Source organism: Suncus etruscus, chromosome 3 (genome assembly GCF_024139225.1).
Source record: "Suncus etruscus isolate mSunEtr1 chromosome 3, mSunEtr1.pri.cur, whole genome shotgun sequence".
NCBI lineage: Eukaryota > Metazoa > Chordata > Mammalia > Eulipotyphla > Soricidae > Suncus > Suncus etruscus.
In genome coordinates this window covers 59,296,400-59,440,578 of record NC_064850.1, presented here as the reverse complement: position 1 = coordinate 59,440,578, position 144,179 = coordinate 59,296,400, and the positions used below count along the sequence as shown (strand labels likewise).

At 32.7% G+C, this 144,179-nt stretch overlaps 1 non-coding gene across 1 annotated transcript; it reads left to right on the top strand.

The window, feature by feature from the left end:
* Positions 1-20,799: 20,799 nt before the first annotated feature.
* Positions 20,800-20,904, top strand: LOC126004778 (U6 spliceosomal RNA). Its single transcript, XR_007494033.1, has one exon. It is a non-coding gene; the product is annotated as a U6 spliceosomal RNA (small nuclear RNA).
* The last annotated feature ends 123,275 nt before the right edge of the window (positions 20,905-144,179 follow it).

Genomic DNA, 144,179 nt, shown 5'->3' with positions numbered 1-144,179 from the left:
TTTTGGTCTGCATTTCCCTAATGATAATTTAGAAAAATTTATTTTTGTATATCTATGTTTTTATGTTTATTCATATTTTTTATGAAGAGTTTTCTGTGTATCTCCATTTTGACGGGGTTGATTGTTTTTCTTAAGTATTACTGTTTTTTTATTTATTAATATTTTTATTTAAGCACCATGGTTAGACACATTTGTAATTGGGTTTCAGTCATAAAGTGCACAAGCCCCTTCATCAGTGTAATTTTCCTACCACCATTGTTCCCCCATTTCTACCCCCACACACACACCCTACCTGTCTTTGAGTTAGGCATTGTTTAGATATTTTGTTAGATAAGTGGTAGAAAAAACTTTTCTCCAAGTATGCTAGTGACATTTTATTTGTTTTGGGACCACACTTGGAAGTGTTTAGGGGTTACCTCTGGCTCTGCATTCAGGAATGCTCCATATGAGCTGAGGTACCATGTGGTATTCTGGAATTGAACCAGGGTGCAAGGCAAAAAGTCCTCACTACTGTACTGATTCTTCAGCACTTGCTGCTGTCTATTTATTAGAAACATTTTTATTTCCAAGTACAGGAGATTTTTGCCTTTTATATTCCTTTGTTTGGGCCCATTCCATGGGACTCTAGGCTTTCTTACACCTGCCTCTGGTCTCAAGAATGAATAATGATGTGGCTCAAGGAAACAACAGGATTCGAGGAAGCAAACCTGATCAGCTGTATTCAAGGGAAGCTCTGTACCCACTGTATTATCTCTTGACTATTAATTTGGTTTAGACCCATTTGCCACCTTGTCATATTGTAATGAATCATTCAAGTTGTCTTTAGATTCTATGGCATACATGTGTGTGCATATTGCATATGTATACATATATAGAAAGAGATAAAGATTTTCTCTGGCTGCTCTTAAATGTCACTTTCTTGAAAGTCAAATAACTCAGATGTCTGTAGAAGGAGCATTCTGTTGGCATTTCTTTTTCACAATTATGAAAATTTTCAGTATAGAATATATTTTTATATATTTGTAAGCTAATTTAAATTAAATAGCAAGTGAAGTTGACATAAACTTCAAATTATTTTTTCTGAAAAGAAACTATGCTATTTAAATTTTGGAAATTTGAACAGCACCATTCGTGAAAGGTTGCTTTAGAATAGTGCCACAATTTAGAATACTTAGAATATTCTATTCTATTCTATTCTAAATAATAAAATAGATTATTTAGAATAGAGCCAGGAGCTATTTCTGAGTTCAGAGCCATGAGTAACCCCTGAGCACCACTGGGCGTGGCAAAAAATAAGGGATGAACTTGAGTGTGTTATTCAAAATATTCAAAATATTGAGTGTGCTATTCAAAAATAAAGCCATAAATTTTACTTTCTCATAATTACATGTTACTATTCTTAGTTTTATCAAAGTTGTTCTGTTGGACAGTTTATTTTGTATTAACTTTTGAATTTAAGATTTTTCTTATTATAAAAATAATAATAGAGGGCTGTATATGTTTTAATGCCACACCATATTCACCACCAATATCCTTTTATTTCAGCCCAGTGAATTCTCTCCTTTCATTTCCCCTCTGTCCATCCTACTGAAGACATCAGGTTCATGATCTAAATTCCTATGTTCACTTGCATTTATTTTCTTTTCTGTAGACCATGGTGAATGGAGTCATCTTATATTTGACTTACTTCTAATTTATTACTTGAATGGAGTCATCTTATATTTAACTTACTTCTAGTTTATTTTACTTGACCTTTTTCAGACTATTGCAAAAAAAAGTCAATATTTAATTTTCTCTATGGTGGAATAATAGTCTATTTTGTATAGATCCTAACTTTTATAAATCCAGTTATCTGTCATTGGATACTTGGGTTGTTATTTTAACAATATGTTGTCCTTTTTTGTTTTCTTTTGTTTTGTTCCACACCCAGCAGAGCTCAGTGGTTACTCCTGGATCTGCACCCAGAAATTGCTTTTGCCTCAGGGAACCATATAGGATGCCAGGGATTGAACCTGCATCTTTCCTGGGCCAGCCATGTACAAAGAAAATGCCCTACTCCTGTGCTACCACTATCACCTACTGTTGTGCATTTTTTGTTAAAGTTATTCTCTTAATTAGATGCTAGCCTTCCTATGATGTTGATGTGAAGGTTAAGCTATATGTTCTGTGTTTTAAATACAATCATATACTATTCAGGAGCATTGCTTATGTATAATATGATATACATTTATAAACAGCTTGGAATTCTAGCATGCTTAACTACAACTAGGAATTTCCCATACAATTGTAAATACAAGAAAGTATCAGTTATGACATAGCTATTTTTTATAAAATCATATTCAAACCATCAAAAAAGGTAAGAAAAGGGAGAGGTATAAAATAATTATAGCACTTGATCATGTCTTTTCTACAATAAGACTGAAAATTATCCTTCAAAGTTATTATAATCTATTTCTAGTAAAGAAATGGAACACATTTTAAAATTTTTACTCTTTTATTGTTTACTCATAATACATACTTGGGTAAGATGCACTTTAAAACACAATTTACTGGAATAAATTTTTATGGAGAAAAGACACAAAAGGTGGTGCTTCTGTTCATTTCCAATATTTTTGCAATCAGTTGTTAATCACCATAATGGAATATGAGTGCTTTTTTTTTTGAAGAGAGTAGAAATAATGTGTCCAGTAAGGCATAGTCTGTACTTCCAGTATATACAGAAAACTTTAGCAACTACTTGAACTTCAAAGTATATTTTAGACTTTTTAGTTCTTGTAAGTGCCTAGTAATTGGTTGGTTTAGGTGGTATTTGATGTCCATTTATTCATGGTAAATTATTAATCTCTTTGCATGAGATTTAACCATTATTTTTATATTATAAAATTATATATTATATATTATTTTAATATAATAGTATTTATTACTTTCCTACTTAGTAATAATTCTCTGTTTACTTTAAAAATTAAAAGTTTAACAGTATTTCCAATTTGACTTCAATATTAATATATATACTATTATAATATTTATTATATTCATAATATTTATTACATGCATTCTTGTGGTTTTATTTTTATTCCAAATGTCCTTTTCACTTTTGAAATGCTTATAAAAAGTCAGAGAGTTAAGTGATCAACACACTTGTCTTGTATACACAGGTTTGATTCATGACACAACGTACGAGTAAACTGTGATCTTAAAATGAAAATCAAGAACACCACAAAAATAAATATCTCAGTGAGCTGAGTATATGTTTTGTCTACACAGGGCCATGATAGGCCCCTGACAAAATACTATCATGTTATCTCCTCTTTGAGTGACTCCCTAGTGGGTCAAAAGCAGCCCCTTATCAAACCCGGATCTAGTCCTCAACCTCAAGACTTTTAGTATATATGTTCTGCTACAAAGTTAACTCATATGTTTACGTATTTTTTAGGTTTTTTTTAAGTGATATTTTACTGTAAATCCAGTTTTCTTGGTGTGTTCTTAGTGTATTTTTCTAAAACCCTTATCCATGTGTGTGGGGGTATATTTCTAAATTTTGCTTTGTTTTATTGATATATAATAGAATTTGTCAACCATTTTCTCACCTGTTCCTTGTCTGACTTTATTTTCTGTCCTTGCAGTTGTTCTCTTAGTCTCAAGACAAGGATCCACATTTATGTGATTTTTCATATGACAATATACCCTAGTCCAGAATACTGTGATATACCTCTTTAACTTATGTATTTTATATTGTTACTGGCTGCTCTGTTGTGATATAATTTTAAAGAGGTAATTATATCCCTATAGATTTCATCTTTTTATTTTTTTATTCCTTTGACTACTTACTGACATTTTTATTACTAAATAAATTTAGGAGTGTTTTACCATTTTGTTGAAAAAATTTCAATGTTATGGGGATAGAAATGGTACCACTTCTGCCAATAGCTGTGAGCTGTATGAATATCTAAGCAATATTATCTTTTGATCCATAAAGACAGAGTGGTTTTAAATTTGCATATTGTTAATTTTTCATCAGTGATATGTAGCTGTTAGCGTACAAAACTATTAATAAAAGCTGTTAGCTTTTATTTCTTTGAGTGATTTATTTCTCATTAGTTTTTTGGTTGCTTTATCATAAGGGGAATTGTTCCTCAATGACCCATTTGAATAGATTGTTGTTATTGTATAGAAATACAATAAATTATGCTATATTAAAAGTAGGAATAAAATTATTAGCTCAAGATAGCATTATCTTTGTCAAAATTTTAAAAGTTTGCAGACAGAAATAGGTATAACTAATAAATTAATAAATTTAGTCAATTATCACGATACAGAAACGATAAGAACTAAAGGGGAAAATGTGGCCAGAGCAATAGCACAGCAGTAGGGCTTTGTCTTGCATGCATTGGATCCAGGACGGACCTTGGTTCGATCCCTGGCGACTCAGATGGACCCCAAGCCAGGAGTGATTTCTTTCTTTCATTTTCCTTTTTTTTAACACCCCACCCCCACCCTAAGGAGTGATCTCTGAGAGCATAGCGAGGAGTAACCCCTGAACGTCACCGGGTGTGCCCCCCCCAAAAAAAAACTAAAAAAAAAAGAACTAAAGGAAAAAATAAGAGCCTTGATACTCTAAAAATCAGAAAGAAATACATAGTGTTCTGTTTGTACCTGTATACATTAGAGAAATTTATCTTGTCTAAACTGCTTTTATATATTTGTTTAATTCCAACACAGTTAAAAAATTAAAAATACCAGTTATTTAACATGATTTAAATGAAGAAGAAAAATATTTTATAAGACTAATTATTAGAGAATTTAAAAAAATTAAAATACCAAAATAAGCAATAATGGACTTTAAGAAAAGGCTATTGTTTAGACAAATTTGATATACAATTAATATAGAAAATTATATAATTATGGGACCTGAGACAGAGATGGTACAAAGGTATGTTGGTTTTTCCTTAAATTCAATTCTGTTTAATTCTTGTAACCACATGCTATGATGAGAAAAAAAAAAAGCACTAACTACAATTGGGTGTAATTACAAGACAAAACAAATCACAAAAATGTATGAAATTATGAAAAAAATGTGTAACATTAGTTATTTTTTAATTACCTGAATTGGAGGAAATTATTAATTTTCTATTTTCTTGTCATTTTCTGTATTTTCTTGTCATACTATCAATGAAGGCTTTTCTCGTGTTTTATTAAGAAGGTAAATAATTTAATTTTAGCTACTATAAGACTCACTTAATTTCATTTATTGAGAAAGTTTAATTTTTAAATAAAAATAATTTGATAGATTTAAAATTATTCTCTGAGTAAGCAAATTACAATATGTTAAAATATGCTAATTTTATGAGCAAGCTAAAATGCATAATGCGATTTTAATGGTCTTTAAGAAACCACAGCTGACCACGTTATGAATAATTAAAATTTATACTTCTAAATAATTTGGATATCTATAATGGCAATAAAAAACATCCTGAAGTATATTTAAGCTAACCTGACATTTAATGTCTTCAAATGCCCATATTATTTCTTAACTTTTTAAATTTACTATTTTGAGAAGTCTTGACTTTTTTAAATTTTGGCATAATTTACTATGGGGCACTATGTGAAACTACTTTGTATAGGTTCCTTTTCTTTTACATTTTTTGAAGTACTTGACTCTTCTTGGGCAAACATATAATTATATTAATTTTAAAATCATTTTCTTAAATAATATAAATATTAATTTTACTAATATGGGGAAAACTTTAACCTCTAAAATAATATTTGATCATTCTGGAAACATTTACCTAACAACTCAAAATCTTGAGAGGACAGGTAGTTTATGAGTCATTTAAATATAAATCATTATCTTCATATTTTTTTTTTTTGGTTTTTGGGCCACACCTGTTTGACGCTCAGGGGTTACTCCTGGCTATGTGCTCAGAAATCGCCCCTGGCTTGGGGGGACTATATGGAACGCCGGGGGATCGAACCGCGGTCCTTCCTTGGCTAGCGCTTGCAAGGCAGACACCTTACCTCCAGCGCCACCTACCCGGCCCTATCTTCATATTTTTATGCAAGAGTTTGTATATAGAAAGGGCTTCTGAACTTTATTGAGAGAAAAGCTGGAGCATACAGAACTCATAATTCTTGTTTAAATTAAAAAATTAAGCACTCTAAGCACTAGTATATATTTTGCAAATATAATATTACACATTTATATTATATTCCAGAACAAACTTCTAATGAGGGATGAGTTAAGAGTGAGTGTATTTAATTTAAATCTTACTAAAATAAAATTTGGTATGCCTCCAAGACTGTAATTCATCCTAAGAATTCAAGGTAAAAATATAATGACTATGATCTTTCACATTTGGGTTAATCATGGCAATTATTGTGTAGCTAATATAGTGGATACTAGCTTTATATCTATGACTTACTAGATATCAAGAGTCATAGCATTTCATTTTATAATGGATCGAGAGGCAGGAGATAACACAGAGGAAAAGTACAGATCTGAACGATAGCACCCATACAATTCTCTTGAGCTGTAGCCATGGGTGAAGTGAAGCCAGCACCCAAGTTTAATTGTCACGGCATATTCACATCACATTCTCTAACGCCCTCTGGATAAAGCCTCCCAAAGTAAAACTAAAGAATGAAATAACTCACCCCTTGCATATTTTAAGTTTTATAGATCTAGTCCATGTGTGTATGTATGACTGTGTGTGCATGAGAGAAAGAGAGAGAGAGAAAAAAATGAGTGAGTCAGGAAGAAAGTAGTACAGTATTGCCTCAAAAACATAAGTCGATAGTTAAGTAGGGGAATTCTGATTACAAATTTTTATCAAAATTGATAGGAATAGTTTAGAACCAGTATGTTAAAAATGTGTCTAAACAATAAATATATGTGTACTCTTACTCTACTACTTAATAGAAATCTAGTCAAGAATAACTTGTTTCAGAAAAAGCCTCTCTTGGATTCCCAACTTGAGAGCAGTTATTAGGGTTAACTATTTAAAACTGCTGAACTTGCACTTAATGAAGAGTCCTGATGAACTACAGAATAATAAGACTGAAAAATAAATAGCACTAGAAATTTAAGAAACATAAAATACTATCTTTATTTTCGGCCTATGACAATTATATTTTGAGATTATAATTAAACAATTTAAATTAAAATCTTGCTCTTCCTTTAGTCAAAATTTTATCTTGATCTAAGTCCTTTCACTAAATAACATAGAAGGCATATGCTTAATTCCATATTAATATAACTTAAATTACAATATTATTTGCTCCATATGGATGACTTTTTATAAAGAAAATGGATACTGTGTTAAAAATATATAGCATAAAATAAAATATTCTAGTATAAACTTTTTTGCATTCAATATTTATTTTAGAGTGTATAGAATTAAGTATATGTTCACTGTTTCAAATTATATACATATAGAACATTGTTTTTCTAACTTGAATATTATTTTTCTGTATGCTTCTAAATTTTCATTCATTTATATTGAAATTGAGATACTATTGTTACAATTATATTAAAATTTATACTTTTGGTACTACTGATTACTGCATCTCCACCATACCAGTGCCCAGAACCATCATTTTCCTAACATCATTTCTAATCATCTATCCCTTTCTTTCCCCAATCTCCTCTCTTCTGTTTTGTAATCTCAGTTCTACATTCTGTCATTGATTGCTTTTTTGTGATTAGATACTGTTTATTCCCTCATCTTCTGTGCATATCATATTTAAGATTATTACATTCTGGCTTATTTTTTAAATCATTTTCCATATTCAAAAGATAATATTGGATATTGACTTACAGATTTGTAGTATTTTATTATGAATATGTATACCACAATTTACCTACATGAAACTCTACACCATCGAGGGAGGCTCCGTTTCCTTACCACTAGTTTCTTTTTATTATATATAGATATTATTCCATATATGAGGTGATATATATGTGAGGTGATATTTTAGTTATTATCCAAACATAGTCCTCACAATCTATTTATCTCCTCTTTCTTTTTTTTTTTTTTTGGGCCACACCCGTTTGACGCTCAAGGGTTACTCCTGGCTATGTGCTCAGAAATCGCCCCTGGCTTGGGGGGACCATATGGGACGCCGGGGGATCGAACCACGGTCCGTTCCTTGGCTAGCGCTTGCAAGGCAGACACCTTACCTCTAGCGCCACCTTCCCGGCCCCTATTTATCTCCTCTTTCATTTTTAAAAGGCTTATTTGGATATATAGTTTTGTGTAAAAATTTTTGACATAAATTTGAGGAAAATTACTAATAAAATATAATTCTTTTTTCAAGAAATGTATAAATATTATTTGTTTATGTCATACAAAAATCACTAATGAAATAGAAAATGTAATTAAAATATTTTTTAGATTTATGAAAATAAATATTAAAGATAAGTTGTAAAAAGGCTCATAAAATTGCAAGTATAGGTAATTTCAATCAATTTTATGTAATCAACATATATTATACCTATTTATAGTTAAAATAAAATTTGATGTCATGAACATAAACCATAATACTTCAACTTAGAGGTTACAATTCTATATTCATAAAATAATAAACAAGTTTTTGTTGCAGAGTTTTATGTCATCCGATGAAATATGCACTTGAATTAATATAAGCATTAAGAATATGGTGATTTTCTTAGAAGTTATCAGAGAAATGTCCAATGTCAGTATCATTCTTTTTACACATTTGAAAAGCTATTTTCAAAACTCTACAGATAAATTATTTTTAACATTTTACACTCTTTTTTCAAGGTCATTTTTTGATAAAAATAGGTTATAAGTAATAAATAAAAGTAAAAATGTTTGTTTAGAATGAAAATGTTTTAACTTTAAGATATTCAATTTTCAAAGGCAAAGACTAGTACAGCAAATAAGGCATTTATCTTGCATGCTACCAGCCTGGGTTTGAACCCGAACTTGGATATTGTTCTTTGAGTTCTACCAGGAGTATTTTATAAACACAAAAACTAAAAATAATTGCTGAATACTGCTGTGTTTCTCCCAATGTAAAAATAATAATATAGGCAACTATAAAATATATAATAATAAAATAATTGTGATTGGGCCAGAGCAGTGGAGCAAAACGGTAAGACATCTGTCTTGCCTGCACTAACCCAGGACAGACCGCGGTTTGATCACCCAGAGTCCCATATGGTCCCCCAAGCCAGGAGCAATTTCTGAGCGCATAACCAGGAGTGGCCCCTGAGTGTCACCGGGTATGGCCCCCCAAAATAATAATTGTGATATAGTTTTATTAATGCTTCTTGTAATAGTGAAGTGAAGGCAGATATTTATGACAAAATATATATTACAATTAGAGTCAGAAATTTTTGAAAGTATCAAATTTAACTTTTCTCAAAATGTTATCATTAACAACTTATTAAATGTACCCAATTTCAAAGCATTGTGTTAATTTATCCTACTCTATTTTATACAAAATATATCAAATATAAGAGGTATCATTATTATTGTATATTTTATACATTTCTTTCTCTTATAAATGAACTTGCTTCATTAATAGCAGTCTAGGTAGCCATTTAAGGCAGTAAAATAGCTATGTTAATAATATCACAGAATAAATTCATCTATTGCTTAATAAACAAATCATTAGTATCTTTCTTAGTATAGTAAAAGTTAGAAAATTTCTGTGACCAACCAGATCCTCCACAAACTCTAGTTCTATCTCAAGTTTAATGTAATGTCAGGGATTTTCCATACAGGCTCTAAAACTACAGACCTGCAATTGTGATGGAAATAAAAAAGAAGAGTAATTATTGGTACCAATATGTAAAAGTAGACAATGAAATAATTTACCTCAAATTTTAAAAATGGTCAAAGATGAGTATAATATCGAAGCCAGTTTATAAATTACTGTAAATGTTTAAATACATTTATAACTCACCAACTGAACTTAGTGTCTGAACATTTTTCCATTCATAAGAGACAATAATATACATATTGGTATTTTCAAAGCAAGTCAAAAGTTTCTGAATAAGTTTCCATGCTTTTCATTTTATAGAGTTCTCATTTTATACCACTTAGTATACATTTGAGACATATGCCACTCTAATTTGAAAGTCAAATGGAATGAGTAGAATTAAAGTCAAGATTTTTACATTTATAATATAATTTAAATATGACTTAATGTGTTTTTTATTCTTTTATGAAGCAAAAAAATAGAGGATATCACCAACAAGTCCATGTCAATTTTGGAGAGTGGATACACTATTAGTGACTATTAAATTCACACTTGAATACAATCATGACAATAGTTTTCAGATATGTTTGTGCAAATCATGAAAATAGTTTAAATTTTCATATCAAAGAACAAATAAGGAACTCAGAAAAATCTCTTGATACATTTGAAGCTTTGTTTTACATTGAATCTATTAAAATTACTTCATGATAAGCATATTTCTCTTTTTTCACACCCTGAAACATATTTCAAATAGATTAATTTCCCAAGATATAACTTTAATTTAAGGTAAAGTTCACCATCTTTTCACGGTATAAGATTAAATTTGTCTATTTAATGAATAACAGTGTCATCTCAAAGGTCTAGTTCCACTACAACTTGTGGAGGTGGTAATCATTAGCGACAAGCTGTGATGATTAGAGAAAAAGTCTTTTTAGAAGCAAAGTAGCAGATTATACATAACAAAGCCAGGTTCTAGAGAACTATCTTGCCCATTCCATTATGAAAAATTACATTTCATTCCATTATATAAGAAAATAACCAGATAGTCTACCTTTATTAAGGATACTTTAGAGACTGATAGGCCCCAGTGGAATCCATAAACTTTCTGTGGGCTGGTTCTCTAAAATTTACCTCCACAAATTTGTAAATCTAAAGGAAACGTGTCTGATTAAGGATTCAATCTATGTGTTATATTTCTTATTTAATCTTTTATGAAAAGGATGGTAGATGAAGAATATATTATATACATTTTCATTAGCTTGAGCCTAGATGGTCTTGCTAATTAATCGAGTTCAATTTTTCTCTATGGACCAGTTTCAACACTTTTATCTTCAAGACTATACTTGTTGTTTTTAGTTTACCTTAGTGTTCTTTATTACTCAGTACACAGAGACTCTATTTGATATGTAACTTATAGGCAATAAATTATATTATAATTAGACAAAATAACTTTAATTCATAGTATAAAACAAAGATTTTATGACTACATGTGATCCAAAATAATCAGAAAATACCAATGTTCTAATACCAAATTTATGCTTCAAAATCTGTTATTGACAAATTTGAAGTATGTTCTACCATATTATTGGGTATACTCACCATATCATTCATTACAGCCTTGTACAACTTACATTATTTGTAGTTTTTATTTTTAAAATTACATAGGATTTTTTCTATTGGATATATTTTACTTAGCATAGTTTCTTTGATTCAACCATATTAATATCATGTTTTGAAATATTTGTAACTGCATTTAATGATACCTACCTCAAAACTATTTAATTTGTCAGACTAAAAGTATTATCAATAGTTCCCTTTATTCTTTCTACTTATCACTATTATTAAAATAACTGTAAGACTACTATATAAAAATTTACTGAAGTTAAATAAATGACATTCTCACAAAATATTGCTGATTCTTCTAATGTTTAAAAGTGAGAATGTTGAAATTATAAATATTATTTATTGTAATCATGTGATTTCAAAAATAACATTTTTATCATTGCTATAATTACATTTTATTTTGGTTTTGGGGAAAAACATAGTTATGTTTAGGGCTTAATTCCTGAATTTGTGTTCAGGTATCCTCCAGGAAGGCTCAATGCACCTTAAGTTAAGGGTCACACCTTAACTTACGTATTAACTTACTATGTATCTCTTGTCCTAGAATCACATTTTAAAACCATATCAGCATGGGTCAATATATTTTTTTCTTTCAAATTCATGACATGTACCACTTGTCAAAACTCTTGCAGAGATCCTTATTTTTTCTGGACAAGTAAATAGATTGCAAGTACTTAATTTTATCAAAATTTTGCTGTTTCTAATATTTGTTGTTTATTGTATATCATTCTATATAATTCAGATGACTGTTACAACTTTTGTTTTGTTATTGAAAAATTAGCTGCTTATATCTAATGCTCAAACTACTGTTCTCTATTTCTGATCCTAATGTATTTTGATTGCTAATGTTCTTATTCAATAAGAGGTTGCATTTTATTATTGTTATTGCTGCTATTCTTGGGGGATCAAGTCAGCAGTGCCTGTGCACAAGGATCACATCTACCAGTATGAAGGAGTTAATTACTGCTGCCATAGCTCTAACCTGGGTCAATCACATTCAAGAAAAACACCTTAACCCTTATACTCTTTATCCCTTATATTTCTGGATATAATATCCTGGATATTTCAAATAGTAGCTTTGTTGTATGGAATTACTTATTTTTCACACTTTAATATTTTATAATTACTTATTTAATCTATATAGATATATTTTATTAATGCATATTAAAATGAATTTATTTTCTTGATTTTATTTTCATATATTCAAGCATTATATTAGAATGTACTTTGTAAAGTAGTTTCCATTTACAAATACAATTCAATATTCATCTAAATTACATATTCCTATGTAATAGGAATAAGGATACAGTTCAGCAAGGAAGATGCTTTTTTCCTCATAGCAGACCTGAGTTCAATCCCCAGAGTCCCAATATGGTGGTCCCCTAAACCATACAGGAGTGATTCTTGAGAGCAATGCCAGGTGTAACCCTTTACACAGCCTACTGTGGTCCCAAACCAAAAAAAAACAAAAACAAACGAACAATAAAACCATCAACATCAAGATCTTAACAGCTGATTTATTTTAACTCAGTTACTTCTTAAGATCTGTCTCATGCAGTTTATAAATCAAAGATTAATCAGGCATTTCATCTTCATTCACTTTAAAACTCTGAGTAGTATTTAAAACTTATTAACATATATATACCATCTGTTCTCTAAATGTCATACATTGAAATTTCTAAGTTTGAGTATCTTAAAATATTCTTTTAATTTTTCTAGGATATTCTTTTGGCTTCTACAAATGTAAATCAATACTATCATTTATTCATGTGTACTAAATCTAAGTGAATGTAGATTACTAATATTGGTAAATATAAGTCAATATTACAGTTAATAGAGAAAATATTAAATTAGGTGGAGTTTTCAGTGAATCTAGAAATGTCAATTACAATTATGTAAATATTCAGATTATAGTATTTAAATTATTTGAATATCAAATATTATTATATTTTATTTTATTGTATTATCAAATATTAAAATATAAAATATTTGAATATTTGAATATCAAATATACAAAGAAACATATTCTTTTTTCTATACAATAGAAAAGGATTAAACCAATAAATATATTTTCATTGAAAGAAATATAAACTATTGGTTTTTTCAACTCTTTCCTCTTAAAGCAGCTTTAATATATATAATGGTTATTTCATGTTATGATAATAAGATGGAAGTGAAGAAAGAAATAGCATTACATTACAATATGAGTAAAAAGGATTCCAAATGTTCTGGATGCAGTATCCAGATTATCTATTGTCTCTCTGGTAGAATAAAGCAGCATATGCCACTATATGACTAATCTTTACTCATTTCTTAGCTGCAACTAGTTGTATTATTTTGTGTGAAAGAAAATATCTTTAAAATAACACTATGTAAAGTAGATATGATATAGAAATGAGAAGATATATGAAGGAAAGAAACGAGGGAAGGTTAGAAGAAATAAGAGGAAGATACAGAGACTTGGACACAGGTACAGAATTCTTATGTATATGCATATGTATTTATCTGTATATATTACATAATTAGGTATACAAAGATATATAAAGCTAAAAGCTAATAATCTGTAAGCAAAAGTTCAATATTTTTTAAATGTGCCTATTTACTTAGCAGCAATCTAGGGACATTGGGTAAGGGAAGATTACTGTTGGTAGAATTGGTGCTGGAACATTGTATGCAAAAATTTGACTATGAATAACTGAAAATCATGTGACTTAATAAGAAATATAAAATTAAATACCGCATGTTATTACAATTTTAGATAATATTAATTTCCTACCTAAAAATATCTTGCAAAAATTAATCTATGACAAGTTTGTGTAATAGCCATTAAACCATGCTTTTAAAATAAATACATGTATTTTCTTTTTTTTTTGTTTTTGTTTGTTTCTTTGTTTGTTTTGGGCCACACTCGATAACGCTCAGGGGTTACCCCTGGTTATGCACTCAGAAGTCCCTTCTGGCTTGGGGGACCATATGGGACACCGGGGGATAGAACCACAGTTTGTCCTAGGCACCACCGTGCCGGTCCCAAATACATATATTTTCAATAAGAATTTTGCTTTTAAAAAGTGACTGTACATATTTATCAATTTGGGTTATCTTTTCTAATATTGTACCATTCTTAGTAATTTATGGCAATGACAAAATTATATTTTGCATTAAGATTTCATTATTACACTTAAGTTTTATAAAAGTAATTGTTTAAAAATGAGAAAAAATTAGCAAGTATAAAACTAAGTGTCATTTTTTATTTTTGAGTTCATATTCTCTGACATAACTCTTCAGGGGCCTTATTTAGCATTATACTAAACAGTTATTTGGCAACTAACTTTCTAAAGAAATGAGGATAGGGCCCAGAGAGATAGCACAGCGGCATTTGCCTTGCAAGCAGCCAATTCAGCACCAAAGGTGGTTGGTTCGAACCAGGAGCTATTTCTGAGCAGACAGCCAGGAGTAACCCTGAGCAATGCCGGGTGTGGCCCAAAAAAAAAAAAAAAGAAATGAGGATAAAAAATGTTAACTATTTGGTAAAAATAACAAATAAATTTTTAGTTATTTATTAAGTATATGTATCTACATGTTTATTACTAAAATAGATTTGTAAAATCATACCTATTTCTTTTTTATGTGGATTAATTAAAATTATTTCAGCTGTTATAGAAGTGTTTACCTATGAATCATACACATTGAGATAAAATTTATTCACTACCAGAAAATTATCTATGTATGGTATTAATAATACCACTCATCCTTAGCATAATTATCTATCAACTATTTATATTAAATTCAGTAGTGGAACATTTTACAGTCTAGATATTAAAGATGTTTCTATAATCTTAGATTCTTCCAAAATATAATTTGATGAGTCTACCAATATTTGAAATTCTCATCTATTTTACAATTCTCAGCATATTGTTTAGTACATTTTTTACCTGCTCTCAAATTACCATATCTCTTAGCAAAGTTCCATATATGATATGATATATGATTGTGTATTGGTACAATTGTATTGTGCATATTATTATTCAATTCTAGTATCTCTTCAGTCAGACAGTATCAATGCACTTAATAAAAACACTCTCATCAAAAATAACAATATATTGGTGCCTAAAGTTTATTCATTAAATTATAGTTAAATGATTTTCTTCATCTCTGCTCTGAATCCTTTCTTACTAATTTATTCTATTTCCCATGGTCCTGACCTATTTTTCCTATTTACAGTTAAATATTTTCTTATTGTTTTAACTATTGTATTTTTTTCTGTGGATATTTTACCTTAAGGTAAATCTTCTCCTTTAAGGATACCAAAATAGTCTAATTACAGAATTCCTCTAGTCATATTATTAAATATAATGATCAGTACTCATAGGGCTTATTAAAGAATCTGTACAGCTGTTGTATCCTTGCTTTTGAAGCTATTATTCTCTTTCTGTTTTTATTTTATTTTCATCCTTTATGGTAAGTGTTATTTATCTTGATTTTTTTACTTATGCAAGTTTAGCTTTCAGTTCTAATTCTATTCTCTTATTTCGTTTATGTCAGCCTTTCCCAACTGGGGGCCAAGTGAATTTCACCCGTGTCAGAAGCTGACAACTGGTTGAAAAGGGGTCATAATACAGGCATAAGAAAACACCAGTAAAACATAAGGCTCATATAAAGGAATCTACGTGCAAGTGGATGATAGCCAGAAAAAGACACAGATGGGCCTGGAGAGATAGCACAGAGGAGTTTGCCTTGCAAGCAGCTGATCCAGGACCAAAGGTGATTGGTTCGATTTCCGGTGTCCCATTTGGTCCCCCATGCCTGCCAGGAGCTATTTCTGAGCAGACAGCCAGGAGTAACCCCTGAGCATCGCCAGGTGTGGCCCAAAAACCAAAAAAAAAAAAAAAAAAAGAAAGAAAAAGAAAAGAAAAAAAGAAAAAGAAAAGAAACAGATATATCATTCCTATGAATTTCATGATCATAATAAACAAAATATTCTGAGAATTCTCCAGTGACATTGAAATATTTTATCAGAAAAATACTCCTAATTTTACTGAGAACATGCTCCTCTAGTTATAACCAACTTAGAATAAAATTATTTGTTTAAGTTACTAAGGTTAACATTTAGCCTCCTTTAACAATTACTGTAGTTGATAAAACACAATGACTCTCCTTTTTGAAACATAGGAATGTGTGTTGATCACTGTTCACCGCTTTTACATTAACATGTTAGGTAACTAAGCTATGAACTATCACTTAAAAAGACTTAAAAGACATCACTTGAACTAATTATTTATTATTTTAATTATCACTGAGATATATATATATGTATATATAATATGATAAAGCTAATCATATTACCTCTCTGTTATCAACACTTAGTGGTTACTGAAGTGGTCAAGTTTCAATAATCACTTCAAGTTTCTAAAGTGTTCAACTTACATGCCTGGCTTGGCTCAGACCCTGTGCAATTTCCCCAATTTATAATAAAATAAAACTTCTATAATTTTATATCCCATTTATCTTAACTCTTACTACTGATTACTATATATTAACTTGCAAAAATTCTCTGTTCAGTTAAATATCAGTGAAAACATCCCAATCCTTAAAACCCATATACTCATTTCCCATTTTGATGCAGAATTTATTTTTCCATGAGATTATTTATTGGTTCCCAAACATAGTTTTTCCCATTAATTATTAAGACGTGTAACTGGAAACTCTGAAGAGGTCTGATTATTATTATTATTATTATTATTATTCATAAAGAAAGATAATAAAGAAGCTCAAAAACTCTATTGGACTAGTACTCCCTTGGCTTCTCTCTCTAACCAGTATTTCCAATATCCTGGTCTTCTTTGTTCTTGCTGAATCATCTTGTTAAAAAGTAAATTCTGTAATCAATCTTTCACTTGGTGTTTTGTGCATTTGGTCTAGTCCCTCAGAGCTACATCTGAGAAACACCAACAATGACTTTAATTACTGCTCTTCGAAATGTTTCCTGATAATTAAGGTGAATTTATACACATCTGGAGGGAGTTAAACAGAGAAAGGGCTTGTCATGTAGACTAGTGACATGGTTAGATTCATGGTATCTAGTGATCCCTGCACAGAACCAGGATTAAACACTGAGCACTACAAAATGGTGGCCCCAAATCAAATATAATTAAATAAATAAAACATTTGTCATAGAAAGGTGACCCTTTTTATGATTTACATTAGGTTTTCTATCACATAATTATGTAAAAGAAAACACATGAAACAGTTGAATACAAATTACAGTATTCTACATATACAAATATATTTAAAGTAACTGAAATAATTTAAAATAACCTTTGTATTATTTTAATACCATAACTTTTAATGTTACATGCCTTTTTTAGCTGTTATTTTATTTGTAGAGTCAAAGTCACCAAGTTTCAGATCTCTAGATTATTAAAAAGTTTCAAAGTCTTTTATTTTCTGTTTGGCTCACATAGAAACAAATTGAGAAGTCAGTTAGTTTTGAAGGTTTATTGTACATGTTTATGCACAGCATTGATGAGCTGAATCATCTCCCAAGAATACATAAATTTGTATTTATTTCTGACACTTCTGGCTGATGGAGTTTAAATCTGAAGTTTAAAAACAAATTAACTTTCAAAGCGTCAAAGGCAGAATGACATTCATTCTCACTCTACTGAAGCTACATAAGTAGTAATTGAAGAAGAAAATGGTAATGCAGATGTCAAGGGCCCCTGAGCAATACGAATTCAGCAGGTTACTTCGTGGAAGAAGACCACTGGGTCATAACTTTAATAACATGCACATATCTAGTTTTAATTAGTCCTCAGCAGATTGGATGACCTCTATGAAGCAGTTTCAAATATTTCCATGCTGTCAGGCTATTTACCATTGCCCATGAGTGATATATCAATGTCTCTTTTCCGGGAAAAAAGAACTTATTCCAGGATACCCCAGAAAATGTTTAATTAATCTCTGATCTTTAGTATTTACCAGCATTAACCAGTTGCCTTACGCATATTATAGAGAAAATGATTTGCATGTTCATTTCCTCAGTGAGTGTTTCAATATTTAGGTTGCTCTTTAAATCTAACGTTTCAATTTGGTCAGCATTTTATTTAGATTATCTTCAAGTTCATAATTAAAACTAAAAGATAGACCTTATTTAAATAATTTATCATATCATAATATATAACAAGTTATACTAAATTTGGAAGTTATCAGTATTGAGTTTACATAATAGCACTGCTTTTACTAACATAAAATTTATTTTCTACTAGTTGGTTATAACTTTGCAATGGCAATGTCCTTTTTAAAAACTAGTATTTATAGTCTTTGCCTTTTTCCATCACATACAATTAAGACATTATCTGATTATCGTTGCATTGGTTATCATTACATTGATTATCGTACATTACAAAATTTACTGTATAATGAAAGTGAACAAAATAAATGAACAAAAGCCGGAAGAAATGTAGCAAATATTAGCTGCAAATTTTGCTATGACTAATATTTACATGGATATGCTTTTCAATACATCTTAGCCACTATATGATAAGGGGCATTTCTAATGTAACTGTAAATTACATAGAAACATGTTCATCTTAAAAGTTTTTTTAATTAGTATGTGCTTTAGAAATGCTCTATCAATTCTGAATAGACAATTTAATTTGAAGCCTGTAAGTCTCTTTGCCGTAACTCTTCATGCAATTTTGTCTGCTTTTTCCTTAAATTATATTCTTCTCACTTTGCTTCCAGAGGCAAACAGTGCAATAAAGGAGAATGTTTAGTAAGGAAGTATATATTTCCATGAAAATTGGAGAAAGAGGAAAATAAAAAAAAGGAATAAAAGTGTTTTGGTCAAACGTTAAGGTCAAATACTCGATTGCCAATATTGAATGTTCACATAGATCATCTCATTTCTGGTGTTTCTTCCGCTGGTTGTTTTGTAATTATATTAACATTATACAGCTCCGCCTGTCTCTTATAATACTTCCTTTGTCTTTGAAATGAAATATTAACACTGTCACTTTAATACAGAAAACTCTTCACATCAAATTTCATTAACATGCATGCCTGCATGTTGTCACACACTGGAGATGACAATATATCCAAAATAACCACTGGGTAAAATATAAGCATGTCTATTTTAACTTTCAATATAAAGTTATCTAACAAAATGCATTTGAGATTAATTTTGCTCCATTTTTAGTTTTTATATTATAGAGATAAATCTAAAAAAAATAAGTGAATGGATCCACAGAATAATTATAAATTACACCTACAAGAACAATAGAAAACTTCCAAGCTTTATAGATGACATTAAAAATGTCTATAATTTTCTGTAGGATACCAAAATAGATTTATTTAGAAATCACTATATACTACAAGTAATTTTGACAACAATACTTTATATGCATATATTATTTTATGTGCTTAAAAAAGTGCATTGAATTGCATAGTATATACTAATTAATTATTAATTATAAAGCACAAAATATTTGGAAAACACATTATCATGATTTTCCACATCCATTTAGACATATTCTCTGAAGCTTTATAGTGTTATAGAGCAAATCATTAGAAGAGGAACATAATTTATATAAAAATGACAGTTTCATGTGAATTTTGATTAAAGAAATATATGACAGGTAAAGTGATCATCTGGAAGAAATTTATCCATGTGGTCAGAATTAATTTATCAGATAAACAAGATAGGAGTATAATTAAAAACAAAAACAGAAACAGAAGGCATCCTCTGAGAATCAAACAAGAATGTAGGCTTTCTTTCTTCATGATTCAGGGAGAGATATGCATCTTAAAAGTCAACATATCTACTCATAAAAGAATTTCTGCTCCTACCAGTGGACTACATTTTCTTTTAGGTCAACCAGGTTTGATCCTAGGTACTGTATATGATTTCATGAACACTGCCAGGAGTTATCCTTGAGTGTAGTGCCCAGGAAAAAAGGGTCAGAGTACCATTGAGAATGGCCCAAAACAAAACTAAAAAGCCACTTTTTCTTGGTTCATTAAGTAAATTTTTACATAAGAAAATTACCATTTGTTTGAGAATAAGAGTTGTGTCTATGTCTCTAAATATGCAAGTAAGAAATAATTACATTTTTTGTGTGTTTGAACATATTTTTTCTGACCTCCTCATCCATCTTCAAATATCCATCCTACATTGTGACATATGTCATTGTCAATAACTAGTGTGAAAATGATGATTATTATATAGTAAACATAGAAAGTGGGAGAAGATATGATAAAAGAGAATGAAGAAAATTAGAACCCAAATTATATACGTATAACAAAATTTCTATGATGCTAATTAAGTGGCCATTTGATTCTGCTGAAATCCTATGAAGAAAGTGTTACAATTATCCTCATTTGGCAAAGGAGTAAATAAATTAAGTGAGTATTTTTAAGTTATTTGGGAAAATTGAGAATACTAAACAGTGTGCTCTGTTTGGCAAGGCATACATTAAAATTTGTTTGATACAGAGAAGATTAGCATGGACCCTGCACGAGGATGACACGCAAATTCGTGAAGCCTTCCATATTTAAAAAAAAAATACTAAACAAGCCTGCCTTCAAGAAGTTATAAACCATGGCTTTCCAGGAGTAATGCACAAGTATAAATCCAGAAGTAATCCCATGAATTGTTCTTTGATTGAGACTGAAAAAACAAAGACAATGTGTGACATATATACAAGGAGTACCAAAGAAGTGTCATTCTCTTATAGTAAAAGCAAACAAAACTGAGGGTTAAGTTTAAAAATCTATGATTTAACCTCTGGTGTTCAAGCAAATTGTCACTAACACTCAAAAGCAGAAAATTCTTAAAGAACATTATGCTCTAACATGAAAACCACATTTCACTAGACAGGAAAACTAGTAAGGTAATTTGTTTGAAATTTGATGAAAAAAGCTGATTCCAGTATATATTAATTTTCTTATCAATTAAAGTATAGAAAAATTACAGCATTTATTTGTGATGAAATATTAAAATAGTATGTACAGAAATACAACTTTACATTAAAATAGAAACAAGAGCAATTAAGAAGTATAAGGGGTCTTTAAAATTGTCATTAAAAATAAGCGTTATGATGCTTCTATAAAGAGACTTCCAAATTCATTCTTGGCAAAGAGGAAAAGGGAATTTTATTTTCTTTAAGCAATGTTAAAGATTTTATATGTGAAATTCTATAAATTATTTCAATCTATAAATTTCAATCTATAAATTAATTCAATATTTTTTCTTATGGTCCACAATGTATTTTTATAAAATCAACTATCAAACCTGAAAATCAGAGGTTGGAAACAGGAAAATAATCAAGTGAGAAGCAAGTATAATGGGAAGAATTTTAGAAAAAAATATTAAGTAGTTCTCTAGGTTCTTAGACAACTTCTAAACTTAGTATGCATGTATAACCTTTGTTATACTTATTTGTCTGACTGCTGAATTTGAACTCTTATGTCTAGCCATTTCATCCAAATCTAAATCATGACTGTTAAGTAAACATACACACACATACACATACAAACAAACACACATTTAGCACCAGTAGCACACACACAAACACACACAACTGAAAAGATACTTATCTAGGAAAAACTCCCTCAGCTGTTTCTCTAGAGTAAGGCAAAAAACACCTGTTTCTTTTTTTCTTTTTCTTTTTGTTTGTTTGTTTGTTTGTTTGTTTGGTCACACCCAGCAGCACTCAGGGGTTACTCCTGACTGCACTCAGAAGTTGCCCCGGGAAGGGTTGGGGGACCTCATGAGATGCCGGGATTTTAACCGGGGTCCATCCTTTGTTGACTGCGTGCAAGGCAAACACCTTACCACTGTTCTATTTCTCTGGACCCTGGCAACCAACACCTTACACTCAAAGTATATATGTAATTTTCTGGGCATGTGAACAATAATAGACTTATATTAGTATATTTATCCTTATCAACATGTGTGTTTTTAAGTATCCATATTTTGAAAAACTTAATATATCTTAGATGCAATAAAATTATAATTGCCTATTTATTATTGTATAAATATACCATTGCATCACTTTAAATATTTTGAATCACTTTTATAAGTCCTGTTAACATTTCAAGTGCATAATTTCATTGTGTAATTATTTGATTAATTCTTAATATGAAGAATTTCTGTAGATTACATAAATAGTATTATGACTCTCATACATTCTCAGAGCATTCTCTGGCAAGGACACATTTTCCCTTCTTCTGACATAAGTATTCTCAATAATCTAAAATTGTAGTTTATTTTCATAAATTCACTCAGCAGAGATCTGATGAATATATAAAGCACAGCCACCACAATATCACTTCCTTAACATAGTTTTTATCAGAACACTCTATTTATGATACAATTGACCTAATATCCTGAGCTCTACATTACTTAAAGATTGCGACTCTCCAAGTATAACCTTGGTTGAAATATTCTTGACACTAACAGATAAGTACTGCATAATGTTTGAGTACTGTGGACTACTTGTTAACTGGAATATAAACAATGCATTTCAAGTTTAAGTTATGTAATGAAGAGCTTTGTAGTTCAAAGATAACTGGAGCCTTTTTATATTTTATAAGTTGATTATCAATTATACTAACAAAAAAGGAACCTGAGTGATACATAGTGGTAGAGTGTTTGCCTTGCAAGCAACTGACCCAGGATGGACTGGACCGGACCCGGGTGTTATCCCCGGCATCTCATATCTCACATGGCTCCCTGAGCCAGGAGCAATTTCTGAGCACAGAGCCAGAAAGACCTTTCCTACACTTATTCTGAGCGCCATCATCAGGTGTGATTCCCCCAAGATATATATCACAAAATGTTATATATATATATATATATATATATATATATATATATATATATATAACAAAATGACAAGGTGTAGAAAAGTTATTATATGGCCCCCATCTTCACATTCTTTTGTGTGTGTGCATGCACCGCGCACATGTGCTTCATATTGATTAGTTGCTTTTTGTAACCTTTATTTATTTTTTAGCTAAAACCAAACTAAATCATGTTTATAATCACAGTGCTTCAACAGACACTATTGTAAGAAAAAATTAAAAATAAATTTTCAGTCCATTTTCTCTTCTCTTTTTTCCTTTCTCCTTTCTTTTTCTTGTTCTTTCTCCACTTCTTCCTCTCCTCTTCTACTTTTCCTCTTCTTTTTCTTTCTCCTCTTCTACATTTTCTTCCTCTTCCTCCTTTTTTCTTATCTTCCTTTTGTTCCTCTTTTTTACATCTTCCTCTCTCTTCTTCCTCTTCTTTTTCTTCTTCCACCTCTTTCTCTTCTTTCTCCTGTTTTCTTCCTCCTCCTTTTTCTTCTTCCTCTTCCTTTTTTCTTTTTATTCTTCTTCCCCTTCTTTTTCCTCTTCTTCCTCTTCTTCTTACTCAACTTCAATTTTCATCTGTTCACATTTTGTATTCATTGTTTGATCATTTGCTTGAAGGTTCTTTTCCAAACTCCTCTGCTATATGGAGTTGTTGTGCATTTCATCCTCTGGCTCACTGACACCATTCTCAGCTGCTGTTACGCCATTGGAGAGTCTTTTTATTGAGCTTTCCGTTTCATCTACCGAGTTTTTCAGACCTATTATTTCAGTTTGGAGTTTTGTGAGTTCTATCATTGTGGTATGTTCAGTTCGATCTATGCTTGCTTTGAATTCTTTGAGCATCCTCCATATTAATACTCTAAACTCATTATCTGAGAGGCTAACTAGATGGTTGGTACTTTTCAGGACACCTTTATTCTCTAAATGTGGTGTTGTCCTGTATTGTTTCCCCACTGCAACACTAGTATAGTGGTTTTTACTATGTGCTCTGCTGTGCTGGGTTTTGTGGGTTACAAGATCCTCTGGCTCCAGGAGCAACTTCTGAGCGCATAGCCAGGAGTAACCCCTGAGCGTCACAGGGTGTGGCCCAAAAACAAAAGCAAAAAAAAAGATCCTCTGGCTCCACTTTATTGGATGCTTACCGGGTTTGGGGCCTGGAGATTATGTTCGATGGCGTCTTCTTGGCTATCTTGAGCAGAAAAGCAGACAGGAAGCAAGGCAGCAGTCCTTTCTAATGGCTCTCTTGTGAATGCCCTAAAAATTTGTAAAGTGACTCACATCCAAGTGACAAGTATATAAAAATATCTTACATTGGTCCAGAGTAATAGCTAAGTGGACTAACAACATGCTTTGCACACACATGGCCATGTTCAATATGGTATATACAGTTCCTTAAGCACTGCCAGGAACATTTTCTAAGCTCAAATGAGCCTCTGAAAACTGAAGGAAGTAGACCTCAAATAAATATAAATAAAATTTTATATAAGACTTATACAACATAGTAGATTATCTAATTTTATAATCAAAATTAATATGCATAATGAAAGGCAATGAAATGCTTTTATTTGTAGAAATACTGAAAAATACTTAGAATTTACCAAACAAGTACAATCCTGTTGCAACTTATATATTGTTAATATTTCATATATGTGCCATTTAATTGTCAAAATAAAAATAATATATGTATACAGTAAGTTAAGGTAATATTTGCTTTACATAATTTTATCACTCTATTTTAAATACTTTTATAAAAATGAAAACATTTAGCATTGCGATAACAAACTAAAATTATGTATAGCCAGAATTTCAATTTTCTCACATATTCTTTTTCTTAAGTTGAAGCACTTTCCAGGAATTCTCCTTGAGGATATAAGAGAGTGGCACTGAGAATTCTTATTTTCACTTTAGTTATGCTTAGTAAAGAATGCTTATATATGACCAAAAGTATGCTTTAGAACTTTTCCTTTTATATCATCATCATCATCTTATTTGTTTGTTTGTTGTGGGTCACACCAGGCTGCACTCAGGGGTTACTCTTGGCTCAAGGCTCAGAAATCACTCCTGGCAGGTTCAGGGGACTCTATGGCATGCAGGGATTCAAACCACTATCCTTTTGCATGCAAGGCAAACGCCCTACCTCCAGGCCATCTCTCTGGCCCTTCATCATCTTATTTTCTAAAAATAAAAAATGTTAGGGTGCTGAAGTGATAATACAGTGGGGAGGGTGTTTGCTTTACACAAGATCAGCCAGGGATCAATACCCAATTTCCCCTATAATCCCAGAGACTATCCTAGGAGTGATCCCTGAGCATAGAGCACCCCTGAAAGCCTGTCTCCCAAACCAAATATAAATTCATTAAATTAAAAGGTTAGAATCAGGCAAAAATAAAACTTTTGACATTTTTATAAAATTATGTAGCTATCAAAGTAGAGATTTTGGTCTTTTACACAAATCAGGAAATTCACTATAGATTAGACACAAATACACTTATATAAGTATTTATTATAATGAGGGTATATATGTGTCTATATGTAATTCCTAGATCGATGTTTTTTATTCTTTAGTCTTCAAAACTATTCTGAATAAATTATTCTGTATGTACTTTTTGCTTTCCAGTACAAGATAATATCTGATTTATAAACTAACATGTTATCATACAGCAATGAAATGATTTTCTGATGAAAATCAAGTCTCCATATTTAAACTCAGTTATTATTGTTCTTGGAGTCTTAAATTTCAGTGTGAAAATTCACATTAAAGTTGATAAGGTAATAGTCTTTATTAAAAACATTATTTTATGTAAACTAAATATTCTAATTGTAATATAGACAAAATACAATCAAAAGATATTTTAGGGCCACACCCGGTGACATTCTGGGGTTACTCCTGGCTATGCACTCAGAAATTGCTCCTGGTTTGGGGGACCATATGGGATGCCTGGGGATCAAACCTTGGGTCAGCCGTGTGCAAAGCAAATACCTTAGAGCTGCGCCATCACTCCGGCCCCCAAAAAGATTTTTAATGTAAACAAAACCCAAAACATCAAAGACTTTGGGATGCTGCAAATAATTACTTTGAGAAATTCAATTAAATATATAACCACAATACATACAGAGATGGTATTTTCATAGTAATGACCTCAATTCCAAATCAAGAAGTTGGAAAAATTAAATAGATTAACTCAAAGTAGCTGAAATAATAATCAAATAATCAAAATTAGAGAGGAAAACAATAAAGTACAAAACACAATGATCTAAAGTAATAAAATCAAGAGCATTTTTTGTTGAAATCAATACTAAATGATTACCTATAAACATATATTCACATATTAAACTGAAAGAGGCAACAAACTACCTATATTTGTGATGTATTTAAATGAGGCCGATCCCAAGGCTGCCAAGAGTTATTAAAGAGATAAAAATGTAAAATAAATAAATGGTTAGAATAATTATATACACACAAATTTAATAATGTAGCAACATGGAAAAATAACAGAATAATGCATCTTCTATTTCCCAATTAAAGACATATAATTTTAATATTTTTATAGCTTTCATAAAATCAAATTCACAGTATTCAAAAGTTTCCTATAAAGGAATCTATATTCCTGGATATATTTGTTAATGAAATCAAATAATTAAATAAATATATACTCAGGAAATATAGTTATGCATATAAACAGTTATATTAATTTTAAATTAAAAAAATTACAGTATTTTCTTCTTTTTTCCCCCATTGCTCCTTCCCTTCTCTCTTACACACAAAACAACACATAGACATATACGTAATATTGTAATGTATACACATAAAGAATAAAATATAAATAAAATCCAAGCCAATTGGATTTAAATTATAATAATTAATGATTTAATTTGAAGGAAAATTAATTAAGTATATATGATATTTAGAGACTTATGAAACATCTGTAAATTATGTTTTTGCAAATATGCTATGAATGATGTTTAAAGCATATTTACTAAGTTTTTCATATGAAGATACTGCAAATTAGTTATGTTATTATATAACCATTAAACAGTGTGGGGGAGGCTGGTTTTCTAGGAGCTGCTGGCTACAGCCTGCTGTTATCAGTATTTGCTATGTTTCTGGTTTGGGCTGACCATGTAATGAATGGGTCATACAGTAAACACAAGATACAGAGTTACTGGAGAAGGTGTGTAAGGCAAGAGGGGTTGAGCAGCCTCTTGAACCTTACTGAGGCAGCTTCTCGATAAGGTGAGATGAGATACTTTCCCTGTGATTTTTATTAGCCAGAGTTAACAGAACAAAGGTATTTCACCTGAGGGACAGGTTAAAATAGTTTGAAAGTACTTATGTTAATTGAACATAGGTGAGTCCCTAAAAGCCTGAGTGTGTTTTTACAACTCAAAAAGGTGTAAGGAGGAAAAAAAATCAGGAGTGATCTAAGAATTAAATACACGTGACTACAAGTCAGTATATCAAACAATAAACTAATCCATCTAAATAAAATTTTCTTCCAGGCCCTTTGAAATCTAGCATCTTTTTTTTTAATCTCTACCTAATCTTAGGCAACAGTTTGGTATCACTTTGCATAAATTTATATTTTTGTATGTGTAATATCATAACATATATATGTATTAACATATACACACATATATAAATTTTGCTTGGTTTTCTACTATTGTCATATTTACTTTGATATTTATCCATATTGTAATAATTATTTTATTTTTCTATTACAGTCTATACTCAGTACAATTTACTTATGCCTTTGTTTAATGAGAAAGAATAACTTTTTTATTGATGGACACCTTTTTCTTATTTCAGGATAGTAAAAATAAATATAAGTTACATATTGATTGGTATCATGGTCACAGTAAATACTCAGCAGAAATAAAATGATAGTAGTGATATGTTACATGTCAACTGCATGCTTATGATTTTAACTTACAAGAAAATTCCATGAAGGCCAAATGATGGTCACACATTTGACTTCCATTATATTAAGATAAAATGGAAAAAAAAATTATTGAAGTATTTAGCCAATACAGCGCTATTTTATGAAGGTTTTGTTTTCTGATGTTCCCCACATATCCATTCAATTTGACATTCTTATATGCTATGGTCTCTTCATATTCCAGCCTGCAGACATTCGCCACGATTTGTAAAGTAATAATAATTAAAAACTACCTTCAAGTTACAATAAAATAGAAGCTACAATACTCTTTGTCCTTGATCTTTAGAAAAAGTTAAAAACTTCCAAGAATAAATCTGAATGCCAGTTTCAAAGTAGTGCTATTTTGATTTTTTTAATTACATCAATGTGCTTAATCTAGTATTAAGGTAGTTCTGATTTCCTCTTTAAATATAATGCTTCTAATTATCCCTAATTGACACTAATTTTGGTGTACAGCTCTTATTAAACAAGACAAATGCTTCATGAAAAATGGTATGACCTTTACTTTATTGCTTTGTCAGGGTATTTCTCTAGAGAAATTTATTCATTTTGAAAGCATTTATATCTTCAAAGAACTCAGAAAGGTACAGCTTGTTCTTGGTGTGATTCCAACTTGTACATTCAAAGGAAAGATTTATAATTTACTATGGACAGCAAGATATTGTATTATTAATTAAAGAACAAAACCAAATAATTTACTATAGAAAGATAAATTGTATACATTTGAGAAGAATATTACTAAGGACATGAATAATTTTATGTGCTGTGATAGTTTGGGATCTTATTATAGTCTCAAAATGCCTCTTCCAGCACTTATTTAATATGAAATATCTCTAGCAGAATATTCACAGTGAATAAGTATTAGATAATATCCTATAAATAATGGGAAAAGATGTTGGAAATTTATTATTGCCTTCTTAGGAATAATTGTATAATTGTTGCCTTCATGGTTAGACTTAGGATATGAAGAGGTTTCTCATGTCTACTACAGTATTTTTAGGCCTTTTCATTTTCATGATTTTCATGAAGATTCAATAAAGATAAAAGGTATATGTAATAGTAGGTTAATGTAATTAAAAATATTTCCAAATATTCTGTGTGTTGAATACTTATATTATTGCCCAGGATTATCTTTTAAGTCAAGTGAATTTTAACTTTAAATAATTATGAATTGATTTTATCACATGTCAGTAAACAGGACTGGAAATAAAGAATAAACATGATCATCTTCTGTTTGTTTTCAGAAGCTTGTCACTTGACGATTTTTTTGTATAACAGAAAAGTAAAATTATCAGTAATAAAAATAAAAAGCAATGCCACTATGATATAATTGTTTTATAAAAACAATGTCTCAAATTTAATGACAGAATTCATTGTACAAATTTGAGAAAAATGCACAGGGTTCATATTACCTTGATGAATAAAAACTGCTTTTTTAAAAAAAAAAACCTGCTTTTTATTTCAGAATCATTTATATTAGTTCTTTTTTGATTGTTTTTACTTTTGGTCCAGATGCTCAGGTTCTACGCCTAAGTTTTATTTGGGAGATTATATGGTTCACCAGTAATAAAAGTAGAGTTGGCATGTGCAAGGCAAAAGTATTAGTCTGGTCTCCTTGTCTCAGTTCTTACTGATGCAGTTTTCTTTATGTCAACACAGCTTTCAGCAGAGACCCTCATCATCCTCTCCCATATGGCATTGCCTATCGGATTTTTATATAACTCTATGCACCAAAATTAGCCTAATGCAATTTAAAAACTTTAATATAAAATAAAAAACAAATTATATAATTGACATCATGTCATTTCAAAAAGAGGTGTGGAAAAAAGTAGTATGTACATCTTAATGATATTTAAAAATTATGAATAGTTTCAAATTTAGCCACACATAGGAAGAGGTATAAAAGAGCACATTCTACTCTGGATATATTTCTAAAGCAGAGATAAAATTCAATTGGGTACGATAAGAATCTTAATAGAATCTTAATCTTTTTCACTTAAAAAAGTTTATTGCAGTAATTTTGTTTTCACATGACAGCAGGTATTTTAGGGGTACATTTTTACAGCAATACAAAATGTTTACCCAGTGCAAATACCACCAAATTGTCAATAACCCTTTACCACAGTTCATTGGAATGCCCAGTCTTTTTTATATTTCATTACAAATTAAGCAATTTTATGTGTTTTAATTAAAATTATATATTTAGTATTATGTACAAAGTTAAATACCCTAATTATAAGGTCAATAACAATATTGAATAAAAACCAGAAACACTGACTGTACAGCATATTTGTACATGCTTTGTTATGAATTATCTAAATTAAAAATTATCAGATGTTAATGCTAGATAAGTGCTAAATAAGTTAATGCTAAATAAGAGTCATTTAGTTATAATTATAGGCAATATTTCTAAACAAATGATACTCAAATTTTTTTGTTTTGTTTTTTGGGCCACACCCGTTTGATGCTCAGGGGTTACACCTGGCAAAGCGTTCCAAAATTACCCCTGGCTTGGGGGGACCATATGGGATGCCGGGAGATCGAAACGTGGTTCTTCCTTGGCTAGCCCTTGCAAGGCAGACACCTTACCTCTAGCGCCACCTCGCTGGCCCCAGCAAATGATACTCAATTTTAATGAACAATATTTTCTCTTAAACTCAACAGATTTTTCATCTTCAAAAGCAAAATGAACTGGAGAGACAGTGAGAACACAGGTAATTGACATACATGTATCCAACATGGGTTTCATTATTTAGCATGGCATATTGTCCCTTAAGTAGCACCAGTGTTCCCTCTAGTACAGAATTAGGAGTAATTCCTGATCACCATTCAAATTGGACCCCAAAACAAAAACAAAGCAAAAAACCCACAATAAATATGAAAGAATCTTTCAAGTTTCTTTAAAGTCAACAAAAAACATTTTAATAAATATTTTACTGTTGTATTAATTATTAATTAAAAAGTCCTAGTAGTGAATGATGGATGGATGGATGGATGGATGGATGGATGGATGGATGGATGGATGGATGGAAGGAAGGATGGAGGGGCCTTTCTTGGTCCTGCCAGGTGCCTGCAGCCCCTATGGCCTGGTGGGTCTGTAGGTATCAGGGTGATGGTGAAGAAATGATCCACAGGCAGTCAGATGAAGTTTCAGGAGACATAAAGTTTTAATATTTTCTACATTACAAGTCCCTAACCACCATGTGTATATTTTTCACACAATCTCTAAACTAAGCAGCCTCTCTGCATCCGTTCTGTCTCCATCCTGTCTCCTGTCTACCTGCTGAGTCTTCTTTACCAAGTCTCTTTCTCACCACTCTCCTAAAGTCACTCTAAATTACCAACCACAAACCCCTCCCAGCTGTGGAAGGGTCTGACCATCCAGGTAAGATTAGCATTTGGCCGTGGGGAGGGGTACCATTGTACAAATTTAAAAAATTAAAATAATCTGCCCTAGTTTTTATTTTTTGAGATAATATCTTTAAAAAAAAGTCTAGGCAAAATAGAATATATTTCCAAAAAATTTGATACCAGTGTTTGAGAAAATGCAGTGAAAGTATTTAATTTTTGTCAGTTTTGTTTTTCTTTAGAAGAGACAAATATTCTGTCATTGTTGGCCACAGTTGAAAAAATATTATCTGAAGTATATAGTTTTGTTTGAATATTTGAATATTCTTTATTGTAAAATAATAATGATTTTGTTATTGAGTATTATTTGTGTCACTAATCTTTCAGAGAAACAAAAAACAATAATTTTACCCTACTAAGAAATCACTACTGATTATAAAATTAATTATAATTCACAATAAAATATAAACTCACAAATTACTTTTAAGTAGTGGTCCTCAAACTTTGTAAACAGTTCACTGTCCCTCAGACCACTGGAGGGCTGTACTATAGTAAAAACAAAAACCATGAACAAATTCCTATGTACACTGCATATATCTTATTTTGAAATGAAAAACATATGGAACAAATACAATATGTGGCCCATGGGCCATAGTTAAGGGCCACCGAGAAGTTACCTATACAATTTTATTGTAACCATTTGCATTTGATATATACAATACATAGAGATCAAATTAAATAATTTAATGTAGTAATAAAAGTGCCTAACTCACCACTAAATATGTGAATTTACAAGATCTGAAAAAATGGCATTAAATAAAGACATTACAATTAGTAGTAGGGGCTGGAGAGATAGCACAGCGGTAAGGTGTTTGCCTTGCATGCAGAAGGACAGTGGTTCAAATCCTGGCATCCCATATGGTCCCCCGAGTCTGCCAGGGGTGATTTCTGAGCATAGAGGCAGGAATAACCCATGAGTGCTGCCGGGTGTGACCCCCCCAAAAAAAAAAACAAAGCAAAACAAAACAAAAAACAAAAATAAATAAATAAATAAATAAATACAATTAGTACTAAAATTATATTGATAAAAAGTAAATAAAAACCATAGATATTTTGCATATATACATTATATACTAGATTTTTTCACTTTATTTTACATCTATTTAATAAAGCATTCATAAAGTATTTAGATCACTTTACCAAATACTCATTATTGTAAATGGTTTTAAATCTTTTCTCAAAGGTTAAAACTGAACTTATTGTCATAATAAAAGTGGAAATATAGAACAAAGACAATATTGTAATCCAAAAGTGGAGTTTGACATGGATTTAAATTTAGTTTTATGGAGACGGAGTGGTAGCACAGCAGTAGGGCATTTGCTTTGCATGCGGCTGACCCATTATAAATGTGGATTCCATCCTGCCATCCCATATGGTCTCCTGAGCCAAGAGCAATTTTGATTGCAAAGCCAGCAGTAACTCTGAGCGCTGCCATGTGTGGCCTAAAGAAATAAATTAATTAATTAGTTAATCAATTAAAAATAAACTTTAGTATTACTTAAAACTAAATAATTAAATTATAAACATTTCCTTGTTCAAGGTGCTAAAATTTTGCAGTTATTGCACTGATACTGTCATACTTTGATTTTCCAAAATATTTACAAGTTTTTTGCATCAGAATCATTTATATCTTAGTAAAAGATATAAAATAAAGAAGGTGTTAGAATAAAAAAATAGAATGGTAAATAAGTGTGATGTTCTGCAAGTGATCCTCCAAAAACAAGTCAACAAAATAATTATTTATCCAACAATGTTTAAATGTTGTATATTTCTAAATTATTGTTTTCTAATTAAAACATGAATAATGCAAACATTTTCTGGTTTTACAAAATTCTATTTAGCTAATTTGGGCTGTGTTTTCTTTTATGCTTTTGTTTTTGTGCCACATCCAGCTATGCTGAGGGCATATTACTAGCTCTATACTCAGGGATACTCCTAACAGTGATTGAACAATCATTAGAATGTAGGGGATCGAATCCATGTTGGTCACTAGAAGAAAACCCCTTTAATATTGTTCCTGCCTGGGATTTTTTTTTAAACTAGTGGAGCCTCATTTAAGATATCTCTGAAAGTTATATCCTGGTAAGGTCTTCAATACTTTTCTCAATTTATTTCATGGATTCTGCTTAATCTCCAGGTATTTAAACAATACTGATTTTTTTTTGTACAGTATGATTTAGGAATCTAATTTCATTTTATTTTTTGCAGTTTTCCTAACACCAAGTATTCTCTTGCTCCACTATGAACGTGCCTCCTTCCAACAGAAAATTCCTCAAGATAGTAGAGAATTTTCATGGGATATCTATACTTATGGTTTTGAGACTATAACTTTATTCCAATATCATTATTTTTTTTGCTATAGAAGTATAGCCTAATTTACATCAGGGAGTACGATACTTCCTGTCTTCTTTTTCTTCCATCAACATTAGCTTATTTAAGGGAGTTTATCATTCTATACATATTTTAGTAATATTTGTTTAATGTTTTATAGAATGTTGCTGGAATTTCAATAGAGATTTATTTGGATCTCTAGTCTAATTTTTCTCAAATTAAAGTATAAATACAACACTGCTGATATGTAGAAGAAAATCGCTTTTTAAATTCTTTATTCCTAGACTTTAAAAGAAAGCATGGTATCATCTTAATAGTGCTATAAAATAACAATCTCTAAGGCAGATCTATGGCTTGTTTTAGACAAAAAAATAGCATTCTACAATAATTAAATGCATTTATACCAAATACATTTTAATTCTATTCCTACCTTTTTTAATGATGCAATTTTTCTCATATTTTACAAATACATTATGACATAAATCAGTTCTCTCAATTCTCCTGGTTTATTTTTACTAAAAGTCCTCACTTCTCCCATAGATTTTCTGACCTTTATTATACTTGTTTCTCAGAGCAAATCTTTATCTATTTTATATGATTTAATTTTCTACATAAATTATATATAGGGTTATCTCCAGTCTTCATTTCATTTTGAGTAACACTGATCGAATTCTAATTCTAGTTTTCTTTTAATTTAACCTCCCTTTTTTATCTAGTAAACACTTTTCTGCTATCTAAAATACTGATTGCGTATTGTCATTTCATATAGTCTCAATTTTCACCCTTAGGATATGCTACTGCCCTTAGTCTAAACATGAACATTTTTTGTAGCAAACTACATTTTGTAAGGATTGCATTTGTGTGAATTGTTTCTCACCTAGAGTTAAAGGTTCTTATTTACCATTCACATAGTGTGTAATTGAAATAATTTTTTACTTAAAATTCGGAAATTATAGTGGGAAGACTGGCTGTGACAGTTACTAGCTATTTGTAATACACTCAAACTCTTTATGTTTCAGTTTATTTATCAATAGAAAGAGTGTACCAAATCTTTAGAGTCAAGAGAAAGATCAACCAACATACTTAAGTTTAGTAAGGATAAAATTTTAATTTTGTGACCAGAACAACAACTAACATATATTGCTGGCTGAAAATTAGGTAGTCAACATTATTTACTGTGTCATGAGCAGAGCATTGAGAAGATTAATTAGTTCTGATGACAAACCAGGAAGGATATGTAATCATTAAATCAGTAATCTTTGGGTAGACAATAGTTTCAGAGTGAAGAGGATAATACAATTGCTCGTTTAGTATGACTCTGAGGGATGACATGCTAGATGATCATTAGTTGTGCTGCTCTGATATTTTCTCTTGAGCTCATTTATGATTCTGCAGATGGTTGCTGGTCAGTATATCTATTTTTCTGTATCAGTACCATGTAGAAGTGGAATGAATGAAAGGAGCAGATTGATTATTCTCCAGAATGTTTTTCTAAATTGTTGATGTACTAGTTGAGGGAGTGAACAATTGCTCCAAAAGAAGGGGATTTACTCCAAACTTTGTCCTTTTCTTGCCTTATCATAGAACACACAAGTAAACTCCTTCAGAGAACAAAGCTAGTCATAATTAAGCTAAGATATTAGAGGAGGGCCCGGAGAGATAGCACAGCGGCGTTTGCCTTGCAAGCAGCCGATTCAAGACCAAAGGTGGTTGGTTTGAATCCCGGTGTCCCATATGGTTCCCCCGTGCCTGCCAGGAGCTATTTCTGAGCAGACAGCCAGGAGTAACCCCTGAGCAAATGGGTGTGCCCCCCCAAAAAAAAAGATATTAGAGGAAAATTACTTCAAACAGCTGAAATTTTATTATATCAGTTTTAAGCCAGTACATTTCTTCATTGCTGCTTTGTTAGGATAGCTCTTCAGGCTGCTAGGGGAAATTTCTTCAACTCAATATCCAGATAATCTTTCTAAGGATATTTAGGGTACTATAAGGATTGAGTAAATTACTTTGAACCTCTGCATACACAACATGCACTCCAGTCTTTTGAACTATATGCTCTGCCCTTATTGTAAATAAACCCATACTTATTGATAAAATTTGAAATTTAAATAATGTACTAATAATGTCTACAAGTTGACAGGGTCAGAATAATAAGTTATACTGTATTTTTCTAATTATATGTATTACCATTACAAAATTAATTGTTTTAATAATCATTAAAATTTTAATATCATTAAATAATTATTAAATTTATTACTATGCATAATATGACAAGAATATGTCACCCAGTCTCCCTTATCTGTTAGAAAAAAACTGTTGAATGTGTCAGATTCCCAGTTATATAATTAATGTATATTTTCAACAGTGAGCCTCTTTTTTCAAGAAAAAAACAAGACTTCAATTGACTTCCCCATTAGGTACTTTTCCTTCACTGAAACCAAAATTAGTTAGAGAGCATGATTTCAGGTAAAAGTAGTTTTCAGGATCGAACAAAAAAAAATATTGTATAGAACATTATTTAGAGAACTAAATAAATAAGTTGTTACTTGGTTTATTTTCAATACAGATCAATATTGCAGAAAACTTGCTTTTTAGCTTCACTATTTTTGATGCAACATGGTTTACAATAGTTTCATATTCGTGCTGTGTGTGCGAGTTACTCTTTATGTACTAATAAGGTACTGTGATCACTATATAGTCATAGAATCACTATAGATAGAAAGAATATTTATACATACATTTAAAATAATCAAACATTCGAGAAGGATACATATTAATTAATATAATATTGTCAATATTTTAAACTAAATATCCCACCTCCTCAACCCATCACATCTTTGGATGGTTACTTCCTATCATTGTCAATAATGAGTTCAAAAAGGCAGTGTCTATAATAGAATCCATGGTTATTTGTGGTATTTGCTCATGCAACTTTTCATCAGTTTTCATAAATCCTCAATTATGCATAGCATTTCAGGTTGATAACATAGCATATATAGTATATAGATAGCACCTACAGACATATAATTTCAAATATATAGCACATTCAAATATATAGCACTCCCAATCTGAAGCACATTCATACAAAGCACTTCAAAGTTAGATTTGTCTGAAGTGTATTCTAAAATTTTTAGGACAAATCATTCTCCTCCATGATTTACAGTTCAGGTTTTATAAAAAACTTAGTTTCCATTAAGATATGTAACAAAACAGAGGCTGTTTTTCATATGGCTCCTAGTTATTATCCACATATGGTGTCTGGACTTACCTTTGAAAGTGTAAGGATTTGAGATGTAATCCACCTAGAGTACCCTGCTAGCAACTCCACATATTCTCTCTCTTTGTCAGTGATACTTCTATTAGATTTGCTGGCTCATGTGGATTAAATAACAGTTTCATCTTATACCAGTGGGGTTCCTCTCTGCTGTGGTCTTCTCATTTTGATTGCCTGCTTGTAACAAAAACTTCCATCCTGATGATAAAGGCTACTTTGATGTTCACAAATAAGAAGTATCAACAAGATATTTAAAAGTTCCTCCATTTTATTATTGTTACTACCTATGATTTAATAACTAGACTACTAAAGTTCAAAGTATGTTTCCATTTTACACATTGTTTACCTAGCATTACCTAGCATGATTTCATTTTACACATTGTTTACTTAGCATTGTTACCTAGCATTACTGCTAGGTTTGACATATATAGTCAGATATATTTATTGGAATCATCTGACTACACATATATTTGCCAGTAATTATAGACATATATACATAGTTTCTAGATGCATGCTTGCTTGGACAATTGCTTATGTGCAGACTCCTAAAGAAGGAAATCAGCTAGAAATTATCAACTCTCTCTAATCGAATCATCTGCAAACTTTCTCTAAAACAACTCCCTTATAATTAGTGTCTAAATTGGTAATCTCATGCATTTCACAACTACCTTTCTATAAATTAATTTTTTAAAATTCTAATTTTCTACTAAATCATAATCTGTATTTAATAAATAATGCATGTTTACCATATCTGACTGAACTACGGTCATTGAAGTTTTGCAAGGTCATGCAATAGCAGGTTCAGATGAACGTATTTTAATCATTTAATATAATTAGTCTGACTAATTATGGGATTGATACATTCACAGATCGGTCTAATTACCCTTTGAGCATACTGATGGCTCAATTGAAGAGCTAATAAATTAGCTGGCTGTTCTCTACATACCTTTTGTACCTAGTTTGATTAATATCTGAGCTTTTGACTAGGCATCTGGGCAAAAGTTTAAAACATAGTTTATCCATTACAATAATCAACTGGATTACTGCTTATTCATTGCTCCTGAATACATGATCCTTTTGGATTTATCATATATTAGTATGGCGCTTATAATAATAATGACAAATTCTCCTTAATCAGTTTAAGTGATTACATAGTAGGTTGGGCATTTATCTTGCAAGAGGTAGACCAGGTTTGATTTCTGGTATCCTATTTGGGCCCTGAACATAGCTAGGAGTGTTCTCTGATTGCAAAGCCAGGAGTTAAGTCTTGAACATCGCCAACCCCCCTATAAAAATATTAACAAACAAACTGTAACGACAGCAAAACAGTTAATAAAAGGCTACAATGAGACTCTTTCTACATTATAACTCTGTAGTTATAATAAATTTTAAAATATGGCATTATATGATAAAATTAAAATATATAGTTTGAAATTTTTTCATTCCAAAGAACTTTCGTAGACTTTACTAACTTACTTTGGTAAGTTTATTTGGAAAATTTATTTGGTTTTGATAAATTACATTGAAATTTTCAATGTCCTCATTTAAATTTAGTTGAATTAGTTTTAGTTATGCATACATAATAAAGTTTTTTAGTTATATACATGTATTTATAAAGTGTAAATTATATGAATGCTAGTTACATGTGTACAATTTCTAGAGCTATTTATTTTACACAGAGTACATTCACCTATGCTGTGCATAATATTTTTCAATCAAATTTATAAATTTTAACTATGATATATGACCAAGTCTTGTAAATAAGTAAGTCATTTATTGTGATAAATATAAAAATGCAAAGCATTCAACTCATGACATAAAGAGGAATCATGAAGTGTAAACTTCAAACTGTAATTTATAAGTTGGTGTGTCAATGCTATCCATTCACTATATTGTGAGTAGTACAGAATTTAACTCATTCCTGTTTTACTTTAAATTCATACTTGTACTTAAGAAATTCATTATAACTTATGTAAACTCTATTCATTATTTCTAAACTTCATTTAATTTAAAAAACTATTCATCAATTAAAAATGGTATGTTTTATTTGAAGATAATGATGATAATAACAAATTATCAAATTTAAAAACAAATGTTAATAATTCTATAGATTATTAATAGAATTTATACTAGTAATATCATAATTTATATACTAAGTTTTGTCACTCAAATATTTAATTTTGCTTGTTACACATGATTTATTTATCATTATGAAAAATGCATATAGATTATACTATTTAATGTTTGTACATTTTTATATCCTAGATATCAAACCCTTTTTTGATATGTTGAGTGAAAAATATTTTCCTATTTATTAGCTGTCTTCTAGTTTTTGTTCCTGTTTATTTTTCTGTACAGAAACTTTTTAATTTGATGGAGTCTTATTTATTCAGATTTGATGCTAAAGCCCTTGCCAATGACATGCTATTATCAGATACTTCTGTCAGGTCTAAGTCTTGGAGTGCTCTGCCAATATTTTCCTCAAAGAACTGTATGTATTAAGGTATAATCTCAAGGTCTTTAATAATCCATTTTCAATTGACTTTTTGTGAGGTGTGAAATATAGATTGATCTTTACTTTATTACAAGGGGTTATCCAATTGTTCCAAAACCATCTATTGAAGATACTGTTAAGGATGTGTGCACACTGCTAATCATTGCAGCATTCAGTACAATAGCCAAGGTTGGAATCAACCTAGATGCTCAACATCAGGCAAGTGTATATAGAAGATGTGAAACATATTTACAATGGAATACTGCACAGCTGTAAAAATAATGCAGTGATGTAATTTGCAACAACATGAATGGAACTGGATTATATTATGTTAATGAAGTAAGCCAGGAAAGAATAAATGCAGAATGATCATTTATATATGATATTTAGAATAACTGCATAAAAAAGATGCAATAGTCTAAATGGGAGTTGTCTCTAATATCTATGGCACCAGAGTATGTTGAGGAGATGGAAAGAAAGGAAGTGGAAGGGGAGAAATACAAATATGAAAGGTTCCAAGCAGTTTCAGATGCATTGGTTGGTTAAAAAAAAAATGCACCAATGGAATCGAGAGACCCAGACTTAAGAATGAAAACTTAAATTGGGCCTCTTATACTGGCATGTTGGGGGGGCAAAGGGGATGACATGGTATGCACTTGGGGAACATTGATGGGGGCAGGTGGACACTGGTGTTGGTGTTGGCCCTGATTCATTGTATTTCTGAAACCCAACTGTGATAGACTTTATAAATCACAATGGTTTCAATAAAATAAAATTTAAAAAACAATGCCAAGATTGTAGTAACACCTCTCTGCTAATAGTAGTTGGAGCAAATAACAGACATATCAAAGTCTTTGAATGGGATGCCAAAATCGATCTGAGGAAGATTAGACCCAATAAATACACCTCAGGATTTAAGAACCAAATCTGCAAGCTTGAACAAAACCAGATTGCTTATTATTGTCCCCTGTCCTGCATTCTATCAGTGATTATTTCTGTTAATGTTGCTTTTGTTGTTGTTTAGTCCTATCATGAGTTTTCTTCTTAAATTTAAAAATGATTTCATTACATTATGGTGAGGGGTTATAAGGCAGTAAATGATTGTATTTAATTCAGCACCTTTATGGCTTCTGAAATTTGCCATATTTTCTGACTGAACTTGAATTGAGAACATATTATCATGCAGTAAATAACCACGTTACTGGAATGCTTCTAAATGGTTTATGAATTTTCCTTTTTTAGGTCTCATTTATAAACTTTTAGAAATCATATAACTAATAACCAAAAGCATTTACCCTAAGTGACTAACATTAATATTCTACCTAATTTTTTGAAAAATTAAAGTTGTTATTAAGAAAACTTTGTGATTGATAATTAGTTCATAATTTTAATGAAACTAAATATTTCTGTTTGCAGAGACTAAATGTTTTATAAGTAATGAATAATTATGTTAACTGCAAAGTTAGCATAATTGACATTGAAGCCAAAGAATAAAGGGATTTAAACACTCCACCTATCACTTCAGTGAAGTATATTTTTATCCCATAGATATTTAAGTGCCTTAGCAAAATAATACATAGAAGGAAGAATTGTGTGTTATTCTTATTGAATAATTAAGTATTTGTGGAGAGAGTAGTATCAGTTCAATTATGGGATATAATACTATCTAAAAGACATGATTAAAATTTATAATAATGTTAATTAAATTTAAATAGGTTTTAACAGACAACAGACATGTTACTACTTATTTTCATATTTTTTAAAGTAAAAAATGCTTAGTGTATAAAAATTACATAGTTTGACTATCTAAATAATAAATTCTTGTATTTTGTAAGTTATTGTCAACAAATGTCACCAGTTATTATTTGTTTTTATAATTATAATTGATTAGACTACATACTATGCAATTAGCATTAAACAAATTAATGAGGATCATGAATAGTTAAATATAATTATCCAATATATACTAATAATAGTAAAACTTGAAAGTCTTTGCCAAGATATAATATTTTATACTATTTGAAACTCCAGCTAGTCTTTTTAGGACAAAGAGTTAACATTTATGTGACTTCTTTGAGGCAATATAAGAAACAACATTTTATGTGTATGCTCCAACTTTAACCAAATTTAAAATACATTTAAAATGTGGAAAAGTATTTCCCAATAAAAATTAATAAGAAAATGTGGGGGCCAGAGCGGTGGCACAAGTAGTAAGGCATCTGCCTTGCCTACACTATCCTAGTATGGACCCCGGTTTGATCCCCCAGCGTTCCATATGGTCCCCCAAGCCAGGAGCGATTTCTGAGTACATAGCCAAGAATAACCCCTGAGCATCACCTGGTGTAGCCCCAAAACAAACAAACAAAAATTAATAAAAAATAATTTTGAAAAATTTGAATATTTTCAAAAATAAAGAAAAAGTAAAGGTTTGTTATTTATTAGGTAAGATTAATAACGAAAACTTAGTAGACAAGCTTATAGAAAAGTTATTACTGCAGAAATTTCCCTTAGACAATATAAAATCATTCTAAAATAAATGTTCAAGCTACCATGTCAAGGTTTTTTTTTCTTTTTTCTGCTTTTTTGGGCCACACCCTGTGATACATAGGTGTTACTCCTGACCTTGGAAATCGCTTAGAAATCACTCCTGACTCTAGCTCTGGGGACCATATGGAAGGCGGAAGATTGAACCAAAGTCCTTCCTGGATCAGCGGCTTGCAAGGCAAATGTCCTACCGCTGTGCTATTACTCTGACCACTACCATGTCAAATCTTAATAGTTTAACATAAAAACTCTAAGTGGCTCCTCAAAATCATAAAGATAAAGCTGAGATATATGAGGAACTGTGATATCGACCATGGGACAGTATTACACTGAGTTTAATGATGAGTACATCCTGTTTTGCTACAAACTAGTCAAGAACTTTCCAAAGCCTGTTCTTACACAGAACATCTTAGAAACTTCTACTAAGACTGTGCTTGATTATGCTGTCTACTTCTACCCTACCCTAGGGTCTGAACACAGGTCAGAAAACCACTATCTACAGGGAAGAAGTTGTACATGAAAGACAACCCAAGTTACCCATGAATGAAAAACTCCCTACATCAGGGACTTAGACTGTTCGTACATTCCTTCTTAATACTCCTAGGTATTAATCATTCCACCTCCCCGAATTGTTCTTTGGAAAGTCAGTAAGGTGCAACTATATCTTCACATTGCCTACTTAGTGCTCTAAAATACCTGTTTTCCTCGAGCCCAATAAAGCCTTTTCTTGGGAAATTGATGGCCTCTTAGAAATTCTTATTTCTCAAGAACCAAAGAAACCGTGGCTCTTAAAAAAAAAAAAAAAAAAAAAGTCTGTAACTAGGAGGCCTGTGCTTGCCTATTGCTTTGCTATATTTTTCAGAACACCAGTTCTTGCTGCATTCTCAAGTTATTTTAAATTGCTTTCTAATAATTGAACAGTTCATGCTCTTTCGTGGCCTAAAGCTATGCTGAAACTCAGCTCAAACATCTGAAGCCATATGGCACAGTTATTTCAAGCTTTTTTGTTGCCCTTTACTTTAAACCCAGAGAACTACATATGAGGGGGAAAACGTTGCATTAACTCTGAGTTAAATCTCTGAGAAGAGAATATTAGTTTATATAAGTTGCTTGACAAATACACTATTTTATTCTTTACAATTTTGGGGGAGCCCTTGTTCCTCCAGATTTGAAGCTATTATTTATACATCTATCAGTGAATGAAAGACACAATACCTTAAAATGTTATTCTTTAATATAAACATAATTTTAAAATGCAAAGAAAAACTAAGAGAAATAAAACCTCTTTCATCATTGATTTCTCAATAATTTTAAATATAAGAAATGAAGTGTCAAAAGTGATAATAAAATTATAGCCAAAATTATCTCGGGTAAAATTAATATTTCAAGATAATTTAAAATGCTCATAAAATGTACAAAGTTATGTTCAAAACTATAATTGAAAGCAGGTTACACTAATAAAACAACAAATATAAAACAAAAAATAAAATTGATAAATATAATTCAAATTTTAGAGCTTAGAGAACCACTGATGAAAATAGAAACAAATATGTATTAAAAACATGTTTTATAAGTGTTTTGATAAGAAATAATTTTTAACATTTAAAAATCATTACTTAAAATACATTATTGGCAAGAGTGAACCTCTTTGGAAGATAGCATGGTTCTGATCTGTCTTGAATTTATGGAACGAGGGGTGGCTCATATCTCTGGAATGGAACAGAATTTTTGGTTCTATAAAATCTCTATTTTTTGTTCCGTGAGCATTTTCAGAAACTATTTTAGCATCTTTGACATAAAGAAAACTATACTATTTATTGTATTGAAAGTTTTTGAAAAATTAGGGGAATTCTGTGATAATATTGCACTACTACACCAAAAAAGAAAAGCATATATATCTACATATTATCAGGATTGAAACACAAAATATCTACAGTTCTATCTAAACTCACACAATTTGTTTTGATTAGCAAATGAAGAAGAGGGTTGCTGTATTCTGTATTATCATACATGTTTGTTTCAAAGTTTAACATTACTATTTGTTCCAGATATTTTTCTTATTGCTCTAGAATAAGCATTTTTATTTTGGTGTCAATAACACTTAAGCATTCATATTTTCACTAAAGTTTGACCAATTCCCACCATTTTTTCTGCTCAGGTCCCTCATAAATATTCAATTCTTGTGTGGGTTAAAGAATGGTTCTATGGAAACCTTTAGAGTCTAATTCAAGTGACATCTATTATATTCACTAAATGTTTCACAATTTGTAGTTGATTTATAAATATATAAGTTGAAAGTAGGATTAACATAATGAATAAATATTATAAATACATTTTACATTGAACATACATTAAATAAAAGGCTGTAACTTGTTTAATATTTTATATTTCTAAAAATCATTTTTCTAATTTTAAAATAATTTTCAATTATGTTACAATTTATGGCATGTCCCCACAAAATAAAACTTCTAAACCTCCATATTAAACAATTCTAAATTGATTTCATTTGGTGATTGCTTTCATGTGGAAAACACATTCATTTACCACTAGAAAGATATAGTGACATAAGTAGCATCTAATAGAAATATTTTACACTTAACTATGCTGTCGCCAGAGATTTTTGTGGCTACTTTGGTTACTTTGCCGTGTGTGTGTGTGTGTGTGTGTGTGTGTGTGTGTGTGTGTGTGTGTGTGTGTCTTGGATCACACCTATTGGTGCTCAGGAATGACGCTAGCTAGCTGATCTCAGGTGAACACAATTTGATATGAATTTAATCCAAGATGGCAACATACAAAGCAAATGTTCTATCTGCTATAATCCAAACTGATTTTAAAGTATTTATAAAATTCTAAAGAGTTGAGTTAGTAATGAAACATATAGAATATGTATTGAAGTCATTTTTAACATTTTATAAATTATAATTTCCTTTAATGCTGCAGTATATTTTATGGTTATTAGAAAATGCAGTTTTAGAGATGAAAATAGATATAAATCACATTAAAGGGTATTTTTTAATTAAAAGAAAAAGAAAAAATGCACATCTGTTAGGTATAGTAGCCAAAGGTAAGAAACCAGAGAAAAATACAGTAAACAATAAGAATAGCACCTGTTTATGACTTCATCTCTTTTTTTAGCAGTATTTCCATAGTGCATTTATGAATATGGCATAAACAAATCTATTTTATGTATGTTAGGGTGCTGTGCTACTCTGGAAGCTTTAAATGTGTTATTCAAATACAGAAATTAAATCTGTTATTTATATAAATTTTTTGTTACATTAAGGTCTGGTTATATAATGGTGCATAATGATAATATGTAAAAGCCTTAAATTTTTTTAAATGTTTTTGTACATATTATAATGATACCTCATGAGATCTGTGGCTTTAATAATTATCAATATTTATAGCAATTTACTATGGTATTTTAAAAATGTTTTTCTTATAATATCACAGGTGATTGCAGACATTTGTAAGACTAGAGTTCAGATATTTTTAAAATTGTAAAAATTGAACACAAGCCATTACCATTTTTCTCACTGAGAGTAAATAATTTGTCTAGTTTCATATGGAGTTTCTTTCTGTTACTGCTATCTCTGGACTCATAAATAATGAAATATAAAAACAAGAGAACATATGGTGACTTTTGTATAGATTCTTCTGTGAGTTCATTTTAAAGGTTTTTAGAATTTTTCATTAAACTTGAAAGAATTACTCATCCAGTGTTCATAAAGAAGAAAAAAGTCATGGTGGATATTAGAAAAAAAATTTAGAGGCAACTTTGTGCCATATTCATTTAACTGTATTAGCTCAGACTTTGTATAGCATTGTATTTTGCAAAGAAATTAATGTATATTATCTCTCATCAACTATGATTTTATTTTAGTGATTATAATATTTAACACCACATTTTACTTAGTTTAGATAAAATGCAAACAGAGAAGTATGGGAATAATGCATTTAAAATTTAATGATTTAATATGTTGGTATAAATAAATTCTATTTAAAAGAATTTACAAAATATGATTGTGGACCATAGAACATAAATGGATGAATGGATGTCAAACAATGTGTACTTAGTTGTAAGTTGGAAGCTTGATGATTGCACTGAGAAAGTGAATTATCTATACATTATCACTGTTCTTTAATTATCTGTATTCATCTAATTTAAAAAATGAAATAACATGTTTTGCCGTTTGTTCATTATATGTTTTCTTTATTCAGAATAATGCTGACATTTTAAAATGCAAGGGATTAACTTATTTTTACCAATTAAAATGTACACCCATACAAACTTGTATGGGCCAAAAGAGATTGTATAAGGATAAGGACTTTGCCTTAAATGAGGCCAACCCAGTTGGATACCCAGCATTGTCTATGGTTTCCGAAACACTGTCAGGTGTTATCTCTAAGCACAGAGAAGGAAGTTAGCCCTGAACATCACAGGAGGTGTACCTCAGGGCTCTGTACCCCGAAAAGAGATCAGAATAATAGATTTTCTAAGTCCTTTAAAATGGTAATTATAGTTAAGGTAAATGGTAGATTAAAAATAGAAATAAATTCTTCTCATTCAGATCTTAATGAAAGAATTTCTTCCATTTTCTTTTCTTTTTATTTATTTTTTTTGCTTTTTAGGCCACACCTGGTGACGCTCAGGGGTTTCTCCTGGCTACCTGGCTTGGGGGACCATATGGGATGCCAGGGGATCGAACTGTGGTCAGTCAGAGGTTAGCGCATGCACGGCAAACACCCTTCCACTTGCACCATTGTTTTGGACCCTTTCCATTTTCTTTTAGAGTTAATATCAAAATTGTTAATAATTATTTTGGATTTTGGGGCCACACTCCGCGGCGCTCAGGGATTACTACTGGTTTTACACTCAGAAATCGCTCCTGGGATGCCGGGATTCAAACAACCGCTGGTCCTGGGTTGGCTGCTTGCAAGGCAAACGCCCTACCGCTGTACTATCTCTCCGCCCCCCGCCCCCCAAATGTCACTTTTAAGTGAACAGAGCTGATATACCAATCAACATTTTTCAGGTTTTCTGTGGTAACGTATTATGGCACTGTTCTCTTCCTACGGAACTGTATTAATAAAGTATTTCTACTCGTATGTCCCCCTAGAGTTGATTTCTTGGTATTAAGTTGGGAAATAGAATCATCATATAAAATTAAGTAGAAAAGTCTCTCTTTTCTCTCTCTCTCTCTCTCTCTCTCTCTCTCTCTCTCTCTCTCTCTCTCTCTCTCTCTCTCTCTAAGTAGAAAAGTCTGTCTCTCTCTTTCTCTCTAAGTAGAAAAGTCTGTCTGTCTGTCTGGATTTTCATAACATTATTACCTACTACCAGGTATCAAAGGGCAGAAATCTTGAAATGAGTTGCTACACGGACAGATGTGCAGAGTTTCTTGCTTAGTGGTGTAAATCAAAAGGAGAGGACAGATACAGAATGACCTTTCTTATGTGTGAGATGCAGAGTAACAGAGTAAAAATAAATAAAAGAGCAAGGCAAACGTGATTGAGAACTGTGCCTACCATTGCTGGAGAGGTAAGGTTGAGGGAGAGTCCTATGGTCATTTTAATAGGACTGGAATATTGTGTGCCTAAAATAATTTCATTAATGGTATCGTAAATACATTTAGCTAAAATAAATTAAAATTTATATACACTTCATTTATCTGTAAGTAAAATTAAAAACAAAAGTCCATATAGGAATTGTTAAAATATAGTGAGTCAGGGCAGGGAGAGATAGCACAGCGGTGTTTGCCTTGCAAGCAGCCAATCCAGGACCAAAGGTGGTTGGTTCGAATCCTGGTGTCCCATATGGTCCCCTGTGCCTGCCAGGAGCTATTTCTGAGCAGACAGCCAGGAGTAACCCCTGAGCATCGCCGGGTGTGGCCCAAAAAACAAATATATATATAGTGAGTCAGCAATAGATCAACAGACAATAACTTTTGTATTACTTAAATTATAATATCCTAGGTGGTTGTGGATGGATGATGAGGCCTTTCTCACCCATACGGATGCCTACAGCTTCTTTAGCCTGGCAGGTCTGTAGGTATCAGGGTAATGGAGAGGAAATTACCCACAGCAGTCAGATGAAGTTCAAAAGCTTTATTAAGGCCCTAACCACCATATGTATCTCACATGGTTTCTAAACTAACCAGCCTCTCTGCACCCAACCTGTCTCTCTTCTCTACCATGCAGCATCTCTCCTGCATCTTCTTTGATGAGTATCTGTCTCACCCTGCCCTTAGGCAATCTCTTAAATTACCAACCAGACCCCTCCCAATTATGGGAGGGTCTCCCTCTCCAGGTGAGATAGGCTGGAAATTGGGGGAAGGGTAACATCTGCCGGTGCTTTGTTTGAAAAAAATAAAAGGCAAACAAAAGAGGCAAGGTTACAAAACTGTTTTCCTGCCCTTGGCCAGCCAAAGGCAAGAAAGCTAAAATTGCTCATAGCAACAAAGTTTAAAATGTATGATTAAAAGATCAGCCTTTTCCATAAACAGAACTTTTCTGCAAAACACACTTGTAGTTTAGAATTCTTAATGCTATTTAGCCAAGCACTTTTAACATCCTTAGTTCCTTACATTAAACTTCCCCAAACAAAAAAATCACAAGAAAATTTATGCAGAAAATACAGCTTGAAAACAGGCTACTACATTAAGATACACAATATGCATTATACAATAGGAAATATTAATTAGGAAAAACTATAAAAAAATTTAAACCAGAAAGAAAATGATGCAACTAGAATTAAGAGATTTAACCCCAAACAGTTCAAATGCAGGAGATTTTAAAAATCAGCTTTTCAGTTGGGCTATGCTGGCTTCTGTTTTCTCTTTTGTTTCCATCACCATCACCAAGTTGTCCAGACACTGATAAGCTGTGGGCTTCCCCAGGGTGCACGGGTTGGACAGGTGGCTTTAGCTACGCAAAACCATGGGCTCTGCAGATGTCCCAGGCTGGAACCTTGCTCACCAAGTCTTGCCTGCTCAGTAGCCCCACACCTCGGGCAACTCATATTGGAGCGCAGTGCTTGTCCGCAGGGTGGCAGCTCTGCATCTAGGACTTTAAAGCAAGGTGGTCTTAACCTGAAAGTCTGTTAGTTCCAAAGCCGGAATCCATGTAGGGGGCTGTAGGTCTCTTCCAGATACCGGTCCACCATCAATGAAGCCTTTTCTTTCTGGTCTTTTTCCAATCAGTGGCCTCTATAAGTTTCTGCAAATTGGGAGACTGAGATTCTTGGAAATAGGACTTTTTTGCAAAATAAAAGTTGCAGTCCTAGGCCACTGGTGGGGGTGCTCCAAGCTTTCAGCTCCCCCACTTCACTGCCCGCTCTGCCGCCAGAAGGGCTCCAGCCATGTTTAGATTAGGCACCATGTGGTCCAATCTTTTGGACCCACTCCAGCTGAATAGAGCCAAAATTCACCATCATCGAGGTATTCTAGGGAGGGTCCAGAGTTCAAGTCCCTGTGCAAGAGCCAATATATTGTATTAATTAAATTATAAAGACCTAGATGGTTGTGGATGGATGGTGAGGCATTTCTCAGTCCAACCCTGGGCCTGCATCTTCTTTGGGCTGATGGGTCTGTAGGGATCAGGGTAACGGCGAGGAAATGACCCACAGCAGTCAGATGAAGTTCAGGAGCCCACGAGATGAAGCTTATCTCAAAGTGCATTTAGAGAAATAACTACACTAACAATGACCATGACAATGGTAGTGAGTGAGAGAAACAGAATGCCTGTCTTGAATACAGGCAGAGGGTGTGGCAGGACAGAGATGGGTGGCTTTGGTACAGGGAATGTTGCACTGGTAAAGGGGGGGTCCCCGGTCCTTTTCTATAACTGCAATCCAACTACAAACATCTTTGTAATCATGATGCTTAAATAAATATTAATTTATATTTAAAAATGAAAAAAGGCAAAAGGTATTGCATAAAAATAAACAGAATGGAAATAAAAATAAAAAGCAATACTAATTTCTAAAAAAGAATTTTATAGAAAGTTATTTGCACTATTAAAAGTCCAACTTTTAAATTCTGCATTTGTTCCACAAAAACAGCTACAGATGTAACTTGTTATACAAAGTAAATCGATCTAATTTGTAAAGTACTATTATAGTATAACTGTATTTAGTAAAACAGGGGAAAGCTACATTTGATTTACCAGTCACAGTTTTTAAAGTACAGAAGAGTATTATGAGATTTTAAAATTTTATGGCATTGATGTTAAAATTGTTTTATTGAAAATTTTATCCCATATTAATCTATGAACCTATTCATATTTAGCAAGCATTTTTACTCAGTAAGAATTTCCTTATCTAGTAATATGCTTTTCTTCCATATATTAAAGTGATATATCAAGATTCTTTGTCCCACTTAATGTCTCTAGAAATCTCTCTCCAAGATAGTCAGAAAATTAAAGGAAAATTAGATGTTTATACTCCATTAATAATTATCAGATGAATAATAAATAATAATTTTAATGTTAAAGGCTAAAATATTAAATGTTCTTTTTTTTTCTTTTTAGTATTTTTTTATTCACACCAGGCTTCACTCCTGGCTCTGTGCTGAGAAATCACTTCTGGCAGGCTCGGGGGACCTACATTTTCTTTTGAGAGTAAATGTCAGATGAATTTGAAAATGAAAACTTATATATTTTACAATCCATAAAGCTTGCTTTGAAATAATTTTAGAAACTTTTGAAAGCAGAAGAGGATATTTTATAAGAATTTATCTCAGGTAAAAGCACTTCTATAAACCAAGCAGTTGATTTTCTTTATACACTTCTAATTAGCCTTTCAGTGATATTTTATAACCATATTTAAAACATCTTCCTTAATAGATATAGGTATAAATTATTTATATATTTATATATGAACATGTTTGGAATAGAACAGTAGTAAGACACTTGCCTTTAAGGTGGCGAACATCCACCAAGTTCCAGTAGTGGTGATTGATAAACTCAAGTGTCAAAGTTGGCCCTGAAATGCAAAAATAAAATTTAAAATAATAAATGAACGTATTACCAAGTAAAGAAAATGTTTTCAATCTTCTGAAAATCAAATACCAAATAATCAATTTTCTTTTTATAAAATTAATTCTATATTTTATGTTAATGATGCTCTGCAATAATGATACGTGCATATATTTATTTGGTAAACAAACCTTTGAAAAAACTACAAGATTAATTTTTAAGCCAATAAAATTAAATTGCACTTGACTGATTTGTAAAGCAAATTCTCCTAAGCATCAATAAAAATCATATAAATTATATTGAGGAACACTACACTTGTGAAAATGTTAACATTTATTATAAATTTTATTCATACATATATTATAATGGAATTTCATAAATAATCACTAACTTGACCTTCATGTAAATGTAAATTATGAAAAATGTTAAACTATGATAAATATTACTGACAAATTATATTTACTTAAACATTTGGCTTGCATGTGACGCTCCCAGATATCTCATATGTTACCCTGGGCTTCTAGGAGTGACTCCTGAGCTCATCAGAACCAAGAGTAAGAATTGACTTTTGCCAGTGATGGACTCAATATAAACAACAAAAATAACAACAAAACTATCCTGAGCACAGGCTATCCATGGTAAAGTTTAGGATTATGGGAATCACAAGAAAGGGCAGTTTTTAACACAGCAGGGACATGAATACGAAGGCTATTTTTTTTTTTAAGTAGACAAGAGCAAGTACCAGGAAAAGGGTTATTCAAAGCCTAAAGGCTGAGAAGAGAACTTCTCTAACCAGATCCAAATAAAATGACAAAGCTACTGAGACAGATATGAGTCTTTTAAGTTTTTCAAAGTATAGCTCTAGCAAAAAGGAATTAAATCACAGAACAAGAAAAAAATCTTCAAAGAATGTTTCAACAATAAATATAATTCAATCCCAGGTATCACTTCTTTATAGTCGTGCACACAGAATGTGTCCAGAACACTTTGTTGACAATTTCTATTAAGGAACTGATCATTCAGTTAGTATGGAACTCAGCAGACATTCAAATTAAATTATAGGTTTTTAAAATAACTGAGAAAGTAATTTTAAATTTGCTAAAAATAATCCTGAACTTTCTATTATTTAAAACAACAAAATAATTTTATTTTATGTTTCCTGCTTGAAAATATGTTGGTAAGTTGCCCATGGGTAATAAAGTGTCACGTGGCTACTTGCAAAGACATTTGCAAATTACGTTTCTATAACTTAGTGAGTGAAAATTTGACATGAGCCGTGGAATTTAAATATTAATAAATACTTAGGAAAGTAGAAGGTAATAAGTAATTGGGTACAAATTTAGAGGCACAATATATTTGAGATTAACTATTAGAATTAGTAATAAAAATAAATTTCCTCTAAGATTTTATCGAGCAAAAAAAAGATATTTTAATGCTTATAGAGAACTGACTTTTTCTGCACCCCACAACTTCTCACTCTTTTTTCACCATAAGACTGTATTTCAACCTCTTTTATTACAATTATTAATGTTTATTGCTGTGACATTTTATATGTTGACTATTCAATATTACTTCAAATAATTGACAGGCATCAGAATTAGAATCATGAAATGAAAATAAGGACTTTTATAAAATACATTTGAGTTACTGATAATTATATAAGAAAAACATTGAATGTATTTTCTTTTAAAGCGTGAGTTATCTTTTATCTCGGGGCCAGAGTTGAGTAGGGACACAGCTACCAGGGCCTTGCACATGGCTGACTGAAGTTCAATCCCCAGCATACCATATGGTCCCCTAGGCCTCCCATGAGTTATTTCTGAACATAAAACATGAAGTGACCCCTGAGCACTACTGGGTAAGGCCAAAAACCAAAAGTAATTAATTAATTATAAGAAATACATTTTAAAGAATGAGTTATCTAATGTATGAAAGATGTGTAATCTCTGATATATATAGTATGTGGTGAGTGTAAATATAAGAATAACTTTTATAATACTGTTTTATGATGCACAAATAAAATGAAAATATTATTTCATGTCTAAATAAAATAATTTTTAATATTTTTGTCCAAATAACATGGAGAGAAATGCTGCATGAGTAGTCTTCGAATAACGATACAATTTTTCCCAGACCTAGTATATGAATTAAAACAATTATTGCAGATTAGTGAAATGAACTGTTTTCAAAAGAAGATTTAATTTATATCTCAAACAAAAATTCAAAGCATTTTATAATTGCTTATGATGGTGTACCAGAGATTCATTCATTTGTAAAGATTAAATTTGTGATGTGCCTATTCATCTGATAATGAACTTCATGTTTACTGAGGAAAGAATATACTCTATCCAGAATATGAGAAACATGTAGAATGATATGCACACAAAAGCATGGTTAAGAGAATAAATAAAACATGAATAGAAGAAATATAACTTATGAATGCTCCATGGCACAGAGCTCACCATGGTAGAGAGACTTGAGGCCAGAAATTAGAGTGGTTGTATAGAAGAGATGACTGAGAGAAGATCCAGAGATAATGGCAGAGGAAGCAGATACACTTGCAAGAGGTTGTTGTTGAAATAATATTTGTATAAAACTCCAATGTTGGGGCAGGAGAGGTGGTGCAGTGGTAGGGTGTTTGCCTTGCACATGGATGAATAGGACTGAAAGCTGTTCAATCCCCCAGCTTCCCAGATGGTCTCCAAGCCAGGAGTGATTTCTGAGCGCATAGCCTGAATTAATACCTGAGCATCACCAGGTGTGACCCCAAAACCAAAACCAAAACCAAAATCAAAACCAAAAAAAAAAAAACCCAAAAACAAAAACAAAAGAACTCCAAAGTTAATTGTTGTAAAGTAAAATAATTTACAAATAAATAAAATATTTTAAGGGCCATTCAAGATGATTGCTCCGCAAATGTTTAAGATATTGAACATTTTAACTAAAGGGCTAACTTTAAAGAAATAGAGGTTACAGTGAACACTCACTTTTGAGAGTGTCAAATGAAGAATGCTAGATCTGCATCCATATATCTAAGTATCTATGTACCAACCTATGTGATTTTTTCTTATTTTTTAAATTGTTCTATTCCTTTACATACCATTTTTCTGTGTATGACTTAATGTTACACATTTATTAAGTTAGCTAAATGTATATACATAGCTATTTGATTTCCTATTTTTCTTTTTAAACTATTAAGATAAGTAAGAGCCATCAAACATATTCTAAGTGTAGAGTTTAAGATTAAGTCTCACCAAAAAAAAGGTGTTCTGAATTTCTGGCTCACACAAATGAATCAGACTTTGACTATTACAATTTCCCCAGTGATGTTTTTCAAAAACTATTTTGTTTGTCTGATGCAAATTACACAGAGATTCACCAACTGAAAAGCCCAACTTTCCAGATGCATAGTTAAGTATTCCACTGAGATCAATGCTTACACGAAGATGGTAAGTTACAGAAATAAATCATCAGTTAACATTTAAGGAGTATTAAGGAGTTTGCTTCTGTATATGTACAAAATCTAATTTTTCCACAGGGAATAAAATACAGTTGATGACACAACACTATTTAAATAGATTAAACTGAATTTTCACATGCGTTTTAGCAATATGTTCTTGAAACTATATAAACTTTAGAAATATTACTATAACATATTTATAAATTTAAAAATAACCTTGATCAAGAGATTTTGGTTATGTCACTTGTAAGCTGGCTCTCTGAATTAAACAGAATTTATCACTTGTGGTAATTACTTTTCCTCATTAGTGTATACTATTTCATGATAATCTGAAATAAAATTACAAGGTAAATAAGAACCAACTTTCTTACACATATTATATTCCCGGTGTTCTATATTCCAGATATAAACTACTTTTCAACCAGGTTCAATTATTCCAAACAGGAATAATACTCATTTTCTGACTTATTGTTCTCAGAGTCATGCTTTTTTTTACTTGTTTTTTTTTTTTTTTTTTTTTTTTACAAATATCCTGCAGGCAGGCAATCTCAGTACTCTAATAAAAACTTGCTGTCCATAGATTCAGTTAAAATTTCATTGTAACACTTACTACTTTTTTTGGAGGTGGGATCACACCCAGTGACTCTCTCTAGCTATGTGCTCAGAAATTGCTACTGGCTTGTGGAACCATATGGGATGCCAGGGGATGGAACCGCTTTCTGTTCTATACCAGCCACATGCAAATGCCCTACCACTGTGCCACCACTTGGGCCCCTGACACTCCTAATTCTACATTTTTTGCAAAAGACTTAGTTATGATAAGAATTTGCTTAATTTTTAATTCTTGAAAGTACATGACTAAAATGTCCTCTTTTAGTTAGATTCTGTCATTACAAAGGCCATATTAAATTAGGTATGTAAACTGTTTTACAATTAAAGTTTCAAAATGGAATTACATATCTTTAAGTAGTTTCATATTGATTCATGCAACAAAGGTGTATAATAACAAATACTTTCATACTATTTATTAGTATGTGTTTCCTTGTAATGAAAAGTTTGCCAATCTAAGACCCGACTTTATTCTAAAATAATATAAGGTTGTTTTCAAATTAAGCTAAGAAACAGGTTGTTTTGGTAGGTTAATAATACATGTGATCATGCAATGGGAAATTTTGGTTTCCAAACCTGGGATAACCTCCCACTGAATATACATTTTCATTTTATTTATTTTTCAATGAGAACTTTTCAAAGAAATGGATATATTTCTCTCTGGCCATAATTATGGCCTCTTTCTTAGAAAGATTTCAATTCTCTTACCTTTTACTCATTGTATATAGAAATTAAAGCCACTTTGCATTGGTGGTGGGAATGTTGCACTGGTGAAGGGGGTGTTCTTTTTTTATGACTGAAACCCAACTAAAAACATATTTGTAATCATGGTGCTTAAATAAAAATTATTAAAAATACATAAATTAACAGACACTTTGCATATTTCAAAAATTGCTTTTAAGATAGGAAATTGTCATTTAATAAAATGAAAGCTTTGGAAGAACAAGATCCTAGACTATGCTGTATATTTAATAATTAGTATTTATTTGGGATTGGTTTACCCAAGTTGTGTTCATGAAGCTGAAAATATACAGTGGAAATAGAATGTACCACACAGTGTTAGGATTCAAGCGTATGATATTGGTCAGTCTCAATGGCCCAGAACACAGATGGTGTTCCAGGGCCTCCAGAGGCATAGCCATCAATGTTCTGTGTAAGTCAATTGGTAATGGGAGTCAAATCAGGTCACATGCATGCCTCATACAATATCATTCTATTCCTGCATTAGCACTCTATGTCCTGTTTTTTATAGTGAAAATAATATGAAATTTATCCTTGTCAAACATGTCACAAAATAATTGGAATCTCTCTCTGGCAATTGATACTTCCCTGCAACAATGGTAAATGCTTTTTTCCTCTGTAATATGAGATTATACATACTAAATTTCATTTTAAAAATAAGAAAAACTCCCACATACCCACAGCTCTTTCAGTTCCAATGTCTTTATATTAAGTGACATGAAAAATATACACACATATTGTATTTTGAAGCATAGCGTTCATACTTTTGAAATAACAAAATATGAGGATATATTTATTAACCCCAAGAATGTTATTGTAGAGTATGAAACATGATTTCTGTATATATCTCTCCTTTAGCCTACAATCTACCAGGAAACATGGATAAGTGATCAGAGTCACATAAAGTCTTAGTAGATAGTTTATTGAAAAACACAAACGCAATATTAGTAAAGGCGTTTAATTTCAAATTCAACTTTAAATTTTCCTAAATTCCTTTTAAAATGTATATAGAAGGTCTGAGTGATTGCACAGCCATAGGGCATTTGCCTTGCACGCTGCCAACCTGGAAAGGGCCCGGGTTCAATCTTTGCCTTCCCATATGGTACCAGAGCCTGCTGGGAGCACAAAGCCAGAAGTAACCCCTGAGTGCAGAGCCAGGAATGATCCCTGAACACTGCTGGGTGTGGCCCCAAACCAACAACTAAAACAAAAAAATAAAAAAAGAATAATTAAAATGTATATAGGTTTATTTTTTGTATAACTTTGTATTTGGACTTGATATTATATTACCAGTGCTGAGATATTATATGCCTTGCTTATTCTTCTTTGTATTGTTTCTGCTACTGGCATTTTTCTTATTATTTTCCATTATTATTATTATTTCAGTTTTAAACATAGCACTAAAGGTTTTTAATTGTCTATCCATGAACTGGGACCATTTACTATACTGACTTCAGAAAGAAATGTGTATTTTTCAAGATAGTCTGGAAACTATGCTTACTCACAGATGCACTGGAATTATGATGAGTAAGGAGAGTTTCTTGGTCAATGTAAAATAAATCTTGTCTTGTAAGAGGAGGATAGGCAGATATTATCTAGGAAGCCAGTTGAAATTATATCACTATTAAGAATCTTCCATTTAAGTCTTCATTGTTATGAGTGTGTTTGTGTTACCCTCCTTTATTTTCATATGCTTACATTGGAAAATTCATAGAAATAATATAAATAACACTGCATATATATATATATATATTGCTTGCAGGTATTTTGTAAAAAAAAGTTATTTTATTCTAAAATGTGTAATTAGATGCAGTTATTTTGAAGAAAAATTAATAAAGGATTCATAATGTTAACGTAAGATAAAGTGTATTTATTATTAAAAAAGGGATCTCTAAGTAGATAACAGTACAACAATAGTAGAAATTGACCAGCAATTTTTTTGTTCCTACTAAGTAAAATCATACTATAGGTTGTGTATATGATATAAAATAGTGTTCTCTGTTCAGATATTCTGCTCCTAGTAAGCTTGATACTACAAAGTGCAGCCCAAAAAACTATTCATTGAAAGAAAAGTCAAGGAAGGACCAAAAGCAGTGTGTATATACCTATATATATTCCATAAAGTAGTGTGTATATACCTATATACACGAGCCAGTAGTTTATTTTATGCTTAAATTAACACTAATTTTCTAGCTTGACAAGGGAGGAAAATAGTACCAACTTGTGCTTATTAAGAATTGCACAGAACAAAGATAGTACAGTATTTAAGATCTAAATAATTGGTTCCAGGCATGGCATATGGTCTCCAAGCATCTTCAGGAGTGATCCATGGTCTTAGATTCAGGACTGTCCTGAGCATACCCTTGTGTGGACACACAAAAACTTCAAGATATGACTAACTAATATGTGGTTGTGTATAAATGTGTATTCAATATAAGTGATTTAATAAACTCAAGACAATATTTGGCAAATATGATCATTGTTTTTGTAAACTGATTTTATAATTTATAACTTGATTAAATCCTAATTAAATGTATTTACATTTTTTACTGTTACTATTTGATTAAAGATGGCCAATTACAACTACAACAGAAACAATTTCCAGTTTACAACAGGCTAGACACAGAAGGGATCACTTTACTATCAGCCCGGGAGGCATTGGAGGGGAGGTGATATGGAATGCAGGCTAGGAACAGGGGTGGAGGGAGGACAACATTCGTGTGGGAATGCCCCTAATTCAATGTCACTATGTGCCTGAAATACTATTGTGAATGATTTTTAATCCACTTTGGTCAAAATTAAAAAGAAAATGAGAGATGGCCAATTATATTAAAATAATTTATTACCATTGTAATTCTTTGTGTACAGACATGCAAATAAGTTTCTAGAAAGAAATTTATTTGCAAAATAATTTATTAACTGGCCTAACAAAATTGTGATGTTCAGATTGTTTTTTTTTTTTTTTTGAACAATCACTATTTAAAATAAATGGACCACGGGTGTCTCTGTGCTGGCTGCTATCGGATTTGGTAGAGACTCAGGTGGAGTCAGTGTCTTTTGAAAGATGTAGAGTCTCAGGTGGAGTCAGTCTCTTTTGAAAGATGTAGACACTCAGGTGGAGTCAGTCTCTTTTGAAAGATGTAGAGTCTCAGGTGGAGTCAGTCTCTTTTGAAAGATGTAGAGACTCAGGTGGAGTCAGTCTCTTTTGAAAGATGTGGGGCAGATATAGGCCAGGACTTAAGCAAGTCTTGGCGCTGGTAGGGCCTGTCTCTTCTCTGTCGAAGCTAAGAGCGCGCTTCCTTTTGCCCAGTACTGAGTGGGCCGGGGCTGGGGCCAGGGCGATGCAGGGACCATGACCAGGCCGATGCAGGGGCCGATGCCGGGGCCGGGGTAGATGCTGGGGCTGAGGCAGATGCCGGGGCCGAGCTGCCCCCGGGCCCGGGCCCGCTGCAGGCTGCCCAGTGGCACCAGTGTGACCGCGGCAGTCCTCTCCACCATGGATGACCTCGAGTCTGTACTCCACTACGCCTCCCTGGACGAGCACCCAAGCAGTCGGGGGCGGCAGGAACCAGGTCCACCTGCGCAGAGGACGACTGCAAGGGCGATGGCTGCGAGTGCCAGAGCCACCTGAGCCCCCTCGGAGAGCGACTGTGTCCGGGGGGTGGAATCCGGGGCCGGAGGGTGGGCGGGCGCCGTGGCCGTTGGTCCGTTGGTCCGTGTCCGTTGGTCCGTTGGTCCTGGCAGCGGCTGCTCGGGCCCTCTGCGCGCCTCCTGACGGCCGGCGATGGTGCGGAGGCGGCGGCGACCAGCAGAGGAGGGGCACCACGTAGACGCCCTGGGCCCGCTGTTCGCCCGGAGGAGCGATCCGCACACCGGCATCCAGACCAACAATCGCTGCGGCTGGACGGTGGAGGACGAGGCCTCAGCGTGGCCCTGCGAAGGGGCCGACGCCGCCACAGCCAACTGAAGGACCTGAAGAGGTCCAGGGAGCCGTTCTAGGAAGGGCACCGCCGTCGTGGCCGGACACTCTTGTCCCACCGACGGCACACAGTAAGAAACCTATAACTTGCGAGAATAAATTCCCCATTATGCAAGCTAATAAGCTTCAGGACCCAGCTCCACTCGGCCTATATAAGCGGACAGTGATTGCGACATCCCTGAGCATGTGGCCATGCATTTTGAACAATCACAATTGATTTCAAAAAAATGGACTTGTGTCTCTGCGCTGGCTGCTATTGGATTGGATAGTGAGTGATGCAGTCAGTCTCTTTGGAAAGATGGAATGTGGGGCAGATCTAGGCCAGGACTTAGCCAAGTCTTGGCTTCTTGCCGCTGGGAGGGCCCGTCTCCTCTCCCTCGAAGCTCCGAGTGCGCTTCCTTTTCCCCAGTAGTGACTGGGCCGGGCTGGAGCAGGGGCCTCCAGAGGCTCAGCCGGGCGTTCGACGAGCGAGGACGTGGCCTCAGCCTGGCCCTGTGAAGGGGCCGACCGCCATAGCCACCTGAAGGGCCCGAAGAGGTCCAGGGAGCGCCTCTCGGTATCCCCGGAGCCGTCCCAGGAAGAGCATCCTGGACTTGGATTGTCCCAAATGCCATCCCCTCTGTCCCAGTGGAAGCTGAGAGTGCTTCCTTTGGCCTAGCAGTGACTTATCCGGGGCTGGGCCCGGGGCAGATGACAGGGCCGATGCAGGGGCCGAGCTGCCCCCGGGGCCCACTGCAGGCTGCCCAGTGGCACCGGTGTGGCTGCTGCAGTCCTCTCCGTCTCGGACCACCTCCCGTCGGTACTCCTCTATGCCTCCCTGCATGAGCACCCGAGCGGATGGGGGCGGCAGGAACCAGGTCCACCTGCGCTGCGTCGGTATCCCCGGAGCCGTTCAAGGAAGGGCGCTGCCGTCCTGGCTGGACACTATTGTCTGACGACAGCGGCACAGCAAGAAATCCTTCACGTGGGTGAATAATTTCCCATTTAGTCAAGCTAAAGAGCTTCAGGACCCCAGCTCCACTCGGCCTATATCAGCGGACAGTGATTGGGACATCGGCTGCATGGGCCCCCAAAGCTGTCACAGGGGCCCAGAGACCACGTACAGGGATAAGGTCAGCAGCCTGGACTTGGGTTGTCCCAAATGTCATCCCCTCCGTCCCAGTGGAAGCTAAGATGAGACTGCTGCTTTTGCCCAGCAGTGACTGGGCCGGGCCAATGTTGGGGCCGGGCCAGAGCAGGGGCTGATGTTGGGGCCGGGGCAGGGGCCGGGCCGGGCTGCCCTCAGGGCCCACTGCAGGCTGCTCACTGAGAAGGGTGACTGTGGAGGGGGTGGGAGTCAGACAACAACAGGCAGGAATCCAGAGGGTCAGAGCACCACTGAGGAAGAGGGGGAATCTTGGGTGGCATCATCTCACCTTAACTCTCCTGGGCTGGGAAGGACCAGCTGCTCTGCTTTCCTTTTTGGTCTTCGAAGTTGTTGCTCCATGACTTTGGGCCTTGAGTTTCTTCTGGTACCTTTATTTTCTGGTGGTCCAGGGGCCTCATGAGAAGGGTGGTGACTTAACCCTCCTGGGCTGGGAAGGACCAGCTGCTCTTCTTTCCTTTTTGGTCTTCGAAGTTGTTGGCTCCATGACTGTGAGCCTTGAGTTTCTTCTGATACCTTTATTTTCTGGTGGTCTGCCCAGGCCTCTGTACCTGCCTATATATACCATCCCAGAACAATGAGGGTGGGGATATCACAATGCTGTGTGGTCAGTGCCCTCAGCCAAAGGGAGGGGCTCTGAGGACACAATGAACCATTCTGACATGTCCTGTAGGAGTAAGCAGAGCAATCAGGATATTCTGGTTAGATAGGGGCTATGGTGTATTTCTTGACTACCCCTAAAAAGTATTTTTTGCTATCTGAGCTTTCATTCTGCTTATTGCTTTATGTCAATTCTGCAATTATGGGTCATATGCCTGGGTAGAGGATGTTTCCTTTAAGTCATTTGTCCTAGTAGGTTGAATATCACTCCAATTGTTGTCAGGCCTCTTGAACACTGCTTAGGGGGCATTGTTCTCCCCCCAAAATATAAAAGTGCTAAAATTGTTTATTCATTTTTATTAAAATACTTTATTATAAAATGATTATAATCTGAATAGCTGGTATTGTCATTGTTGCAAGTCAGCCCCTGAAGAGGTTGACTGATGGAGGGATGGAGGATGAGGCCTTTCTCTTCCAGCTCGGAGCACGCGTCTGCCACCCTGTCTAGCCGATGGTTCTGAGGTGAAACGGCCGGTAAACAGCTCGCAGACAGTTCAGGCTTGTGGAAATATTAGCTTTATTCGGTGGACAAGACTGAAGTCCAAAGACTCAGCCTCAGTTCCAGCAGAAAAGCTCCCAGATTGTTATTTTTATTGATTGATCACACAAAATGCATTTAGAATGCTTTTCTATATCCCAATTATTGACATAGTTGTATTTTATATGTGTATATAGTAAGTGAACTGATCATAATCTAGGATCTTTTAAGACTAACTGAAATTTCATATTCTCTTGAATTCCTTACAAAAATATAAAGTTTGTGAGAGAAGGCACACCTAAATATTTTACAAAAATTAAACAGTTACTTAAAATATGTAACTTAAATTTTATATTTAATATATATTTCTAAATTAAATAAACATAATATATAATTGAAAAAAATTAATATCATGAATTAATTCAGACACTTATGCTCAGCAATCATGTTAGGCAATTAGGATGCAAAATATTACATTTGTTCCATGTTAACTCACCTTAGTGTCACTGAATTGAAATAAAACTTAGAACACAATAGTAATAACACTCTCAGCATAGGTCATGTTTAATATCCACAACAATATATTAACTTTAAATTTTATTTCATGGATTCCCAAGTCCTGATATATAAAAATCAGTAAATTATTTTATATATATATTAGATGATGAACCCTAAGAAGCAGATTAAGTAAAATATAAAATGTTAGGAAAATGTAATATAAACCTTTGATTTCTATACAAAAAATCTAGTATTAATATTTTATATCATTTAATTTTCACTTATATTCCAAATATAAGTTTACTTGTGATAGTTTTATTTTTCCATCTATGTTTTAATCTTCTGTGATGTTACTACCATTCTATTTCCTAAGAGAACTAGCTTAACTTCAAATTTTCCTCATAATTCATGTCTTTAAGAGCAGGAGCATATTGGTTGGGATAATTTTGTATGCCAGTAGAAGCAGCTATATATTTTTATGTGATTGATGCTGAATGCAAGTGTTTTGGCAAGCAGTAAACTGTGCCTTGTAATTCTTTTAATTTCATTTATAGTCATCTGGGATAGGAGCCAGATTTCCCTTGGCATCAGCACATGGTAATGGTTCACAAGTGGAGAAGACCATTTTTTAACCCATATGTGGATACATATTTGGAAGTTTAAATACTTTGTCTTTTTCTTTAATTTTTTTGCATTTTTCTTGGTTTAGGAATTTAGTTTTATTTGGGGGTCACTATAATATTTACTAAAGAAATTTTCTGCTTTTATCTGTTTACATTACTCTTTCAGGTAAGCTCAGATAAATCCTTATTTAAAAAGCAATATTTAGAACTACAAATTAAATGTCTTAAGATAAAATGTTGCTGATAGGCCATAATTTGAAAACACAGATTTTACTATGTCAATTTACATACTATCACTACATACAATATATCTTGGCATTTTTCCCATTCTTTAACTATAAATGAGCATTATAACTTACACTGGTTGTTGTTCTTAGCAATTGAAAGCAAGAGCTAGCATTGCAATCTCTGCTTCAGTTTGGCAATGCTAAAGCTATAACTTTATATGTACATATTCTCAATGTGACTTCTATAAGAAATTAATAAATGTATAGATTATCATACTCTAAAAAGCAAAATTATTAGAAATCAAGATCAGAGAGTGTGGAATTTAGAAACTAAAATCATTCCTATTTTTAATTTCCAGCTCATAATACTCTACCCAGGCAAAATGTGAAAGGAAAAGTGCAGTGTGTTTTTGTTTTTCTTCCCTTAAAAATGACTTTCTACTCCATGTTCATTTTTTCAGGTACTTTTTTTTGTGAGATAAATAATTTGTCAGCAGCTCATTCTATATATTTATTCCAGCTTTTATGTTCTGTTTTGTTTTTAGTGAAGCAAAATAGGTTTACTTAGATAATTTTAAGAGAGTGTGAGAAAGAAAGCAAGAGAGAGCAAGAAAAAAACACATCTCAAATTGATACGGGTAAATCTCTAAGATACAAAATGACCAACATGTGTCCTTACAAAGATGGCTTTATAATAGGTTTTGCCCAAACTCTTACCTGTGATTCTTTGCCAATGTGAGGCAAAGAAGAAAAGATCCGGACACTTGATGGTCTTAACTTACTGCTTTTTCATATCAAATGGTTACCTAACATTTATTACTTCATAAACTATCTTAGCATTCTTACACTGAGCACACGATTCTATATTTTTAGCACTTGAGTTAGATTACCATTTCTTATTTTAAAACAGAAAACATTTGTCAGTGTGTTGTAGGACAGTTTCATTATATGATAAAGCCTTTGGGTAACAAAGACTCTGTGGAACAAATCATTGGCTAAAAATTGCTCTGTGCCCACACAAACTCAGCAGTATTGTTCAGAAAATATCTGCATGCAGTTAAGCTCAAGATCCATGAAATCATATTTTCTCAGTATATAATAAGCAAAAGGTCAACAACTGGTTGGAATTCATTATATTGATATATGTATCAATTATATAGTTGAGCATATAAACATGTAACTACATACTATATGCAATATAGATATTTTAAAGAAAAATATGTAATGCAAAAAATCTTTCATGTACCTATAATCTCCATTTAATTTGTGGAGAGATATAAGCATCTTCTAATTTATTTCAATGTTTAAAATACTATTTCAGGAAAAATAAAACATCAACTTCCTGAATATTATTTTGATTGAATATTTTTGACATATAACATTGTGCCAAATACATTTATTTTGGGTTTTGGGTCACACCTGGCAGCGCTCAGAGATTACTCCTGGCTCTATGCTCAGAAATCACTCCTGGCAGGCTCGGTGGACAATATGGGCTGCCGGAATTCAAACCACGTCCTTCTGCATGCAAGGCAAATGCCCTACCTCCATGCTATCTCTCTGGCCCCTGTCCCAAATACATTTTTACTGCACAGTGTATTTTATATTTTTAATTTATAATTTTATCATATTTAAATATTCCCCTAAATATTTTAAATATGTTGTGCATGTACATTTCTGAATTTCATTTTTATCAAATATTTGGGAGAAAGGCTATTTGCATTGTATCACCATAATTCATTTAGGTTTGTTACAACAAAGTATTTCAAATTTTATACATTTGTAATTATTGTTCTATATTAAGTACTTTTTAAACTACAAACATCACTGTCACATGTGTGTGCATCCCTGGAAAACAGATGCTTGGTCATACAAAATGTTCATACTTCTGTTCTCTACAACATGAAACATTTTTGAAAGTTTTTTCCACTTTATATTCACTTTATATTCATTTTCACAATTATTAACATTCTAATGTTATGTTGCTTTAATAGGATAAATGTACAATCCCCAATTAAAATACATATGTGGTAGAACGATATTTAAAATACAAAGATGCTATCCTGATAAACCAGTTTCTAACAATCACAAGTCACAACTAGGCTTCTACAGACTTATGCCGATCCTTTAATTAAATAATGTTCTTTGTGTTCAGATGTACTTATAAAAAAGAAGAAACAAGTATATTATAATCATTGCTTTCATACCATGTGTTAACACTTTCAAGATGGCCCCCATGAGTCAATTTCTTATATATGCATTAGATGTAAGTGGAATCCGTTACTTGCTTTAAAATGTACTAGGATATAATTTTCTTGACTAAACAGTCAAGAACTAACCAGTACTATACAGAAAGTTTTCAGGATATCAGTCCTGTAAATATGTTTTAATATACAATTATTGTAATAGATTGTAAAACTGTTTTTATGACATGCAAAGATTGAGATAGCTCAAGCTATGGGATCAATGTTTTACATGTACCAGGTCCTGGGTAATATATGCAGGATCTTCTTTACTATGGATTATTAATACCCTGAGCAGTATCTGCAGTGGCCTTAGTCTTTGAACACCATTGTATATGATATATGGAAAGGAAAAAGGAAAAGCAAAGAGGAAGAAGAGGAGGTAGACAACAACCTAATACTGTATCCATCTGTTTGATGATACCAGTAAAAGTGTCTTAGAAAATAATAGACTTGAAAATTGAAGAGAAGTTGCCAAGTAAATAAATATTTGCTTTCTATCTATTTTTTTTCTTTTGGTTTTTGATTTTTGGGTCACACCCAGCAGTGCTCAGGAGTTATTCCTGGCTCTACGCTCAGAAATCGCTCCTGGCAGGGTCGGGGAACCATATGGGACGCTGGGATTTGAACCACCGACCTTTGTGTGCAAGGCAAATGCCTTACCTCCATGCTATCTCTCAGGCCCATGCTTTCTGTCTTTTAATATAAATGAAAGTATTTAGGCAATATATAATTTATTTCAGATAGCACAAAATTATCTTAAAATACTATAAGATGGAAGATAAAGTAATTTAGAAGAAAATAAAGAACATCCAGTTTTCAATAGAGTATGATGAAAGATTAACATAGAGAATCTAAAAGCCCCATTTGTGGATTTTGAATAATGCAAGATCCTTAAAAGCCTGCACTTCTGGGCTCTCCCTTCAATCATAGGTTTATTGTTGTCTGCTTATATTTTTCTTTCAGTCACAGCCACCCAGGAATTGTATAATTAATTTCCCCCAAAAAATCAGGTACCATTTTCCCCTAATGTCTAAATATTTTTATGACTGTCAATATGGTGTGTGGAATAAGTCAACTGAAACAGCAGGGCCTCTTTAGAAACCATTATTTTAAAAAAGAGATTTGGAGTACAGATAAAGTTGCAGTTTTGTAGTAGAGCAAGTATTTAGCATGTATGAAGATCTAGATTCTATGTCATCACACACAAACACATCCACAAAAGTAAAATGATTTGGGGATATCTACCTGGAAAATAATTTAAATCACAGAAATGTATTTTTGGTTTCATTTTGGGCCATACATAGAACTGAAGACATTCTTGGCTTATTGTTGAAAGGTCATTCCTAATGATACTCAGTGGAACTTGCAGCTCCAGAAGTTAAACCCAGATCTTGACACAGCAAGATATGGGTTGCAACTTTAGCAACATTCTTGTCCTGAGGGAGCAACAATCTACATTGCCATGTCTTACCACTAAATAATTCAACAGTCTCCATATGAAATGACCTCTTTTCTCTTTAATCTGAACATTTAATTTCCTCATGGCTAATAGGAAGATATTGCAAAACAAAATTATTTACATTCATTCTTCCATAATAAAATAATTAAAACAATCATGTTTATATTCTTGAAACAAGATTTATCACATGTTTAATCAAACATAAACTAAAAATAAAATAAGCTGAAAATCTTATTTATCTTACCAACTATCTCACCGATTGAGTGCTAGTCACAATGCCCATACTGTTTTCTGTTATTTAAAAGATCCATTTTTCATCTCTGGTTATTTATATGTAGTATTCAAAACTGTTCCAAATAAATTATTTTCAGTTTAAACTCTTGATTCCTATTTATCAAGTGAAGTCTCAGTTCAACTCAGTTAATTCTTTCTACACATCCAAGTACCTGGAGAAAAACAAACATATGTTTTTCCCTGTTTTCCTTTCAATTGCATGGATATAATGTCAACTATTTTTAATCGTTCAATTATTATTAAATATTTAGTATCTCTCAGGATAATAATTATAATATTCTAAACCTCTGTGAGATGTAGCAGAAGTACTAACATTAGAATTTATGTTTTCCTTCTTGGGTTTTGAGCCATCTTTGTTGGTGCTCAGTGTTTAATCCTGGCACTGCATGTAGGAATCATTTCTGGTGGGGACCATATAAGATACTGTGGAAAGAACAAGTATGAGCTATGAACAAGGCAAGAACCTTATCCACCATACTATTCTTTTTTCTCAGCAGCATTAGCAATTTTCAGTTGGCATTATTCATTCAATCTATGAAAAATGTCTACCATATTTCTCAGCATCCCTGTACTCAGGAAACCAGTCAAGTATTTTTGCTCTGGTTGAATAGAAAGTGTCCCTTTTTCTGATCCCATCAGTGTACCCAATTCTCACTTCTTGAAATACACAGCTCACAAAATTTTCAATTTTATGACCTTAATAAATTGAAATCCTATGAGATTTTTCAGGAGAGACATTGAAAGACTGAGGACAATGAACATCTTTAAATATTCTAAAATATCTCTTTAAAGTAAATTTCTTTTTTATGTAAAAATATTTTTAAATTATTTTATTCAAATTTTAAAAGTTAATATAACATGAATATATTCTTTATTTTTCAGAAGAGATCTAGTCACCCAAATTATTTCATTTTCCTCAAGTACCGAAAACTAGAGTAATAGTGTTATTTCTGTAATAAATTCTTTAAATATTGCAACAAATCCTCACAGTATTTCAGTTTCTTTGCTATCATGCTTTCATCTAATATTATTTCTTTTAATTACTGGAATTCCTAAGTATTCTTGCCAAATCATTTCTGCTGTTATGCAAGATAGGTAATTCTGTTTATAATAAAACTATGCTGAAAATAAATTTCTAGCCAAATGATTTCTGCTGTTATACAAGATAGGCAATTTTGTTTATAATAAAACATTGCTGAAAATAAATTTCTCATTTTTATGTTTAATTGTCATATTTGTTGAAATGAATGCTCTCAATATGCAAATTATGTACACATAAAATTCACATGTAACAGGGAAAAGAGGGTTAAAATAGATGAAATGTGAGTACTTGTTCTGCATGTTGGAGTTCTGGTTCATTCCCTGACACTACATTCCCCAGAGTATCACTAGAACAGATTCTGTGCACACAGCCAGAGGTGGCCCATGAGCACTATTAAAGGGTTACAAAGTTGAATGGGGTATCATGTTGACCCCCAAAAGTTTTAAAAATCTACATTTTGCTCAGTTAGAATCTGTCTCTTTGAACATGTTGAAATAGCTATAACTTGGGGTTTACAATTAATTATAGAATATAAGGGAACATTTTGGAGATCACACTATGAGACCACCCCTGCTAAGTTTAAGAACTGCTTAAAGAAGTAGCTTAGAGATAACTGCCTAATTGCATCATGATCACACAAATGCATATTAGAATGAAGTAACAACCCCTGGTCCTTAAATTTCCCCAAAAGCAGATAGTTCTGACTGTTAAATCTGCAAGATCAATGCATTGTTTTGAAGTCATGGGAAATGTTTCTCCTTGACAGAAGTATGTTAAAAATCAACCTGTTTGGGCAAACTAAAATAGTTAATAACTAATGTCATCTTTTCTAAACAATAGTTATGTATATAATTTGTGCTCAGTGAAATAAATCTATGTTGGTTTTCTACATCTAGGTATATTGATGTCACTAAATAATTCATTTAATTTATCTTTCACAAAACTTGGAATCTTCCCTTATCAATGATTATTTTAGTTAACATAGAAACCTTTTATTAAGGAAAAAGGTTCAAACTCAAAAATTGAAGTTAATATACACTAAAAGGATGAACAAGAACAAATGTCAATGTCAAATGTCAAAGCAGCATTACAGAGTACCATACCACACCACTATAAAATAGCATACCATGCCAATTAAATTTCCAATGAATATTGTACTTTGTAAATAAAAGAAAATCAGAAGCCTAACTTTAATTATTTTTATCTCATTTATCAGAAATGCCAAGGTTCTTTCAACAGAAATATCTTAGTGATTAAAATAATTATTTAGAAATGAATCTATTCCAGCAGGCCATTTACTGCATGAGCCTCATAAAATGGGCTATGCTAGACTGTATTTTTAATAGCTGTAGAAGAAAACTAGTACATTTATCTCTTTAAGATGATTTTAATAATGAATTGTTATATATCCACAGATATTCTATCTCTAGATGCAGTACATGAAAGCTATAATAGAGGTAAAAACTATTGAACATACTTTTTATTCCTTATAGAGAGTTTAAACATCATCTCAAAAGCTTGTCTAAAGTAAAATAAAGTTCTAGAGTAGAGAATTATTACAGTCATGATGTTTCAAAAGGAATTGTTGAATAAATCATGTGTCAGAGTACAATGCATTTGATTATATTGTTCTTTCAGAAACTTAGAATTTCATTATAGTGTTTAGAATGGCACATTCAACTTAATGCAACAAACATGTTATGTATATCATGAATATTTATCTATGCAATCTCATCTGTTAAGGGCCTGAGTGAGTTTTTGATTGTCTCTGTACACTAAAGCTGCAACACATAGAGGAATTATTAAAATGTAGCAGGAAAACGATACGTCTCTGAGAAGAAAAACCAATAAAATTTGATCTACACAATAAATTGGTGTATATTACTTTCAGTTGATAAGCTGACATGTGTTAAGTACGAGCAAGAATAAATAATAGTAAATTAAAAATTGATAAGCATCCTGAAGCTCACTCAAGGAATGTCAAGAAGTTAAATCAAACACAGAAAATTTAGTACATTTTTGCTGAAAGATCAGATATACAGATAAATATAAAGCATTTTTGTTTTATCATGAAGTATTCAATGTAAAGTGCAAACTGGATTAAGGACTAGATAGATATCATACAGAGATTAATAGCCTTGCATAGAGCTAACCTGGGTTTTTTTTCTGGCACCATATATAGTATCGCACAAACTGCTAGCAGTGATACATGCACAGTGAGTCAAGAGTAAGAGTAAGTGCTGAGAACTATGGAATGTCCCCCAAACCCCCATCAAGTGCAATACAAATAATGTAAATGAAAATATATATAGCCATTGTTAAAAATACATTTTATTTAAATAATTTTACACATATAATTGTATGTATTAAATATTCCAGAAATCTTGCAATCTATCAAATAGAAAATATCTGTAAGGTATTGACCTAATATGGTTGAGTATTAATTAGAAAGGTTGAGATACAAAATTATTATAAAATAAAGTAAGAAAGAAGGAGAAGGAAAGAAAATAAAAGAGATCATTTTAGTCAAATTTATCTTCCTTTTGTGGAATGAAGAGAATTAAGCAAATTTTCAAATGTATTTGTCAGAAAAGGCAGTGATCTAATAAACCAGATACTTTAGGTCGGTGTTAATATGGTCTGATAAGTGAATTAGAAGATCTGGGCCCTTGCCACAAATATTTTTACTATAATTTCTGTATAGTTTTATTATAATTTAGGGGAATCAAAAATATACCTGAATTGCAACTGGCTGTATAGAAAAACATGACATTGGATAAGACAGTCTGCAAATATACAGAATATGGCATTAGTAGAAACCTTGCTTTTGAGAATGATGAATCTACATCCAAAGTAAATGTCTTTACAGTAATTAAAAAATCATGTTGCCCCAAAACCTTCATTGAATTAACTGGATATGCACATAATAAGTATCACCCTTTCCTCCCAACACTATTTCACACACCTTTGTATCCATGTAGCAGAAGAGTTTCAGTCCACTCTAGTCCTGGCTCACCCCAAATTTTGTAACATGTATGTAAGCTGAACTAAAGTTATACACACAGATGAGAAGTTTTAAACTTCCAAATCAAAAGAGAACCACTAGTCTCTGTATCACTTTCTTTGTTTTATGAGGTAGATATTTAACAACATATATTTTATTTCAGGTTAGTTAAATACATAAACAGTTGGACAGATATACTGATAGGTAGGTAAACAGATAAAATATAGATAGATATTTAAAAATATTACTGAACAAGAAATGTCACTGAGACAGAAGCATACTGAATTGTAGTTGAATTTACTTCTTACCTTGACTCACAAATATAATCACAATATATCTATAGAAATTACTACTTCTTGGGGGCCGGAGAGATAGCATAGAGGTAAGGCATTTGCCTTGCATGCAGAAGGATTGTGGTTTGACTCCCGGTCTCCCATATGGTCCACCAAGCCTGCCAGGAGCAATTTCTAAGCACAGAGCCAGGAGTAATGCCTGAGCGCTGACGGGTGTGGCCAAAAAAAAATTAAAAAAAAAAGAAATTACAACTTCTTGCTCACTAGAACGTTTTAGCACATCATCAATATAAAATACTGTTTTATCATATTTATGGAAACCCTAGGAACTAAATTATAGCCTAGATTTGTACTACCTATATTCCAGATATTTGAAGATAGTGATTCTGTTGTATTTTCCATCTGAAAGCTGTAAAAGATGTTGCCAGTGGTGATAGATCCTGAGCAAGTTCTCAACCTTGAAAGATCTCCCAGAGAAAGGCTTTCTGGAGTAATTGCAGTGAAATGGACTCACTATTTTATCAAAAAAAGGTGCTTAAACCCAGTGTGGGAAGCTTGAACAAAGAGAAAGGGGGGGCCTTAATTATCAGGTGTATATGCTGCACATTATGTCTGCATACATGACTATGTGACTAGGGGAATGTGACTATAAGATTGGGGGTATGACTGAGGGAGAATGATTTGTAACCAGGGAAAGCACAGAAAGTGAGTTCCATTGTGACATGCCAGGAGTTTGTTGCAACAGGCACTCATCCCACCCCACACACACACATAACACCCAGGCAGGGAGAGTGGTCCTAGGCCTACAGGGTGCCTTCTTTAAAAGCCTCAATTAATTGGTTGTGAAGTCTGCCCTGATACAGTGGCAATATAAATGGGGTCCAAATCTATCTTTGAGCAGCTACAAAAGTAAAACACATATTATACACCTTATGCGTAGATGAAGAAGGCATTTGCTAGATCAAAAGCAACTTACCACACATCAGGAATGTGTTAATTTGCTCAAGCAATGAAACCACATCTGGGTATGTAGGAGAGCAGCTGCAAATGGAATCTCTATCTGCTTAGTTACTAAAATCTGCTACTTCTCTCCAAGTTCCATCTGTCTTCCGCACAGGTAAGTAGGAACATAAAATGAAAATATGTGTGAATTAACAATCCAGCATCTGTCAAATCCTTGATAGCAATCATCCAACCAACTACTTAGAATCCTTTCTAACTTCTTGATTGATAGCTTAAATACAGAATTGCTGCCACATGAGGCCATATCTACAATTTGAACCTGTTCCAATCTTATATTTATTTTGCCATTTTCCCATCATCTTAGTCTCATGTTCATAGATGTTCTCCAGATTTATAGTCATATAAATTAGACCATTTAAGGATATTATTTAGAATAACACAGATCCTCATGAATCACATTTTCTTCCTTGTAGTTTGGTGTCTTGCATCACAGGTGTATATTCAGAGAATAAGCATTGTCTTACAAAGTAACTGTTTCCTGAAATGTCAGTATCATTTATTCAGGCAATGTAGGAAGGAAGATCAATATGACTGTGGGTGAAAAGATTACTGTGACCAAAAAAAGTGGGTACTTTGTTAAGGAGTAATGAGTCTGATTTCTCTAAGGGATAGGGATGCACTGAAAACTTACTAAAAAAAAAAGCTCTTTGTTGTTTTATCAAGGTTTTTTGCATATACTTACAGAATATCTTTCATTTCTTTTCCAGCAAAGTCTTACTTCATCAACCTAACCCTTGCAAGTCAGAAAATTCTAAAATTTGCAAGATAAGATTCTTAGTTACATTTTCAAACTTCAGCCCTAGGCTATAATATACAAAGCTCTCTTTCAAGGCATACCTAGAAGTTCTAAAAAACTTTTATTCAATTTTTGTGCAGAGAATTTAAACCTATGTTGAGTTCATCTTACATTAGGAGCAAATTGTCAACAATGTTAAATGCCTTCATCTTTTAAAAATTTGCAAAGTATCACACAGAGGATCATTAAGTGGTTTTTTTTAATAAATGTTAACTGTAGTTTTCAATACCGGTATTTTGTACATTTACAAACACTTAGGCCAAGGATCATAACTATGTCTTACCATTAGAAATGGAAGCATTCATAACTTTAAATAAAATGAAATTAGAGAGCTGTTTACACAAACCTTAGAACAATTCAGAACATTTTATCTTGAAAAGTTTCTTCTCGAGATATGTAAACATGGACGTTCCATTGCCACTTAAAGGCTAGCCAAGAGACATAGTGAGCAGTTGAGAAAAATATTGGGAAAGATATTTATTCAACATTAATACAGCAGGAAGAAAGAAGGTGCCTTGTGTGCCGGATCACAAGAAGTTATTTTAGAATAGAGAAGAAGTACCTATTTAGAAAGGGTAGCTGACAGATAAGGGGTCTTTGGGGTTGACACTCTGAAGTATATTTCAGTGTAACTGCAATTAGGAGTTTCTGGTTTAAATTTTCTGCCCTCTCCTCTTTTAATACATGGTTTAGACTTAATTTTGAACATATTTTAAAACAAGTTTAAAAAACGTTCAAAATTAGAGTTTTCTGGTTCCTAATGTTAAATTCAGATACTACATTCACTGCTGTTATAAAAATTATAAGTCGGGGCCAGAGAGATAGCATGGAGGCAAGGCATTTGTTTGCCTTGCATGCAGGACAGTGGATCAAATCCCGGCATCCCATATCGTATATATATATGCATATGCATATACATATATATACATATACATATACATATATATATGTCATACTCTGCTAATGATAGCTTCGTGTGTATGTACACCAATCCTAATTTCTTTGGGACTGCTTCAGACCAGTCTTGCAACCTGTTTTTAATTTGCTTCCATTCTTCAAAGGGGTTTCTTTACGTTTGGTTATAACCAGTTAAAAGCATATAAGGCCTATGGTCCATCTGATCTGAAAATATTTCTATTCCTTGTTTCATTTCACTGAGTTTATATTATTTTAACAGGAGCACCTCTCCTAGAAAAATCTAAAAAAAGAATCTTCTAGATTTTATATGTCCTACTTTTGTTTTCTAAGTATAAAATATGATTTAGATCAAAATAATTCCCCTGCATTATATATGACTCAAACCAATCACCATTAATAGACACCTTATATGTTTAGAGAACTTTATATTGCAAGAACATAGGCATAAAATTGACAGGGAGAAAAAAAGGAAGATGTGCAAACCACTAATACAAGGTCTTGGAAATCAGCATTTAAAGTTTATTTGCCTGTTTGGGCTCATCCAGTATTTATTTTTGAGACAGGAAAAGGCTGCTTCATGAGGTAGAAGTGACAGCTACTAAATCTGAAGAAAGCTTTGAAGGAGCAATAACGTCCAAAGTAACACCAAATGACTTGATTTGGCACCTATATTTATATGGCTTTAAAGGTATGCTGATAGGATAGAATAAATATATCTGCTATGTCTGTTTCTGATTAGCTAGGTTTTCTACATTTAGCACAAAATTTTCCTCTTTCTCGTTCTTCTCTAGAGTTATTAAAATTTGTTCATATAAAATGAACATGTCTACCTTAGAATGAAGTATCTTATTATGTATACCATGTATTATTTTAAAAGCCATCATTGAAAGTCACATGCTCATTGTTATCAGATCCTTGTCTTGAAAGTGAATGTGTTCAGTTTTAGAAGGCAGATAAAATGTAGTACTTGAAAGAACTATATAAATAATACATGAACTGAAATAGAACAAATGCATTATAATAGCATTTATAAAATAAATGTTAATTTGAAACTACATGTGCAATCTTTTAAGTTTGCTAATACATATTGCATAAATATCTTATATAAAAAGTAAACTTTCTTATCTTTGGGATGGGGTATAATTTATTGTTTTCAGGGTTTACCGTATTCCTGATTCTGTGTTCAGGCCTTATTCACAGTGGTGCTTATATGTGGTTCCAAGTAAATAAGGGTTCAAATTTATCTTATCAATGTCATACATGATTCCAGTTTTTCATTAGAAGCTTTCATTGCCTTATTTTAACATGAATATAGACAATAAAAATTAAAGAACTCCATATTTGTTTATTCTTGTATTATATTGTTAATTATTAATTCCATAGTGTATTTTCTTTTTTAGTGCATTTTCTATAAATATATATGCAAATTCTTAAATAATTCTTAAATAATTATTCTTAATTTTATTGCCAGTTTTAGTGATTTTTACCTGTGTACTTACTAGATATTAGCTAATATTAATAATATACTATGGTTTATGCAGTCATTATCTAGAAATTAAATATAATACTTCCAAACACAGTCTCATTGGAATTTTGAGTTTTCATAGTTTCAAAATTAATTTTAATAGTTGACATATCATATAATTCTTTTGGTACAAAAGCAATTATTTTGTATGATAAAATGTATAATAGTTTGTTCATATACATATACTTTATTCTATTGGATTAATGATGATTAAGCTCAGTGAGTTATTTTTCCAAAAATCTATAAAAAATGCTGTCTAATTTTATGACACAAAACTTTTAACACAATTAGATAATGTAGACTATATTGTATCAATAAGATACTGATTTTATTACAGTTAAAACAATTATGCAGATGAAATATGATTAGCACTTATAGTACTTCTTTCATCTCCTAAGTATAATTATTCTTTTGTTTATTATTTTAACTTGCCTGGAGCCATGCATCATATTAACAGAAATCTAAGTTCACATGTGAAATTTACCTCCTGATACTGTAAAGCTCTTTGTTAGGCAGGCAGGGAGATTAACTCAAAGGGCAGGTACATACCTCAGTCTGCAGGAACCTTGTATTTCAATGGAACACAGAGTTTCCTGAACAGACAAGAGAAAACATCAATAGCCAAGTTCTAGGCTGAAAGGAAGTAGCTTTCTTTGGTTATAACCTAATAGATACAAATAAGGATCATGGGGTTTAACACAGAAAGTAAAACATTCACCTTGCATGTGCTGGACTGGGTTCAATCCCCAGCACTTATATGATACCCAAGCACTGCCAGGAAGGATTTATAAGAATAGAGGCAGGAGTAAGCTCTGAGCAATGTCATATGTGGTATCAAACATAAAAGAAATAAGACTCCACAACAAGTTAAATTTTCTGGAGTAAAAGACAAATTGGTCTGTCTCTAACCTTTCTGGCCTCACTACAGTAGAAAATAAATCTCAGTGACAAACACTGTCCTCTGCCAGGAGAGGAGATGTTATTTCTACAAATTTTCAAGAACTTATTCTCATTAAATTATCATACAGAACAAAAAATATCAAGCATTTTCTTCTATCGATATATTTAAATATAACTATAAATAAAATATATTTAAGTAGAATAGTATATATATTATTATTTTAGGTAGAAATATATTTAAATAGAATATTTATACTTAATATTAATCAATATTTAATACTTAATACTAATACTTAAATATATTTAAGCTATATCTGATCAGTTGTAGGTGCCATATTTAGGTAGATAACTTTTTCTATGTTCTTGTGTGGTAGTAAATACAGACTTGCTTTCCAGTTCATCTGCACTCTTTTTATTTAAATATTTTAATGTTCTTTTTTGTTTTATTTATTTTCTAATATAAAATATTGATTTAATCACCATGTTTACAAGCATGATTTTAGTTGGGTGTTAGTGATAAACAGAACACCCTCTCTTCACTAGTGCAACTTTTTTTATTTAAGTATTATCTTTAGTTTTGGGTCCACTTCTGGCAGTGTTCAGGGTTACTCCTAACTCTGCACACAGGAATGACTCATGAAGGTACTCTGAGTATCAGATGGAATTTCAAGGGTTGAATCTTGTTTAGCAAGGCATATATGTCTGACCCATTGTACTATCTCTCCATCCCCTCATCTGTAGTATTTAACTCCTTTCCCAGCCACAGGAATTAGACAAATAGAAGATTGGCTCCCCCTCCAAATAATATGCATGCCAGCTATCTACTAATACATCTCTATAGTCTTTATGCACTGTGAGCTCACTAATAGGAAACAAAAAACAGTTTCATTAAAGGAGGACAGTAAAATACCAGGTTGATAACATAAAAATAATGTTTCTTCAGTGACTGGATCATACTTCTTTTGTTTATTAATGAACATATGCATATATGTAGCCAAATCAGAATTCATTTAAAGCTAAGTGTTAAACAATATCTCCTAATTAGAATATGTATGATAAAATGTATGTACAATCCATATTATTTATATTGCAGGACAGGGGCAGTAGTTTATGTAATTATCACTGTTGCCCCTGAGCTTTGTAGGAAGAAGACACTTAGTTGAGTTTTGGGTTGGTTTTTTTTTTTTTTTAGTTTTTGGGTCACACCCGATTACACTCAGGGGTTATTCATGGCTATGTGCTCAGGCATCGCTCTTGGCTTGGGGGACCATATGACTCTTTGGAGGATCGAACTGTGGTCCGTTCTAGGTTAGCTGCATGCAAGGAAAACGCCCTACCTCAGGGCCACTGCTTCAGCTCCCTTAGTTGAGTTTTGTAGATGATCCACTTCTATTCCTCTGTCTTATGGCTATACAATTTTCACAGATCCGTTTGTTAAAACATTTATGAATTTACAGTTACATATTCTTGGATAACTTCTTTAAGTTTAATTAACAATTCTTTGCATATTTAGTGATTTACTGACTGATACATGTATTATGTTTTTCTAGACACTGGTCCTTGAATTACCTAAACATTTGAATGTATAAGATTGATCCCGTCTTTTGCTCTATAACAGGGAAGAAGTAAGCCAGGAGATCTATAGCAAGAAAGTGACAGGTTTTATTAGGAAAAAAAAAGAGAAGAGTAAAATGTTTCATGATATGTTGGGAGCAGACTGGCCCATAATCTGGAGAATAGTCCCAATAAATGTGCTGCCTGTGAGAATTTTTATCTTACCATTTTTCTTTGTTCCTAATAGTGGACATACACTTTTTTTCTCTGTTCTATTACTTCCTGACCAGTAAAGTCCTATGCCACTTCTCTTCTCAAGGTGAAAGACTAGAAGCAAGTAATAATATCCTGTACTCTGAAATTCCTGGTGTTTGGCTTTATTTTACTCAGATCTTCTACCCCAGAGTGCTAGATTCTAGGTCGGTGTTCTAGAAAAATCTAGGTGATCCCCACCATTCACCCCCCCCCCCGCCTCCTCTGCTTAACTAATCTTGACTGACTCCACACTCCATTATTGAGAAGATGCAAATGAAGATGCACATACATTCAATCATGCTAGATGAATACATACTTGAAAATCTACAACACTGAAGGAGATTTGGGACATTGGTGATGGGAATGTTGCACTGGTGAAAGGGATGTTCTTTACATGACTGAAACACAACTACAATTATATTTGTAATCAAAGTGTTTAAATAAAGATATTAATAAAAAAGTAAAAAAAAAAAGAAAATCTACAACACTGTGTCTATCGCCATGAATGTCTTATTATACAACTAAAAGTTTAAGAGGGTAGAACTTATATTACGCTCTTTCTAAAGCAATAAAATGGAAAGAGCTCAGTAAATATGAAGTGAACTAATAAAGACAAATTACTTTGAAATAACATTAATTAAACTTAATTAAATAAAATGTATATTGAAAATATAAGTATGTATTAAATATGTTTTCTTGGGCATTAGAGGTGATAAAATAAAGCAAGACAAACACTTGATATTTTTCTGGTCTCTGAAAACAGATGTGTTAAAAATCTGTAATCAATCCTAAAGCTCCATAGCAGATGATAGAAAATTATTTTTCTAACATGTTCTGTATTTGATGAAAATGTATTCTACCCAATTACTACACAGAACATTTACACATTTAATTTATAGGAAAGGTTAATTGTGCTGCTTAATTAGAAGGACCTGCTTGAGCACTTAATCCAGGAAGCATAAAAGATTTTTATGTACAAATGAAAGAATAAACTCCCCCGTCATGGTTATTCTCAAGGCTTTTGTGCTCAGTCAAGCACTGTGAGATGTTACAAATCTCTAAGGTGATTGTTCTCAGCAGCCTTGATGTTTAATCCCTAAAGATCATGAAAAAATATTCAATAATAAATGGATTTCTGATGAACCATCTAAACGAAGAAAAACCACTATTGGTTTTTTTTCTTAAAAATATAAAGCACCTATAATCTAAATATATAGTGAAAATGCCTTGTTATGCCACTTTGATCTTTTTTAAATCAAATTACTAGGGATCATTTGTATTTCAGATATATTGTATTTTAAACACCTTTCATTGAAAGAAGCTCATTTTAAAAATATATATTGGAATGTGATCTTAAAAAAAACCCTTCATCTTTAAAATCCTGTTTTGTGTTTATTTTTTTTATATTTCTTGGTATTTTGTACTTGCTTATTTTCAAATTAATTCTGGCAACTTAAGTACTATTAGAAAAAGTTGGTTTTGAAATCTTGAAGTTGTAAAAAGCCAGTGTGGATATTTAAACCAGGAAGGAAAAATTTCAATTTTCTCTTTTCTTAGAATATGATCTCTATGTTAATGTAATAAATTCTTTCTTTGTTTACAAATAAATTTAGATATAAAATAATTTAGTGGCCATATGCCTTTATGGTCATAGGTCTAATGAAAATTGTGTCATAAATTTTGTTAGTATTAGTATGGGCATTCTATTTGTCAATGAATAGCTACAAAAATAATTAAATTTCTCTTACCAACTATTTATTCAATAAGATTAATTCATTTGTTTGAACAAAAAAACTCTCAAATTTTTTCATTAAACCTGTCATTTAATGTTTCTCTAGATAATATACTAAATAAAAATAAATTACCAAAATTAAAAGGTGTTCTTAATTTTAGCCATCTAATGTTGTTTTGATGCTTTGAAATCTATATTTTTATATTAGGCAATTAGTGATACTTAGTATTTTTTTCATTTATTTATCTTCTAATATCTTTTTTGATGAAGAATTGACCATATTTCTTTTAAATTTTTTTTATTATTCTGTATTCTTTTTTTTTTTTTTTTGGTTTTTGGGCCACACCCAGTACCTCTCAGGGGTTACTCCTGGCTATGTGCTCAGAAGTTGCTCCTGGCTTGGAGGACCATATGGGACACCGGGGGGGGGGGGGGGGGGGATCGAACCGTGGTTCGTCCAAGGCTAGCGCAGGCAAGGCAGGCACCTTACCTTTAGCGCCACCGCCCGGCCCATATTCTGTATTCTTATCATAAAATTCTGTTTTTCAGATATGCTTTATTGACATTTGTTCCAATGTATACATTCTTATCTTCTAATTAGCATCTATGAAAAAAATTTTCAAACAAAACATGTTAAAACAAATAATTAAAAATTATAATTTATAATTAATTTTAAATATCTAAATCTCATATTTCATGAGAGGTATTAATATGCTAAAATCACAATATTTATTTTTAATAATTAATTATAAATGTGTTTTACATATTTAGGCTACAACGTGCCAAAAAGAAATTTAGGGCTTAACTACATTTTGCTAGTTTTCAGTTCAAGATTTCAGACCGGGCATATATAAATGGAGAGGATGCTTCCCTTATTTTGTCCTTCTACTGACAAAAATATAAACATAAAAAAATGCAGAAACTATACTAGGAAAATAAGATGTGGGTTTAATCTTTGCCCAAACATCTTTGTTTATATTTATAATAATAAACAAGAAGTTAATTTCAGAGGTTGTTGGTTCTAAATGGACATTCCTAACTACCACCACATGTCATTCTGTAAAGTCAGTCTTCCTGAAAGAAATTTTCTTGTCTTTCCCTAGAAACTGCTTTTAATGGTCATTTAGGCAAAATGGCACTTTAAAGGCATGAGTCAGCCATTTACGGATGCTGACTTGTCACTGATTAGAGTTCTTTCTCATCATTCTCTGTCAGTATGTCACTTGACTGATTAACTGCTTAAGTAGTAATGGAACTGAACTTTCCATTGGTAAGGGACAACAGAAATGCACATGATACTATTCAAAAAAGATAGTGGTAGGGTTAGGGCAGAGATTACTAGTAGTAATAGGAACACTTCTAATAGGTAAATTCTCTCTTTGCCTCCTCATCTATGCCCAGAATGGCAAACCACTGGATAAGTCGTCTCCCATAGGCATGTGGCCATGACCAGAAACTAAGGAAATTCCAGTGACATATAAACAATAAGCCTTAGCAAGAGAATAAAGGTTTCAGGGCTGCAGCTGATCTGAAGGTTTCAAAGAACATGTGCAGTGGCCATAGAAGGGCAAGGGGAAAGACCATGGCATTGTATATTGGAAATGTAGTAAGTGTATAATTTATAGACATTATATTGGAAGCTGAGCATGTAGAGACAATACAGGTAAAGCCATACACCAATAAAATGAGAGGCCTAGATGTTGGAAGAGTACAATGCACATAGGGCACTTGCCGTACAAGTAGCCAAACTGGATTTGATCCATAGCATCCCATATGGTAGCCACAGCACTATATTGGGCTGATTCCTGAGTCTATCAGGAGTAACCCTTGAACATCACCAGGTGTGTGCCACCAAAATAAAAGAAGAGGCTTGATCATTGGGGAAGGGGACTACTCAATCTACTAAAACTGTCCAATAAATTTTGTTTTCATAGTAATAATATATGTATGCAAATCTTTCATAAAATATTCAACAATGCACAAGCTGAGAAACAAATACACTTTTGTGATAGTACGTTGTAGAGTAAAATACATATAAAACATTTTAGTAGGAATCAAAAATAAATAGTTGAAAGTTGTGCAAATAATATTTAAATAATTAACACAAATCATTTTCTTTTGAAAAGGAGCAATGCAATTTTGAAATATATGATAGTATCAATGAAACTTGGAAATAATTTGATAGTTTCTCACTGTTTTTAAATAACTGTAATAATAGAGAAAACTATTATGTGATAAGAGGTTCAAAAGCTGTATAAGGTGTGTATAAGGTGGTATAAAGCCCTGATGAATTATCAAATACTAGTTTTATTAAATATGAAATAGAGATAAATAACTGTGATTTTTCCCTCTTGCTTCTATATCTTCTATCCTTGCCTTTATATTTGTCATTAATGTTCTTTCTACAAAAGAATTGAACACATATCATCCTATACTACTAAAATCTCCTTTCATATATTAAGCTATTTTCTGTTCTGCTAATATCTGCCTAAGATACCTCCCTTGTGGTGCAGTTTTTAAGCCATAAATATATGAAAGGCAGAATTCATTATCTAAGTATTTTGCTACATCTAATACAATTGGAATCACAACAAAATGTACAACAGAATCATAAATACTGTATTCTAACCATTCTACTAAAAATGCATATCAGATACTTTTATGTAGTCCAACAACTTGATTCAGATTGGATTACATAAGTTTTGAGGAGCTCATTTAATGAAAATAATGGTTGGACACTTTAATTCATAGCAACCAGAAAGGTAATTAAATAGAACATGATCTTTGAACAAAAGATCATCAAGAACAAGAGCTATCCAAGCAGTGAAAAAGATGTAAAATAATTGAGAAAACTAACAAGATATTTGATAAAGAGTGACAGTGGAATTATTCAGAGACTTACAGCATGTTCAAAATGATACACATGCTGTGATAGCTTTAGTTTTATTTTTTTCAGGTTGAAAGTGATGTATATTAGGTAACAAAAACATGTACCAAAATAAAAGGGAAAGTCATATAATTTTATGATAGAAACTAAAAAATAAAATAATTATTTACTCAGTTGAAGTATATGAATTTTATAAGATATCTGAATTTAATCAGATAATATATTTCAATATATTTGAAGAAGTTGATATTTATTTGTTTAATATTTTGGTTTTAGGGCCTCACAAAAAAGCATTCTGGATTACTCCTGGTTTTGAGCTCAGGAATAACTCCTGGCAGGTTCGGAGGACCATGTGGGATGCCAGGGATCAAACCCAGGTTGGTCGAGTGCAAGGCAAATTCTCTACCCACTGTGCTATCAATCTGGCCCCAAAATTTTATGTTTAAAATAATCAAGTAAAGTAGAAAAACTCATATAGGGCTGCTCAAAGTTCACATTGCTGTAGAATCAATGAAGGGAAATTTAGCAAACTGTTTTTAAATAAAAATAAAAAGTATTATATACTTGATTTAGCAACCATACTTATCAGATTTAATTTTTAATTAATATATGTTTGAATAATTATATATGAACTAATACAACCAACTAAATTACTTCAGAAGGAATCAAGTGTATTCATCAAAATACATCTGTATAGGGGCTGGAGAGAGATAACATGGAGGGAAAGCATTTGCTTTGCATGCAGAAGGTCGGTGGTTCAAATCCCGGCATCCCATATGGTCCCCCAAGCCTGCCAGGAGCGATTTCTGAGCATGCAGCCAGGAGTAACCCCTGAGAGCTGCCGGGTATGACCCAAAAGCAAACAAACACACAAACAAAAATCTGTATTTATTATATACTAGTGATTTTAACATCTTTATAGAAACCCATCTGTATTTATTATATACTAGAGATTTTAACTTCTTTATAGATAAGCACCTGCCCATGCCTTACGATTGATAACTACTCTAATATACTTATTACTGGTTTTTAACTTGTTTAAATTGGTGGTCTGCTAATAATCTCAGACTGACAATAGAAAATATCACTTGATAAAGATTTTTTCAAATGTTAGTCAACTTTGTGGACTCCTAAGAAATAATGATCACCTTGTTATTTTGAAAAGTAATAAGTTATCAAAGTAAAGTAAAAACATATGATGCTATTGATATCATATCTGTCACTAAGTTAGATATATATGTAGAATACTTCCAGAAAAAACAGTATATCAAATGCACATGTCATATACACATATCATATTTACACACACCAAGGAATAATAGATGCTTTGTGGATAAACTTCAATAGTTTGTCTTCAGAAGGATGTTACTTATATGCATAAAATTATCATTAGAATTTCTTCTTGTATTTTTACATATGTATGAGCATATTTAACAATTAAAATTTTAAACATAATTTAAAACTAAATGACTTTAAAGAAGAGACTTAATAATTAAATGCTTATATGCAATGTACATTCTATTAGAAATGTAAACTTATTCTGGGATTGTGTGTTTGGAGTTAAGAAAATAAGATGAAGTAGATAAAGCATGAAACATTAGTTTATTGATCTGTTATCTACTGTTGATCAGATAATGTACACTCAAATCAGTAACAACTTCAGGCAGAAAGTCACATTATTTATTTTAACTAAATAAAACTAAGATACTTAGGTGACAGTTATTGGCTATCATACTTTTAACTGAACTCCGTGTTCTTTTTCTTACTTCTTAGCCAGTAGCAAACAAATGGATTTTTGACTCCTATTTGTTTTGAATTATTATAAATATCTTAGGTATTAAGGGTGTGTGGTTCAGTGCTAAAGCATATTCTTTTTTTTTTCTTTTTTTTTGGTTTTTGGGCCACACCCGGAGGTGCTCAGGAGTTACTCCTGGCTGTCTGCTCAGAAATAGCTCCTGGGGGCCGGGAGGTGGCGCAAGAGGTAAGGTGCCTGCCTTGCCTGCGCTAGCCTTGGACGGACCGCGGTTCGATCCCCCGGTGTCCCATATGGTCCCCCAAGCCAGGAGCGACTTCTGAGCGCATAGCCAGGAGTAACCCCTGAGCGTTACCGGGTGTGGCCCAAAAACCAAAAAAAAAAAAAGAAAAGAAAAGAAAAAAAGAGAAAGAAATAGCTCCTGGCAGGCACGGGGGACCATATGGGACACCAGGATTCGAACCAACCACCTTTGGTCCTGAATCGGCTGCTTGCAAGGCAAATGCCGCTGTGCTGTCTCTCCGGGCCCTAAAGCATATTCTTTAATGCTGTATACTTGTTCTTATGGGAAAAATACTTGGGCAGGGAAATTGTTCAAAGAGGAGGGACAAATACACAAGATCTAATCCTAGTCCTTATATGCACTTCCCCCGTGAACTGAAAGCCAAAATTGTCAAGCAATAGGGAGTCCCAAATAACAATCAAAAATTAAAAGTACCTCTCAGAATAGTAAAATTTATAGGAAGTTATAAAATACTAATATTCACACTTGGAGATGTTAAGGGTATTGGAATACATATATAACTACACATGTGGTTGCCATGGTTCAGATATCAGTGTACATCTGAATCTACAATATAAATAATAATGTAATGTAAATGTGAATTTACACTATGAATTTATACTATGAACATATGAGTATTGTCTTTAAATATTTAGGTTAGAAATTGATAGCAAAGCGATTTTAAAAAATTAAATTAGTGCCCTGGTAACAGTATACTGGGTAACCTGCTACCTTGCATGCTGCCAGCCAAAATTGATTTCCAGCACTACTTATATTAGATAACCATCAGAAGTGATTTCTGATCTCTAAAGCAGGAGAACCCACTAAACACTGCTTTATTTTTTAACATTTTATACATTTTTTATCTTATATTTATTATTTTGTTTTTTAAGTATTTTCTAAATTCACACAGTAGTAACAACAAGGAAAAAGAATGAAATCTAACTACCCTAATCAGTCCCAAAGTCCATGTGTTCAAATAGTCATTTTTGTGATGCTATATCTTCAATGTGAAAATACTACAAATACTATTCAAAATGCCTTTATAATTAATAATTTTGATACATAAATATCAGTATTTTTTAAAGAAACAGTATATAATTGCATTGATATTCCTCAAAACTAAGTCACTACTTATAAATGCATGATTTCCAGTGCATTTTAATTGTAGAAATGTCCCTTGAGTAGTGTGAAGACAATTGCATTCTCCCCAGCCCATAGTCAATCAGCTGTTTACCAGACACTTTATCCTTTTGCCCCTTTCCTTGTGGTCATTTATAAGACTTTCTATTGGCTGTTGAGAACAAATAATTCTTAATATAATCTTGACTTTAAAACACCTTTTTCTTCCTCAGGCCCTAATGTATTTCTTGGTTGGTGAATGACAGGAAATCAAGTAACCATGCTTGGAAAGAAACTACAGAAAGAAACCAGATGTTATCCTAGCATTATTACTGTCAATTTTATATAATATATAATTAAGTTATGCATTGCAGTCTCGATGATAACTTTTTATATAGTACAATAACATTATGAAGATGACATTTTTGTTCTTGTTTTTGTTTTGGGGACACAACCAATGATCTTAGGGGTTACTCCTACTTATGTGCTTAGAAATCTCTCTTGGCTTGAAGGACTATATGGGACGCCAAGGATCGAATCAAAATAGGTCCTGGATCAGCCTCATGAAAGGCTGATGCCTTACTACTGCACTATCGTTCCTGCCCCTATGAATATAAATTTACAAGATTAAATATTTCTATCAGTATTTAACTGTAATTTCATCTATGAGGAAAATGCTGACTTCATACTCACAGATATATTAGGATATTTTTTAAAGTTCTGAATTTAAATGTTTCCATTTGAAAGGCAGACATTTTACTCATTGCTTGTAATTATTCCTCATTTGGTGCTTTAATAAGAGTTTATTTTTAGTGTGTACAGTAAATTTATATTACTTGTAATAATATTTTATTTTAAATTTTCAAAGAAGAATGTTAATTTAGCCATTCATTTGTAATTAGTTTTTATATTATCATAGGAACTATAAAACAAGTCAGTAAGAAAAAACTTTTAATCATCTTATCAAACAGTTGATAACATTAAAAAAATTAATTCAATTTTATACTCCCAAAGGAAATTTTATTAGGTAATACCTCCCATGTCATTTTTAAGAAAGAAGCTAAATATCAAGATATAATTTTGAAACATTCAAAATTGCATAGATTTTATTTCAATCAAATGTATCTTGACAATGAAACATAGCCAAATTATTTTAAATCATCATGGTATGTTCAACTGTACGCACTAGCAATTAGAGAGCTATGTTCTTGCATTACCAAGTAGTGATTTGGCTTTGTCTGGACAAGGGACTAATTATTCAAATTAGTTCTTCTGGATTCAAAGTATGTGTTGGACACATAAAAATTGGAGAGTCTGAATGGGAAATCTGAATGGCATTAAAATATAATTAAATAAAATATAATTAAATAAAATAAAATAACACAAAATGCAAGGTATTTTGTAATTTCTAGTAAAATAAATCTTTAAATGAATATGTTTATTTACTGTAGATTGACACAAAGCATTGTGTTTGCAGGCAAGCGAGTTTCAGTATTCCAGAATAGTCTATCTAAAGTTCTATTGATGTACATCTATTACTTAAAGATAGTGTATCTTTAAATCTTTATAATGATCAAATACTGACTAGAAATAAGAAGAATATTTAATTTAGGCTATACCAGAGACTTATTCTCTGGTCATTTAATGTAAGATTATGAATAGGGAATAAATAAAAATATTTAAATTAATTTTGCTACAAATTTGATCAAATGCTATATCAAATTTATGCTGGAAAGATAATGAGCTATGACTGGTTGATATATTATTGGTAAAGTGTCTTGAATTTTCAAGAAATTCTTATAATCTCCAAAATAGAATCATGTAATTTTATAGTGGACATACCTTGGTCCTAAAGGTTAATTGTTGTTAACTCATTTTATAGTCACAAATATTTATCTCTGATTATGACATTTATTTGTCATTTAGGAAAAACTCTCCAGAAATACTATGATTGCTGGAAAATTTATCTAATATTTTATACTCTGATTATACAAAAGACAAATGCAAAACTTTATTGTATATTTAGTTGTCAACTAATTTTTTATTTTAGATGGGAGAAAAAGGGTTAAACACATTGTTTTATGTATAATTATTTTTTAATGGAGGAAAGAAACCTAAAATAAGAACCTCATTATCTTTATTTCCAGGAGTTTTGTGTCTACAGCAAAAACAAACCATGACCTATTTTGTCACACATCTGATATTTTCCCAACAAGAAAAAGGGAAGATCATAGAAAATGTATTTTATTCAAAATAACTGAAAAGAAGAAAAATAATTATTTCAAGATGTCACCTCCAACTTAAAGAAAATAAAAAACAGTAAACCAACAGGTTTAATTTTATCATTTTGTCAACTGAAGAAATAAAATTGTATAATTTGATTAAAGTTTGAAATCGTCCTTCTCTGACTTGTTTTTTCTAATTTATATATGTCTATCTACATTAACATTCTCAGTAATGCTAAAAGTAAGCCAATTCTTAGAAGTTTCTATGACAATACAATTTTGTATCCTTTGTAACAACAGTGCACGGAATGAGAACAATGTGATGATATATTATTAAATTCACACATGCAGATTCGAAGATTTCAATATATATAAAACAATGATGGGGTGGAGGGATTGGTAGTTCAGTGTACAGGTCACTTGCCTTACATGCAGCCTACTCAGGTTCAATTCCCATCACCACATATGGTTCCCAGAGCCCCCATTTTAGTTTTCAGTGAGTGGAGTGCTGGTAATGAGGCCTGAGCACCACTGGGTGGCGATGAAAAACCAAACCAATACAATGAAGGAATGCAGCTCAGCGGTGTCCTATGTGAGAGCCTGGGTTTTATTGCTGGTATCACTGGATCTGATCAGACAAAAACATCAAGACGAAAAACACAAAATAATTAAATATATCTTCATAAAATATCTCTTTTTTCTCCATGTATTTCCCTCCTGACAAATATAAAACCAACAATCACACATTCTAAAAAAATTTACCATGGTTTTTATGGTTTATATTAAATCATTAAAGAAACTTCCCCCTCAACATCAAACACTGATTTAATTGTGAAATGACACATTAAATGGAAAAAAGATATCTCTGTGCCATGAATAGAAGGCATTCTGGTACCTTACTATAGTAACAGAGCTAACACAACCTATGTCAGATAAATCGATAACTGCTTCAAGTTAAACATTTTCACTTAATTTTTAGACTTTAAGCAGACACAGTTGATGAGTAACACAAAACTAAAACAAGAAAAACTGAAAGAAAGATAAAATATAACAGTGTAAACATTAGAATGTATGTAAGGGAGCTGAAATTTAAGCATAAATGTAGTACAAAGAAAAGAAACGGAGCTACGCAAGAATAAAGAAAAAATGAAATTTTTCTTTTCCATGGAGAAATGTGTAGAGGTAACTCCTGGCTCTACACTCAGGGATCAACACTGGATTGTTTCAGGGGTCCTCAAACTTTTTAAACAGGGGGCCAGTTCACTGTCCCTCAGACCATTGGAAGATATGACTATAGTAAAAACAAAACTTATGAACGAATTCTTAGGCACACTGCATATATCTTATTTTGCGATGAAGAAACAAAACAGATACAAATACAATATGTGGCCCACGGGCCATAGTTTGAGGACCACTGGATGGACACAAACCTACTTTATTATCTGACATTCAGGGATCAATCCTAGCTGGGTTGATAGCATGAAAGACAAGGCCTATTTTATCACTTCAGTCCTCCTTTTGGGAAGACTACATTGCTTTATGAAATTCTTGTTTTACCAATATTTGTGTCTCCCTTATTGCATCATTATAAATTGCTACTTCTTAGAGTAGTTCTTATTCCCTTTAATGAAAAAGTATTAACTTAAAATTAATTCAATACTAAGTTTGGACATAAAGAAGGTTTTGCTGCTTTTAAATTTAAATTAAAAAATAACTAGGGATTGAACAATAAACCAAGACTAAATACAATAATTTTATATAGAGCATTAGAAAGTATTTTTATTCAAGTTAATTATAAATATAGAGTATATTTGAGAACATACACTGTGATTTTCTTTGTATGCCTGTATGTTTGAAGGCCTGTAAGATGAAATATGTGAAAATGTATATCTATATTTTAAGTATTAATTCCATGTCTAACATTGTGGATTGACATAGACATTCACCATAAAAATAACAGTAATAGATTTTTCTAAAAAATACTATAAATAAATTATACTAATATTAGTATATAGCAATTTATTCGATTTTTTTAACTTTACAATACTCTGAATACAGTTTTGGTTCTATTATTCTGATCTGTTTTGCTAAGACCAATATTTCTTCCAATATATAATTCATTTTTAAAATCTGATTACTTTAAATTTTTTTTCTTATATTGATTCCAATGAGTAACTGGATTTGTTGATATGTGTGTGTGTTTTACAACTATTGATTATAGTCACTTGAATTTATAGACTCATACTTTAATTTGGCTATTATGACTTGAATGATTTTTTCAATTTGATCTAATATCTTTTCATATAATACTCCATTTTTATATTTACTACACCACTTTGCATCATTTTATAATTTACACAAATTTTACATTTATTTTTGCCTTCATTTTTTAAGTGGGAAAACTTACTGGTTTTTCATTGTCCTGACCTCCCTGTATTTTGCTCAGTTCAATGATAAAACTAACAAGAGTATTTTTCTATGCTGATAATGTATTTTTTTTCAATCTCAGCATTTGGGTTTAGTTTATTTCTTTATTTATGTGTCTAAAGTTCCATATCTATGTATCTTTGCTATATACATCTGTATGTGTAGAATCCAACATTATATACTCTTAACAACAGATGTTAGTAGGGGCCTTCAGGATTCCCTAATGGAGTCTTCTCTATTCTTCTCATAGGAGACAGCTGGTGGCTCCAACTCAGTGTCAAGCTTAAAGTGTTAGGAAATTGTCTTATTTCTCTGCTCCATGCCCAGACTTCAGCTCTCCTTCCTCAGAGGAGGTATATTTCAGCATTCTACTATGCTGTCAATCATTCTAATGAGTTCTTTGTGCACAAAGTAGAAATTGTACTGAGGTTCCTGTTGTGCTGGGCCTCCCTGGAATTCAGAACTGCCATCTGAGGCAACCCTGGGGTTTTAGAAACTTGATCAGTCTCCACACTGGTCTTGCTTACATGCATGGCAGTTCCTTTAACTTCCTGCAGCTCTGCCACAAATGAAAGCTGTTATGGGTTCCCTCCTCCCCCAAGACAGGCTCCTCACTTTTTAGATATTTGTTAATTAGAATGTATGCTACTAAATTCTCTGATGTTTTGTTCATGTTGCTAGTGGTGAGACACTTCTCTTGGGATGATATTCTAAGCAAAAGTAGTTTTTGCTTAAAAAATGTCAACAGTTCATCATAAACTCCATCCATAATAAAGGTTTTAATTATAAAGAGCTTTCTGTCAATTTAAAAATAGCATTTAGAGGCCTGGGGAGAGTATAAGGCACTTACCTTGAATGGGGAGAACTCTGCACACCAGGTATGGTCCCTGAGCACTATATATATAATATATATATATATATATATATACACACACACACACACACACACACACACACACACACACACACACACACACGCTCAGGGGTTACTCCTGGCTAAGAGCTCAGAAATCGCTTCTAGCTTGGGGGACAATATGGGACGCTGGATCGAACTGCTGATTGTCCTGGGTCAGCCATGTGCAAGGAAAATGCCCTACCGGTGCACCATCGTTCCGGCCTTAAAACATAGTATTTTTTGTTTTGCTTTGTTTTGGGTCACATCTGTTTGACGCTCAGGGCTTACTGCTGGCTATGCGCTCAGAAATCACTACTGGCTTGGAGGACCATATGCGTCAGGGAATCCAACCGCGGTCCGTCCTAGGCTAGCGAGCTGCCTTACCTCTCGTATTTTTAATAAAAAAAATTATTTTATATTTTTTATGTCATTCTTGTCCTATAGTAGATGGCAATGCTTGGATAACTTTGATTTCGTATGATTCTAATAGCTATTCTCTCATTGATACAGTTTATGAATTATCATAGAACCCTAACACAGCAAAAACAATCTATGACTTTCAGAACCGTGACCTACAGGAAGAGAAAATTTTGTCTTCTCTATACCCAATATAAGACCCCCTGCTAGGTCATCTGAAAGTACTGCAGCATTTCAAATGTAGGAGTAAAATAATTATAAGATATTAAATAATTTTTATTTTATTTATTGTTATTTTGGGGTCCAAATTTGGCTGTATTCTGGAATGTCTCCTAACTCTACACTCGGGGATCACTCCTGGTGGGCTCTAGGACTATTTTCAGTGCTAGGGATAGAAGATGTACAGCTGTGAACAAGGCAAGTGCCCTTTCCACTGTACTAACTCTCCCACATATGATAATAGCCCCACTATTATTAATTGAAGCAAGCTGAATAGATGAATTGTATTCTGATCTTTAAAATAAATTATAATAATATACAGAAGGACAAAGTAAACACAGTATGTTATCTCTTTGATTGTACTAAATGTTCATGCGTGTGCTTGGGCTTTGCTAGAGATAAATCAAATACACTTGCTAGAAATAGTTGTTTCACATTCAGAATCTTTTTTTAGTCGTTTAAATCTAAAGGCTTAGTAAGAGACATTGATCAATTATTGGTATCCTTCTTGTCTTCTGTCAATGTACCTTCCTGAATTAGTTACTGAACAGTTCAAAGCTGTTGTGTTTTTTCTGAGTAATTTGTGGTTACATCTAGACATATTTATAATGTATTTATTTAGGAACAGGTTTTTATTTTAGCCCTATCTCCTGACTTGTGGTCAAACTAAGATATAGTTTATAATACATTCATACATTAGTATATATTGATTTTACTCCTACATTTCACTCACTGAAGTATAAGACTGTTAATTCTCAACATTACTTTTATTTTTATTTTTATCCATGTTTTCTGCCATATATCTGAACTTATACACAAAGAACAAGCTCATAAAATAGAAGTAGAGAAAACAATTTAAATGTATAATAGACAATATTAGGACCTCCAAATTCAACAAATCTCTTGTAACCTAAACTTGGCAGTAATATGATAAGAAACAATCAAAAGAGACAAGGACAGGGATCTGAATGCCCACTCATTTTATGATTGCTAAATAATAGAACATTGGACTGTCCTTTTTTGAATAAACTGCTTCTGCAACTACTAGAGAAAATTGAATATTTTTGTAAACTACATTTTGACACAAGAAAGTAGAAATTAAGCATCATTTTTAAGAAGAAAATTTTCCTTAAATTTTTATGGTTCCTATGGCAAAATATATAATGATGAAATATATTTGCCTAATTGATATTACATGTGAAGTGCCTCCAGAATTCATTTTACATAATCAGAAAATCATACTATCTCAATATGCCAATGTTTTCTCTCAGGTCTTGCAATTACAATGCTGGGAACCCAGCCATAGAAAACAATTCTAAATATAAATGCTTCATGCATTCTAAAAATATTCCAACTCATTTATTTTAATAAAAGATGGGATTTATTCTAAAATACTCAAAACAAGTTTTTGGTTAGGGAAGTAAAAGGATTACCATTGTACCTATTAGAATCAGTAGTTTTATAGCACGTTTCTGGTATAATGATTCTTAGTTAATGCTAAAAAAATCTAATACATTTAATTAAAATAATTTTAAATTGCATAAAGAAACTTGACATTGGAAATTGAAAGAAAGAATGGGTTTATCAATATGCTTCATTCATTAATAAACTTTTTTTGGGGGGTGTTTTGGTTCACACCCGGTGGTGCTCAGGGGTTTCTCCTAGCTCTATGCTCAGAAATCGCTCCTGGCAGGCTTGGGGAACCATATGGGATGCCTGGATTTGAACCAATGACCTACTGCATGATAGGCAAACATCTTATCCCCATGCTATCTCTCTGCCCCCTCATTAAAAAACTTTTGACATGAGGGAATTATTTCTTTATTTTGATTTTATTATTGTAAAGATTCCCTTTCCTTTTTCTTTTTAATATTATTTTGGTGACCAGGATGGTCACACATACTTGGTAGCAAGACTCACACAATTGTGTTTTCACATCTTGTGAATACACACATTTGCACCAAAAATCATGTACTTTGTCACAGTGCCCAGGATACCAAATTGAATGGCTAAATCATTGGGACCCACTCCAGCAAGATGATACATACCAGGAATTGAACTCAGGATCTTATACTAACTAGACACCTGTTTCATTAAATATCTAACTTTCGTGAAAAATATTATTAAGAACTAAAATTACAGTGAATCTAAATCCTATCTTATTGGATGACATAGTCTTGTTGGGAGAAAAACTACTTTTTTTTCTCCCATGGTAAATATAACTTTGATAACCAGAAAAGTATGAGTTATGAAATATAAGATGGATATATGTCAGAAAATCATTATTTAAACTATTTGAAGAATTTAAGTTAACAAAGGTAAAAGGATAGAAACAATATGCACATCTCTTTTCTACTATTTCATTGTGATTCATATCTTGACTTTTAAAACAGAATGTAAAATCGGTCCATTATAAACTTCTTAATAATAATGAATTTCATTCTTCCCTTGTAATGTCCACATGAGATTATACATATTTTATGAACTGATTATATATTATCATTAATTTCTCAGAAATAATCTATGGAGAATGCAGAAAGCAAACACATTCTTTTACCTTTTTTTTTGTTTTGGTTTGCTTTTGCTTAGGGGCTACATCTGGCAGTGCTCAGGGGTTACATATGGCTCTGGGCTTAGAAATTACTCCAAGCAGTCTTTGAGGATCACATAGGATGCTGGTATCAAAACTAGGCTGGCGTCTTGCAATGCAAACATCCTACCGGCTGTGCTCACTTTCTGCCCAAAGCTTTATTATTTTTTTATATATCTCTTTAAACTATTCCAGAATTTTACAAATTAAAAACCCTAAGATAATTTCATGATCACTCACAGAAATAGTAATGAATTCAAAAAGACAAGTCCATGATCAGATTCTTTGGGGATTTGAATTCTCCACTTGCCTATGGCCATACCAACATAATGCATCTGATTTTGTCTGAAATTTACCACTTAATCTATCTTTTTGCCTATGGAAATGGAACCTGTTTCTATCTTTACATTCTTATATAAGAATGGAGAACTGGCATGTATTCAGTTAATTAAGATAGCATGTGTTCATTGTCAGAGAAATAGAGTAGAAATTTGGGTGCTTTAATGACATTAGATTGACACAATTTATCTAGCACTGAATATATACTCTAAGCACTGTCAGGGTAATATATACACAGAGTCAGGTGTAAGTCCTCACTGTTGCATAGGTCTCCAAATTCTCAAGAAGCAAAGAAAAATAAAAGCCCATTAGTGGTGTGGCTTATTTTTGTAATCACACTAATTAATCAAGATAAATATTCTTAGAAACTTAGATTATAAGCTCATATCTAATAAAAGGAAACCTACAGCCACACATACCTTGGGAAAGGTATATTCAGACAATAGCGAAATTCAACAAAACTGTACAATAAAAATTATAGCCGAAGGGTAAGCACATTTTATTACAGACTTTAACATAACCTGCTGTTTTTATCTTTGCCCTTACTGATAATTTAAAAGTGACAAAATTGAAATTTTGACAATACATAGATATAAAATAAAATTATATCTCAGAGGATGCATTAAACAGCAAAGTTTATTTGAACCTAGAGGTAGCAATAAAACACAGGCTTGAAATTCATTATAATTTTTTTAAATATGAAAGGGAAGCTAATAAACCTGACACTCCAAGACATTAAAAAGAATATCCAGGAGAAAAATAAATAGAAAATACATGTTTTTCAAAATAAAGTATTCTAGAATCAACAAGTCAATGTTAACAGCTAAACTTGAATTCTTGTCTTTTTCTGGTTCACAAGTCAGATAATCTCAGTGTTAATGCTAAAGAACTAATGTGTATTTGTCCGTTTATATGACTTGGGATATTGTAGTGTCCATATACTCTATCCAAGTTATGGGAGTTACAGATAAAATTATTTTTCCTCTCATCTTTTGTTAACATTTTTGCTGTTATTTATTTACTTTAAGTTGTGTTTGGAATATTAAATGAGTCTGACATATTCAGTCTTGACACACAGAAAATGTCGCTTAGCAAAACGATAGGCATGATAAAAGAGTGGGAACCAAATGGAAAAACCAACCAATAATTAATTATTTAAAAATGTGAGACAGCACAATAATATTTACTTATGAACAAAGATACTTGTATTTGTGGTCGAATGACTTGGTCAATCTTTATTTTTATTGCTTTAATTATGTCATATGACAAAAATAACTTTGCAGATAGCAGAAAATGTTATCATATTTAATATAAGATTATTTAAAGGACATCATCTCTAGATGCTCCCTGTCTAATCATTTGAATGCTTAAAATTGGGAATGTCTCTCCAGTTCAGTTTTATCATATTTATGACTTATCAGAGAGAGGTCAAGGAAAATTCAAAGAATCCAAGAACTATTACCCTTTTTTGGTTAAATGACTAGCATTTACTAAGTTGACCATTATCAACCATAGCAACTGATCTAGCCACCAATATGAATGGATTGGAAAGTAAAAGAACAGAGGAATTCAAACTCGGATACATATCAATCTTGTGAGTCTTAAATATATTAACAAATTAACTGTACTATGTCCAGATTTATGACAGTGATTATATAATAAATGGATGTTGTTTTATGTTGTTAAATTCATAAGTTATTTTAGAAAGAATATATGTCAGACATTAGTTATTATTTTTCTGATGAATTAAATGGTAAAGAGCAAATATATACAAAAATCATTCAGATCTTCTTTCAAAAATAATTTCTGTGATTTGCCTATTTATTTTTATTAGTGAATCAAGGTAGTTTATAATGAATGAAAATTAGAAAGGCAAGGGAGATAGGGTATTAATAGTTTGAGAGAATACAGGTTTTTCCAGAGTGAAAATAAGCAACAAAAGAAAATAGTGGCAAGAAAGTGAGATGCAAGTTTAAAGAACATGGGTTTGATGACAAAGTCTCTGGTGATTTCAAAATATGTTTAATATATTATTTAATAAGTCTATTATCAGGACTTACAGTTTAATTCTTCTTCAAGTTGGAAAATGTGTACTTAAATGTTACTTTTTAAATTTGCATGCTTTATAATTACAAAATAAATATTACTAAATTCACAATAGTTTACCTAAACCAAAGCATCAAAACAGAGATATGCATAGAAACACATACTTGAATATAGTTAGGACCAAAATGAAGGTCATAAAGATTGTACAGTATTTACTATTGTTTTCTTACATGTGGCTGCTTGTTTAACTCCTGGTTCAATCTCTGATACTTTATATGTTTCCCTAGCACTACCAGGATTGATCCCTAGGAACAGATAGGAGTAAGTTCTGATTACTTGCTGGGTGTGGCTGAGAAACCAATAAATAAAATCACAATGAGATAGCAGTTCCTATCTTTGTGAATGGAATATCTCTAAAAGACTGAAAAGAAGTGTTGGCACTATGGAGGGGATGAGAAGGTCTTGTACAGTACAGATAGGAATATAAATTGCAATATCTACTATGAAAAATAGAATGCATATTCATTCAAAATGTATATTTCATGTGATCCTGTTCTAACTTATGAAGGAATTTATCAGACTGTAGCAAAATCACTACTTTTAATAAGCATTTGAAACCCTCAATTCATAGCAATGTTATTCACAATAGTCAAAATATGGAATTAACTGTATTACTAATAGTCTGAAAACTAGTTGTGGTTTTAAACATACTCAGTTGAATACTACTCAGTCATTAAGAACAAGAAACTGTACCCTTTTGCAAGAAATAGAAATGCAAGTTGAGTGCTTTATGCTGAAAGATGTAAGTCAGGACAGATAACTGATTATTATATATCAGATATAAAGAAAGCCAGTGACCTTGTTAGCTATGTAAATTTAATTCTTAAATTTATGAAATTAAAACATAAATAAAAGAAGGGATGAAATGGAACATATGGGGCCCAGAGAGATAGCACAGCGGTGTTTGCCTTGCAAGCAGCTGATCCAGGACCAAAGGTGGTTGGGTCGTATCCAGGTGTCCCATATGGTCCCCTGTGCCTGCCAGGAGCTATTTCTGAGCAGACAGCCAGGAGTAACCCCTGAGCACTGCTGGGCGTGGCCCAAAAACAAACAAAAAAAAATGGAACATATGGAGTCATTTTGACATGGCTCTAGTATTCTGTGTATTAGTCTAATAAGATTAATACATATTATGTCTTTGGTAGTTTATAATATTGCAAACTGAGATAAATAAGTACAATTTGATCTAAAAGAAAATATATAAATGAATGATGAGTTCAACACCTTTTTTCTTGCCTCTGATGATACATTTGAGAACTCTGCTGAGATTGTAGTGCTATTTGTCTCTCTGATAATATTTTAGAAAACTTCAATTATGTTTAGTCTTGGATATAAGTGATAACAATAATAATAATATTGTACAATAACAGTGAAACAAGTCTTTCTGTCATACAAAAATAAGAAAGTAATGCTATGAAAAACAACAAAGTAAATTTAATTATACCACTAAAATTGATTATTTTAATCATTGTGCTAAAGAAGAAGTAAAAATAATAGTTGTGATTCTTGTCTAGTCATTGTCAAATGATACAAAGTTCAAATAAACAACGTTGAAATCAGGCCTGTGCAAACTTGCTATGTGTGTTTTTAAAAAATTGGTAACATTTTTATGTGGGTATAAAGATGTCATAAATATGAGTTATTCTCATTATTAAAAAGATATGTTTATTAATAATTTACTAAAATGAGAGCTTGTTGTATTATTCAAAAACTTAATTCCCAGCTCAGTGGAAGAGCAAATTCTCAAGAGTATACTGGGATTTCTTTTAGCCCACACTAGATTTGTGATCGCTTAACAAAAATTTTAAGTCAACTAGATAAAGGTGCCACTTATTAATTGCTGAGAAAGTACATTAGCAGTGTTAGGATAAGAAACATTTATTCAGTCCCTGATAAATGGAGTAGATGACATTGAATTTGCAGATATGATGGAGATAATATGGGCAAAGAAAACTCAAGAGCATTTTAAATAGTCTGATTTCCTCCTGAACATATATAAATGTAGTTAGAGTTGACATAACTTCTTGAATTTATTCACTTACTATGTTTATGCTGATTAAAGAAAAGTTTTTGACGTGGCCTTCTTACTAATGGAAAGACAAATTCTATGTAAATATATAATAATCAATTTCATATAAATTAAATTTTACTGGTTTTAAATTTACCTTTTTATTTAAAGAATTATGTTGCATAAATTATTTTTATAAAGTGTCAAATAACTGAATTTCTAGCTTTTAATTGCATTATATCTAATACTGTTAAGTGGTTTCAAATAATAGGTATTTTTAATAATGTCTTACTTTGATTTTTAAGTTAAATATTGGGTTATGGAATAGGTATTGTTGGTTCACACTCTATGGTGCTTGGATACTTCTCTCAGTACCCTGGGTGCTCTTGGTGTTCAGGGATTACTCCAAGCAGACTCTGGATATCATATCTGTACTCATGATGAGGTAGTAACAAGGCTTGCAACCTGGGATCCTTGCATTCTTCAGTTCTTTGAGCTATTCACTCAGGCAAAATATGATATTTTTTACTGTTGTACCTGAGAATCATGTAGATGGTATAAGTATATAATATTCTTTTTTACTTTTATTTTACTCTTTCTATAATATTTATTCTTACATTTCAGAAATTTGAATTATTAATATGAACAATGATCTAAGAATGTTTTATATGTTTTTCTTATAAGAACAACAAAACATTTTTAAATACAAATTCATACAGTAATGTCTTTGATACTCAATTTGACTCTTAGTTTAAGTGGTAATAGTAAACATAAATTCTATAATATAAAAATAATTATTATTTTATCAAATAGCTAGTATTTTAGTATAATGTACTTTAGCATTTAGACTTTTCTTTTTTGAATTCAATGCTTGATTTGTGGTAGTTGACTTTGTACATTCTTCCAGTTTATGTGTATCTACTCATGTAATGCAAACGATGGGCAGCTCATGAAAAGAACATTTAGAATTTGCTTAGATGTCATGAATAAATATCAGTTTAGACTACTACATTTAGACTTTGAGACATAAAATATATTTCTTATGAAACTTAAGTTCTGAACAAAATTTGGAGGTTAAAAGTTATTCACAATTGAATTGGAAAATCATTTTACCATGAATTCAAAATTATGACCAGTCTTTAGTTAAACAAAAAACTGTTTGAAATTTGACTAAATCAGGATCTATTGTCAGTTTTCCTCATATTTTTCTAGACTAGTATCATATAAAAGGCAACAATAAAAGTTTATATTAAAAATTAACAAAACGTGGAGCCAAAGCAATAGCACTGTAAGTAGGGCGTTTGCCTTGCAAGTGTCAGACCAGGTTTAATCCCGGCATACCATATGGTCCCCCAAACCTGCCAAGAGTGATTTCTTTTCTTTTCTTTTCTTTTCTTTTCTTTTCTTTTCTTTTTTTTTTTTTTTTTTTTTTTTTTTTTTTTTTTTTTTTTTTTGGTTTTTGAGCCACACCCAGCGTTGCTCAGGGGTTATTCCTGGCTTTCTGCTCAGAAATAGCTCCTGGCAGGCACGGGGGACCATATGGGACACCGGGATTTGAACCAACCACCTTTGGTCCTGGATCGGCTGCTTGCAAGGCAAACGCCGCTGTGCTATCTCTCTGGGCTCCCAAGAGTGATTTCTGAATGCAGAACCAGGATAACCCCTGAGCGCTGCGGGGTGTGCCCCCTCCAAAAACAAACAAACAAACATACAAACAAACAAAACAAAAAAACCTAACCACATTAAAATGTGTGTTTTCTGATCATTTGTTTTGGGGGCACTACTAGTAGTTCTTCGAATTAACTGCTCTGAACTCAAGATCTCTTAGAGTGGATTCAGGGTTTATCCTGAGGTTCTGAAGATTGAGCTTCCTGTTGAGGGTCATACAAACGTAAGTAAAGTCCTTTATATTTTATACTTTCATACCAAAAATTGTTTTTAAATAAACTTATTTAAAATTAGTTGAATGACAGTAAATTAAAACTTAAATAAATAAGGGAATACAAATAAAACAAAATGTGACATATTCTGCATGATAATTTACACAAAATTTATTATAAAATGCCAGCTTAAAAGTTCTATATTTAACATGTGTCTGATAACTACATAAAAAAGTAAACAGAACACAATTTGTAATACCTATTAAATTTACTGAGTTAAATTAAGTAAACAAATTTTTTCACACTATGAAGGTTATATTTCAACTCTGAATAATAAAATAATTATGGTTAATATATAATAAGTACTATGATGGTAATATGCAATTGCATCTTTACAAGCATATGTATGATTAATTATGTTTAAGGTATACTTAAATATGAATTGCATAGTATATATGTTCTACACCATATATGTATATTTATGTGCAATTCAATAATATATGAATGGAATATATTTTGTTCCTATTACTTAATAATAGTTTTTATTGTCCTTGTCCTTTTTACATGATAACTTTTGTAATTGGCATGCTTATATAATTATAAATAAAATATGTATTTTTTTAGTTGTTTTTTACTAGCAAATATTAGAAACAAAAATCTTCTGGCCATAAAGTAAATAATATGAGCAACAATAATACGGTGAGAAATACATTAAACCCAAAACTCTGCATTTAGAAATCTAAATTACTATCTATGTATAGAAAGCAACAAAGCATATGTTTGAGAAAATAGTTGGTAATTGTATTAAGTCATTCTTAAATTGTAGGGAGATAAAATCATGCAAAATTCTGAAAATTATACTTAGACAAACTTGGAACTCAGTAGTTTACATCACAAACTTAGAATATATTTAAATATACATTTAAGTAAATGTTTCTTTCATAATGTTAGACTCAATAAACAATATATAATCATTATTATTACTTTTTGCTTCAGTATTTGTTACCTAATTGTTACTACCACATTTAAAATCTTTTTTTACTTCTACATTATTACACTAGTAATAAAATATTACACTAGTAATAAAAATTATTACACTAGTAATAAAATATATAATTTACATTTAACATAAACAAATAAATACCATCTCATTTATGCAGGAACAAACTTTCAGGAGCTAAAATATTTGAAAATATACACATTTTCTTTCATTTCTGAAACTTCTGAAAAATGGATTTGTTTGTAATATTCTATGATAACAAAAATCATTATATTAATATTCCTTTTTGAAGGTTTAACCAAGTATAAGAAATAGCTTATTATTTATAAATAAAATTAACTTGTTGAGACATCAGCATATTTTTCAATTTATGCATAATGTCTAGTTTTTATTAATAATTTCTTAAAGACATTGAAATATTTATAAGCATACTTAATTTTCATTTCATTATATATAAATTACATACATACACAATTAAGTTGAAATTTTAATACTTTACTTATTAGAAATTTTTAAAAATAAAGAGTTTTCACAGAATATATGTGTATCTGAGTTAATGATTTATATAGGAAACATATTTTGAGTATGCAACATTCTTTTTTTGAAAAGCACTTTTTTCTTGATTACATTATGTTTATGACTATTACTAACAAGAGGATTATAATAATCTATTGATCAGTTTACTTGCTTCCAGTATACAGTTCATGTAAAGACCTATGTTAAAAAAAATTGAAACAACTGTTGGCAAAGATGTGACTAAAAAGGAACTCTAACTTACTGTCAGTGGGAATGAAAAATAGTAAAGTTTATATAATATGATATGGGAAACGCTTTGCAAAATTACAATGACTGGTACAAGTTAATTAAGTACTGTTATGTATGTGGCCATCCCAAATTCAGTCATCATATATGGTCCACTAAGCAGTGTCAAAACTGGTGTTTGGGCACAGAGCCTGGAGTAAGCCCTGAGGAGTACCAGGTATGTCTCAAACCCTTTAAAAAATGGTATAAATGAAAAGAAATTTCATATGTTTAAGAATACAATTTCTAGGCATTTATCTGATGGATATGAATACTGAAATTCAAGAGTGCATTTGTATCCTATGTCAGTAGCTGGTAAAAAACATGGTATCCAAAAAATGCCAGTCAAGAGATGCCCTAAGAATGAAGCTGCATTCTATCTTATCAATGGAACATGGCTCTATCATTAAAGAAAACATGAATTTGAAGCCAGAGAAATAGTCCAAAAGGTATAGCACCTGCTGTGCTGTGATGTCTCCAGTTCTCCTGTCTTCTGTCAGAAGTAAATCCTGAGCACAGGGTCACAAGTAGCCTCTGTGCAGTTCTTGTGTCCCTAAAATAATTAAATTGTGTATTGTGGAGTTAGTATCTTAAGTGAAGTAAGAAAATGAGAGCAATTTGTATTGTTTGTCAATGAAGGGAAATTGTTTTTTTACAGGAAATAGAAAGTAAAAACAGATTATTCCACATGTACATATAAGCTAAACTAAAAAAAAAAAATCAAAGGGCTGGAGAGAGATCATAGCTGGTAGGGCATTGCCTTCCACCTGGATGACCTGAGTTTTATGCTGGCATCACATAGTTTGATCCCGAGCTTGCCAGGATTGGTTTCTTAGTGAAGAACCAGGAGTAACCCCTGAGAACGTCTAGCATGACTCAAAAAAAAAAAAATCAGTCACACTAAGTGCTAAATCTGGTTGAAATATTGTTAACAAAAGAATAAGGGAAGGGAAGGGGAGGGGAGAAATGAGACAAAGGATCATTTCTGGTGAATGGTATCAGAATTTTAGATATGGGTACTATATGCATATAGATATATATAATACAAAATTTAAAATTTGACATTATAAATCAATAATAAATGATAAACACAGGACAAATAAGGACTGATGCTAAAAGGAATTTATGCACATAACAAAGTATTTACATCATACGTAATAGTTATTATCTGTGTTCTAAGTAACTTATAAACAAGTGGGATCTTAGCTAAGTCTGGATAACTGACACAATAAGTCTTTTGCCTAAAAGACAGCTGACACAGGTTATATCCTCAGCACTCAATTTCACTAAGCACCATCAGAAGTTATCCATGAGCACAAAACTAGGAATGATTTGTGAGCAGTCACTTATGGCCCCAGAGAAGCAACAATAAAAAAATATATAACAAATAAAATAATAAAATAAATACAAAAGATTATTTAGACCTGAATTATTTAAGAATCATGTTTTAATAAATTTCTCATTTTCTAACAGTGTTGTATTTATTTCAGATAATCACTATAAGCATAACCAAAAACTCCAATGTATTAAAATATTTTAATATAGGAAGTGCTTTATTCATACTGACAAAACATATAATATAGCTTGTTGCTAAATGAAGACGCAAAGTAAAATATTATTATAACAATTCATGAGATCTATTTTCTATGTATTTGCAATATTTAGCCAAGTTCTATTATTCTTTATCATAACTTCAAAAACATATACAAAAAATTCCATCAGTTATAAAATCCTTTGTATGAAGTCATAGAAGTTGTGTGTTATACTTGTTATAAACAAAAGACAATGTAAAAAATTCAGGAAAGGATTAAACATTCATTTATGAAAAAATAATTGAGTTGACATTCATAAAATATAGAATTACTCTAATGTGGTATCTATAAACATGTGAATATTTTATTTGATCCTCTAATCATACATGTGGCTTTCACATAATAAAATTATATATGCTATATATGTATTTGATTATTATATCTGACAATTATTACAGGATAGTTTATCGTATTGCTGTAACATTTAAAACCATGAATAATTTATTTTGATTCTCTAATCACAATTTAAATGCAGCTTTCATATAATAAAATCTTATACAGAATATATAAATTTGAATATTCAGAAAACCAATTCCCTTTCAAGGCAGGATTTATAAAGTTAATTCCTAAAGCCAGCTCCTGTAAATGTGTTCTGTCCTATATCATCAGGCACTGAGTACACAGAGATTAGACTTTCAATAATTCAAGCATCTAAATTACACCAAACATTGAAATGAAAAAGAATATAAATAATTGAAGGAAACTGCTAGACAGCCTACCTTGAGAGACCATTTGTTAGAAATTTGCAGGAATTTATATGAAAGAAAATTTAGAGTGAGGTTTTAAAATAATTGTTAACTTCAAAAGGCTTTGAAAATCAAAGTCTCCAACATATCAAAATCTCCAACATTTATACATTTTAACTGAGTATAAATAACCAATATTATTTAGTTTACATATAGATTGCTTTTGTTGCTGCTTTTGTAGGGAACACACCCAATTTCAATAGTGATTCAGGTCCATTCATGTGACTACGCCAGGAAGAGAACAATGACCAGAAGACCCAAACCTGATAGTGAGAAGAGCAGAATAGTTTGGATGTGTTGCAAAGGAATTGAACCCAGTGCACTGCACATACAAAGCACATACTTTAACATTTTAACCATGTCCCTTTAGTAAATTCCCTTTTATTTTGACTTTTAACTATTGCAGTTCAGATTGTTCTTAAATTAGAAATGCCTCAACAGATGAATGGCTAAAGGAACTATGGTACATATACACAATGGAATATTATGCAGATGTTCAGAAGAGATGAAGTCAAGAAATTTTCCTATACACGGATATACATGGAATCTATCATGATGAGTGAAATAAGGCAGAGAGAGAGAGAGAGAGAGAGAGAGAGAGAGAGAGAGAGAGAGAGAGAGAGAGAGAGATACAGAATAGTCTCATTCATCTATGGGTTTTAAGAGAAATAAAAGAAATTTTTGCAATAATTCTCAGAGACAAAAAGAGAGAAGGGCTGAAAGTTCCAGCTTACGACATGAAGTTCACCACAAAGAGTTATGAGTGCAGTTAGAGAAATAACTACATTGAGAACTATCATAACAATGTGAATGAATGAGGGAAGTAAAAAGCCTGTCTAGAGTACAGGCAGGGTTGGGGTGGGGAAGAGGGAGATTTGGAACACTGGTGATGGGAATGTTGCACTGGTAAAATGGGGGTGTTCTTTACATGACTGAAAGTGAAACCCAACTACAATCATATTTGTAATCAAGGTGTTTAAATAAAGATATTAATAAAAACAGAAATTCTCAGACTTCTATCTGATATGTTATAATAATTACTTTGACAGTAAAGTCTATAAAATTTATCTATCCCATTACATGTAGGCTTTTTCTTTAATTTTTGCAACAATCTAGTAATTATTTTTATAAATTCTGTATTTTATTTATCAATTCACTGATGGTACAGTTCTGAATTGCTTCCAATTATTGACTTTCTAATAAATATTTTTGGAAGCATGTTGGTGTATGTTTTTATATAACTTTGTTACATATAGTCGTAACTAACATTTCTGAGTCACAGAAGTATGATTATCTTTAATTTTTACCATAGAATTTGAAAATCTAACTAAAGAAATATCTCAACTCTCAGTAGCTCAATAATTTTAGGATAGGTAACAAAATAACATGTTTTTAAGCCTACATAAAAAAATTTTTAGGTAGTAATAAAATTATTTTAACTATTTGAATGTTTATTTAAAACATTCATAATGAAAATATTGGCCAACAAACGATTTTAATTTTTTATTTATTAATTGATTTTGTTTTATAGGCCACAACTGGTATTATTAAAGACTTACCACTCTGTACTTCGAGATCTCTCCTAGGAGGTTAAAGGAACTATAGAGTGTGCCAAGTAGAGAACCCAGTTTGGCCTTGTGAAAGCTCGGCAAAGCACCTTACTCTCTGTGCACTATCACACTGGACCCATTATTTCATGCAATTTGTTGTGAAACCATAAACATACATTCATGTAAAAGTAAATAAACAAATATCAAAACTGTTTAATGGCGAATATACATGTTTCATTATTAAGAATAATAGTTACTCTAATTTCTAGGTGATGACATAATCTGAGAATAGCATTATAGGATTTATTTTCATAAAATAACATACTTTTTGTTTGGATTCTGAAGCAATGATCACAGAATCTGAGGCCAATTTCTGATATATTCATTCAGTCAACCACACCAGATGATTCAGTTTTCAGGCCTAGCCACGCAGTTGGCTGGCTTATTGGGGCTACCAGAATCATGATCATCAGTATTTGAGGGTCTCCAGGGCTACATTTAGTAGTGTTCAAGAGGATACTATGTGAGAAGAATGATTCTTGAGTTCCTCTACATGAAAGATTTGTACAAACACGAAGTATATTTACCAGGATATAATTTTTTATTTGTAATCAATAAGTTTAGCTAATCCCATCATCATGCTTAAATTTTACATAAGATAGTTACAATTATACGAGACATTGAATATTTTATCATTATTAGTAATTCGGGTAATTATATTTTGAAAATATGAAGTAATAAATCATAATTTAAGACTAAAAGATCTAAATTAATTTACTATAGCTTGAACTATACTATGGAAAGTAACTTGGTCTTGCAAGCATCTTATTAGTCCCCAGGCCTACTAGATATAATTACTAAACATAGAGTCAGGAATACTACTGGGTATGACCCAAAATCTAACCTAGAAATATAAAAATCAATTTATAGATATTATAGATAAGAATCAAAATGAGGGGACCAGGGAGTAAGGAGTTTGCCTTCCATGAAGAGGGACGGTGGTTCGAATCCCGGCACCCCATGTGGTCTCCCATACCTGCCAGGGGCAATTTCTGAGCATGGAGCCAGGAGTGACCCCTGAGCGCTGCCAGGTGTGACCAACCCCCCCAAAAAAAGAAAAGAATCAAAATGAATATTCTCCCCTGCAGTCATAATTTGATTTTAAAATGTAATGTTTGCAAAGGTAAGGATTTTTTTTGGGGGGGGGGGATTGGGGCCACACCCAGTGACTCTCAGGGGTTACTCCTGGCTATGCGCTCAAAAATTGCTACTGGATGGGGCCAGAGAGATAGCATGGAGATAGGACATTTGCCTTGCATGCAGAAGGACGGTGGTTTGAAAACTGTCATCCCATATGGTCCCCCAAGCCTGCCAGGAGTGATATCTGAGTGTACAGTCAGAAGTAACCCCTGAGCACTGCCAAGTGTGACCCAAAATAAACAAACAAACAAACTGGCTTAGGGATCATTTGGGATGCCGGGGGATAGAAGTATGGTCAGTCTTAGGCCAGTCGCATGCAAGGCAAACGCTCTACCATGGTGCCACTGCTCCGGACCCAAAAAGGTAGTTTTTGGTAATTATTTTAAAATATGTATTTATATACATTTAGAAAATAATTAAATTTCCAGATAAAATGAAATATTTTAAATATATGCAAAATTTAGTTCTGTTCATATAAATTATTTTATGTTTTCAATTATAATACCTATACATTATAGTGTAAGTTATAAATACAAACTTCTAGCTAACATACATATTTAATAACATATTTTGTGTTACTAGTAATATACAGATAATTTTGTTATGTTAATGGTTGTTTTTATATAAAAATCATTAAATAAATTATAAATATAATTGATATATTTAAACAGATAATTTTTTCTCTTAAATAAAACTGTCTTAAAAACATCAATCATAGGTGGTATTCAGATCACAAAATAATTAGGAGTAAAAGGAATGTTAATATTTTAAAAGAGCTTTTATTTACTTGTTTTGTGAGAGTCATGGAAAATTTTATTAGAATGACATAGCAAATAAACAGGGGACTTTTATTTCTATATATATTTCTTTAATTATAAAATTCAAAATGGTTTGTGTCATTTTTGCAGTGGTAGATTATTGAAATTTTTATTTAACTCATTTTCATTTGATAGATTTTTGACATTTTCATTTTACAAGGCCAACCCGAGTAATATAGCATATTTTTAAATGAAGCAAAAATGTAACAGTGCTTCCTGGATCACAGTAGCTTGACAATGAAATATTCTTTAATTCCTTAAAAATTACTGTGAAAGATATGTAAGCCAATGTGATCAAAATAAAAATTAAAAAAAATAATAAAATACACACAAAAACAAAAAAACAAAAAAAATATATTTGTTTACCTTTTTTTTTTTTTTTTACTTTTTAGGCAACACTCTTTAGCACTCAGGGGTTACTGTTGGTTCTTCACTTAGAAATCTCTCTTGACAGGAGCAGGGATCTATATGGGAATGGGATGCCTGGAATTGATCCTGGGTTGGCCATGTGCAAGGCAAACACCCTACCAGCAGTGCCATAGCTCTGGCCATCATTCCTTAAATTTTTTTTTGATTGGGGCTAGAGTGACAGCACAGTAGTAGGAATTTTGCTTTGCATGCTGCCCACCTGGGATGGACCTGTACAATCATAGTGTCCCATATGGTCCTCTAAGCCTGCCAGGAGCGACTATTGAGTGCAGAGCCAGGAGTAACCCCTGAATGACACTGGTATGGCCCGAACTTCCTCCCTTTAAAATGCCCATTGAAAAATAATCTAACAAGAATGTATTGCAGAGGCTGAAACGGTAGCACTATAGGTAGACCCCTTTCCTTGCATGTGATGAGTTTAAATCCCAGTTTTTGGGGTAGTCCCCCGACACTGCCAGGAATGATTTCTGAGCTCAGACCCAGGAGAAACTCCTAAGTGTTGCTGGGTGTGGTCCAAAAAACCAAAAAAAAAACAGACAAACAAAAACTTCAATTATATGTCAAATTGAGACTTTTATAAAGGTGTGAATGTTTGCACTTTTTACGCCTTAACTACCTGAGATAATTATATTATGTTAGTTACACAAAATCATTATTAAAAATTCATATACATTCAAGCAAAACAGATTGTAATAAGAAGTTAGTTACATAAAATAGCATCACAAAACTTTGCCTTGAATAACAGAATGGGAGTACTTAGTTATAAGAAAAACTGTGCCTTTTAGGAGTGAAATATATATTATCAATTATATTATATTAATAGCATCTTATTAAATTATATAAAATTAAAATTATAGAATATTAATTTTGTTTTTATAGTTCCTTTGATTTAAGACAGGAACAAAAGCATGGTGGTCTCCTGAGTGTACATTTCTAGAAATCCAACTCTTTAAGGCCTTTCAAAGTTATCAAAAAATCTAGACTTCCAAGCTTATTTGTCCTAACTTAGAGCTATTAATGATAATATAAAAGTTTGGATAGAAAAAAATGCTTGAAAATAAAAGATAATAAAAATAAAAGACTATTAGGATGTGGGTGACCTTATAAACCCATCTACTCTTCCCATGCAATCTTTCAGAAATGGAAATTGAGCCTAAAGTTTCTAACTATATTGCTTGAGGTAAAATATATAGCCATTGGCAAGGTTGGGTAATGTCACCGCTAAGTTCCCCATGTAATAATTCTTTCTTAAATAAAACTGTTCTCACTAATTTATTTTTGTGCACGTGATAGATTAGTGTACATATATATTATGTGCATTGAGTTATTAACACATTAAAATATCTGTACCAAAATGAGGATATGTTTTATTGTATTTCTCATATATAATTTTAATTATCTAGTCATGGGTTATCTGGATTAATAACTATAACTGATTTATGAGAACTTTCCTGATTCATAAGAATCTGTCTGTCATACAGATCTATATAGTCAGATGTATTTGCAAATTCCACAAGTGTCTGGAACATAAAAGTTTGAATGCTTATTAAATTGATAAAACTGCATTAATACTAAGAGAAAAATGAAGTATTTGAGTTTAATTTAATCTAATTAAATTTAATCAAATTTAATCTCAATTCTGTGCCCTGCTTATATGATGAAATCTGCGGTACCTTGTTCCATGATAGAATACAGAAATATTTTTTCTCAGATAACATGTGTGACATAGTTACAAGATTTCTTCTAACCAAAACATCTTCAAATAAAAATGTATTATAAAAATTAGTCAAGCCAAAGTAAATAACAATAGAATCAAGAGACCCAAACTATAACAATTTAAACTAAAAATGGACCTATGACACTGGCAAACCAGGGGCCTAAGTTGGAAGTTTGGGGTGCACACTGGAAACTTTTGTGGACAAGGTTAACACTAGTGATGGGAATGGTCCTAGTTCACTGTCACTTTGCTTGAAATCCAACTATGAAGGACTTATAATTCACAATGGTCTCAATAAAAAATTAAAAAATCAGCATATTAATGGAAGTGCTGATAACATAAAGTTGGTGAAGAAGGTATGAAGATGGTGGGAGTCTTTAATATAGGAATTACTGTCCTGCTTGAACTGCTTTCTATGTGAAGATTCTTTTTTTTTTTTTTTTTTTTTTTTTGGTTTTTGGTTTTTGGGCCACACCCAGCGGTGCTCAGGGGTTACTCCTGGCTGTCTGCTCAGAAATAGCTCCTGGCAGGCACGGGGAGACCATATGGGACACCAGGATTCGAACCAACCACCTTTGGTCCTGGTTTGGCTGCTTGCAAGGCAAACACTGCTGTGCTAGCTCTATGGGCCCTATGTGACGATTCTTAGTGACAGAACTAATACAGATCTTCAAAGATATTCTTGATATTCTTGACTTTAAAATCTACAAGGTAGCCATCAAGATACAGCTAAGTTCCACATGATCTGCATGGCATGGAAATTGAATCTTACATTCTGATTTAGCAGAATGCCATGGCTTCCAACTGAGTTGAAGTGAGGCATTTCTCTTGAAAACTAATAATCTTTTGAGAAAAAACATGTGCAATAGTCTCCTGAGTTATCTTCCTGACACCTATAAAATCATATATAAAGGCTAATTTGAGCCCAATCTCCATGTTACTAATCCCAAAGTAAAAAATGAGATGTAAGTAAAATTAATTCCATTGATTGGCTGTACATATTTAGGATGTTTCTGCCAATCATTTTCCTAAGTCTGTGGTAATTGTATGGTTATAACAAAGTTTGGAATAAAATATTTATAATAGAAGGGTTTTTTTGTCACTACATAGGAGTAAATTGATTTCCCTTTATAATGAAAAGTAATGCTTCAATAAAAATATAGAGTTAGACTGATCATTTTTATGCTGGAGAGATAGTATAGGGGATTAGGTATTTACTTTGTCTGGCTTACACCTCTTGGACTCCAGAGCCACAAAGAGTCCCTAAGCACAGCTAGGAGTATGGTTCCTGAGCACCAAGCTATATGACACATCTACCCAAAAAAGAGTGATCATATCTAAGTTAATGTGTCTCACTTCTCTTTAAAATTCTGACAATTTACAAGTATTTTGATATATAGATACAATTTAATATATAGCTATTTGATTTCTTTTATTTTTACTATTTTTCAACATTTTATTTTTACAATAGATATAAAAATACCTATAAATTAAATACCAAATGATTATTTTGTCAAATTAAATATTACAAATAAATGAGAAATACCTTGCAGCTATTCCAGTGTTTTCATACATTGCACATTACACCTACATAAATTACACCATAAATGTTTACAATACTTAAAACTGTCCTTTGACATTTCTAGAAACCATTCAATTGTTTTAGATACTTTTCTTCTAAATTGATAAAAAGCATTATTATGACACAGTATATCAGGAGATTCTAAAATTCATTGCCCATTAAAATATTCTTCGCAAAATTTTAACAAGTAATTACTTAATTAAATATGCAAGATACAGAATATATGGGATAAAATAAGTAAATAGTTACAACTTTAATTATTTGTGGTACTTAAAATATAACAGTATAAGACAAGTATGAACACCATAATTTCTCACCCAAATATATTTCTAAATATCTTTTTAGTGGTTTTGGTTGTATGGGAAGTAGCCAATGATAAATAATACTGTAAATTATGTTTCTTTTCACCATTCTTTGCTCAGAATCCTTTTTGAGGGGTTTACACCTAGATGTGCTCAGGCTTACTTTTGGTGGGACTTGGGAAGGGATATATTAAATATCAGGAATTGAACTGAATTTTCATGTAAGACAAATGTTCTACTTGCTGTACAATTATTCCATCCCTACCTCAGAAAATTTTATGTGACTCATATATGAACAGAAAAATAGAAAAAAAGTTGATTAGTAATAATTTGTAAAGTAATATTAACACCACAGTTTAAAAAAGTGGACTTGAGGGACCAGAGAGATAGGACAGTGGATAGTGTGCTTGCTTTGCACACAGCTTACCCAGGTTTGATTCACAGCATTCCATATGGTTTGTTAATACTTCCAGGAGTGATTCCTGAGGGTAGTGAAAAGAGTAATCCCTGTGACCCCTGCCCCTGTCTCATAATAGCAGGAAAAAGGTCCTCAAGTGAAGGAAACTCTTTCATAAAAAATCAAGAAAGAGGCATGTTATGTTTTCATCTAGGGTCCATCTTGGTCAGAACATCCTGTGCTGGTCTCTAAGTTAAAAGGGGGGTTTATTCAGAAAAGGGTGTTTGACAGCTGTTTATTCTCACATATATCCAATAGATATATTTTCTGTGAAACAAAGACTGAAGTATCTACATAACAATAGAGAGATCTGGGGCTAGAGAGATAGCACAGTAGTAGGGCATTTGTCTTCCATTTGGCCTACCAGGTTTCAATCCACCCAGCATTGTAAAAGATACCTGCAGTCTGCCAGAAATAATTTGTGAACAGTCAGGAGTAACTTCTGAGCAGAACCAACCAGGTGTGGCCAATAAAAACAAAAGAAAAAATAGAAATCTTATCTTTATGTCTTAACTTTCTTAATAATGCCAATAACGGTTTGTTTGTAATTCAAATATATTTGAAGATGGAAAATTTTAAATGATCAACTTTAAGCACCCATATTCTACAGACTAAAAGAAGCAGCAATTCAAAGGGTAATTAATGTAGAAGGAACAGTGGAAAAGTCTCTACAGATGATATCACCTAGGATTGAAAAGGGAAATCAGCCCCCCCCCCACCAACCTTGGCGGGTGTCCCGCCCCTTAAGGAAGTCGTCACTGCCTCGGCCCCACCTTTACCCCACCTCACCAATGATTCGTGTTACCGTAGCGGAAGTCCAGCCCTCAAGAACTCTCCTTCCCCTCCCACTTTCCATCCTATATAAGGGGGTGACTAGGGAACCACGCGGTCTTTTGGTTCCGGTCCTATTCTGGGAATCCACTGACCCTGGCCATTCCGAATGGTCAGTATTAAAGCACTTTTCAAAGCATTTGCTGGGACTCATCAGCCTCTTCATTTCTCTGTGTTGGGCAGCTAGATTAAGATGTCCGAATCTTTCATTTGGCGAGCCACCAGGAATCCTTATCCTGCCTGAAACAGAGTTATGAACAGGTGGCCTGGTGAGTTCTGATGTGTGTGTGATTGCGCTTTGCTTCGTGTCTGTCTTAGTCTAAAATTATGTTGTATTCTGTGACCAGCGGGAAGCTGACTTTGTGGTGGCTTAGCTGATGTTATGAGCTCTTTGCTCGATGTGGAAACCGAGTGAGTGATAGCAGACTTTGGATAATAGGAGGGTTAGAGTCCCCCGTGTGACTTAGGGATCTTCCACCTGATGTGTTTCCGGGATTGGGGTCCCCACCTGATGCGTATTCCAGGTGACAGAATGAGTTGATGAGCTCTAAATACTGTTATAGGTCACAACCCTGGTGGTACCCCAGGGGTTCAGTAAGAGCAGCGGGAAGACGTTCCCGGGCTGCTGGGAGAGGTTGTCTGCCTGTGATTTGTGGAGCTCAAAAACTTGGTCATTGGCATAGCTGTCTGTCTAGGATTTATTGTGGGCTGCAGAGATTACTTGAATGCATTCGTTTGGTTGTTCCAGTGTGGCGCCACTGTCTGTCTGTTTTTTCGTTTTTGTCTGTGTGTTCTATGTTTTTCTTTGGTCTGACCATGAAAAGAAACTCTAGGAATATGGCGGAGGATGTCGGAAATAGCAAACCCCAGATTTCTCAATGGCCATCGGGGATAAATTTTCCCTGGAGAATTTCTGGACTTTGCGATTGCCTAACTTCCCTGCCTCGTGTTCAGGCCCAGAAAAAAAAAAGAGAGAGAGCAACTGGCCGCTTTTTTCCTAGCCGAAGAAAAAAAATAAGTGCTTTTAAACTCTAGCCTGAAGGGATTCACTATGCCCCTAGGGGCAGACTATTGTCCTTCCCAAACTCACCTGGCTGGGGAATGTGGGTCATTTACATATCAAAGAAAAATCTAGCTAATGGTTTGGAAGGCAGGAAAAATTTTGAGCATTTAAATTTCTAACTTAAAGGTTTCTTAAAAAAAAATAAGGATGTTGCAAAGTATTGTGGTTGTTTTTGTTTGTTTGTTTTTCGGTGCTCGTGGAGGTTTTTTTTTTTTAGCAGCAGAACTGGTGCACATGGAGGTTTGTCCACTGCTAAAGGATGAGTGGAGAAGTTTTTAAAAAAAAGAAGGAAGAAAAAGAGAAGGAGCCGGATGGTAGGGCGTTTGCCTTGCATGCAGAAAGGAAAGTGGTGCAAAAGAAATTAAAAATGTGTAATAAAAAAATCTGTATAATCAAACTAAATAATTATTAATATGTCTCTAGGTTAAAAGAAAGTGTAAATGTTTTTAAGCATGTTCTGCCAGTAAGCATTCATTCTTTCTGGTTTTCAAAATTAATTTGTGTAATGCAAATTGCTGGTGTTTTCTGTCTGCAAACCAAGGTCAAAAAACTAAGTAAATTTCTATATTTAGAATTAAGCATGATTAAAATATTATTTTGCAATTTTTCATTATATGTTACCAAGAACATTAATATTTGTATCACAGGAGGTTTTATAAAATTGGTCATGGTTTTAAAAATGTATGAAATATTTTGTTGTAGAAAAAAATTCTAGAATTATCTAAGTAATTTAAGTAATATTTGCTTTTTCTCTTCTCCCAGAACCTTTTAGTACCATTTATGTCATGGCATCATGTTGCTTTGCACAAGATACAAGCAGATGGCTTTCCTCTCTGCATGAGGAGTGACCCCCATGCAGACAGAAAATCCAAAAATTAGTGAGGGGACCCCAAAGCCCTCTTTCAGAGGAATAATTGGAGTTAAGGTGGTGTGACAAGCAGGCATCCTTAAGCATTTGGCTGAAAAGACCAGAGAGAAACTGAGATAAATGGCCTGAGTAAGGAAACTGAAGATTTTCCTAGAAGATCATCACAGCCTGTGGGCCCTGCTCTCACCCTCAATCTCAGGAGAAGAGAATTCGAGGTCAGTCTCTTCCAAACCTGGAGAGGAGTGGATCAGATAAATCACCTCTAAAAATTCCTAAAGAGGGTGAAAAGCCTACAGCCCTGGCCAGCCAGAAGATCCTCATGCTGAACTGACCATCTCATCAGCCAAACCTGAGTGACTGTGACATGAAAAACCTGCAGTGTCTACAACCTATCCTCAAAAAAAAAAAGCTCTGTAAGTAATGGGGGTGCCCCGGATGGAGATTTCCCCAACAGTGCTGTATATGTGCAAAGGAAAAAGCCAAGTTATTCAAATACCTGGTAAGGTACAAGGTAAAGATGGAGAGAAAAACCATTTTTGGTAGCTAATTAAAATTCTAGTGGGCCTAACTTAAAACCCACTTCTTTGAAGTAACTTATGTAAAAATGCTCTTACTAGTTGTATTAAACCAAATTATAAACTATAATGCAAATGTTAGTCTAACTGAAGTAACTCAAAACTGTGTTTATTCATAATGCTATAATGCTTTTTCTGTTGATTAATTTGTGCTATCATTACAGACAATAAGGACAGCTGTGCCATTCAAGTTGTGCTATTTACTGCTCCAAGGCCTGAGTGGGTTAAGTAATATTCCCCTGTCTAATTAATCTAATCCTTTTTAGGTGTTAAAACTGCAAAAGTGAACCAGTTAACTGCTCCTTTAGGGAAATATGAAATTTCACACTATCTAGAGATTGAAACTGCAGTCCCCTGTCAGCCTGAAGTAGCTACAGAAGATTGATCTTCGACCACGTTCCCTCTAATAACTTCTAGGGTGATGAAATCTCTAAAGCAAAATGGTCATCAAAAAAAGCTATAGGGGAAATAAGGGGAAAAGAAAGGCCACAGGACTTAATAAGCCAAGTTAACTACTAAAAATAACATTATGCCAATCTATCCTAGAGGTTAAAGCAGGTAGCAAAAATTATGCTTCTCTTGGTAATGTTAAAAGTAGAACAGTCATTACTAAAAATGAAATTTCTTCATCTCTGTCTGACCCAGTGCAGGAAAGGCAACTGGAGTTTAGGGCTCTACTGTCCTCTCTACCCCAACAGCTGTTTAAGTTGCAGGATTGAAGAAAAGGAAGCAGAAACCTCCTTATCTTTGTTGTGGAATTCACAGCCTATAAGGAGAAAACCCTGAAGATCCAGCTGAGTCAGCTCATAGGACCAGAATAAAAGTCCTAGTCTTCCTACAGCAGCAACCACATGGCGCCCCGCCCAGTGCAAATGTTTTCTGAGTCTTATGATGTTTTTCTCTCCCCCTTCCACTCTCCTAGCAGCTCGGCCTGCTGCCATCGATGCCCCCTACAAAGCCAAGTCTGAAAGGAACTCAGGCATATGAGCCCCAGAAGCCAAGAGACCAGGTCCTAGTAAAACGGTACTGCTCGCAAACACTAGAGCCTATGTGAAAAGAACTGCTGTCAAGGTGGACTGCATGCTTCCTGGGTTCACGCCTTCCATCTAAAACCTGGAAAGTGGAGCACACTGAGGATCCTCTCAAGATTCGGGTCCGGCGGGCACACTTCAACCCTAAGGCGCTCACTGACTCTGGCAATGCTCCCCCTGGCACTTGCTAAGGATGGGCTCAAACTGCTTACCTCCGGTCCTCTACTTCTTCCCATGTGTGTGTTTGGGGGGAGCCGGAATGGGTGTGTAAAGCAAAACCTCAGCCTTTGCCTCCCTCTTGGGAGGGGGGGGGGAATTGGCCTCTGGCTGTCCCTGTCTAACTAGGTAATCTAACCTTTGCTTCTTTTAGTTGAAAGGTAGCCCCTTTTTAGCTTTGAATCCTCAAATTCGCATAACAGCACCAAATCTGTAGACCTGGGTCAGGTAAGAGGTACTCAGTGCTCAGAAGTCCTGCCTGCTCCCTCTAGCCCAGGGTATTTACCTCCAGAACGGGTATAAATATGTGGTGAAAATTTGGCTTATACATCCCAGCATTAGTGCTCCCCAACATTGACATCATCCCGGGGACAGAGCCCATCCCTCTGCCTAGCATAAATCTCTTAGGAGGCACTCCTAGGTCTGAGCACTCTACTGGTAGGGCTCAGAAGTAGCAGGTAAATTGGTAACTAGGGGAGCAGTGCTAGCAGGGCTAAACAGGAATAACAGACTCTCACAAGAGTTAATTTCAAATGTGTGAAACAATCAAGCACCATCAAGAGTAGCTGGCCAAGATAAGGAGCTACTGAATGGTCCCTTATGGTCTTTATGGGGTGGAATTCTCCCCTATCTAATACCCCTACTGGGGCCCCTCCTGGGCCTTTTTATTTCTGGTAGCCATTGGCCCATGCATAATTGCCTCACTACATTCATATAAGCCCAGGTTGGACAAGTTAAACTTATGGTATTACGCCATGGATTAGCTCATGCAAATAATTCTAGCCAGGAATATCAGAAAGTGGAGGCCCCTAATCACATTGGCTTCTAGGATTAGAAGCCTCAAGTACAAGAAGTGGGGATTGAAAAGGGAAATCAGCCCCCCCCACCAACCTTGGCGGGTGTCCCGCCCCTTAAGGAAGCCGTCACTGCCTCGGCCCCACCTTTACCCCTACCTCACCAATGATTCGTGTTACCGTAGCAGAAGTCCAGCCCTCAAGAACTCTCCTTCCCCTCCCACTTCCCATCCTATATAAGGGGGTGACTAGGGAACCACGCAGTCTTTTGGTTCTGGTCCTATTCTGGGAATCCACTGACCCTGGCCATTCCGAATGGTCAGTATTAAAGCACTTTTCAAAGCATTTGCTGGAACTCACTCATCAGCCTCTTCATTTCTCTGCGTCGGGCAGCTAGATTAGGATGTCCGAATCTTTCAGGATCATGAATGTCCCTTTAAGTATTCATTTCATAACCAACTTCATTAAGCAACATAAAAGATTCTGTAAAGTTCAAAAGAAGTGACTCTGTGAGTTTATGTTTCCTTAGCTCTTCGAAGGCCATTTAAATTTATTGTTCCCAAGGTCTCTAGAGATTATATCCTGATTTAAATGCTGACAAGTACTTTCGAGTCAAATCACCTTACTGTAATACTTTGTGACCATATATCATTGACAATGCAATTTACAAGGTTTCAGGCAATTTTTAAATATTTAGTGTTAATATTTTTTCATGAACTGGTAAGCGAATGAGTCAGTAGGGGAGAATAAAAGAGAGGATGGCTAATACAACCTGACAGATACATTAAAGGTGTATTTCAAATCAAGTTCACACTTCTGTGTGGATAATTTTACCTACTGTCTATAGCCTCGTGTAAGGTACCACCAGTTTAACTTTTCATTTAATGCCCTCTCATTTTAATATTTAACAGTAAAAATTAAAGATATTTAATATCCTGCTGATTCAAAATATACAAATTAAACTCTAGTACATTATATATCTTCTATTAAATGCTAGGTTTGGGGTTTTGTTTTGCATCTTTTTACTTTGTTTTTGTATTTGGTCACACCAATGGTACTCAGGATTTACTCCTGGACTTGGGGAATGAAACTCATGTGCCCATGTCTATGGCAAGTGTTAGAGAGCAAACGGCTTCATGACCAAGGAAATACCAGGAGTCCACGGAACTCAGGCAGGCAGACTTTATTTCTGACGCCAGGGCCATCTCCTTAGAGAGATCAACGATGGCCCAAACTTTCAAGCATGCTTTTATACTTTTCAGATCATCCCATTACATTTTATGTCAGTTACACAAAACTTCAAAGGGTGATATTTCAACATTCCACAGGTCCGCATAAATTCTAATACACACCACATGGTCCCCTTCCCTGGCGCCCCCTTATCTCAGTTCACCTCCAGGTGGAATTTTGGGGATTCACTGGCAGCACTTGCCAAGTGTTTTACAGTTTGCTTGCCAGAAGCTGAGAAAAGAGGGGTAGAGGTGCCTGCAGAATTAGAGTGGCTGGACAATGTCAGATGCCCTAGGAATGGTAATTAATTGCTTTCTTACTAAGCTGCTATAACTGTACTTACTATACTGTTTCCAAGTATAGATAGTTCCTGCCAAAAGCATTTTGCAACCAAGCAAGAACATTAAATGTCCATCCTTTCTTAAACCTTAAGTAATAGTAAATAAGTATTTTTAAAAACAAAAAAATGAAGAAATATGAAATCATGTTTGTGTGTGGACTCAATGGTCTTATTCAGAGATAAGAAAAAAGTAAGTACAAAGATCAATTAAATTTTTGTTTTAAATGGTATATTGATTTGGACAATTTGGGGCATATTATTTGCCTACCTAAGACTGAGAATCACTCTCATACTTCACTTGATAAACTGTTTTGAACAATGAAGCATCCTCACTTTTGTAAACTATACATTTACAAAATAAGTAGGCTATTAGCAAGGGCCTCTGTAGGTGAAACATTTCAAAAAGATTGAAACACCAAAGAAACATTTAGGATTTATCTTGCAGGTTCCCCAAAGGTCAAGTCTGCTATTATCAGTTAAAAAGCCTAAGGCAAGGACTCATAAAGAGCTCACTCAACAGCCACCTTATCTTAGAGTCAGCCATAACAAAGGGCCAGAGAGAGGCAATATCAAAACTCTAAATCCTTTTTCCTTGACAACATCCAACCAAGGGACTCTCCAACCACCTGATCCTCAGGCATCTTGGTTTACAAATGTGTTAATGGCTATTGTGAATAGTGCTGCAATTTTCTTTTTTAAAACTAGTTTTTAGTTCCCTCAGTTTAGAGGCCAAAACAATGGAATTGTTATGTAGAAGTTCAATTTTAATTATTTTCAAGAAGTGTTTTGTTTTCCAAAAATGCCAGGCACACCAGCGGTGAATGAGGTTTTATTTTTTCCTATATCCATGTCAACAGAGGTTATTTTTGTTTTTTGTGTACACCAATCTCATTGGTATTTTTGTAGGCACAGCATAAAATAATGGATTACCAGATAGTCATTTTAACTTTTTTTTTTTGTTTGTTTTTGGTCATATCTGGCTGAGCTCCAAGTTCGCTCCTAAATTTGCACTCAGGGGTCACTCCCAGAAGATCACTGGGGCCCATTCCTGTTTCCAGGGTCCAACTTGAGCCAGGCTTAAGGCAATTTACTCTTCTCTCCTTACCACTTTGACACTTAATCTTAACCCTTCCAGTCTATAAACAGTGATATATTTCCATTTTCTTTTGTCCTCTTTTATTCTTTTTAGTAGTGATTTATTGTTTTCCTGCTAAATTTTTCACCTTTTCTAAGATGAATCCTAGGTACTTTATTTCCTGAGGAGAGTTATTAATGTTACTGCTTTAAATTTCACTTCCTTTTGTTTCATGTTTTTCATATAAAAATGTCTAGTATTTCTGTGCATTTAAGAGGCCATTACTTATAATATACAAGTTTATTGTGTAAACTGTAGTGATCAAAACAGTGAAGTATTAGAAAAAGACACTATCAGATCAATGGATTATAATGGAGAACCCAGAGACAGATCTTTTGATAAGGACAGTTAATCTTTGATAAAGGAGATAAGCAAGTATAAAAAAAGAGCAGGTAATGTCTTTTAAACAAATGGCTGTGCAAAATCTTGTCCATGACATGTTAAAAAAAAAAAGAATTCAAACCCCTTTCATACACTATGAACAAAATGGATTTAAGATCTTAAAGAAAGAGAAAGTCCCAGTTTCCCTTTTTCAGTTATCTGTTTCTATATTCTAAACTCTACACATTTCATAGGATGTTTTTGAGAACTGGATATTTGCATTTCCACAAAATTCTGACTGCAGAGCTGGGAGTAACCCCGAGTGCTGCCAGGTGTGACCCCAAAACCAAAAAGAATTCTACAGATGCTACTAAAACCAATTACTTTCTTAAAATTTTCTGCACAGTATTAGTTTCAGAATTTTTAAACTGTTCCGTGTATTGGTAAAAATACACTTCATCTGGGAGTTTTTCTTCCATGTTCATCATAAGGCATAAAGGCCATACCTTGTACATAAATTTGATGAAGATAACTGTGTATTTCACATTCTTTGTATATAACATATATTAATTCTTAGACTAACATGTATTTCCTTTTGTTCCAACTTGTGCTTTGTCTCATCATTATATTATATATATTTAAATTGTTATTTTTTACATGTACATAAGTTATAACACATTATAAACAATCATCTTGCTTTTCCTGATGATTTCAATTTGGGAAATTGTTCTTAAATTGTTTATTTTGAAACTTTAAAATAGCAATTCATAAAAAATAGGTCTATTTTTAAACATCTACACTAAAATGTTCTCATTAAAGTTGTCCAATTTTATTGCCTCATTCATCTCAAGATAAAAATATTAATGCGGTGGTAAGTGTGAGCTATATTTTGGACAGAATTCACAGAGAGAAGTCTGACAGGTAGAAAAGAGAACATTTGCAAAGAAGGGTTCCATGAACCATTATTTGAAAGAGAAAGAACAATACAGTGTTAATTGTTTTTCTGAGTTTTTATGGCCTTCTTTGGCTATGGAATCCTGAACATGTGGAAAGCCAACTACATGACTTAAACCTGGCAAGGTGATATAAGTCTGGGAATAAGCTTGGGAGTATATTTGCTTGTTGCTCAGTTGCTTCTGCATTCCACTAATAAATTAGAGTCTGGATCTTCAAGAGGGGCAAATACAGGACTTACTTTGGCATTATGGATGACTGAAAGACTTAGGTTATATCTGCTAATTTGTTTTCATGCTGATTTTTTGCAACCTGGTTTGTACCTTGGAACAAGGAACAGTAGATTTTAGAACTGTGTCACTCTTAGCTTCAAAATGGAAGTCTTGTTATATAACATTCATCAGAAATAGGGATAGTTTCTTTTTCATGTGTCATTAAAATGTGTTGTACATTTGCCCTCCAACTATAACTTTTCATTAGAGAAGCATTTCATTTTCTCCCACTCTTCCCTTTTTTGCTGCTAAATGACTAGGGGGAGGGTGTCACACACTCCTGACTGTGGTACTTGTATATTTACAAGGTCACTCTATCAGGTTCACACATTTGACCACACTGCTTACCTGGTTTGCAGATCCTAGGCTATGAAGGTTGGCATGTGTTCATTAGCTTCATACTTTGCTAATGTATTTAGGTACTGTCTGATCTAGTCATTCATACATGTGCTTTTAAATATAGCAAGAAGCAATATTACTGTCCCACAGACCCATAATAGCTTAGAAAATTATCATTGATCCAGTTATATAGATTCATGAACTATAATGTGTCACATGTCTCAGTAATATGTTGTCTCCAACCTGGGCATGTTTTTTAGTATCAAAATGAGGAAGAAAGAGCCAGAGCGATAGTGCAACAGTGGGGCATTTGGCTTGCATGTGGCTGACCCCTGACTGCTTGTGTTTGGTCCCCTACTTCCCAGGAGCAAGGAGCGATTTCTGAGCGCATAGTCAGGAGTAACCCCTGAGGGTCACTGGGTGTGGCCCAACAAAAAAAATACAATAACAATGAGGAAGAAAAACTAATGAAGGGTAATGCCGGGTATGTCTTGGTACATGTTGTATTAATCTTATAGATTTTGTCCAATTTCTTTTGAATATAGTATATTCCTCTGAAATATAAAGCTTGAGGAACAGCAGCTAATAACCACAAAGCAATGATTATAATGGCCAAAGTGGGAGTAAGGTATTGAACACAAATCTTTATTTTGAAGAATATTCTATGTCAGTATTCTTCCTTAACTGGCAATGCCATATCTCCTCATCACCTCCAGTAAGCTATAGCAATACAGTTTTATATTTACCAATAAACGTATAGAATATTTTTAATATTTTTATATTTCCTACTTCTGGCAAACTTTATCTCTATTTGTAAAGTGAAGGATAATTAACCTATATAAATTTATATTGAAGAAATAATTCCAGGAATATAAGATTTAATGTAACTTTTATTATCATAAGAAAGACAAATGACATGGCATATATAAACATTCACCATGGTGTAAGTTATGTGAAATAAAAATTAATAACAAATGTTTTATTTAGATTTTTTTCAAAATTCAGTAAATTAAATACAAATTAAATAACTGTAACCCCTGGCGGCACTTAGTGGTTACTTCTGGCTATCTCTCAGAGATAGCTCTTGGCAGGCACGGGGAACCATATGGGACTCCAGTATTCGAACCAACCACCTTAGGTCCTGGGTCAGCTGCTTGCAAGGCAAACGCCACTGTGCTATCTCTCCAGCCCCTAAATAACTGTAACTTTAAGTGAAAATGTAGTTAACAATAAATAAAATTGCTGAATATAAATACTTAATCTTATATTGATCTATAAAGAACAGTCTTTAAAATAAAATTAGTTACTAATAAAACTGGAGATGATCAAATGCTTTTTCTTTGTTTGAAACTGTACAGGGAGCAGTTATGATTTTTAAAAATAGCAAGTTCACTGAATCTTAACATTTCACTGTACTAAAGATAGAATTCATTTATGGGAATGATATACACAGATACATAGCAATCAGAATAATCATATTAACATTACATAACAGTAATAAAATAAAACTGATCTTTCATCAAATTAAATTATTTCAAAACAATATAAATATATTTATAAATATATTTTAATAATGACATATAAAGCCAACCTATCAAATAATACATAAAAGCAAAATCAACTAATGTATAAAAGTAAAATAAACTTTTCAGTTATTGATGACTCATAAAGTTATATATCAAATATAGTTTCTAGGAACTTACTTGAAAATGTACCCTAGTAGAAATTGAAACAAAAAAAAAAGAAAGGACTAAAAGTGTTCTATGTAGTTTATAAATGAGAAAAGCAAGGTGACTGGCATATAAAGAAAAATATCTGCATAGGCAGTAATTTAAATTTCATTAGATGGTTGGAATACAATGAAAGTGAGTCTGTGTCAATAGCTTTCTTGATAAAAAGACTGAAATTTTTATCTAGAGAATACATTGAAATTCAATACGTGAAACAGTTCCACGTTATGAAATAAAGATTTCTAAATCATATTAAGTATATGATAAAATAGCTTTCCAATGACTTTGGTTTTAATTGAAAATATTTTTATGATTTATGAATTAAATGTTAAAAATAGTAGTCAGCAAAATATATGAAATAGATTAGGAATGATGGGATTAGAGATGTTAATTATTTCTTTATTATGCCTTATAAGATTTTCTGTATAATATGAAAATAGATAAGGTTTATTAAAATATGCAAAAATATAGGAAGACCTAAGCAATTGCAAGTTATAATTGCATTATTTAAGAAAACAAATATTTACCCAGGACAGACTGGTTCCATCCCCAGCTTCCCATATGTTTCCCCAAGCCAGGATCAATTTCTGAGTGCATAGAGAGGAGTAACACCTGAGCTTCACAGAAGTGGCCCAAAAATAAAAACAAACAAACAAAAAAGGAATATTTAGGAATCAGTTATAATTTAAGGCACTTTAAGACAATTCAGGGTACTTTCAAATATTATAAATAAAAAGTAACTAAAACATAGGAAAATGCTATCTAAATTCATCATGCAAATCCCAGGAAATATGTAAAGTGAATACATACCTTGTTAGAGTTAAATATGAGATATGTGCTTCGAGGCTACAACTTTTCATGTTATCTTGTTTTTCTTTTTTATAAAATAACTATGAGTGTCACTGCAGCTAAACTATTGTTGGCCATCTATTTTTGCTGACTTTGACCCAGTTTCTTTTTTTTTTTAAATTATTTTTATTGAGGCCATTGTGAATTACAAGTCTTTCACAGTTGTATTTCAGGTGTTTAGTGACAGTGAATTAGTGACCATAGTATCCCACATGCATCCCAAACCTCCACCCCTAAACCCCTGGAATAGTTACTAGTGTAACAGGGCAATTTTTTTTGTTTAGCTTGCTATACTTTGGGTCTCTTGATTCTGTTGTCATTGACTTTTGCTTGGGTATTTATTTTTGACCTCTTTTTTTCTTTTTCCACTCAATGTTCCTGAGACCAATTGGCCCCTGGGCCACATGCACTTTTATTTTATTCTCAATTTGTAAAAAGACATAGAAACATGAAACAGAACAAAATAACTCAAGTTTTATGGTTCTATAGAAAAGTTGAAGCTTCTATCTAGAATATAAGTAAAATTAAAAGAATAAAAGAAAAAAAGAGGGGTGAGGGAATGGTGTGGCTGCTTTATTATTATTATTATTATTTTATTTTTCATAGGTACATCAAACATTGCAGATGAAATAAAATTCCTTTGGCCTAAGAGATGTTTCTGTCCATGAAGCATATTGTCAGACCAACTAGAGGCTGCAGGTATGTTGATTATTCAAACTCAATTGTCCCAAAAATTCTGCTCAGTTGCAGTTGACAAAGTCAGTCTTCTGTAGTTAGAGACCTTGGTTTCTATACAAGTCCTAGGATGAAGCCTAGGATAAAGTCTTTTTTTGTAGTTATAGGAAATGTTCTTTTTAGTCATGGACAGTCTTTTGTAACTAGAGATATTGGTTCTTGCACAGATCATATGGCAGAGCGTCTTCTGATTTTATCTCACCATTTGGTTGATCCAGTTTCTTAAGATGAATAATTTCAATTTTAGGACTTTAGCAGAAATTAGCTGTATATTCAACATAAATAAAGAGTGCCAAATGTAATGCATAATAAACTGTCACAAGGTTAAATTGATATAATGTTTGGGTTATGTATATAAGTATGTATACATATAAATATATTTTATCACATAATATATATAGTCATTTTCTGATAAGACACTAAAATATTATAAATAGAAAGTGCTTTCAGATGCTAATCATCTTCCTTAATTTTTATTTGAGTTCTGTCAAGGCCTTATGTGCATTTTATCAGATAAAGTAGGAGAATATTTGATCATAAAGAAAAGGTGAAAAATTTCCTTTAGTATAACTTGAGAGAATACACAATACTAATACATATTACAATAGACATGTAACAGAACACAATATAAACATTAAAGAGACAGTGAATTTCTTATATATGGAACTCATGGAAGAATTTTGAGTTGGTGGACTAGAGTATCCAAACATCATTAGTGTTATTTAGATCTGAACATATGTACTAGAATAAGATGATGGAAGGGAAATTCTGGATAATATGATTATTGACATAGAGTCCACAATAGAAATGAAGATACTGTATGGAAGTCAGAATATTTTAGCATTCCCTTTAATAAATAGGTGTATTTAATTTTCCTATTTATTTTTATTATAGTTTATAAAATGAAAATGGTGTTAATTATTGACACTGATACACAAATTTATATTTATCTCCTGATCAACAAATTTAAAATATAAACCTAATGTTTTGTTTGTTTTTTGGTTTTTGGGTCACACCGGCAGTGCTCAGGGGTTGGTTACTCCTGGTTCTGCTCTTAGAAGTCACTCCTGGCAGGCTCGGGAAATTATATAAGATGATGGGATTTGAACTGGGTCCGTTCTGTGTTGGCCGCATGCAAGGCAAATAAATACTTCACTTCTGTGTTATAGCTCAGACCTCAAAACCTATTTCTTTTTTATCTATTATTCCAAAAAGATGTGCAGGTAGGGGTATGGAGTGATATCACAGTGGGTGGGGCACTTGTCTTCCACGAGGCCAACCCAGGTAATCCCCAGCATCCCCAAAATGCCACTGGTAATGGCCCAAAAATTTAAAAAAATGTGCAGATAGCATGGACAATAGTCATTTTTATTAGCACTGAGAATGCCAAGAAACTTTTCTAGCACTTCAATGGAATAAACGTCATGTTTATTACTAAGAGTAGTGCTCTTTGCAATTGATTCTTAAGTTTCCAGTTTCTGTTATCTTTCCTTGATTAATTTGGCATTATGTTTTAGCTGCATGCTCTAGAATTACACACCACAGACCATGGACACCGAACTTGATTAATCATATGAAACTTGGATCAAGTGTTTTATTGCTAACGGCAAATAGCCCAGAAGACACAAAACATTTTAAATTTCTCCAGGCTGGAGATTATAGTTTATGTCTTAGACTATAGGGATCAGTATTTTCAATTGAATCTGGAGTTTAATTGCAATGAACAAATTGAGATGTCTTTTAATGAAGACAGTGTTGACACAGTTTGTTTTAATTAGCCACTTTCAAGATGAGTTCCTGGTGGTATGTGCCTGAGTCATTGTGCTATGCTAGAGAGAGGCAGATTTTTAAGACATTCAGAAAAATATAAAAAATTATAAAATTAGAGAGGTTATTCGGGTATGACTGAGGAAATATGAGGGAAGATGGAAAAAATCAGAGAAAGCAGAAACTGGGTAGTAAAAAGGAGTAACATAAGTGAAGTTTCAGTTAATTGACTTGTTTTACTGTTTTGTTCTTGGCAAAGTCCTGAAGTGCTTGAGAGTGACAGAGTCCATGGTAGAAGAATGCAATAATGAGAGGATGTTTAATACTGGAATGGTTATTTTGAAACAAGGGTGAGATAAATGCTAAGTTTTATTTTTAAATTGCTAAGTGATGCAGTATGTTAGAAAAAAACTAGTTCCATGAATTTTTCACTGGGCAATCTGTGTGTTTGGAAAGAGAGAGTGCGGGGAACTATTGGTATGTGTTATATTTGTGAATGTGTGCTTGTGTTTAATTATTTTTAAGAAGGAATTAGCTGAGAATAAATTTCCATATGGTAGATACTTAGAAGGATCCAGAATTGTTAGGAAAACATAAGTACTGAAAAGTGAGTAAGCTTCTTCAGTAAAGCCTCTCAAAATAAATACCACCAACTCTCTATTATCCAGGGGAAAGGAGGGTGCCTAAAGCTTTTCTCTGAATTTCTATCATAATTTAATGGGAAACTGTCATGGTTTCCCAAGACCTTAATGTCCTACCAATGAAGGAGGTGGATGCCCTGGAACCCCTGTTAGTAAGAACCTGCCTCAGAAGCACTAACACTGCTTTTATAGTTAAAAATTAAAGTGTTAACACCAACATATACATCTAAAGAGAACTAAGACTATCTGCAGCATCTCCAATAGTGTCCAGACCATTGTTGCCATCATTTCCAGTGGTTACAAATCCAGGGCTAATACCAGCATTTCACAGAAGCATTTGTGATTCCATTTCCATTTCAAGACTGACTACATTTATTATAATCTCCTTAAGGTACTGTTTCAAATTGAAGGTTTTAACCTCATAGCCCAATACTTACTATAGTGTGTGAATTGTCTCAATGTGTTTGAGGAACTATTCAAAGCATGTTGTTTGAGTATATTATAGTCTAGCAACACAAGGGGAAAAAGAAATCCTAGCTTATGACAGCAATAGTTCTTGATTTTCCTTCTTGTTAAGCACAAACAGATAAAAATTTCAGCTCTGATTTTGCCTATGAGGAAACAAAGAATTTGTGTACATATATGCTCCAAGTTTTCTGCATCGTCTCTAAAGTAATCATCATTTCCCAGTCTCAAAGCTCTGAAATATCCAATATAGTCTATGTTTTAAGGCCAAGTACAAAAAACAGATCAAACTTGGTTGAGCCATATATCCTTCCCCTACTCAGCACTGATAAACATCTGGGTTCTAGATGCTTCTGGGAAAAGAAAGAGCTAATCTGTGCATTTTGTAATCCTAGTATTTCTGGGACTTCCCAAAGAAATAGCATCTATCTGAATAGTCTAGGAGCTCTAAGGGCTGTAGAATAGACTTCCTGCTGGGAATATATTAAGTAGATGATCTGGACTGTTACGTGCCAAAGATCCTCCCCAACACTGAGAAAATGGAACATCCAAGATTTCAGCTTTTAGTTAAGCAGGGAAATAATTTATCTCTGTATCTTTTTCTCCAACATATCTAGTAGTATCTAGTAATAATGAACATCATACTCACTATTCTTTGTTTATTTGGGGGGCAATCCTGCAGCACTCAGGTGTTACTCCTGGTATTGCACTCAGAAATCATTCCTGTCAGGCTCAGGGACCATATGGCATGCCGGAGTTTGAACCCAGTTGGATGTGTGCAAGGCAAGACTACATCCACTGCGCTATCTCTCTGGCTGAATACTTTCATTCTTAAGGCAGTGACATATCTGACATAGTCTATGTAACCGAGGAAGAATAAAAATAGCAACTTGGATTAATGTATAGAAGTAATATAGGGCTCGGAGAGATAGCACAGCGTCGTTTGCCTTGGAAGCAGCCGATCCAGCACCAAAGATGGTTGGTTCGAATCCCGGTGTCCCATATGGTCCCCCGTGCCTGCCAGGAGCTATTTCTGAGCAGACAGCCAGGAGTAAACCCTGAGCACCGCCGGGTGTGGCCCAAAAACCAAAAAAAAAAAAAAAAAAAAAAAAAAAGAAGTAATATAGTCATAATAATAAAATAAAAGGTACCTGACTAGCACTCTTCAATTCTACCAAGATTAAAAAAAATAAAAACAAACTAAGAAATTGTTGCAAAGTCGAGCATATTTGGGGTGAAAGATAACTAAAAATAAATGGCATGCTGCATTGGACTATGAATATGAAAAAATCTTAAAGAGGACAAAATGCAAATAAGTGTTATAATTTAATTGAATTATATACGACTCAGTTATATACTATATAAATCATTGTTATATAAATTCAATTATATATTAAAGAATATATATTCTTTTTGTTTCATTGTTTTAACAAATATAAAATATATGATCAATATTAAAAGAAAATTGGATAAATTGTATTTTGGAGTACTCTCTGTCTGAATTTTTTTCTATTAACCAGAAACAATTTCAAATTAGAAGCATAGTTAAATTTTTTAAAGGGGGGCTGAAGTGATAATACAATTGATAGACATTTGCCTTGCATGGGTTTGATCCTTGGCATCCCATCTGGTTCCAGAGCCTGCCAGAACTGATTTCTGAGCACAGAGCCAGAGTTACCACTGAATACCACCACCAGGGTGGCCCAAGAAGCACAAAAAAAAAAAAAAAAAAAAAAGGAAGGAAATTGTACCTGGCTAATACAGAGATGTCAACTATAAGATTGTATATGTGGGTATTTTAAAAAAAAGAAAAAAAGATTGAGAAAGAGTAAGAAAGAATTTGAAGGATGTAATTATCAATGTGATGCTTGTTTATTTGATAATATTAAAACCTATTATAATAATGCATTTATGAGCTCATTCATTTGTTTTTTAAAGATCTCTTATAATTAGCTTTGATGATAAAAGATGAGACTGTATTTGAAAAGTAAATACAAATGTAAGAACCTGTATTTTATCTTCCTTTATTCATTTGGCTTGATTTAGGTCACACCTAACTGTGTTCAGAGCTTAATCTTGGCTTTGTGCTAAGTGCTCATTCCTGGTGGTGTTTTGGGAACTATTTGCAGTGCTGAAGACCAATTCCATGTTGACTGAATTCAAGGCAAGTTCTCTACCCAATGTAGCATTTTTCCAACCATTATATATTTCTCTTTTGTTACCTAGACTTTAGAAGTCTGAAAGTTACATTAAAAATACAAAGTATTTTTTTCAATATTTTTCAATATTTCTATTTTCAGTAACTTAAATATAAAAAATAATGACAAGAAATGTGTTTAAAGTACTGTCTGGCACATAGTAATTAAAACATACTTTTTTGACTAATAAAATTATAAAATTTACCAACCTGCTTTAACTATCTTAAGAAAATTTTATTTGCATGAATGTTTAAGATTATCTTAAATAAAATAAGTATGTTAAGCTATATCCTTTATTATTTTGAGCAGCTTTAGTTGCAACTGATCATGAGAATTTAGATGCTTCTTAGTATGATTTAAAGCAGATTGATACAACAATGAACACATCAACGACAAAACTGATGCACTAAATGATTATTGACATTATTGATTATTCTTTTAAGAACAGTGTAAGAAAAATATTTCTGTAGTAATAATTAAATTAATAAGAGTCCTGGATTTAGCTGGATGATGGTGGATAGAGGGTGAGGCCTTTCTTGGCCAGCCTGGGCCAGGCACCTGCATCCCTTTCCAGCCAGCGTGTCTGTAAGTTCAGGGTAGTGGGGAGGAAATGATCCATAGCGGTCATTCAGAAGACATGAAGTTTTATTAATAAAAAGCCTCAACCTCCATATGCGGCCTTTAAACTAAACCTTTTAAGCAGCGTATATCAGCCTTCCTGCATTCAATCCTCTCCCTGATCTCTCCCCAGCCTCCAAGGGAGGCTTCCCTTGCTAAATCCTCTCCTTACCTCTGGCAACCCCTTTTATACCTTCCTTAGACCCCTCTCAGATGTGGGCTGGTCTGCCTCTCCAGGTAAGATTAGCTTTGTGGCCTAGGAGGGGTTTAACATATTTCCATTGGAAGACATTTAAAAGTTGACTGGAAGTATAAGCACCCTTTTAGTTAACTGAGTATAAGTTAGTATAAATTTAGCTATTGCAACCAATAAAGAATTGAAATCAAAATATTTCAAGAAAATGCAGTATAATGCTGATGTTCAGGTCTTGGGCACCATACAAAGTAGTTCTGGGAAACCCTCTAGATTACCCAGCAGTCCTTGAAAACCATCTACTGTTTTCTGAATCTAGACATTATTTGAAAAATCAGATCCACATTCTGCTGAATTATAGACACACTAAATATTGAGTCCACCAGCATTAAAGATCATTTCTTTTTCATTGTCATCTCAGTAGTTACTCTCATATTATATTTTGTCCTAGGTTCCCTTCATTTATCCACAATGCCAAGTTATATTTTACATTAAGATATTCCAGTTGAATGTACTATAAAATTTATATTGTAAATTTATAGACTTACCTTTAAAAACATTATTAGAAAATTATTGAAGTGATAATTTTTGGTTGAATAATCTTCAAGTATAAAGTTAGAAATATAGCTATGCATGTGTTCTAAATTTAATATTTAATCAATATAAAATAATAAGGTTTAAGCAATAAGAATGCAGTTTATTATTACTCCTATTCTTTTATCCTACTAAACTATATGATTTTGATAATTTGATAAGTCTAAGCAGGAGTACAAGGAAGTAGGAAGATATCCATTATAGCCATACTATTATCTATAATCTCTCCTTTAAGTACATATCTCTTAAACTACTTTACATACTAGTATAATATGTATGCATGCATATTATGCTGTACTAGATATATTCCATCATATAGTAGGTCGACAGAGTAAAAATTTAACAACTAGGTCATGGTATATGCAAATAATTTAAACCAATTTATTTTATAAAAAGCATGTCTCACTCAGCATGAACAGAAACACAGAAAGTATGGCTTGACCACTAGGAGCATACTTTAAGTAATAAAATTATGGCCAGTGTGATAGTTTATGGGGTAGTAAACATGTCTTGCACCGCGGTAACCCTCATATAGTCCCATGAATCCCACTGAGTGTTCCCTGAGCACAGAGTAAGGAGTAATTTATGAATACCACTAGGTATTGCCCCCAAACTAAAAACCAATCAGTGAATATATTTATGAAATTTTGGTTATATTTTATTTTTTACCATGGGGCTTGATAATGAGCATGTCTGAAGCCTGTAGTTTTTCCCATGACAGTATGCTTCAAGTGGGGAGAAATCCTGTATCTCTTAGGCCAAGGAAATTCCCTTTCTAATTTCCTCAATACTTCCTGTCCTTATCCAAAAACAAAACAAAACGAATCCCAAAACACCACAAAAACCTTGCCACACCAGCCCTCCTTTCTTTTTTTTTTTTGATGTTTTTTGTTGCTATTGTATTTTTTGTTGTTGCTTGATATGTTTTTCCATTTCTATTTTTAAATTAATGTTTATAGCTTTTAAATGGGCTCCTCTCTCTCTCCTTTTTTCCCCAATAGAACCACAGAACTTGAATCTTCTGCCTCATAAATTGATGGAAAAAAATGTGGATGGTATCAGGAGCAAACAGTCACAAGACTGGAAATAAAAATTGACCAGATCTAAACACCAAACCCAGAGTTTAAGGCAATAGAATCAAAATACCCAATCCACAACAAGTTATACACAAAGGGGAACTGTTATGCTAGCAATCTAGGGGGCAAAAGGAGGAGGTATGGGATGCATGCTGGAAACAGGAGTGTAGGGAGGACAACAGTAGTGGTGAGAATGTTCCTAATTCACTGTACGATGTACCTTAAATATAACTGTGAAACACTTGTAATTCATATTGGTCACAATGAAAATTATTTAAAAAATAAATAAAATGTATAAAAATGAAAGGAAAACCAAAAGAAAAAATAAGGGGCATTAATGATAATGAAGAAATTTAGAATGTTTTGTTGTCGTGTTACCCAGAGGAACATAAAGTGATGCAAGAGATCAATATAATTTATTTATTGCGTTTCTATGGGGCATGGGGAATTTGGAGAAGGGTTTTAGTGGTGCTCAGAACTTACTTCTGGTTCTATGCTCAGAGATCACACATAACCACATTCTTAGGATCCTAAGTGGTAGTTAGGATTGAGACCTGGTCTGCTTTATGCAAGACATGAAAATTAACACATTAATTAAAAAAGTTAAGAAATACTGGGGCCGGAGAGATAGCATGGAGGTAAAAAGCGTTTGCCCTGCATGCAGAAGGACGGTGGTTCGAATCTGGTCCCCAGAACCTGCAGGAGCGATTTCTGAGCATAGAGTCTAGAGGAACCCCTGAGCGCTGCCGGGTGTGACCCCCTTCAAAAAAGGTTAAGAAATGCCTAATTTGTGAGACCACAGTGGTAGTACAGCGATAAGGTATTTGCTTTTCACATGACTGACCCAGGACAGACACGGTTCGATCCAAGACATCCCATATGGTCCCGGGGACAGGAGCGATTTCTGAGCACAGAGCCAGGAGTAACCCCCGAGCACTACCAAAAAAAAAAAAAGAGCTTATTTTTTTGTGTTATTTTTCTGGCTCCATAAATAATTTATTTCTGTTTACTTAGTAGAAAGTAAAGTATTCTAATTCATTCTATTTAATTCTAACTACCTTGAGAGATCATCGGTTAGGATTACATGGGAATAGTGTCAGATGATATTTATGAGAGTAAAGAAGGTTCAGATTAGATACAGATAGTAAGCTCAATGACCTATGATTGATTGGTCACCCTTATGAGATAAGGTAAATGGAGAAAGTGCAAAGAAAATTTACATAATTATTAGATACATGCAGTTTGACCATGTATTCTTACTTGACTTAGATTAAATTGTCAAATAGACAGAAAAAGTGGTTAACATAAAAAGTAGAATTTTCATGAGAGGAATGGAACAACAAAAGAGAAGGCATAGACCTCTATGCAGAGAATAAGATAACAGACTTAGAACTATCGAAACAAACAGTACTGCTCAATGATAACATCCAAAATGTGATTATACAACAGTAACCACAAAGAATAAAAAAGAGGTCAGTAACTCTCTTTAAAAGTGGTAAAATGAAGGGGGGTGTTCTTTACATGACTGTAATCATAAAACTATAATCATGTTTGTAATCACGGTGTTTAAATAAAGATAATTATAATAAAAAAGTTATCAAAAAAGTGGTAAAATGAAAAAGAGAGATGATATAGGTGATGCAAATTTTAACACTTCATGAAACTTATAATTCTTTTTCTAAAAATGGTAATCCAATAATAAATAAGTTGTGAGAGGATAAAGAATAAATAATAAGGGCCCAGGATAGCATTATGAATATACAATAGGCATACCCTCTCCCCTCAAAAATCTATAAGAATAGAGAACAAGAAAAAAAAAACATGTGGAATGTATCTGATTGACTAATTTGCCACATAGTCAACTTTGTTTGAATGAGAAGAGAGAGTTGTCCTGGTTTCACATTTGGTACGTGGCTGTTTCATATATATTGTCTCTGATTAACTGGAGTATTCTAAGGGATATTAAAATTATCTAATTTAGCTTGTTAACATAATACTTTACACAGGAACAGTGATATTTGGGACTAGAAATTTATTTTACTACAACAAGCCACAGAAACTTTGAATTGAGATGACAGATATGATTTGAGTGACCAAATTAATTTCGAATTTATTCAAGATAAAGACAACTCATCAAATCACAGTGAGAGAAAATCTCTAAATAAGAATTAGACATCAATGTATGAAAAAAATGGTCATATCACAAAATAGAGTTTAGTAATGAGGAATAAGAAAAAACAATGGCTAAAGGAAAAAGAAAGAACAAAAGCTAAAATATTTAATAATTTTATAGGAATAGAATTATTAGTAAAAAGATACATGTTGGACAAGGATCGTGGTTTTAAATGTTAAGAACATAAGCTTTGTACTTTCAAGATTAAAAGATAGTAACCAGTAGTTACAGGTCCAGCAACTCACACTAGCAACAACAAGAGAGGTATGCTTTTTTTCTTTTTTTCAAACAAAAGATATTAAGGAAAAGTATTTTACATTACAGGGAACTATGAATTTAATATATTTAATATATATGACAAGAAATGTCGGTGATTTTATTCAGATGTAGTAAAACTTTCATTGTTAAAGTGGGACTACTGAAATGCATAATACATAGAATTAAAAGTTATGCTCAAATTTGGAGTTTGGCATATGAGAAAGAAAGGGAATATTCTAAACAGATATCATCCTATGGATGAACATTCAGGAAACCCTAAGATTTAATTAATATTGACATTTTATTGGAGAAAGCGGGCATACACACTTCATAGACTAAAATTAACACGTTACCCTTATATATGGTGTTTGTATGCTCTATATATGTTTATTTAGAGAACATTTAAAGTTTACTATAAATGAATCATAGATTAAAGAACAATGAAGGGTTAAAATAGTCTAGAGAAACTATCATTACTACTCATTTAATTTTGGAGAAAAGTACAGTCTTAAAATATTTTTGAGTATCAAACAAAACACTTTTTACTAGAGTTAAATATTATATATTATAATGTATTTCATTTATTTACATCTATTTAATTTACACTGTATTTACAACTTACATCATTAAAGCAATTCCTATCAGCATTACTAATGTTAATTCTAATCACTGGCTTTTTATATAAATTGATAGTCATCATCATAAATGACAGTTTTATGACTCTGTGTAGATTAAATATATTCATCTTATCACAATACTTACAGTTAATATTTATGTTATAGTAATAGATATCTTTAAAAATGCCATTGCCTTGATGTTTTCTAATAAAGTGATACCTGAAATTTATAAATTATATATTCTGCTATGCAAGTGTTTCAAAACAAAGTGGATATTTCTGGGCTTTTCTTAGACACTCAAATTACTTAAATATCTACCTTGAAACACAGAGATTTAGACATCAGACTTTTAAAAACATCATGTCAGAAAATGAATTATGCAAGTATAATAACAATTATTAATCAAAGGGAGTATAAAGGGAACAAGATTATGTTTTAAGTGAATGAGTCATGTTTATCATCACTAGAAAGTAACATATGAATTAAAATATTTACAGAATTGAGAGAGAATGAAGTATTTGCAATGATGCAGGGGCAGATTATGTATGTTGAAAGGAATTTGATTTGAACAAAGGTTGTAAGTTAATAAGCGAATGTGAAGTAGGAAATAGAAAATGCAATAGAAAACATATGACTAGAATAAAAAGATGTAGGTTTTAGGTACTATAATAATTTTGACTCAGTCACATATGCTAACCTTGGTAAAAATGCTGTATATAAGTAAGGTACTATTTAAAAATACTACAAGTGAACATTATTTTACACTTAATTTATTCAATTAATTAAATTTCTATTTGAGATGGCATTTAACTGTACAAATTCATGAGATTAAAATCTAAAAAAAAGTTCTCTGAGAGGCTACATTTAATACTTTACAGACAAATAATTATCAGTTATTAATATAAATATAAATGTTTTATATGTATTTAAATACATAAAGTGATATCAATTTATCTTTGAATTAAATAATTAATTAAAAATTAAGTAAATATACACATATATGTAGTATCATTGACTACATATGATATTAAATGATTAAGTATGATAAGGGGATATAAGAAATATTGATATTTAACAATATCATAAGAATATAATCAGAAAAGCTTATATTGGAGCAAGTCTTGATGAAAGTTTAGGCATGAAGTTACAAAGTTCCCAAAAGAGACTTAATTCCACAGAGAAGCATAGGTTAAGACAAATACAAATGCATTCTTATGAGAGGGAAATGAGAGTCCCTAGAGTTAGCAAAAGACTATTTTTATGGACTTTTGAATTTTCCTATTATATGCAATGTCATTGTCCTGAATCAAATGACAGTCTATGTTGATTAAGAGTGACATCTAGGAGAAATTTAGGTAAGGATACATTTGCTTCTGCTGGAAAAAAACCCTGAAATGCTATAAAGAGATCTGACAGAAAATTTTCACAGCAAGTCTTTCAGATATTAGACATTGGAAAGTTAAAATAGGTTAGAAATGGCATTTTGAAAGAGATGCAATAGTGTAAATTTGAAAAAGATCATAGAAGGTAGCCTGAAAGAAAGCACATAACAATTTTCAGTAATTGAATGAGATGTGAAAGAGGAGTCAAGATCAGTTTAATTTTTAGAATGTGGTAGTGTTTGTAGAATTTTGAGAGAAGAAATTAATTGGTATCTGCTAAGATTTATAAGACTGAGGAATGTGACTAGAAAGAATACAGAAGGTAGGTTGCTTGGTAACCTGGGTTCAATCCCTAGCTGTGATCCTTGAACAAGGGTCAAGAGTAAACTAAATATAGCCAAGTGAACCCTCTCCAACAACAGCAACAACAAAAGATTGTGAGAAAAAGCCCTTTTGAGGCAAAAAAAAAAAAATGGGGCTTGAGTCATGTAGTTATGTATACAAGTTTTGTAATTGTATTTCCAGATTTCAACACATTTAAGTATATGCCAAAAGTGTGAATTACAGTTAAAAAGGCTTACTAAAATATGTATTCAAAACCCAATAGGCCTAAAGGAAAAACTCTTTTAGAGTAATAAAGAATCTTCTTAACAATTTAGAAAGAACTGAGGTGGGAATTGGATTTCTGAAGTTACTGCTGGAAAGGATTGAGTTTTAAAAAAGCATTTCTATGTGAATAAAATTTTACTATACAAATTTTGAGTTCATATAAGTAGAAAAATATCTGATATACTTTACATTTTATATTACAGCTACATATTAGCTTAGATTTCTGCATCAAGCTGTCAAGAAACACTTGAATAAATCATCATAAAATAATATAATACAACTTTTACAGTTCACATCAATTTGGTTATTTTTGGAAACAAAAAAATTTATAGATAAACATCTAAAATAATTCTAAATCTCTCACATTATTCAAAAATAAATAAGGATTGTAGCTTTGAAAGTATATGAACTGAGTTTTCCTGCTGATGAAATAAACATATTTTCAAATAAACCTGAAAAGAAGAGATACCTAATAATTTTCACTAATTGCTTAAAGGAAACCAGGTCTAATAATATTTCTCTGTTCTCTTACTAGAAATCATCTTGTATATTGATTACAATATTTACATACAGTCTGGCTGTGCCCTCCTTTAAACATATATCATTATATCAGATCAAGACTTTATCAAATTCTTAGAAATGAACATTTGTGTGTTTTTTTGTACTTAAGAGAACTTATATTAGGTTGGATATGACAAATCCAATATTAAATGGAGAAGCCTTAGCTCTGACTTTTGAAATATGCAATATGATTTAAACTGTAAATAAATATTAAAAAGAAGCATTATTTAATTTTATAATAAATATAATTGTCAGTTTATCATATAATAAAACATTTACTATACTACAAAGTGATAGAAAACAAAACAAAGGAATCCTTGACATATCTCAAATTCTTTTCAATTAATGTTGTTAAAATTGCTTAACTTTTTAATTTTTATCTTCCTAAATTACCCTGATGAATGATATGAAGAAAACAATATGTATTTATATGGGTGTAATTTTTATCTTCACAAAACATTATTCTATTGGTTACAAAAATAGGTTTTTACTCATGCTTTAATCATATGAATGTCTATTATTTGATTTTTAGAATAAATTATTATACCTATATCAGAAACATAATTATTCTTCATTTAGCCAGATATATTCAAAGTTCTTCTAGACATTTGATCTCATATTTGTAGTCAGAATTGCAAAATTAAGATAACAAACGTATGACAAATAATACTTTATTTCTCACTGCCAAAAATTGCAAAAAAGCAAAGATTATAATAATGACTAGTTATTTTATAAAATGATTACTAAAGATATTAATATCATCTACTTATAGTTTTCATCAATTCTAACAGAATATATTTTCAAAAAAGTTCTAAATTAGCAAAGAAGTGACTTGTACTTACAATGTGTTCTTTTGTGTTTGGAATTGTAATGGTATTGTTATTTCCAGTAATTTTCAAATTAAGTAAAATATGGGATAAATTATTTTAATATAAAATCTTTTAAAAGATGTACAATAAATATAATTCCAATAATTTTACTGAATCATAAATTTCACTGAATCATAAATTCATTTAGAGGTCCTGAGTGATAGCATAGTGGGGATGCATTTACTTTTCACATAGCTGACTTGGGTTTTATCCTTGATCTTCAGCATTCTTTGTGGTTCTCGGAGTACTCCAGGAATGATCAATAAGCAAAGAACCAGGGATAACCCCTCAGCATTGCTGGATGTGGTTTCAAAACAAACAAACAAACAAACAATTTACTCTATTCCGTCATAATCTAGGGTATCTCATTGATCCACATGTCTGGACTCAGAAGACTTAGGGTCAAACAAATGTCATCCTCTGAATTTTTGTACAACTAGGCACAGTTTATAGTCCTCCTTCGCAGAACAACTTTTGACACTTTGATGCTATTTTCCAGACCATTGGAAGCATAAAGTAAAGGAAGCAGACATGCATTCATTTCAAGGACACGACTGACAAATGACAGATCTTAAGCCATATTAATTGTTCAATACCTTCTTCTGGAAGCAAGGCAGATATACTTAAAGATGATATAAAAAAAATGAAGGAAGACCCTGGTGTCCCATATGGTCCCCTAAGCCAGGAGCAATTTCTGAGCGCATAGCCAGGAGTAACCCCTAAGCATCACTGGCTGTGGCCCAAAAACCAAAAATTAAAAAAAATGAAGGAGGGTCTTGAACACTATGGGAGTAAGGAAGATGCAGTAATTATAAATATGACACTACTGTAACAAATTAGCCAAACTACCTTTAAAATAAAATAAATAAAATCTTTTTTTTTTGTCTAGACCATAGTCATCATATATTGCTACAGCATACTCAGTTCTCCTGAAAAAGAATGCTACAACCTGATCATAGACAAGGACATTGTCACAAAATATAAAGAAAATTAACGACCTTAAATTATATCCAAATTATTTTTATATTATTATCTTTGAGGTGATTAGAAGACACCTAGTGATGTTCAGAGGACACTCCTGAGTCACTTAGGACTTACTCCTCATGGTCCTCGAAAGACCATGTAGGATGCTGGGAAATGAATCTCAGGCCTAGATTTGTAAAATTATTTATTAAAAAAATATTTATTTTAATATATTCAATAGGAATGATCTATTTTATCATATTTATTTTAAATCTTTCAAAGGCAAGGATCCTGCAGTAAATTTCAATAAAGGATGTTTATTAATTTTATAAATATCTCAAAGTTCTGAGGTTTGTATTAAATATAGGTGAACTTACATCCGATAATTATTGTAGTAAATAATGTGTTATTTCAAAAAGAACTACACTTTGCATAATCTTTGCCAGAGCTCAGTATACCTAAACAAGATAGTGTTCCATATGCTTAATAGTTGGAGTAACTGTTTCTTACACTATTCAGGATAATTTTTCTTTGTAGTGCTTGTCCCCCATGAGTGGGAAGTACCTCTGGATTGGCCCCATACAGCTACCTGTGTTCCACCCATGGGTGTGGTCCTACACTTCCCAATAAAGATCTCATGCCAGAGGGACTTCTTTTGGTTTTGGTCCCACAGCTAAATTTGTCTGCCTGCTGGTACATTTTTTTGCTTGCAAATAGCTTGTGGTAAAAATTACTGAATCTGTTTTATTTCCCTAACTTTATTTGGATTATTTCCTGTGTCAGTGTGGTTTCCAGATCTGAGTTCCCCAATCCCTTGGGGGAAATGAGGCTTCCCTACTCATGGTGCCACAAATAAGGGTCTCCTGTGCAATGAGTGACATGTTCCTGGGGTGATAATTAAATGACTTCATTATCACTTAAGTGGATAATTCAAACTTGGATTAAAAAAAATCAATTTCCTGTTTAGTTTAAGCCTATGATAATGGCTTGGCTTTGGTCGAAGAACCCTGACCCTTTTTCACATGTATTGTGACCTGTGTTCTTCCAATAATTAATAAAATATATGCTGAATTAGTAATTTGCATATTAGTCATTCTGGTATTGCTCCAAGTAGGCATTATAATTTATATGTACCATGCACTACAGGATGCACAGACCAAGCTTTTGAAACACCTCCAACTTCTGAAAAATCAAAGCTCCTTCTCAGAAGTGACATACATAGTCAAGCCAAAAGTAATGAAACCCTCCACTGGTGCTATGCCAAAGGAATTAAAATCTGCTGAGATGAATACCAGATGAAACAAATACCAAAATTGTGCTGGCTACAGCTCCCTTGGACGCTGAATCTGACAGTGGCTCTGTAAGATTATTTTTCACACATCCCCTGCCACAACTTTGTAGAGAGTGCAGGGCAAGTGGAGGTTTACCCAATTCCCTCTCTTCTGGAAAATAACCATACTCAAACTTATGTGGGCTTAAACATGGACTCACTCTATTGATTTTAAAAAAGTATTTTCACAGTATGGACCAATTTCTGTGTTTTCTAATGGATTCTTTACTAATTGGAGCAAAGGTAGGTTTTGGACCCCTCAAACTTTCATGCTGTTTTATGACCTGCCTGAATCATTTCCAATATATACAGTGGAACATGAAATTTCTGATTGAGCTAAAGCCAAATAATTCTGAAAGGATGATTGCAGGAGTTCAGCTGTTTTACAAGCTTTTGATATGGGAGAATTTTTTGGAACCCCAATCAGATAACTTTATGCCATGTTATTTTGGAACTGGTCCATGAGATTGCACTGTGTGTTGGGAGAAGGTTGTTGCTTATGCAGAATTTCAGGATAGTTTTACAGAAATCTTTCAAGTCACTTCTGAGCCATATACAGAATTTCTGAAGAAACTGGTGGATGCTATTTGGAGGCAGGTTAAAAGCTAGGAAATACA